The sequence below is a fragment of the Rattus norvegicus genome, chromosome 4 (genome assembly GCF_021556685.1).
Source record: "Rattus norvegicus strain SHRSP/BbbUtx chromosome 4, alternate assembly SHRSP_T2T, whole genome shotgun sequence".
In the NCBI taxonomy this organism is placed as follows: Eukaryota; Metazoa; Chordata; class Mammalia; order Rodentia; family Muridae; genus Rattus; species Rattus norvegicus.
This window is the reverse complement of record NC_141537.1, coordinates 11,288,646-11,407,216: the sequence shown is the minus strand read 5'-3', so window position 1 is coordinate 11,407,216 and position 118,571 is coordinate 11,288,646. Positions and strand designations below refer to the sequence as shown.

The 118,571-nt window shown below is 47.3% G+C and overlaps 3 protein-coding genes across 12 annotated transcripts; 2 read left to right on the top strand and 1 right to left on the bottom strand.

Moving 5' to 3' along the window:
- Positions 1-6,934: 6,934 nt before the first annotated feature.
- Positions 6,935-10,257, top strand: Gpd1l3 (glycerol-3-phosphate dehydrogenase 1 like 3). 4 transcript variants are annotated; one of them, XM_087659005.1, is made up of 2 exons: positions 6,935-7,041; positions 8,752-10,257. In XM_087659005.1, exon 2 carries the CDS (start codon positions 8,828-8,830, stop codon positions 10,094-10,096), a length of 1,269 nt encoding a protein of 422 aa, XP_087515131.1. In that variant the 5' UTR covers positions 6,935-7,041; positions 8,752-8,827; the 3' UTR covers positions 10,097-10,257. The 4 variants fall into 4 exon arrangements, with proteins under 4 accessions (XP_087515131.1, XP_087515132.1, NP_001333291.1 ...); XM_087659006.1 differs by having other exon boundaries at positions 6,944-7,041; positions 8,960-10,257; NM_001346362.1 differs by having other exon boundaries at positions 6,977-7,041; positions 8,957-10,257.
- Positions 10,258-60,377: 50,120 nt separating this feature from the next.
- Nub1 (negative regulator of ubiquitin-like proteins 1) lies at positions 60,378-91,119 on the top strand. Of its 6 annotated transcripts, XM_087656342.1 has the most exons (16): positions 60,378-60,651; positions 62,950-63,139; positions 63,579-63,696; positions 70,048-70,215; positions 70,886-70,944; positions 71,712-71,782; positions 74,813-74,995; positions 75,156-75,247; positions 76,658-76,764; positions 82,368-82,551; positions 83,488-83,595; positions 84,588-84,740; positions 87,133-87,279; positions 88,606-88,701; positions 89,477-89,654; positions 89,808-91,100. In XM_087656342.1, the coding sequence occupies exons 2-16, from the start codon at positions 63,126-63,128 to the stop codon at positions 89,984-89,986; spliced, it is 1,857 nt and encodes a 618-aa protein (XP_087512468.1). In that variant the 5' UTR covers positions 60,378-60,651; positions 62,950-63,125; the 3' UTR covers positions 89,987-91,100.
- On the bottom strand, positions 90,544-109,956 carry Wdr86 (WD repeat domain 86). Of its 2 annotated transcripts, none has more exons than NM_001395636.1 (6): positions 109,506-109,956; positions 102,641-102,782; positions 98,794-99,214; positions 96,576-96,711; positions 93,706-93,809; positions 90,544-93,595 (listed from the first exon to the last, which is right to left on the bottom strand). In NM_001395636.1, exons 1-6 carry the CDS (start codon positions 109,666-109,668, stop codon positions 93,419-93,421), a joined length of 1,143 nt encoding a protein of 380 aa, NP_001382565.1. In that variant the 5' UTR covers positions 109,669-109,956; the 3' UTR covers positions 90,544-93,418. The 2 variants fall into 2 exon arrangements, 1 of the variants encoding a protein (NP_001382565.1); XR_015685514.1 differs by having other exon boundaries at positions 90,886-93,595; positions 98,017-99,214.
- Positions 109,957-118,571: the final 8,615 nt, after the last annotated feature.

The window sequence follows — 118,571 nt, the reverse complement described above, 5'->3', positions numbered from 1 at the left end:
GGCTCCTAGAGGGGGTTTCTGGCTCCTTCTCTTCAAATCTTTAACATCTTTACCTGGGCTTAGTCTCAGAACAATGGAATGAGTGTCTCCTGGGATACCCTGTTCATGACTAGACTGGGAACTCTGCTGTGGGAGAATGAGCCAAGTCGCTTGGCCATTGCCCTAAGGTCTCTTAGTAGTGGTCAGTGTAAGACCAGTGGATTTCAAGGGTGTAAACTTATTGCTGCACACGTTTTTCCCATCATGAATTCTTCGGTTGGAGATGATGTGCGAGTTACCATGGCAACATATAGGGCACTCTGAAAATCTTCAGATGGTGGTGCTGACAGAGCTGTGTAAGTAGGGAGAGTGGGGATGACTTCATGAAGGAGTGATACAGTTGCCACCAGCCTGTCCCTGGCTGACTGCTTCCTCCCCTTGTGGAAGCTGCAACACCAGGGACTTCACCTGCTGGCCTTCGCTCACCTGTAGCAATCTGAGAACTTACCTCTGTGAACCTCAGTGAAGGGGTTACGTGACAGAGAGAAGGGGCTGAGTGGCAGGCACAGGAGAAAACTGTGACCTCTTGGCCGTGATTTCCGGATGCAGAGAGTGCAGGAAACCCTGCACAGCTTCCAGATATTGTCATAGCACACCTCCATGCGCTTCCCCTCAGACTTGCTGTCTGCAGCCATCTGGCCACAAAGTTCCTGACCAACATGGCAATCTGTTGCTTGCTACTCACCAGTGTAGAGCCACACCGAAGCCAGCTTATCTCTAAAGCAAGCTACAACAGTGGTGGCGGATTCAGCACAATGGTTTCCAGGGACTCCTCCATGTGGGCATGCAGCGCCATCCAGCGCTTTTCTGTCGTGAAACAGTTGGGTTCCGTCTGAGTTAAGGTTTGACTGCTGTGAACAGAGACCATGACCAAGGCAACTCTTACAAGGACAACATTTCATTGTGGCTGGTTTACAGGTTCAGAGGTTCAGTTCATTATCCTTAAGGCAGCATCAGGGCAGCCATGGTGCAGGAGGAGCTGAGAGTTCTACATCTTTATCTGAAGGCTGCTAGCAGAATACGGACTTACAGGCAGCTAGGATGAGGGTCCTAAAGCCCACGCCCACAGTGACAGACCTTCTCCAACAAGGCCACACCTCTTAATAGTGCCACTCCCTGGCCCAACCATATACAAACCATGTCCTCTGTTGAATAGGACCTCCCAAGAAGCCAGGCTGTGAGTTGAGAAAGAGGCAGATATCGTCGGTGTCTGAACTACTGACCCAGACTTATTTGTGCCTTTTGCACAAATATATCCTCACAGGTGCAGTTGTCTTTACTAATGACAGGCAAACTGCACATACCCCGCTCTTGCAACCCTAAGAATCCTTTGTTCTTTGCGGGGTCTGGGTTCAGATCTTCCTATCCATTTAACCTTCCCAAGGCTCATCATTCTTTATTATATGACCTCGTGTTTTTAACTGATTCTGTTTCCCCTTTCCACCACATAAGTTCTTAAATGCTGATCTGTTTGTGAAAATTCCATTTATCTGTGGTTCCTGAGTCAAGAGTCTGAGGCCATCTTGACCATAATGAGATTTTTATCTTAAATTTTTAAAATTAATTAATTAATTATTCTACAAGATCTTATCATGTAGCCTTGGTTGACCTAGAGCTTGCTATGTGGGCCAGGGTAGCCTTGGACTCACAGAGACCTGAGCATGCTGGAATTAATGGCCTTTTTTATTTATGTATTTTCATTTTTAATTTGCAGCCTTTTATGTTTGTAGCCCTGTGTTTTCTTCCCTTTGGCGTTAGTCTTTGATGTTGGCTTTTGTCAGTATGTAGCAGGCAGGTATGGGACAGGGTGTGGCTTCCACTATATTTATTCTACTTAGGGGTCATATAGGACTTCATATCTTTTTTTATGATTTAAAAGTTTCTGTGTGTGTGTGTAAACTTGGGTGCATATGTGTGTGTGTATACTCAGGTGCATGTGTGTATATACACTTGGGTGCATGTGTGTGTGTATATGTGTGTTGTACACTCAGGTGTATGTGTGTGTGTATACACCTGGGTGCATGTGTGTGTGCATGTGTGAGTATGGGTGTGTATGTATACTTGGGTGCATGTGTGTGTGTGTGTGTGTGTGTATACACTTTGGGTGCATGTATGTGTGTATGTGTGTGTGTGTACACCCAGGTGCATGTGTGTGTGTGCATGTGTGCATGTATGTAGATGACAGAGATCAGCTTTAGCTCTCTTCCTCAGTCATTCCTACCTTGGTCTTTGGAGACATGGCCTCTCACTGAACCCAGGTTCAGCATTTGGCTAGCAGACACCAGGGACCCCAGCACCAGGGTTTCAGATGCATTCAGTCACAACCAGCATTTCTGTGGGTGGGTGCTGGGGATCCAAATTCAGGTCCTCAGCCTGTACAGCAGGCGCCGAACCAACTCAGCCATCTTCCCAGTCCTGTGTCTTGAAAACTCTCGGCAGCTGTTTGTTTATATACCACTCCGTCGTTGTCTTTCTGCTGCGCTGGACCCCAGTATCAATCATGAAAGCAGACTTGCCCTGGGTGAATCGACTTTCTCCATTCTCTCTCTCTCTCTCTCTCTCTCTCTCTCTCTCTCTCTCTCTCTCTCTCTCTCTGTGTGTGTGTGTGTGTGTGTGTGTGCGCACTTACAGAGCTATGTGGAGGTCAGACAACTGTCAGGAGTCAGTTCTCTGCTATGTGATACCGGGATAGAATCAGGACACCAGGCTTGTAGAGTGAGGACTTCTACCTGCCGAGTATCTCAATGTCCATCTTGGCTGTCTCTTCGGAGCAACTACATCCTTCCTCCTGACCTACTGCGAACAGACACACCCTCTTATTTGATCTTCTGGTGTGCTATGCAGCCTCTCTTCTAGAGTCTTAATTTCAGTTATATTTTCTGTTTATTAATCTTTGTGAATTCTGTAAATTTCTCATCATGCACCATAATCCCATTCATCCCCCCCAGTCCCTCCAGATCCACCCTCCACCCTTGTAACACTCCCTCAAAATTTTTCTCGCTGTGGAAGCTGCAGTATGTCAGTGTCTCCTGCAGTATACCATTTTGTTACACATCTTCACTTACAAATGTTCACTGCAGTGAGTCACTGGTCTGGTTGGAGGCCTCTGGATTCTGCTACTCCATCAACACTGGATCCTCACAGGGAGTCCTCTCATATATGCTGCTGTTGCCCTGTGTCATGGAGATCCTGCAGCTTTTAGACTAGGTAGATGTTGGGGAAGGCCAACTCCAAGCCCTGTGAACAGACACCATGACCAAGGCAACTCTTATAAAGGACAACATTTAATTAGGGCTGGCTTACGGGTTCAGAGGTTCAGTCCATCATCATCAAGGTGGGAACATGGCAGCATCCAGGCAGGCACGGTGCAGGAGGAGCTGAGAGTTCTACATCGTCAAATGAAGGCTGCTAGCAGAACACTGGCTTCCAGGCAGCTAGGGTGATGGTTCGAAAGCTCACACCCACAGTGACACACCTACTCCAACAACTGGATCTGGGCCTGGGTGGTTGCAGAGTTGGTCAGCCCACCAGCTCTCCTGCACCCATGCCACCAAGGGGAGCTCTCCCAGGCTGCCCAGGGGACAGTCAGTTCTCTTGTGCCCCCACCATCAAGGCCTGGTCTCCCAGGCTACCCCGGTGAGAAGTGGGTCAGCTCAGCTTAGTCCTCAGACAGCAACATGGCTCCAGGAGGCAGCCCAGACACAGAAGTCCTCATGGTCTTTTGTAGTGGGTAACATGGAACACAGACATCTATACAGACCTCTGCTGGGACAGGGACAGGGACCCACACATGGCCTGGGCATAACCACGACCTCAGGTGGCCGCACAGGCTACTCACACCAGGCTGTTTCTCACCGCCATCACATCTCCAGTTCTCCCTCTTCAGTACACAGACTTCTGCTTCTCTTTCTTCACCACATACCAGCTTATCATAGTGGCGTGTTCCCCACCCCAGCCCATCAGCACCAGGTGGCAATGAAGGCCTCTCTTAATTCACTTTTTAATACTCAAGTTTCTAATAAAGTTAATCTTCTCTCCTTTTTTTTTTTTTTTTTTTTCGGAGCTGGGGACCAAACCCAGGGCCTTGTGCTTGCTAGGCAAGTGCTCTACCACTGAGCTAAATCCCCAACCCCTATTTGTATTATTTTAAATTATGCATATGTATATGTCTGTCTCAAATAAATAAATGAATTAATAAGTATACAAATAATGGACCATGCTTGAGGTATAGCACCTTAGTTTGCCCTTTGACTTCCCCATTTATGTGTGCATAAATGTATCTGCACACACTCATGCAAACACACGAAGACCTGTATGCACACATGTAAATTTACTTTAAATATTTTATGTTTTTCTTCTTGAATTTTTATTTATTTACATAATTCTGTATTAGAAGAACTCATGTGGGGGATCAGGGGACAGTTTTCTTTTGGTTTGTTTGTTTGTTTGTTTGTTTTTGAGACAGTTTCTCTGTGCAGCTCTGGCTGTCCTATAACTCTCTCTCTCTCTCTGAAGACCTAGCTGGCCTTGAACTCACAGAGATCTGCCTGCCTCTGCCTGCTGAGTGCTGAGATTAAAGATGTGCACCATCATCAATTGGCCAGAAGACAACTTTTTTTTTTTTTTCGGAGCTGGGGACTGAACCCAGGGCCTTGCACTTCCTAGGCAAGCGCTCTACCACTGAGCTAAATCCCCAACCCGAAGACAACATTTTGGAGTTGGTTTTCTCCTTCCTTATGTGGGTCCGGGGGACTGACTTCAGATCATCAGGCTTGGTAGCAGGTGTCTGTACCTGCTGAACCAACCCATTGGCCTATATTTCTCTTTTTGAACACATATATGAGGTGACTCGGTGGCTAAGGGCACTGACCGATCTTCCAGAGGACCCAGGCGGTGGCTCCACAGCACCCACACTGAGGCTCACAGATATCTGTAACTCTAGCTCCAGGGGATCTGGTGCTCTCTCTTTTGGCTTCTCCAAGCACCAGGCATGAGAGTAGGACACAGATACACATGTAGATGAAGCATCTATATAGATCAAATAAATTTTTATAAGATGTATTTATTGCAACTGTATTTCTATGAGTGTTACCTACATGTGTGTCTGTACCATATGTGAGCAAAGCCCCTGAAGGCCAAAAAAGGGATTGGGACTCTCTAGAAATGGAGTCACAGCCGGCTGGGAGCTGCCCTGTGGGGGCTGGCAATAGAGCTTGGGTCATCTGCAAGAGCAGGTGTGCTATTATCTGCTGAGCCACATCTCCATGCTTTACTCTTGAACATCTTTGTTTTAACTTTTTTTTTTTTTTTTTTTTTTTATTCTTTTTTTCGGAGCTGGGGACCGAACCCAGGGCCTTGCGCTTCCTAGGTAAGCGCTCTACCACTGAGCTAAATCCCCAGCCCCTGTTTTAACTTTTAAACTTTTGTCTTTTCCTTTCCTCTCTCTCCTCTCTCTCTCTCTGTTAACGGATTCTGTTAAGATGTGCATTCACTAACTCTAATGTCTAGATCACCTGTGAATCTATTGCTATTTTTTTTACTCTTCCTTTGGTTTTCTGTAATTAATTCTTGTTTTTGATATGTCTGGTATTTTATTCTAACAGCCTTATTGAGAAATAATTGATATTTACCAAATTGAAAATATTTAAAATATGCAATTTGATGGTGTTTACCATCCTCATAATTGTGATGGTTTGTGTATGCTTGGCCCAGGGAGTAGCACTGTTGGGAGGTGTGGCCTTGTGGATGTGGGCTTTAATTCCCTTACCTTATCTGCCTATGAGCCAGGATTCTGCTAGCAACCTTCAAATGAAGATGTAGAACTCTTTTTTTTTTAAAGATTTATTTTATTTATTATATATAAGTACACTGTAGCTGTCTTCAGATACACTAGAAGAGGGCATCAGATCTCTTTACAGATGGTTGTGAGCCACCATGTGGTTGCTGGGAATTGAACTCATGACCTCTGGAAGAGCAGTCGGGTGCTCTTAACTGCTGAGCCATCTCTCCAGCCCAAGATGTAGAACTCTTAGCTCCTCCTGAACCATGCCTGCCTGGATACTGCCTTGATGATAATGGACTGAACCTCAGAACCTGTAAGACAGCCTCAATTAAATGTTGACCATTATAAGAGTTGCCTTGGTCATGATATCTGTTCACAACAGTAATACCCTAAGGCAGTAATCTAGGTGGAGACTGTATCCAATCAAGATGGAGACTATATCCAGTCAAGATGGAGATTATATCCAATCAAAATGGATTCTGTATCCTCTATGCCCTGAAGTTTTTTTGTGTCTTATGGTGACCCATTCACTCCTCTCCCATAGTCTCTAACAGTCCCACTGAGTTATCAAAATAATAAACTGAGGGGTTGGGGATTTAGCTCAGTGGTAGAGCGCTTGCCTAGCAAGCGCAAGTCCCTGGGTTCAGTCCCCAGCTCCGAAAAAAAGAAAAGAAAAAAAAATAAACTGAAATAAATCACCTGGTACCACTTTTCCTTTTTGCCCTTTAACTCAGCATTATTTGGAAAGTTACTGTGTAGCTGTCTGTATGCATAGTTTGTTAGTTTTTATTGCTGGCTAGCACTCTACTATGTTTTTGCTTTTGATGGAAATGTAAGTAGTCCAGTTTAGAACAATTTTAAAAGAGTCACTGTTATGTTCTCACACAAGTTTATTTGTTTTTTTCATGTCTTTTGTACAAATGCTTCGGTGAGGAATGGGGAGTTCATATGGTAGGTTCATGTTGTTGTTTGACCCTAAAATGTTCTCAGAAGTCTCACAGGTTAAGGACTCCATGCCAACTGATAAGCTTTGGGGACATAATTGGATCATAAGGGCTCTGACCTCATCAGGGGACTAAGCCATGTATGACATCATAGTTGAGTTAACTGTTCAGGTAGGGTATAGTTGGGGGATGTAGGTCACTGGGGAACATGACTTTGAAGGGTGTATCTTGTCCCTGGTCCCTTCCTCTCTGTCTCTGCTTCCTGGATGTCATGAGGTGAGCTCTTTTCCTCCACCATTCCCTCACCTCACTATAGGTGTGAGAACAACAGAGCCTCCTGACCATTATTAAGTCTCCAAAACCGTGAGCCAAGAGAACCGTGCCTCCTCTTGAGTTGCGTCAGGCACTTCGTAACAGTGAGGCAAGTGGCTTACAGAGTACGCACTTCCCTTTTCATAATTACCAGGCTCCTCTGGGAGTTATGATTAGTTACCCTGGGATGAATCCTGTGTTTTTATATCTTGTTTGTTTTCATTTTAACTTGTTCCCCCCACCCTCAGGACTAGAGATTGAACCCAGAGCCTCACACATGCTAAGTAAGCGGCCCTACTGCCCATCTAATATCCTTAACCCTTAAAAACAAAACAAAACAAAACTATTGATCGTGGATGAAGAGATGGGTCAGTTAATAAAATGCTTTCCAGGTAACCACGAGGATTTGAGTTTCTATCCCACGTTGAAAGCACATGTGATCCCCTCACCAGGGAGGCAGAGACAGAAGGCCCTGGGACTTGTAGGCCACCAGTCTAGTCCAATCAGCAAGTTCCAGATCTAATGACAGGTCCTGTCTTCTAAAATAAGGTGGAAATCAACTGAAGAACAAATGTAATATCAACCTCTGGCCTCCACATGCATGCACACACTATCTCCAAAAGATGAAGACTACGTGTGTGTATACATATATATAAAATATATATTTATATATGTATATATTGTATCATATTTTATATCATATTTATATCATTTATATCATATTATATAATTGCTATATAATTATATATAATTTTACAATTTAATATAATATATAATGATATGTATAATAATATACATATTATATATCATATTATATATGATATTTATTATAATGTATAATGTATATTATATATAGTGTATGTATATTATGTCATATATCATATATATTACATAGCATCATATTATATATAATACTATGATAATAAATATATAATCTATATTTATATATAGGGTCTTTATATATATTTCTGGCTGGCATAGAATTTGCTATTAAAACAAGCTGGCCTTGAACTCACAAAGATCCACATGTCTCTGCCTCCTGGGTGCTGGGTTTAAAAACTTGCATTACCACACCTAGCCCTTCTTTTTATGATATATGTGTGGTCAGGGCTGTGGATGGAACTCAGTTGAGTATTTGTCCAGCATACATGAAACTCTGGGTTCAATTCCCTGCACCACATAAACCAGGCATGGTGGTATATGCTTACAAATACAACATTCCAAAGGTGAATGTGGGACTATCAGAAGTTCAAGGCTAGCCTGAAAAACAGGAGACCTTGCCTCAAAACAAACATATCTATAAACATATTGCAATCATAATCATGCTTGTAAAAAACATACTACTTTCTCGATTTTATCAAATATGCCACGTTTAAACATCAAGTCATCTTATAAATGTCTTTTGATTTGGCTTATCCATTCATTCATTTATTCATTTTGAGTCATGGCTTCAAAACTATTTGGAGCTGAGGCTGACCTTGAACTTCTGATTCTCCTGCCTCTATCTCCCCAGTGCTGGAATCACTCACAGGCATTCACTAGCACTCCTGTATTCGGCGGTGCTGGGGTCTAGAACCCAGGGCCTCATACACATTAACCCAGCACACTACCAACTGAGTTACATTCAGCTTTCCTTTTTAAAAATCTCTATTTATCTTATTTGTTTTCAGATAGTCTCTCTCTGTAGCTCGAGCTTTCCTTGAACTTGAGTCCATTCTCTGGCCTGAGCCTTCATGTGCTGGAATTAGTCATGACCCACTACACTCGGGTTGTAAATGTCTTTTTTAAGCAGGTAGGGAGGCAGGCAGGGCAGGGTACCAGCAGGCTAGACCAAATAGATGGTGGTCAGCAGCTAGCTGAGAAGGCACCGTCCCCACAGCAGGATATCGGCTTGAAAGTGTTGCCGGGACCCCTGAAAGTGAGCATCGTGGGTTCAGGGAACTGGGCGTCAGCTGTTTCAAAAATCATTGGGAACAATGTGAAGACCACCAAGAAGTTCGCTTCCCCGGTCAAGATGTGGGTATTTGAAGAGATCGTCAATGGGAGGAAGCTGACAGACATCATCAACACTGATCACGAAAACGTAAAGTACCTTCCCGGATACAGGCTGCCCGAGAATGTGATAGCTACTCCAAGTCTCAGCCAGGCTGTGCAGGACGCAGACCTGCTGGTGTTTGCTTTCCCACACCAGTTCATTCGAAAAATCTGTGATGAACTCGCTGAAGTGGTGCCCAGGAAAGCCCGAGGCCTCACCCTCATCAAAGGCATAGACGAAGGCCCCGAGAGCCTGAAGCTTATCTCTGACATCATCCGAGAGAAGGTGAACATAGATGTCAGCGTGCTGATGGGGGCCAACTTAGCCAATGAGGTGGCTGCAGAGCAGTTCTGCGAGACCACCATTGGCAGCAAGGTGCTGCAGAACGGCCTTCTCTTCAAAGAGCTGTTTCAGACCCCCAACTTCCGAGTCACTGTGGTTGAAGATCCAGACACGGTGGAGCTGTGCGGAGCTCTAAAGAACATTGTCGCCATGGGGTCCGGGTTCTGCGACAGCTTCTGTTGTGGAAACAGCACCAAGGCTGCTGTCATCCGCCTGGGCCTCATGGAGATGATTTCTTTTGTCAGGACCTTCTCCAAGGGCCAAGTGTCCATAGCCACTTTCCTGGAGAGCTGCGGGGTGGCTGACCTCATCAGTACCTGCTACGGGGGGCGGAACCGAAAGGTAGCGGAAGCCTTCGCCAGGACAGGAAAAAGCCTTGAGGAGTTGGAGAAGGAGATGCTGAAGGGACAGAAGCTGCAAGGGCCACACACCTCTGCCCAGGTGTACCGCATCCTCAAGCAGAAGGGGCTGCTGGACAAGTTTCCACTGTTCACAGTTGTGTATCAAATCTGTTACGAGGGCAGAGCAGTTACCGAGCTGATACCCTGTCTACAGAACCACCCAGAGCACAGGCGAAGGGAACTGGGGACAAGCCCAGCTCTACCTCACCCATCTCAGGGTCACACAGACACCAGGACGTGACAGTAAGATGGTTGCCTGCCTTTCTCTCATCTTGGACACACGAATTTCTGGGTCATGAGAGAGGACTCAGTGGCTGATGTACTGGTAACAACTACACATACACAATGAATGTGAAAAAACACAGCAAAGAAAAAAAATACAGCTTGGGAGTTGAATCAGGATCCCAGTGAGGTTCAGCGTTGTTTTCTTGTGTCTGTGTGTGCAGGTGTGTCAATGTGTCCGGCGGGGGAAGCTTATGGGTCTTTGTGGTTGGGATATGTTTAGGAACAAGTTGTAAATTGAGCATGAACAAGTGCATGGTGTATGTATGTGTGTTTGTGTGTGCATATGAGTGTGTGCGTGTGTGTCAGCTGGGGGGCATATAGGTCTTTGTTGGTGGGATATGTGTTTATATACACACATATGTGTGTGCATGAACAAGTGCATGGTGTGTGTATGTGTGTGTGTGTGTGTGTCTGTGTGTGTCTGTGTGTGTGTGTATGAGCATGTGTGCAGGAGTTGGGTCATCTGTCAGTGCTCTCTATGCCTTGCTGGCTTTCCCACTCTAATGGTGACATGCTCCCCCATGGAGAAGGATAGCTTCCCTGAATGACTTGTGTGACATCAACAGAAGTCAACGCTCAGCAGTGGAGCTGTCCCTTCAGTGTTTGGTTTTGTTGTACTGACTCACTTTTTGTCACCTTGACACAAACTAGAGTCACCTGGGAAGAGGGAGGCTCTGCTGAGGAACTGCCTCCATCAGATTTCCTGTGAACACGTGTGAGGGGCATTTTCTTGATTGATCACTGATGTGGGAGGGTCTGCCTGGTGTGGACAGTCCCATCCCTGGGATGGTGGTTCTGGTTTGCTTAAGAAAGAAGGCTAAGGGGTTGGAGATTTAGCTCAGTGGTAGAGTGCTTGCCTAGCAAGCACAAGGCCCTGGGTTCGGTCCCCAGCTCTGAAAAAAAGAAAATGAAAAAAAAGAAAGAAATTGGCACCGGACACGGACTATTACTGTGGCAGACTGGCCATGTTGTTTGGGGAGAACTGTGCAAACATTTGGAACTTTGGGTCGGAACTGGCAGTGAGTGTTCAGCATGGGAAACAGAGTGAGAGTAGTACAGAAAATCGGGGCCTGGCCTGTGACAGTTCAGAGGGAAGCAAAGGTTCCATTGGTGGCCTGCCAGGTGGCAGCAGCACAAGGCCTTTAATTCCAGCACTCAGCAGGCAGAAGCAAGGGGATCTCTGTGAGTTCAAGGACAGCCCAGGGCTACACAGAGAAACCTTGTCTCAAATATGAATATAGCTATAGATAAATCATTAGGGTAAAATCTTTTGCAAAGGTATTTCCTCAGGAACAGAATACAGAATCTATGGTTCAGAGGGGGCCAAGGCTGCATCTCTAGCTGGTGGCTGAACTTGGTAACATGAGTCTCCCACATGTTCCTGGTTTTAAAGGAATGAAGGGGTCACGGAGAGCAGCTGAGGCTTGGCATCGTGTTGCAGAGTTGGAACCCCTGCAGAGAGGCTAAGAAGCCATTGGTAAAGGTGAAGCCTCAGTTGTGAAGATCTCTGGTTGAAGAAGCTAAGGCTTAGCACAGAAAGAGCCAAAGTTGGGGTCAATCTAAGGCCAGTGGGAAAGTTCCACCTCAATCCTCCAGGCACAAAGACCCCTCCCTTCCATGGAGTAGTTAGTTCCTGGAGCAACTGCAAACCAAACTGTCAAACAAAGCTACCTGTGACTTCCAACTGACCTCCCCTTGACTCCCAACCATCCCCTCTGGAAAGCCCAGAATGGTCCACTGATCACGAGTCAGTTTGGAGGTCACTTTGCCCCATCAATAATACCTTGCCTAGTTACCAATTGTTTGAATTCTGCTCCCAATTGTTTGCAAGGTATATAACTCCCTGTCAGAGTCTGCTTGGGGTCCTCTCCGCTTGAAATGGGAGGTCCCCAGCCTGCTGGAATTAAACTCCTCTTGCTATTGCATCGATCATTGTCTCAGAGACTCTCATTCAAGAGGTCCTGGAAGGTTGGGGATTTAGCTCAGTGGTAGAGCGCTTGCCTAGCAAGTGCAAGGCCCTGAGTTTGGTCCCCAGCTCTGAAAAAAAAGAAAAGAAAAAAATAAAATATAAAATAAATATAAAAAAAAAAAAAAAGAGGTCCTGGAGGAGGTTCAATCCAGAACTCACAGCACCGTGTACCAGGATCAGAGTCCCTGCAGAGGCTAGGTGAGGCCACTGTTGAACATGTCGCCTCAGTTGGAATTAAGACCTCAGCATTTTGTAGATGCCAGGACTGTGGATAACCACCAAGGATAGTGGTGGGTGTGGCATGGAGCTGGCCTGAGCCCATCAGACATGTTGTGCATGCTATAGATGGCAGACATAGAGAGGTGGACCCATCCAAGCCCTTTGGAGAGCAGATAATTTGTAAGTCCCAGACATCAGACACTGACCTATTCAAAATGGTTGGAGTCTAGTTTTGCTCTGATTGTGACTGTGTCCTTATTATTCTTAGAATAAAAAAGTATGTTAATTTTTTATTTAATAGAATCCCAAAGTTAAGAGACTGTAGGTATTTTAGAGACATTGGACTTTTATAAAGTGTTAAAAAAAATTAAAAATGATGCCTCTTCTCCCCCCCCCCTTTTTTGAGACAGGATTTCTCTGTGTAGTCTGACTGTCCTGTAATTTTCTCTGTAGACCAGGCTGGCCTTGAACTCAGAAATATGCCTGTCTCTGCCTTTTGAGGGATTAAAGGAGTGCACTACCACGCCCATCTGACTATGAGACCTTAAAGTTGTACTATGCTTTATATTGTGATATTAACATGAAATCTTAGGGGAAAAGAAGAAAAGAAAGGTTATAGTTTAATAGCGATATGTGTGTCAAGCTGACAAGGGGTCAATTATACTGGTTAGTCTTTTGTCAGTTGAACACTTGGGAAGAGAGAACCTCAACTGGGAAATTGCCTGTGGGAATGTCTGTGGGGCTTTTTCTTGATTGATGGTTGATAGCAGAGAGCCCAGACTACTATGGGCTCTGCCCACCAGGCGGTAGTCCTGGATTGTATAAGAAATAAAGAGAAGAAAGCCAAGAAGAGCAAGTCAGTAAGGTAAGCAAGATTCCTGCATGGTCCTGCTTTTCTACCTGTTTGAGTCCTCGCCCTGAATTCTCTTTGTGATGGACTACAGCTGTGAGCTGAAATAAACCCTTTCCTTCCTGAGTTGCTTTTGGCCTTTGTGTTTATTCCATCAATAGAAAGAAAATACAGGATAGCTGTCCTAAGGCTTTGATTGCCCTCCTAGCTCTCCTTTTATTGATGAGAGAAGGAGTCCTCCTTCCCAAACCTCCACTGTGTTTTCTCTATACCCGCTCTCATGAAGAGCAGTTAGATTGTTTCCCAGCTCTTCTCTTCCATCCACAGACGCGCTGGCCTGTATGATGGTGTGGAGAGATGCCCACAGAGGAGGAGGAACGGGTCCCTGTGGTAACAGACTGCCCTACTCTGCAGCTGTCCTTGCGGATAACTGGTTCCCACCAGTGAGAGAGCTACCACCTCAACAGTGAAACTTTCTTGATGTCCACCAGCTCATGTGGCCAGACGGTTGGAGGTGGGGTGGGATCAACCTGTCTTGACAAGAAGTAGGGGCGTGAAGGCACGCTGCTGAGTGTGCAGGTTTCTCCGTCTGGCAAACTTGGGCTCAAACATCAACTTCATCGCTGTGTCAGTTACACGCCGAGACAGTCACTCACCTCTCATTCATAATCTCATAATCTGAGGCTTGTGGCTCCCAGTTTAACAGCACAGGCCTGGCTGCCTTGGAAAAGGTGTTTGCCGTCAAGATTAAGTGACGGATGTTGTCGCAGGGATATTAGTCTGGATCGCCCAGGTGAGTTTTTTCATGTCACAAGGAACGGCCTTGAAAGACACCTGAGACGACATTGGGGCTTTTAGAGATGAACAGGAGCCCAGGCTGAGGTCTAGGAAAACTGGGTTAGCTTTTCACAGCACTATTCTTTCTGCTTTTGTATTTATAAGACTTGGAAAGCAATGCCTCCCTCCCATTCCAAGGGAGAATTTGCTTGAGACTTGCTGAAGCCGGATGTGCGGGCTCTGGCGCCACCTGGCGACAATCTCGGGAATGACACCCTGGGGCGCTCCAGACGCACTAGGTGCTGCTTTGGCTTTCACCAGCCAAGTTGAAGCAAGGAGAAAGGCGGCAGCTGCCACTTCAGGCCCACTCGGTGCTGCCTGGCACTATAGAAGCCTCTTTGGCACCCTAGCCCAGCCATGTTCTCTCAAGAGCGTCGATCCCCAGGCCCCGTTGCTGTCTGGACCAGCATAACTCTTTCCATCTCACTGTCTGAAGACTTGCTTTTATTTTTCCCCGAGACAAGGGTTCTTTGTGTATCCTTGGCTGTCCTTGATCTAACTCTGTAGACCAGGCTGCACTCAGACTCTTCAAACCCCACCTGCCTCTGCCTCCCAAGTGCTGGGATTAAAGGCGTGCACCACCACCGCCCTGCACTTGCATTTGGGTAGATCTGATTTGGCACAAAGACTGTGGCTCCCTTTCAGTGTAAATGCTTCATGACCTCCAACTCTGGAAATCTGAGGGGAGACAAAAGCAGAAGATAAATCCGCGATGTACAAATTGGAATTTTGGAAACAAGGATAATGATTTTAAAATAGGACATAAAATTAAAAATAAGACATCTCTGAAAATATACAAAAATTTCTCAGAAGTAGTTAATTATCTTAAGACTGTAGATTGAGAAGTCGGCAGTACTCAGTAAGGAAGTGGCATGCGATGGTGGTGTTTTCTGACTGGTTGAAACCTACCTGCGAGTGAGCACAGTACAGACTGCTACGTGGATTTCCTTCCTTAGTCTGGGCAGCAGGTGCTACAGATGCATTAGGATGCATCCTGCATGATGAAGCCAGCTAGCTTGCAAAGTATGGGGTGCACGCTGCAACCTCAGTCGGCTTGTAAGGACCCCACGATGCGTGTACTCACCACACCCTGAGCCGGGTTGACCTTGCTGAGGTCCCTGGAAGGTGGCACCTATCTGGGGCTGGCCCAGATCCATCTGTAACAGCCATGTTCCTTATCTAAGACTTGTACAGATAGTACAATGCCCCACCTCTGTGTGCAACCTGAAACCAGTCACACCACAGGGGTCAAAAGGCCTCAGACACCAGGTACAGCCTAGGAGAAGCAGGCAAAGCCTTTTCTTATACCTGCTTACTCAAGAGCTGCCAGGCAGGGGAGGGGGAGTTCTGCTTAGGGGTTTTCTGAGACCCTTCCTGCAGTCCCTAATGCAGTCTTAGACTTAGTCCTGGCTTTATAAAGGACTTCAGAGCCACTAACCAAGCAGAGCCAGTGCCGGGATGGGATTGATCCACAGGTCTCCTCCACAGGACATGTGGTTTTCAGGAGCAAATCCATGAGACACTCCCAGCTGAAGGTCACCTACCTACACATGCTCAGTCCTGGAGCCTTTACAGTGTTGTAGAAAGATGTATGCATGCATGCGTGTGCGTGTGTGTGTGTGTGTGTCTGTGTGTGTATGCATGTGTGTGCACGTGCGCGTGCATGTGCTGTTTGTAGGACTTAACAACTGTGGTTAAACGTGTTTTAAGCTTGCACTGAAGGGACAAATTCTAAGGATGGTCACCTTGACTCTCCAGGTCAGGTCCTTAGGCCCAGCCCCTCCCAGCGACTGCGGGAAGCTCTCAGAGAGGTTGCCAGGGTTTCCCCCAGCCATAAAGATTGCTGGTAAGTGGGGCTGACAGTGAGTGGCCTTTGAGGCTGGGTCAGCTCCTGCTGGGTACAGTACCTATCTCATGCCCCGCCCCTCTGTGACCAGGTGCTTTTTGTTTGTTGTTTTGTTTTGTTTTTGTTTTGTTTTTTGTTTGTTTTTTAGTCAGGGTTTCTCTGAGTGGCCCTGGCTGTCCTGGAACTTATTCTGTAGAGTAGGCTGGCCTTGAACTCAGAGATCCACCTGTCTACGCCTCCCAAGAGCAAAGGCGTGTGCCGCCTCGCTTAGACTTTTTCTTTAATTTTTAAGGCGTGTGTGTGTTTTCACATGTACACGCAGGTGAGATGCATGTGCGGTGTTGACATTGATGTTGAGTGTCTTCCTCAGTCATACTTCACCTTATTTTTTTAACTTTCAAAAAAAGAATTTTACTTATTTATTATAAATCAGTACACTGTCACTGTCCTCAGACACACCAGAAGAGGGCATCAGATCCCATTACAGATGGTTGTGAGCCACCATGTGGTTGCTGGGAATTGAACTCAGGACCTCTGGAAGAGCAGCCAGTGCTCTTAACTGCTGAGCCATCTCTCCAGCCCCATTTTTTTTTAACTTTTAAAAATTTAAAACATTTTTCTAAATGTTTTTTCTTTGTTTTGAGGCAGGGCGTCTCTGTGTAGCCCTGGTTGTCCTGGAATGCTCTGTAGTCCAGGCTGGCCTTGAACCACTGTGCCGGGCTTGTTTTTATTTTATTATTTTTTATTATTTTTATTATCTGTGTGCGTGTGTGCGTGTGGGTGCAGGTGTCTGGAGGCCAGAGCTGTGAGACACTCCCTGGAGCTGGAGTTACAGGCACTCGAGAGCTGCCGAGTATAAATACAGGAAACAGAACTCAGGTCCTGTGCTAGGACAGAATGCACTTGTACCCATGAGCCATCTCTCTAGCCCCTTCCCATCTTACTTTTGGAATAGGCTCTCACCTGGAACTGGTCAACCCCAGGCATCCTCCTGTCTCGGTCTTTCTGGCGCTGGGATCACAGGTGCATGCGGAGTCCTGTAACACGTGGTCAGTGTAGATGTGGCATCTGTTGTATTAGAGTCCAGAGTTGCCACACTGTGGGCTGGGGTGCTGTCTTAGTTAGCTTTTTACTTCTGTGATAAAAGCATGACCAAAAGTAATTCACAGGAGGAAACAAAGGGTTGCTTAGCTTACAGGTCCTGATCACAGGCTCACTGAAGGAAGTCAGGGCAGGAACTGAAGCAGAGGCCATGGAGGGGTGCTGCTTACCGACTTGCTTCTTGTGGCTTGCTTGGCCTGCTTTCTTAGAGCACCCAGGACCTGCCCCCAGGTGGCCCCACTCTCAACCATCATCAGTTAGGACAATGTCCCACAGTATTGCCCCTATGACAATCTGACAAAGGCTTTTTCTCACTTGAGGTTCTCTCTTCCCACATGACCCCCGCTTGTGTAGCGCTGACAGCAAACTGCCACGCTCCCCCTGCCCTTCTGTGGCCCTGTGATTCTGCTCCGACTGCCGCTTTTGTCTCTGAGAAACCACGATCCGTTCTCGTTCTAGTCTGGCCCTTGCCGACTTCAAGTCATTTGCATCTGCAGCCTTTTAGGCTATTTAACTTGTAAATTTCCTGAAATGATTCCAGCTCATAACTCCCAGAGTCCTGATTGCAGCATTTAAATTTTTTAGTATGCTGCGTGCCATGTCTGAGAGGTGTGGGTGCCACCCTCACCAGGACAGCCAGAAGGTACGAAGAGCACAGATGGGCATGGCACCGCTTGCTCCCCGAGTTACTCTGTCAAAACACCTGACAAGAGCAGCTCATGTGCAGAAGGGTTCATTTGGCTCGTGGCTCGCCATCCAGTGCACCATGACAGGCTGGCCAGAGCCAAGAGCATCCGGTCACCCTCCACCCTCAGTCAGAGGCAGAGATGAGCGCTCCTGTTCAGCTCACTTCCTCCTGTTGCCTTATCCCCTGGTTTCATTGTGGGGCCTGAATCCATCATGAGGGATCCACATTCAGGGTGAGTCTTCCCTCAGAGAAACCTCTCCAGAAGCGTCCTCACAGACATGCCCCGAAGTGACTCTTAGTCCTGGCAGGTTGACAGGGAAGGTTACCCACGAAGGGTGTCTGCCCACCCCATCCCCCATCCTTAATTGGCTTGGGACATCTGTCAAACTCCTGCTACACCACTGTAGCCGCGACGGTGCCACTTCGCTCTAGCTTCAACCTCAGAGTAACTGCCCCTCTTTAGTAAACGATACTCACTACACGTGGCCCACACTTCCTAGCCCCATGGGACAGTGAGCCTCTCGTGTGATCATTTTGTCCCTCCTACCTTGGAAGGCAGATCGTTGTGGAAAGACAAGTGTTTCTCCATCTCTTTCCACCTCCATGACTATCTCCCTTGAGATCCCCACGACACTCTCCTTCAATCTCAGGCTCATCCCCAAAACCTGGGGTTATAATTCACTGTGCTAGAACACTGGCTCCTTCTTCAGGCCTAGGGAAGCTCACCATGGTTCTTCCACATTCTGGTCTCTCTAAGTCCCTAATGAACCGCCTCAGACTTACTAACATCCAGTAACTACTTTCTTGTGCTCTCACGGCTCAGTAAGTCAGGAGCAATGAGAGGGCAGAGGGAGGGGCAAGTTGTCCCTGCTCTGCCAGACTGGAGTAAACTGGGAAGCCTGGAAGAGAAAAGTGTGTGTGTGTGTGTGTGTGTGTGTGTGTGTGTGTGTGTGTGTGTAGCAGGGAGCACGTGGAACCATCTTCTCTCACACATGGTCTGGCAGCTGGCGCTGACAGTCAGCCAGAACCCTACATACGGCCTCTTCACAAGCTCAGCGAGTACCAGCTGGCTTGGGCTTCCACACAACCTGGTGACTGAATTTCTAGAGAAAGGGCCCCGAGGGCAGTACTGGAGGAGTCCATGTGTATTTATGCTGCAGCCTGGGCAGTTACATAGTATCTCTTACACCATGCCTCCTAATTTCAGGAAGCCAAGATTGCTACTGTAGTCACTCAGACATGACCCAGCTACACCAGGGACTCCAGCCTCCTGCAATCATTTGCTCCCAGCTTGGCTGTTCTGTCCCTGCTGGGGACACTAAAAGGGTTAGTGTTCGCCTGAAGAAAAGATTTCCATAGATCTATGAAGACAGGTGTTTGGTGACCCAGGAGGAGCTGCAAGTTATGGTCCAGCACTGAACCTAGAGGAAGGAGGCCAGAGAAAACCCATTCATTACTTTCTGGCTTGTCTGTGGGTGGTAGTGTTGGGGACACCATGCCTGCACCCCTTCAGGAGAGGATAGACTTAAAGATAGTGTGTATTTTTCTTTCTTCTTTTTCAAATAAGGAGGCTAATTTGGGTGCATGGTTCCAGGAAGTTGAAGGGCTACAGCCGGCAATGATCTTCTTGCTGGCAGAGTCCTGTGGGACAGCCTATGTGCAGCAAACATGATGGGCTCATGAACTCTGCTCTCTTGTTTTCTTTCTTTTCTCTCTTTATAGGAATGCAATGATTTGTAGAACTTTAATACTGCCTTTTAACTGCTGTTTCAATACTGGTTTTGCAATACTTTGCAATAAGTCAGAAATGATAAACTTTGGATATGGGGGTCTGTAGCAATGGTATCTTTTTTTGTTTTCTGTAAATTCAACTTGAGATTGATAAGACCTGAAATAGAAGCTGTGATAGAGCTGAGAGGCTGCTCTGAGAGAAACTTTAGCTCTCACAAAAGGCAGGGACTGGTTCAGGACAGGGGTGAGATTTAATTGAAACAATGGATCTCTTTGGGGTTTTGTCCTTTGTTTTGTTTCATTTTTTTTCCCCTTGAGATGCTGGGAACTGATAGATTGTTTGAGGATCCAGTCAGTGAGTCAGGTGAGCATGAAGCTGGAATTTTTTTTTTTTTTTGGTTCTTTTTTTTTCAGAGCTGGGGACTGAACCCAGGGCCTTGCGCTTCCTAGGCAAGTGCTCTACCACTGAGCTAAATCCCCAACCCCGAAGCTGGAATTTGAAATAACTGTGAGCAACCTCACATGAGTGCCTGCCTATGTAACTACAGGAAAGGAACGCCTCATTTAATTATATCTAATTACTAGACTCTGTGCGCATGTGTGTGTGTACTTGTGTTTTTGAGTATGTGAGTGCACATATGTGCTTACATACATAAGGGGTCATTCCTCACTTGCTATCCACCGGGGGTTGTTTGGTTTGGTTTTCTGAGACACAGCCTCTCACCAGCCTGGAGACGGCTGGTCAGTGGCCCCAACAGATCTACCTATGTCTGCCTCAGCTTTCCTGGGACTTTGGAGTTCAGGTCTGTTTGCTTGCATGGCAAGCACTGAACAGTTATCTCCCCAGCCCCTTAAGCATAACTTTAAAAACCATGCCTGTGGTCCTTAGTTATTGTCAGGTTTCTCTTTTACTTAAGGATGTGTTTGGGGGCTGAGCTTGCGAGCTGCTTCACTTGGGCAGTGAGCCAAGATAGCTTCTGGCGCCCACCATCAGAGGAGCCTAACTCAGGATGACTCCCAAGTGGCCCTGCCAGAGGTGGTGGTGGTGGTGGTTGTTGTTGCTTTGTTTGGGGGTAGGGAAGAGTTGTTTTGGTTTGTCGAAACAGGGTTTCTCTGTGTAGCCCTGGCTGTCCTGGAACTCACTCTGTAGACCAGATTGGCCTCGAACTCACAGAGATCTGCTGCTTTCTGAATGCTGGGATTAGAGGCGTATGCCACCGCCGCTGCCACCACTTCCACCACTGCTGCCACTGCTGCTGCTGCCACTGCTCAGCTAGTTTTATTTTTTAAATGGAAAATAGACTAACTTTTGTTTCAAACAATAATCCTGATTGTGGTTTCCCCTCCCCTGCTTCTCCCCGTTCCTCCCCACCTCCATCACATCTGGATCCACACTGTCTCTGTCTCTCATTAGAAAACAGCCTTCTAGATAATAGTAAAATTGACTTGAATTAAGATAGGATAAAACCAAAACCTAGCACATTGGAATTGGACAAAACGAATAAGCAGAAGGGGAAAGAGCCTAAGAGAAGGCACGGGAATCAGAGATCTACTCGTTCCCACACCTGGGAATCCCATTAAAAAAACCTCTAAACTGGAAGTCATCATACACACACCGAGGAGCTGGTGCAGGCCCATGCAGGTCCTGTGCCTGCTGTCTCCATGTGTGAGTCTATAGGAGCTTTGATCATGGCGACTTAGAGGGCTTGTTGTCCTGGTGCCCTCCTGTAGGAGCCTCTGGCTCCCACACTCTTTCTGCCTCATCTTCCACAGGTTCCCCTGAGCCCTAAAGTGGGGATCTGATGGAGACATTCCATTTGGGGCTGAGTGTCCCAAGGTCTCTCTGCATAATTCCTGGCTGTGGGTCTCTGTGTTTGTTCCTGTCTACGGCAGGAGGAGGCTTCTCTGGTGATGGTGAGCAAAGGATTGATCTAGGAGTGTAAGAGGATGTCGTTAGGAGTCGTTTTATTGATGTTTTTGGTTTTGTTGCTTTGTGTGTGTGTGTGTGTGTGTGTGTGTGTGTGTGTGTGTGTGTGTGTGTGTAATAGAACAGTGGTATTTGGTTTTACCCTAAGGCTTGGGCCATCTATCTACTCCTAGGTTCTCAATCACCTAAGCAGTGCTGGGGGTCAGTTTTGAAGCGGAAATACCAGAGCCTTATTTATTTACACCTCCTGACACTTACTTCCCCTGAGGTTTTCTTCACAGGCTAAAATGGCAGCAAAAGATACAGCTCTCAGCTTACTGTAAACATAAATATTTTGAAATGAGACTATTATGTAACCCATGGCTATGTTCCAGGTATCACACCAATCTGCTACCTGGAGAAGCTGAGGCAGGGGGATTGCTTTGATTTCAAGGCTTGCTTGAAATACACAGCAAGGCCCTGTCTCAAAAGCCAATAAAAGTAAAACTACATGAGCAAGTTCTTCTCTAGTCTTTTTTTTCTTCACAAACTTGTTCTCCTATGCTGAATCCTGTGTTCAAGAATATTAAATGGAATCAAGGGAGTAATGACCTTGGGGCAAGATCCCGCCCAGCTAAGTTAGCTCCAGGCAACTAAGTACAAACCTTTACCAATGACAGGCGTACAGCTTTCTAAATTCAAGGTCAATCTACAGAGCAAGATCCAGGACAGCCAAGCTCTGGCAGGGAAGGAGTTAGACAAGAGGAAACTGGTGACAATGTGATAGAACCCGGGGGCCATGTTCCAGCTCCTGCAGGCAGCAGAACTCAGCAGCTTCAGCCATGTGTCTCTGGCTTTACATTCAAGAGGAGAAGGAGACAACTGGGACAATTGATGCTGGTTAACTGGAGCTAAGGAAGAGATCAGCATCACTGAGGGGAAATCTCTGGGAAGTGTTTTTTGAGAGCTGTGTTTCAGAAAGGCCAAGGTTGTACCTCCTGCTGTGGCTGGACTTGGTAGTGTGTAAGAGTCACCCAGGTGGTACTGGTTTTGAAGGCATGAAGGGGTCATGAAGAACAGCTGAGGCTGGGCAGTGTGAGAGGCCATGGAAGGCCATTGGTGAAGGTGCTGCCCCAGTTGCTATTGATGGCCCAGGAGTAAAGGAGATCAGGCAAAGGAGTTGAGGCTTAGTACCGTGAAGAGAGCCTGTGAGAGGCTACTGGTGAAGCCTAGTTACAATGGAAGACTCCAGTGTATTGGAGATGCCAGTACCATGGGACGATCACCAGGAACAGTGAAGTGGATCAACCCAAGTGTTACAGAGGACAGAGCTGGAGAAGTGAAGCCAGCCCTTTGGAGGATCCAAGACATTGAAACAAGCTGCAACATTGAAGCTGCCTTGGAAACCCAAAGATGTTAAAGATACCAGAGCCACCCGCTATCTGCTGAGGAAAGCTGCTAACAGGAGTGGAACCAGCTCAGGAGAAAGAAATTAGTTGCAGTCAACAAAGATGAAAAGGGAGTTGAAGATCTGAAGACCTGATGACATCAGACATGGAGACGGCAGAGTTTGGAGTGTGCCCAGCTGGTCGCCTGTCTTAATTTGGGGATTACAGCTAAGTGATTGAATGGATCTCAGAAGAGACTAAACTCTGGACTTTTAGCACTGTTGATACTGCTATAAACTATGGGGACTTTGAAAGTTGGACTAAATATACCTTTTTATTATACTGTGTTTGGGTATGTCCTTCATAGGCTCATGTGTTTGAACAAGCCTGTGGAGGCCAGGGAGTGGAATGTGATGGTTTGCATATGCTTGGCCCAGGGAGTGGCACTATTAGAAGATGTGGCCTTATTGGAGGAAGCATGTCACTGTGGGGGGTGGGCTTGGAGACCCTCCTCCTAGCTCCTCCTAGGATGCTGAGTCTGTTTCTGGCTTCCTTCAGGTGAAGATGTAGAGCTCAGCTCCTCCTGCACCGTGCCTGCCTGGATGCTGCGATGCTGCCATGATCCTGCCTTGATGATAATGGACTGAACCTCTGAACCTGTAAGCCAGCCCCAATTAAATGGTGCCCTTTATAAAACTTGCATTGATCATGGTGTCTGTTCACAGCAATAAAACCCTAACTAAGAGCAATAAAACCCTAACTAAGACATCTACGAAATGAAACACGTAATCTATTGTGTGACACTGCTCTAAGATAACATCAACATAATTTCTACTCTTAATCAATATATTGCATCTTTATGGGTTGGCATTTTAATTCCTCAAGCCTTTGTGGAGTTTTCTCATCTGTAACTACCTGTTTTTTGTTTTGTTTTGTTTTGTTTTGTTTTGTTTTGTATTCGGAGCTGGGGACTGAACCCAGGGCCTTGTGCTTGCTAGGCAAGCACTCTACCACTGAGCCAAATCCCCAACCCCTTTCTTTTGTTTTTAAGATTTATTTTATGTATATGAGTACACTGTAGCTGTCTTCAGATACACCAGAAGAGGGCATCAGATCCCATTACAGATGGTTGTGAGCCACCATGTGGTTGCTGGGATTTGAACTCAGGACCTCTGGAAGAGCAGTCAGTGCTCTTACCCGCTGAGCCATCTCTCCAGCCCGTAACTACCTGTTTTTGCTGTTGATGTAGGTTTCAGACTGGATTCTTTTGAAGACTCTTTATTCTGATGTAAAGAATTCTCTAACCTCTCTGTTCTACGTCCTGTAACCCAGAGTTCCATTTTCCAGACCTCTCCTGTAAGTCTGCTTTATTCCTATATCTTTCTTAAATATATAATTCTAATCATTATTATTTGTATGCTGATAAATAGAACAAAGTCATGTGGGACCCAGGTGCATTGTCATTCATTGTACTTTCCGTTTTAACATAGAAAATGTTTCTTTTTAATCTCTAACTCTCTTCTTAATGACTTTCTTATTTCAAAATATTATTTCTTCCTATGATTTACTTTTATACCCAGGTTCTTTTCTCTTTTATTTTTTTCAAACTTAATACCTCACCAGTTCAGAAGTTTGGGGTTGTTCAATCCCATTGAAGCTCTGGAAAAATGTTCCTCTGGTCCTTCTGTGTGTCTGCAGGCTCCTGAGGCCAGCCTGTGTCTATGCGCTGCCCTCCTTAGTTCAGTCTAGCAGGCTGCTGTAGCTGGTCTGGTAAAGATCTGCTTGCTTCAGGTCAGTTGCTTTCTTTGGACGGTCATAGGCTTTTCCTGTGTGAACCTGAATTGGGCTGTTTGGCTAGCTCTCTCTAGTGGGCTTTTTGATCGTTCTCTGGAACCATGTTGGGCTTGGAAGAAAATGCAGCTGCAGCCCTCAGACTCCAGTCCATGAAAGCCTATGGCACAGCACTTCCCATCTGTGGATGCCTTCCCAGCCTTGGGTAGGGGTGATACTGGACTCGTGGATTCTTGATTAAGTCAGAACAGACCTCCCTCCTGACTTACTTCCCTCTTTTCAACACTTCTGCTTCCTCTAAGGGTTTCTCACTATCCAGTCTGTGGCTTACCAGTGTGGCCAGACTGTCCAGCCAGCAATCCTCCAAGGACCCACCCTGTTGTATCTGCCTCCCAGGGCTGGGGATATGAGTGTGTCCACTCTTCGGGAGTGGCTCTTGTTTTGTTTCTGTTACTTTTTATTTATTATGTGTTCTGGAGACGAAACTCAGGTCCTCCTGCTTGCACACTAAGTTACCAACTAAGCATTGCACCCAGAGGACCGCGTTCTATTCTTTTTCTTAGGTCTCCTTGCATAGCCTCGGCTGTCCTGGAATTTCTCATTTATACCCAGCTGACCTTGAACTCCAGAGATCCACCTACCTCTGCCCCTACAAGTGCTGGGATTTTAAGGCACGCATTACCATGCCCTACTCCTCATGTTATCTTTACCCAGCAAAGGGTGCTGAGGAAAATTACTATGATTCCAAAAAGGACATAAGAGGAAAACCTTGTAGCACTCATTACGGCTGGCAAAATAGACCTTCTTCAAAGGCGGCTGTGTCTGCAGGCAAACTGGTGGTTGCAATGGGATGGAGTGTCTCACAGCAGGGAAAGATGCTCAACTCCAACTTGAACCAGGATAAGTGTGAATAATGATAAAACAGCAGGTGGAGCTCAATGGATAAAAAATGACCAAGGGCGGCTGGAGAGAGGGCTCAGTGTTAAGAGCACTGGCTGCTCTTCCAGCTCTTCCAGAGGTCCTGAATTCAATTCCCAGCAACCACATGGTGGCTCACAACCATCTGTAATGGGATCTGGTGCCCTCTTCTGGTGTGTCTGAGGACAGCTACTGTGTACTCACATACAATAAATAAATAGATAATCTTTTTAAGATGACCAGGGAAACATTGTAGAGAGAACATCTGGAGTTAAGTCTGGCTGACTTCTTGCTTCATGAAGGAGTCTGCTGACATCTGTCTTTGTTTGTTAAGACATGCGTTATAGGGGCTGGGGATTTAGCTCAGTGGTAGAGCGCTTGCCTAGCAAGCACAAGGCCCTGGGTTCGGTCCCCAGCTCCGAAAAAAAGAAAAAAAAAAAAAAAGACATGCGTTATAGGGGAGGAGGAGTGGGAGAGGGGGGAACCTGGAAAGGAAATAACATTTGAAATGTAAATACATAAACTATCCAATAAAAGAAAAAAAAAAAAGACATGCATTCCCTATCCTGCCAAGTTCCTCCCCTTACATATAAATCACTGAGAGACTGTCCAAGCCTGAAGGAAACCTTAGTCAAACATAAATACTGCGTACCATAAACTCGCCACATAAGCATTTTCGGCCATTGCTCATCTTCCTGGGATTAGTCATGCCTTCTCTTACCTGGCTTTAAAAGACACTGAGAAAATAATCTCACCGCTGCATGCTATTCACCAACAGCCCTCTCATCTCTGTCTCTTGCACCTTCTTTCTGCCTTTCCTACAACCATCCTCACTTCCCTAGTCTTGGTTCCCTCGTTGACTGTACTGGCTGGCTCCAACAGGATGACACCAATACAGGAAGGCTCCAATACAGAGGCCGAAGGACAGCTCAGAAAGTGAGCACGTAAAAAACGTTGTCCGCTCAGAAAAACAATTCCGTGTGGTACTTTCTGGGAGTAAAAGACATACGAAAACAAAGATCTCAGAAAAAGTAAGGGAGCTCATAAATGATAGAAGCCGAGAGAGAGAGAGAGAGAGAGAGAGAGAGAGAGAGAGAGAGAGAGAGAGAGAGAGAGAGAGAGAGACGGGGAGACAGGGAGACAGGGAGACAGGGGGAGGGGAGGGGAGGGGAGAGGGGGAGATTTCCTAATGTGCTTCACTAAAGTACGGCAACAGCAATTACTTAGTCTTTTGGATTTTGTAGAAAAGGTTTGTCTTTGGTGTCCTGAGGAAGGAATAAATTCAGCAACCTAGAAGAAAGTTGGAGAAAGACTTCAAAACTATTATGATGTGCGTGGACTAGGTAAAGTGCCTGTAGATAGTGTTTGGACCTTGATTAGGGCTAGGAGAGAGAAGTGGGTTTTGGAGAAGCAGTACCGAGCCGCCCCCCCCCCCCAAAAGCTCCCCACCCCCCGTGTCCACGGGGGGTGGGGGGGGATGAGGAAGAGAAAATGAAAGTAAGCAGTTCCAGGAGTCAGTTGGGTGCACTGCCACAGTGGAAGTGAGCTTGGCAGTGGCCTGGGAAGCAATCCTCTGCGGGCCCCATTCCTGGCCCTGTTGCCCTGCACCCACTCACTGATGGAGTGCCTACCTACTCCCGGAGGGGCAGATAAGGCAGCAGTGGGACAGGGGGAGGGGATGATGGAGGTGGAGGAGCCTACATGGAGCAGGACACTGTCTGGAGCAGCTTAGCTGCTGACTGGCAGGCGGAGCTTGCTCCCATCCCTCCCTGTTTGAGCAGCCACTGAGGGAGCAACTAAGAGCAACAGGGCAAACTCTGGCGCAAGTGAGTTATAATCCAATCCGGCAGGCTAATGGCCAAAGAAAAAATGTTTATGGAAAGTGGTTGAAATTGATAAATGCAAGTAATGAAGGTTAGAGGACCTTATATGGTGATGACTTAGAAATAAAAAATGTGAGGCTGGAGAGATGGCTCAGTGGTTACGAGCACTGATTGCTTTTCCAGAGGTCCTGAGTTCAAATCCCAGCAACCACACGGTGGCTCACAACCATCTGTAATGGGATCCGATGCCTTCTTCTGGTGTGTCTGGAGACAGCAATGGTGTACTCATAAATAAAATAAATCTTGAAAAAAATTTTTAAAAATGGAAAATGTTTCATATTCCCCACACGCTAATGATATTTCTAAGTTCAGAACTTTAACATTGCTCAATGGAATTCTGATAAGTTAATGGAACACTGGCTGCCTACAGTTCAGTCACAAGCTCAAGATTTTAATTTCCCTTTGGTTGTCTTCTGAATATAGACTTAAAGGTACACTCCGTTTTTTTAAAATGGATTTCAATACTATGGTAAATACTACTGTCCACTCGTTTGTAAACTAAAGTTCACATAAGCTTCAGGGAATCAAGAGTCCTAAGACTTGGACCCACCTGCCACAGAAAAAATGGACTCCAGATAAGTACACTGCCTGTTGTGATCCAATCCAGCATGTGTTCCCAAATATAAATTATATGACTGACATATATCATATAAGTTAGAAATTGTATGCATCAAAACATGTATATAAGATGTATACTTTATTCACATGTCATCAGAAGATAACCTGTCCTTAATAACTACTATATATTCACACGTGCATGTGTATATATAAATTATCCACATTAAATATAAATTATACATCAAATGTAAATTATACAAGTTAAATGCAAATTATATACATTGAATATGGTTTATATATGTTAATATATAATATATAGTAAATATAAATTACACACAATATTAATTATATACTTTAAATGAAAATTATACACATTAAGTATTAATTATATATGTTAAATATAAATTAAATATTAGATAAATATATAAAACACATGTTATATATTTGAGAAAATAAAGTATATGCATTGAATATGATTTATATGTGTTAATATATTATATATGATAAATATAAATCATGCATTAAATATCAGTTGTATACTTTAAATGAGAATTATATACATTAAATATAAATCATGTGAAAATGTGAAATTAAATATGAGTTAGATCTGTAAAATATAAGTTATAATCTGTATAATATACATAATTTTGCATGTCTTCAAGCACAGGGAATTATGGAATGAGCACATGGAACTCTAAAGGCTGGTTACAAAATTAAAAACAGGGAAGTTGTAGGCTCCTTCACCACAAAATTTCATTTTGAATTTTTTGACCTTGGATGCCAAGGGACTCTCTGTTGCTGAGTGTCTACGGTACCCTCTGCCAAATTGGCACAAGTCAGCAGGAGCAACCAAGAGTGGCAGGGATGCCAGGAGAAGTTGTCTACCGTGCCATTCTCAATGAAGTGAAGATCAGCAAAGTCGAAGATGTGAGTCCAAGAAGTGTTGTGAAGCTAGCTATGAGCCTTCATCACTGTCCATCAAGTTGTAGTTATACTTCCTCCAAACGTGTCCTCCCACGGATCTTGCCTAAAGTTTTGTGGTGTGTTTCTTTCTGTGAAGTCATGACAAAAGGAGCTCAGTAACGCAATGTAAAGTGAACCAATACATACGTGTCGTTAGACATCCTTTCACATCTATGCCTTAGCAAAGTATCCTTTCACCTGTGTCTGCTTCAGCAAAACATCATATGACATAACTGAGTTTCCAAAGAAACCAGAAGTTTCCATTTCACCTGAGTCTCTGAGCTGTTGCCCTTATCAATAAGTCTTTAGGATTGTGTTCATAAACTATCCCTGTCTGACTGAGATTGGCGTTTGTCTGGTTTGTAGAGTGACTCCTGAACCCCAAACTAACTATCTAGGATTTAAATCAAATCAACAAAAAATTCAACCACAAAAAAGTACAGATCAGGGCTGGAGAGATGGCTCAGTGGTTAAGAGCACTGACTGCTCTTCCAGAGGTCCTGAGTTCAAATACCAGCAACCACATGGTGGCTCACAACCATCTGTAATGAGATCAGATGCCCTCTTCTGGTGTGTCTGAAGACAGCTACAGTGTACTTCTATATGATAAATAAATAAGGGGTTGGGGATTTAGCTCAGTGGTAGAGCGCTTGCCTAGCAAGCGCAAGGCCCTGGGTTCAGTCCCCAGCTCCAAAAAAAAAGAAAAAAAAATCTTAAAAAAAAAGTACAGATCAGAAGAGATCAGTTACAAACTCTTAATGACTTTCATAGGCTATTGGAAGATAGTAACTGATTATAGCCTGCTATTGGGTTAACTACTTAAGAGTTGAGTAATTTGTTACAAACTTTACAAGGTGATTCCAACTTAAATGGTCACAGACAATTAACAGCTGATGCAGAGAAAGAGTTGACTCATGCAGAACAAAAAATGGCAGGATGGACATGTGGACTGTCTGGATCCCAAACTTGACTGTATTCTAGTAATCTTGCCTTCTACTCATTTCCCAGCTGGACTCATTATGCACAGGGAAGACAACATTTTAGGGTGGATTGTCTCAGCACATAAACAGAGTTAAAAACTAAATACTTACGTCGAAAAGGTGTCAATCTAATAGTAAAAGGAAGAATAAGACTGTCAATTATCAGGAACAGACCCAGCAGAAATTGTAGTACCATGTACTAATGCTGAATTTACCTCATTGTGGGTAATTAATGAAGACTGGGAAAGAACTTAGCAATTATTTGCAAGAAATTAACAACAAATATCCCAAAAGCAAACAACTGCTTACAAAAAGAACTAATCGAATTCTCCTCCGTGTGGTAAAAGGGATACCAGCTTCTGAAGCTCCTAAATTTTATACTGATGCAAACAAATCTTTAATGGCAGGCTATATGTCAGGAAATATAAGTAAATGAATTCAAAGCCCATATGCTTTGGTTTGAAAATTAGAGCTATATGCAATTCCTATGGTTTTTTTTATTAGATTTTTCTGAACCTAGCAATGTAATTACTGACTCACAGTATGCAGAGGGATTGTGTCATATATAGGATCAGCTGATAATTCAGAATTAACATTATTAATTATACAACTGCAAAAGACACTCAAAACAGAAATTATCTATTATATTTCAATCATATTTGATCTCATATGGACTGCCTGGTCAAATGGCACAAGGAAATGAAGAGATTGGTCAATTATTAATAGTAAATATGCTGGAAGCCTCAGAATTTCATTTAAAAACTCATCACGTCAACAGCAAAAGTTTAAAGGGAAATTTCTTTTTATTACTTGGCAACAAGCCAAAGAAATTATTAAAAAAAAAGTCCTACTTGTTCTTTGTTTAATCAAGTTTCATTACCAGCTGGAAGTAATTATATGGGTACCTAAAGAAATGAAATTTGGCAGGTGGGTGTGATTGGCTTTGCAGAATTGGAGAAACTAAAAGTTATACATCACACTATTGATACATATTCAATATGTCAATAGGTTTCTGCTGAGTTTTGAAAAGGCTGATTCTGTAATTGCACGTTTATTGGAAGTGATGGTATCTTAATTAAGGCCTTATTGCTGCAACAAAACACCATGACCAAAAATCCTTCCAGATTTCCAGATCATAATCCATCATTAGAGGAAGAAGGGACAAGAACTCAAGCAGGACGAACTGGGAGGCTGGAGCTGACGCAGAGGCCATGAGGAGCATGCCTCCCCTGGCTTTCACAGCCTACTCTCTTATAGAACCAAGGACTACCAGCCCATGGATGGTACCACACACCAGGGGCTGGGCCCTCCAGAATTGATCACTAAATGAGAAAATGTCCTACAGCTGGATCTCATGGGGGTGTTTCCTCAACTGAAGCTCCTTTCTCTGTGATAAGTCTAGCTTGTGTCAAGTTGACACACAAAACCAGCCAGTACAGATGCTATCGTGGGGATACTCTTACAAATCAAGACTGATAATGCCTCCATATGTTTCCATTAAAATAAAATGGTTTTTTGCATATTATAACATAAAACATATTACAGATAGACCATACAATCCAACAGGTCAAGCAGTTATAGAAAGAAAATGGAACAAAAAGCACACACACACACACACACACACACACACACACACACACACCAATCTGCACGGAGGCAGTTCAACAGAGCAGCTGAAAAAGGACAGATCATTCATCAGCCTGGCAGAGTGCAAAACTGTGATGCTGAAATGGACATTTGCTGAAGGATGATGATCAGGAGTGCTCATGAAAATCATTGCGTCAACGGCTCTTCATAAGGACATTTAGATTGTTAAGATTGTGCGACCGATAGTTGTTTCTGTTGTAATAGTTAAACTGTGTATGGTTTTCAGCTTAAACAGAAAGGGGGAAGATGTAGAGGAATTTTCATCCAGCAACATGGCTGCTCTGGTAAGAGATTACATTCAAAGACTTTCTAGGTCTATATGATCAGGCTGGAACAAGACATACCCTTGTTATACACCTTTAGTCACTAACAGTGAAAGTAAGGTTAGTTAGTTAGCAAAGTTGGGGATGTGCCCCTCGAGGTACAAGAGGCCAGGCCTCTCCCCCAGAGATCTCCAACCTCTAGGATCCAGCCACAGAACACTCTAGCTGACCTAATGGCTTGACCCAGCCTCTGCCCGTGAAAGGTCCAAACTCAGGACTTAAAATCCCATCAATCACTGAGCTTGCCCTGTTGAAACCCCACCATTATCTACCCTGGAAATCTCTGCACCCTGTACCCCCAAGAAATTTTATTCAAACCCGGTCTCCTACTCAGTTCTACATTGCTTCTCACCTGAGCAAAGGCAGCCAACATCCTGGTTCTTCCCTCCCAATAACTCTGTGTGGAGTTTGTTGTACAATGTGACCTTGGTACTCCTTGATTTCCAGGTGCTAGGATATCTTTCCTCTCAGAACTGTAACCCAGCCATATTCCAAGGGCCTCAGGCTTCCACCAAGCTGATCTAGCAGTATTCTTGCTCTCAGTAGATTCTACCAGCACTGAGAAAGAAGCCCAAAATTGCCAAGGTTCAGAAAGTTCTCAGGAGACAGGATGCTTTGGGCAAAGGATAGACTCCTCGTCAAAGATTAGTTTGATGTCAGCTTTAATCATTAACTTGACACAACCTGGAATCATCTGGGAAGTATATCAGTGACACTTGGATTGGACTGTCTGAGACTATCTTAAGTTGATTGATGTGGGAAGACCCTGAAAGAGTCAGAGTTCTCCAAAAGGGAGTTGATCCCAACATGTTGGAATAAAGCTCCTTTTGCTTTTGCATCAATTACTGCCTCTGAGAGTCTCACTCAAGGGGGTCCCAGAAAGGGGTCAGATTGGACCTCACATTTGGTGCATTAACTGGGAAAATTGCCTCTTGTGGGGGACCCATGGGAGAGTGGTGGATAGGAGGAACTAAGGCTACCACGGACAAGCAGGTACCACGATTGTCTGTGTTTTCTCTATCTAGCTTCTTTGTGTTCTGCTTTCGGTTTGGGTCATGCTTGCAAGCGTCAGGAGGGTTCAGAGAGCCTCAGTAACAGGACTTTGATCTGGCAGGAGGCCAGGGAAGTGGGAAAGTCACCAGAATCTGTGTATCTCGCTCCTGGCAGGAGCAGGTAGCCTGAGTTATTCTCTTCGTGACAGGAACTGGCTGGTCTTTGTACTGCGCCTGTGAAAAGAGGCACTTGGTTTCTGTGTTAGTTGTTTGGTTTTGTTTGTTTGTTTGTTTGTTTTTGTGTCCTTGTTTTTGTTTGTGTTCTTGGACTTGGACTGACAAAATTTTTGGACATGGGACAGGCTATTTTCTCACCTTAATTTTATTCTGACTCATTTTAAAGAAGTTAGGACTAAGGACCACTAAATGCAACTTGGAGTGGCCTGCTTTTGATGTTAAATGGCCACCAGGAAGGAGACCTTATATTTCCCCAGGGTGTCATCAGTCGAGGATAAAATGTTTCAGAAGCCCCAGCTCCGGAAAAAAAAAAAAAAAGAAAAAAAGAAAAAAAGAAAATGTTGCAGAAGTTTTCCCTCTACCTCCTTGCTAACACTTCTTTGTCAACAGGAACAAAAAACAGCCAGTTTCATCCTTGTTGACAGCATAAACTTTCAGGCTGGAGAAATGGCTTAACAGTTAAGAGCACTGATTACCCTTCCAGAGGTCCTGAGTTCAATTCCCCACAGTCACTTGTTGGTTTCCTTTTTCCCTCAGGGCTGGCTTATCCCCTCTTCCCCTCCCCTTCTGCCGAGTGCAGACACAGGCGTCCAGGGTCCCTGACAGGATAGGCTCCAAGTGGGCATATGTATCCCTTAACAGAGCTTGCAACTGACTCCTGGTCACTCATTTTGTTCAGGAAATGGCTATCCTTCTTGCCAAGAGAAATGCTCACTCCCTGTCTTGATAAATGTGGTCTCTGAGTTGTTAAGATAAAAAAGACTTATTTTATATAAAGAAGGGGATGCCTCTGGTAGGCTCATGTTGAGGCATCTCTTCCCCTGAGGGACCACCCACATGATGGCATAATGTAGAATAAAGTTTATTCAGGGCATGACACCCACTCCCCCCAAAAGCTCTTACAGGTTCTCTTCACCACAAACAGAAGCCAAGAAACTAGTTCCTGGCCCCACAGGGAACCCATCCAGATTGGGGCTTCAACACAGTAAGGGTAGGGAGCATCTCCAGATTTGCCACCAGGCTCTGTTAGCAGGTCTCAACAATAATTTGACCAGGTTTAGATATGATATTAAATAAAAGAAAACAGAGAATTCTAGTGTGGTAGCCCTGGCTTTCATCAATTAAGTTAGTGCCAAATATTAGAGAAAAGTCACAGATTCAAGCTAATAAAAGTTTCAGAGAGAGTATAGAAGAGTGCAGATTAGACAGGAAAAAATTAACTAGAGCCCTTCTAACTGACAGTCTTGGATCCAGGAGAAAAGACTACCATAGAAATGGCCAAAGGGTTATTTATCAAAGAAACTGGACTCAGTGGCTGCAGGACTCAGTGGCAGCAGGATGGCCGCCTTGCCTGTGTTTATTGTTGCCACAGCACTGTTGGATAAAGATGCAGATAAATTAACTTTGGGACAAAAGTTGGTCATGACTACCCCCATCCCCACCCCCCGCAATTCTGATTATGACTCGGTAATGCCTACATGCTTCACTATCAGACTTTACTAATCAATCCTGGCTGAGATATTTTCCAGCCACCTGTTTCCCTGAACCCTGTGACTCTCCCAGCTGACCCTGACTTGGACTGTCCACTCCATCAATATGATGAAATTCGGGCCCAGGTACATAATACCCGACCTGATTTAAGAGACTCTCCTCTGTCAGAGACAGAGCAGATCTGGTTTATGGACAAAAGCAGCTTTATCCATGAGGGTCAGAGGAGAGCAGAGGCAGTGGTGACAATGGGATTGGAGGTGATCTGGACTCAGTCTCTTCCTCCAGACGCTTCAACTCAAAGGGCCAAACTATTAACATGAACATTGGCCCTCACCATGGGAAAAGGAACCAATGGCTACAGATAACACCCTGACTGACAAGGCCGCTAAGGAGGTAGTTTAAAGGAAACAGCCATCTCTAGATTGGTTACTGTCCTACCTGAACCACCTAGAGCAACTGATATATGCAGAAAAAAGGAATTAAATGGGCTGGTGAGAATCGCCTGAAGGTAAGCTAATATTACCTACCTCTTTAATAAGAACTGTCCTCAGAAACATCCTGAGTCACTCACTTGGGAGTAAAACAAATGACAAACTTTAAAGCTTGCCAGCTGACCAACACTCCCAGGAACCCCAAACATCCAAATTCCTGACTCCAAGGGAAGAGCCTGGAGGCCTACTGAGAAAATTGCTTTTATAGAGATCAAGGAAGAAAGATATGGCTCAAAATACCTGCTGATATTTGTGGACATTTTTCTCCAGATAGACGGACAGAGACACTAGAAGAGATTTTTTCCCAGGTTTGGAGCACCTAAGGTAATAGGATCAGATAGATATGGGCCTCCCTTCATATTTCAGGTATGTCAGGGACTTACTAAGGTCTTGGGGACTAATTGGAAACTCCATTGTGCATATCATCCCCAGAGTTAAGGGCAGGTAGAGAGGATAAATAGAACTCTACAATAGACCTTAATTAAATTAGCCTTAGAGACTGGTGGGGACTGGATGATGCTCCTTCCCTTTGCCCTATATTAGATGTATATGGCATTCTAGCCCCCATTGTATCCAGCCTACAGTTGGCAGCTATTACAGAACTGAAAAATGATAATTTAAAATTTAAGGTCAGAGCTACCCAATAGACTCATGAATGTGTGTGCCCTAAATTACGTGCCCTCTATGAAGCAGGCCTGGTTCCAGAACCACACAGGTCAAAAGACACTGGGTCTATATGAAGAGATTGTACTAAGATGTGCCTAAACTCAGGCGAATAGGACATTTCATCGTCCTGTTGACCACGATCGATCACCACCTGGTTGTACTACAACCACGCCAGACCTGCTCCTCCACTGAAGAAGATTACCTGGCTCCAGCTGTACCAAAATAGAGGGTTCTAAAGGACACCAACCCCCTCAAGTTAAATTGCTTAGTAGCTTTTAGAAGAGAATGCAGCCGAGTTAATGATCTTAAGGCGACACTATATGCAGCTGGAAGCAGGGAAGCAAGAGTACGAGTTAGAGGACTGTAAGCTTCAAGATTGAAGCTATACGCAAGGAAAAGGGGGGAATGGAAAAGCCAGAGTTGGGGCCAATCTGAGGCCAGTGGGAAAATTCCACCACAAACCTCTGAGCACAGAAAGACCCCTCCCTTCCAGTAGGAGTAGAGCTAGTTTACTTCCTGGAACAGCTACAAGCTAAACTGTTGAACAAAGCCACCTGTAACTCCCCATCTGATCCCCGTGGAAAGTCCTGGAATTGTCCACTGACCACGAATCAGTTTGGAGGTTGCTTAGACACACTGATAGTGCCCTGCCTAGTTACCACTGTTTGAATTCTGCCCCCAATTGTTTGCCAAGTTTATAACTCCCTGTTAGACTCTGCTCAGGGTCGTCTCTCTCTGAAAGGGGAGCCGACCCCACCATGTTGGAATAAAGCTCCTCTTGCTTTTGCATCAATTACCACCTCTGAGAGTCTCACTCAAGGGGTCCCAGAAAGGGGTCAGATCAGACCTCACAACCCAGCTCACAGTGGGTAACATCATCTCTAGGCAGGGAATCCTGAACTGTGTAGGAGTAGGGAAACTGAGCTGAGCACAAGCAAGCAAGATGCACACATGCCTTTTTGCTCATGACTATGGATGTGACGTGTGCAGCTGTTTAAAGTTCCTACAGTGACTTCCCCCCAGTGACAGACTGTAACTTGAAAATGCAAGCCAAATAACTACTTCCTCCCCCATGATGCTTATTTATCAGGTAATTTTATCACAGCCATAGATATGAAACTAGGATAAAGGGTAAAACTGAAAGTCCACCAGACTGAAAATGTGAGTCATTACACCAATGCCCTCAAAATTCCACCTTCTAGCTACTGCCTGAAGTTCTTACTTTATAAGCAACAAAGACTTTACTTTTTAAGTCTGTTTTCTTTCTTACACAAAATTATCTTTCCATACAACCCAATCCTGTGCAAATATATGGTTCTCCTAGAATCAGCTATTGATGGAGATAGACAGCCAGATAGCATTCTGTTACTTTTTGTTCTTCAAGCAAAAATCAACCTCCAGGGTTAAACTATGTTGTTGTACAATGTGTGATTAAGGATTTCCTGATGGTAGGTAAGGGGAAGTAAAATCAGATTTGCTTAATTTCCTTATTTACTGCTACAAAAACATGGCAACACAAACACCCAAGGGTTGGGGTAGGGGAAGGGCAGGTAAAAAGTGCTGACTGGGGGTTAGGGATTTAGCTCAGTGGTAGAGTGCTTGCCTAGCAAGCGCAAGGCCCTGGGATCGGTCCCCAGCTCCGAAAAAAAGAGAAAAAAAGCGCTGACCCCTCTTTCGAAGAACCCAGGTTCAACTCCTAGCACCTCTATGGTGGCTTACAACTGCCTGAACTCAAGTTCCAAGGGATCTGATACTATCTTTGGGTCTCTATGAATACTGCACCCATGTATGGTGCATAGACATAAAATAAAATCTCTGGGGGAAAAAAAACCAAATCAATGCAAAGCATGACTGCTTCATCTGTAAAATGTTCAGTTGGAGCCACAGAATACCCACTTTAGAAAGGAACCTGTCAGATGCAGTCGCTCATGCCTGTAATCCCAGCCCTTGGGAAACCCAGGCAAGAGGACTGATCTGAGTTCCCGGCCAAACTGGAACAGGCCAGCTGTGAATTCTAGGCTTGTCTATCTTAAACAGCAGAAACCACAAAAACATGTTGGTCCCTCATGGGAAATCTAATATGTAGATGCCAGGAACGTCTGCTTCTTGGTGTGTTCTCACATGGTGATTTCACACAGGACAGTCTGTATCTCAGGGCACATTGCACAGGCCATAATTCTATTCCTGAGAGCAGAGTCCTCAGGATCCAAAGGCCCTGCCTCTCACCATCTTGGTTGGGGTAGATTCAAGATATGAATGTTTGTGGCTGGGAAGATGACCTAGAGATTAAATCCAGGCTAGTCTTCCAGAAGTCCTGAGTTCAATTCCCAGCAACCACACGGCAATTCACAAGCACCTAATGCACCTAACAAGATCTGATGCCCTTTTCTGACATACAGGACAGAACACTGTATACCAGATCTTGGGTTCAGACTCCATCCTAGAGAACCTGACCTAAGTTTGAACTCTCTAACACCAGTTTCTAGGTTACTCTCCAACAAACCTGCTCCTTAAGGTTACAAGCCTGCCGCTGCCACTTCACTTCCTCACAAATACCAATCAGGAGGAAAGCAGAAGCTAAGTTTTCAGTTTGGGCCCCAGCAACACCCAATTATTTTAAAGGGCAACAAAATTCCAAAATGGCCCCCAATCAGATGTGTGCCAGGCTAGAAACCTCCTCACTTGCTTGCCATTTCCTATAAACCTTTGTCCCACTGAGAGCTGGGGCTTCACCTGCCCATTCTGCTATGTTAGAGAAGTTGGTATGGCCCAAGCTTGAGTCCCTAGTGTGATTGCATCAGAACCAGCCTTGACTCTGTTAGAGGGGACTAAAGTGGAGGCACTTCGAGACCGAAACCACGCACAGGATAGAAGATGTTCCAGGCTCTGGTCAGGAATCCTAGTGACTCAATTTGGGCACTGGGCTTGGAAAGCTATGAGTGTGGTTATTTCTCAGTCCCTCCTGACAGAGAGGAGAGGACAATTTTTTTCTTGTGTTTTAATGTGCTGTGGGGTGTGTGTGTGTGTGTGTGTGTGTGTGTGTGTGTGTGTGTGTGTTCTTGAGATTTTCGTTACAGGGAAATTTTGACTCTGACGGACGCCGACATGGGACAGACGCCTTCAACTCCACTAGAATTGTTCCTTAGTCATTTTAAGGATGTTAAAACTAGGAAAGATAAACTAACCACATTATGCAGGTCAGAATGGCCTACTTTCAACACTGCCTGACCCCTGATCTGGTATTGGTCCAAGGGATCAAGAAAGTCATTTTCAAACCTAAAATTGACCTTCCAGCTCAAATGCCTTGTGTGGTGGTCTGCTGAGACCTCCTTGAAGACCCACCCTCTTGGCTTAAACTTTCTTTCCAGACAACAGGCAGAAGTTTTTACATTGGCTAGCAAAAAGCCCAAGGATATGGAGGAAGAGACATGGGGCCACCCATCTCCTTCTGTACCATCCCTCTACCCAGTCATCCAAGGAGGAACGGAGGAGGTTGCTATCTTTCACCCCACCTTATTCAACCCCTCAGGCAGATTGGCAGCTGCCACAGGAAGCTCAGCCACACCACAGGCAGAGAGCGGGGACCTGCTGCAGGGACACAAAGCCACTGGGGGCTTCCTCCCAAGCCTGCGTGCAGTGGGGCCAGTCAATGATCATGGAAACCAACCTCATCACTATTGGTCCTTTGTTACTGTATAACTGGAGAATTCAGAACTCCCCCATTTCAGACAACTCTTGAGACTTAATCACTTAGAGACAGTCCTCTTCACCCACCAGCCCACTTAAGATGATTGCCAATAGCTTTTGCAGGTTCTCTTCACCACAGAAGAGAGGAAGAGAACCTAGACAGAGTCCAGGGAACTGGCTCTTGGCCCCACCAGGGAATCCACTAGTAACCAAGCAGCTATAGAGGCTGGCTTTCCCTTAACCCATCTGGATTGAGACTTTAACACCATTAAAGGTAAGGGAGGCTCTGTTGTCAGGTCTCAGGGTGGCGGCAGGATAGCCCACTAATCTGGCCAAAGTATATGATGTTAGTCAGGAGATAATGAGAGCCTTGCAGCTTTCTTAGAGAGGGTCATGGAGGCATTCTGAAAATATATCACATGGACCTTGAATTATCAGAAATAAAAGCATCAGTAGCTCTGGCCTTTATTAATCAGGCAGCACCAGATATCAAGAGAAAGCACCAGGGGGTTGAGAGGTTAGGAGAAAAGGATTTTAGAGACTAAGTGATAATGGCAGAGAATGTGTTAAATGGAGGAGAAAGGGCAGAGGAGAGGCAAATGCAGGCAGAGAAACAGTTGGAGGAATGACAGGTGGAAGAGCAGAGACAACAGACTCGTGACCTGACAAGATCCTGTTGGCAGCCACGGCCAAACCAGAAGACCATAGGGTACACCTAAAATAGATGGCTACCAGAGAATGAGGTAAGGGGTTGCCCTAAGGATGGAGAACTCCTCCACTTGGGAAAGAACCAATGTGCTTATTGTAAGGAGGAGGGCCATTGGGCCAGGGAGTGCCCCAAGAAAAAACAGTCTATTCAAACCGTGGTCCTGGAAGATGGAAATAGATGAACAGAGTGATAGGGTTTAGATGCCTTCCCCAAGCCCAGGGTAACCCTAAAAATGGAGGGGAATCCCACAAGTTTCCTTGTTGACAGCAGAGCCCAGCATTCTGTCTTGATAAACCTAAGGGTAAAGTTTCTTCAAAAAAATCCTGGATCCGGGGCTGGAGAGATGGCTCAGTGGTCAAGAGCAATGATTGCTCTTCCAGAGGTCCTGAGTTCAAATACCAGCAACGACATGGTGGCTCACAACCATCTGTAATGGGACCTGGTGCCCTTATCTGGTGTGTCTGAAGATAATAATGAATGATAATAAATAAAATTAAATAAATAAATCTTAAACAACAAAATAAATTAAAAAAAACATTTTCTAAAAAATAAAAAATCCTGGATCCAAGGGGCACAGGAATTAAATAATACTCATGGACTATCAGAAGAACAGTGGACCTGTGGGTGGGCATGGTACTTATTTCTTGTTGTACCTGAGTGCCCCTACCCTCTCTTAGGAGAGATTTGTTGACAAAAATGAGGGCACAACTGCACTTCTCCCCAGAAGGAGCCAAACTATTAGGCTCAGAGGGGAAGCCTATTCATGTCCTGGCCACCACTCTAGTTGAAGAGTACCGGTTGTTTGAACCCTTCCCCACCTCAGGGGACGAAATTACTACTTGGCTAGATCACTTCTCCAACACTTGGGCAGAGACAGGAGGAGTCAGGACGACTAAACATTGGGCCACAATATGGATTAAGCTCAAGCCAGGGGTGGAGCCTGTATTGGTCCAACAGTACTCCATGTCCTTGATTGCCAGGGAAGGTATAAACCCCCACATCAGGAGGCTGTTAGATGTAGGGATCCTGAGACCATTCCTTTTGGCCTGAAACATCCCCCTTCTGCAAGTCAAGGAGCCCAGAACTAATGAGTATACCCTGGTAAAAGACTTAACCCTATACCCCCTGCCCCCCCAGTGCCATTCCTCCTGAGTGCCAACAGTATACGGTGCTGGATTTCAAGGATGCTTTCTTCAGCTTACTCTCAGCACCCAACAGCCAAGGCCTCTTTGCCTTTGAATGGCATGATCCAGAGCCTGAGATTAGCAGACAGTTGACTTAGTCCTATCTGCCCCAAGGATTTAAAAATCTTCAGTGAGGCCCTCCATGAAGATTTGAGTGAGTATAGAACCCAGCATCCTAGCCTGACTCTCTTGCAGTATGTAGATGACTTCATGGTGGCAGCAGAGACCAAACAAGAATGACCTCTTGAAGGCCCTGGGGAATATGGGTTACTGAGCCTTTGCTAAGAAAGCCCAACTCTGTCAACCACAGGTGACCTATCTAGGGAATGTATTAAAGATACATCAGAGATAGCTCTCTGAGGCCAGGAGGGAAATTATCCTGTGCCTTCCAACGTCCAAGACTCCCTGCTAGGTAATCTTGGGGTCCACTGGGTTCTGCAGAAATAGCTAAACCACTATATGAGGCCACCGACGGGCCTCCTAAGAGCTTTATGTGGACAGAGAGACATTAGAAAGCCTTCAATTCCTAAAAGAAGATCTTAATTTCTGCACTGGCCTTGGAGTTGCCTGACTAAGCCCTTTCATCTCTTTGTTGACGAGAGATCTGGGATAGCAAAATGGGTACTGACTCAGACTCTTAGGCCCTGGTGTCAACCAGTGACCTACCTCTCAAAGAAATTAGATCCTGGAAATCAGAGGCTGGCCCCCTTGGTTACACATCATCTTCACGATGGCCCTCATAGTCAAGGACGCTGACGAATTGTCATTGGGTAAGGCTGCCACAGATTCACAGGACCAACTGCCATCTTCTTGGACCTGCCTGGGTCAATGAAGCTGCTCATCTGACTGAAGACTCTCAAGACACACGCTGAGATCCACAGATGACGACTGAGACAGACTTGGGACCTTCCAGCTACAGATGAATTCTCTTGCCAAAGTCAAATGGTTACTGAACTTGGGGAAGTTACATGATAGTAAGGAAAGCATGATGTCTATATAGACTAATTAAATGTTGATTAAAACCGAAATTAATACCCTCACAAACTGTTCAACTCATGGAACAATTAATTGGTTCAATAACCCCTTGTCTTCCTAGCCCCAACCCCCTGTTACCCCTCTGGCTTTTGTTGTGCTAGCCCCCACCCCTTGCTACCCCTCTGGCTTATGTTTTGTTTTTTGATGCTAATACCTCACCCAAAATTCTCACTACAAATGACACAGTCACTCCAGTGATGCCTCTCCTTTATAAAAAGAAAAAGAAGGAACTATGGAATATAAACCATGCCAGGAAATTTGGTAAGGAAGAATAGGTTGAAACCTGGAGACTTGGTGGGCACACACCTGAGTCTTAGGTGACTCCTAGCTCCCTGCCAGACTCCTGACTTGGAACACTTCTCACATAAAATAAGTGTGTCCTATGGTCATATGTGTTCTCTGAACAGATCATGATAGGACACTCTGAAAACAGAGTTCTTCATGCTAATGAGGTACCCAAATGCCTGGAGGGCTTAGTTGATAAGCTTCCTTTCCCAGACATTCCTCCCTGCAAAACGTATTTAATCTCATGCCTACCCTAAGAAGCTGAGTATGGTTTTACATTCACAGGGCCAGAGCCTGACTATCACCATGCCTGATGCTATTGAAGGGGTACTAAAACAGCCAAGCCTACCCCATTGATGGCTCACCAAGGCCAGAATGACTCAAATTACCAGTCTCTCAAATCCCCCTAGGATAACCTTTCATGTCCAACTGCTCTGACTCTAGCTACCCTGCTGCCTGACCCAGACCTCGAGTGGGGCCACTACATGATTGCTCAGACATTTTGGCCCAGATCTTCAGGACACCCCTTGGATGGATGCAGAGGTAGCATGGTTCCCCAATGGTAGAAGCTTCATTCATGATGACCAGAGGAATGCTGAGGTAGTGGTGGGCACAAGCACCGATATCATATGGGCAGAAATATCAGCCCGGAAAGCTAACCTGGTAGTTCTGACAAGGCATTAGAGCTGAGAAAAGACAAGAGATACAGACAGCTGGTGTGCATTTGCTATTGCTCATGTCCATGGGGCTATGTATAGGGAGAGAGACCTTTTGACAGCAGAAGGAAAGACTATCCAAAAAAAAAAAAAAAAAAAAAAAAAAAAAGAGGAAATCCTGTCCCTACTAAGAGCTCTCTGGGGACCTAAAAATCTGGCCATCATCCACTGCTCGAGACATGGAGCAGAAAGGGAAAGACCCAGTCTCAGAGGGCAACAATAGGGCAGATGAAGCAGCCTGACATGCTGCCCTAGAAATTGGACCTCTCTTGCCCCTGACTTCCCTGGATCCAGGGGAATCCTACACTCTCTGATCACACTAAGTATTCAAAAGATGACATAACCTGTTCTAGGAATTTTCCAATGTCCCAGTGTTATGAAGGATGGTGAAGAACAAACTCATTGGGTCAGAAGAAATGGAACTATCCATTCTTCAGAAGATCCACTGCTCTTCCCACATGAGCATCCAGAGAATGCAGGGTTTGATACGGCAAATATCAGGCTTACGGATGCCAACTCAAAGACAGCTGAGATTGTCAAGAACCGTGAAGTCTCCCAGTTAATGCAGTGGCTAATGAGAAGAACCCTGGTAATAGGTTTAGAGGTACAAAGCTTGAATGAAGCCTCCTGGGAGATAGACTTCACAGAGGTAAGACCAAGCGAATTTGGATATAGATATTTTCTGGTGTTTATAGATAATTTTAGAGGATCTACTGAGGCCTTTCCCACTAAACATGAGACCATTCAAACGGTGACAAAAAAACTATTAGAAGAAAAATTTCCAAGGTATGGTTTCCCCCGACTTATAGGATCAGATAATGGACCTGCTTTTGTGTGCCAGGTAAATCAGGGATTAGCAAATATTCTGGGGATTGTTTGGAAACTTTATTGTGCATATAGATCCCAGACCTTAGGACAGGTAGAAAGGATGAACAGGACCCTAAAAGAGACCTTAACTAAATTGACCATGGAGTTTGGCGGTAACTGGGTGACTCTCCTTCCCTTTGCCCTTTAGAGGGTACAGATCTCCCCATATCAGATGGGACTCACACTCTTTGAGATCATGTTCGGTTTTCTCCCCTCCCATCATTCCTAACCTTCAGGCAGAAGTCATTGTTGAGTCAGATGACCTCCTACTACTGGATGTCCTTGAAGGTGTCCAATGGGTCCACAAACATATTTGTCCTAAACTCCATGCCCTCTATGAAACAGGTCCAGCTCCAGGACCTCATTGATTCCTGCCTGGAGACTGGGTCCAATCAAGAGACACTCCAAGGGGTGCTAGAGCCTTGTTGTAAAGGTCCCTATGTCATCATTCTGACCTCCCCCACCAGGCTGAAGGTTGAAGGTATTGCAATGTGTTTACACCATACTCATGCCTGAAGTGCAGGCCTGTTTGCAGTTGAAGACCACCTGGACCAGCGGAGAGAAGAAAAATGGAAGGTTATCTACCAAGCACCCTTCCAACCCTCTCAAGCTTAAGTTACAGTGTTCCTGATGAGCCTCTTTACCGTATGTACTGTGAAACCCAACCCCCATCAGCCCTTTAACCTTAGTGGGCCATCATCAATACAGCCAAAGGGAAGACTGTCAACTCTACTTCCCTGGTTGTGCCCCTGAGTACTTGGTTCCTAGATCTCCATGTCAACTTCTGTGATCTGACCAGTAAAGAATGGAATTCTCCCCTAAAAAAAAAAAAACAACTTGGGGACCCTGTGGATTATGGTTCTTTTTTTTTTTTTCCGGAGCTGCGGACCGAACCCAGGGCCTTGCACTTCCTAGGCAAGCGCTCTACCACTGAGCTAAATCCCCAACCCCCGACCCTGTGGATTATGGCTGTATCACACAATTGGTTTAATGGGAGACTAGGCACCAGGCTTTTTTTTTTTTAGGTTTGTTTGTTTGTTTGTTTGTTTATTTATTTATTTATTTATTTATTTATTGTATATAAGTACACTGTAGCGGTCTTCAGACACACCAGAAGAGGGCATCAGATCCCATTACAGTTGGTTGTGAGCCACTATGTGGTTGCTGGGATTTGAACCCAGGACCTCTGGAAGAGCAGTCAGTGCTCTTAACCACTGAGCCATCTCTCCAGCCCGGCACCAGGCTTTTTATGCCTGCCTGGGACATTCCCAGAGCTGTGAACAATGCAATAAATGTGGAGACCCTGAGATCTTCTTCTGTGTGGCATGGGGATGCGAATCCCCTGGATGGATAATCTGGAAGCCCTCTAGTAAGGACCTTCTCACCATGACTAGGCTCAATACCCAGGCTATGGGGAGTAATGCAGTCCTCTTGTTATCAGATTCACAGATGATGGTAGGGAGGCTGACTGGACTACCGGGAAGGCAAGGGATTGAGACTTTATGGTTTTGGTAAAGACCCTGGAGTCCTGCTCACTATCCCATTCTATGTTCAGACAACTTCCACTGCTCTTGGCCCCATTGTCCTGCTGGCTAAACCCCCACCTACACTATCTCTGCAGGCTTGGAACAAGGCCCCAACTCAAGCCACAAGGACAATGCAGAGACTGAGTGATGATAGTCTTTTTTTTTTCTTTTCTTTTCTTTTTTTCGGGGCTGGGGATTGAACCCAGGACCTTGCGCTTCCTAGGCAAGCGCTCTACCACTGAGCCAAATCCCCAACCCCGTGATGATAGTCTTAACCCCTCTGGAACATGATGCTTCAGTCTTCTCGGGTGACCAATGCATCCAGACCTGAGGTAACTGAGTCATGCTGCCTGTCCTATGAGATATGGCTACCCTACTTTAAAGACATAGCCCTGATTGGAGACTTTACTGAAACTGAGAACCGCACTGAGTGCATATGGCAACGAGGTGAGGCCAAGCTGACCTTAAAGCTCACTTGAGTCCTATAGCCACCCCTGTAATCAGACCTACAGGAAGAATCTAGACAATGATAAATACTTATAACCATGCACCTGGGCCTTGTGGGCATGAATTGCAGGGCTTACCCCATGTGCCTATGGGCCTATATTATACCAGACAAGGAATTCTGTGTACTTGGCCAGTTGTTACCCAGGGTCATCTATCACACAGATGACTAAGTCCTAGATTTCCTACGTGGAACCTCAGGTTTAGTTGCCCCAAGAGCCAAGTGAGAACCAGTCTCAGTTGTAACCCAGGCAGTTCTCACAGAATTGGGAATGGCTGGCACTGGAACTGGGGTAGCCTCCTTGATGTTGCAAAACAAACATTATGATGGTCTAAGAGAGGCCTTAGACACTGATATACAGAGATTAGAGAAAGGGGTCTCTCTCCTCCCAGAATCTCTGGGCTCCCTGGGAGAGGTAGTACTCCAAAATAGGAGGGTGCTAGATCTCTTGTTTATACCACAAGAAGGGCTGTGTACATCTCTTAAAGAAGAATGCTGGTTTTATGCTGACCATTCTAGAATAGTCAAAGAGTCAGTGGCCAAAGTTAGAGAGGGCCTGGGTAACAGAAAAAAAAAAAAAAGAGAAAGAGAACAGGCACAAAGCTGGTTTAAACCATAGTTCAACAGGTTCCCATGGCTGACCATGTGATATCTACCCTACTGGGTGCCCTGCTCATTTTACTTCTGCTCCTTACCTTTGGTCCCGACATTCTAAAGAGATTGGTCCAGTTCATGAAAGAAAGACTTGGGACTATTCATCTTAGGGTCATGAGGAATCACTATTACTCCCTCCAAAATCTAAACAAAGAAGCCTACAAGCTCCAGAAAGCCCCATTATTGGACCTTGTAGTTGCCAAAGAAAGGGAGGAATGAGAGACCAGATCTTGGGTTCAGACTCCATCTTAGAGAACCGGACTTAAGATTGAACTCTCTAACACAAGTTCCCAGGTTATTCCCCAACAAACTTGAGCCTCCAGTTTACAGGCCTGCCCCTAGCCCTTCATTTCCTCACAACTACCAATCAGGAGGAAAGCAGAAGTTTACAGTTTTGCTCCCAGCACCAGGCAATTATTTTAAAGAGCCACAAAATTCCATAATAGTCCCCCCAATCAGTTGTGTGCCAGGCTAGAAACCCCCTTGTTTGCTTATCATTTCCTATAATAACTTGTCCTGCTGAGAGAGCTTGGGGCTTCAGCCTCCCATTCTGCTGTGTCTCGAGCTTGAATAAAAAGACCCTAGTGTCCTAGTGTGATTGCATAGAGTTCGAATGCATGTCATATGCCTGCTAGCCAATTGATTCAAAGGTCAATATGCTTAGCCAATAAGTTTAAACTGTACCCTTGCTGGTGTAGCCTGTACCTCCAAAAAACTGCTTGTGTAAGGCTCCAAGTGAGTCTTAACTACTGGGAGACCCCCAAGTGAAACACGAGAACGGAGTTTGATGCAAATGCAAGAGGTTTATTTTCCAGCATGTTGGGGTTGACCTTCAATCAGCCCCTCATGGCGAGTGACTAGAAGACAACCAGGGTAGAGTCCTTTGGTCCCCAGCAGCCTCATGTAGATGACATTCCTCTTGTAGATAACAAAACTATCTCCAGCATTGGTACCATTCCAAACCACAAAGAAAAATGGAGGAATTACACAGGTGAAGGAGGAGATATTAAAAATTTTACTAAACCTACTATTTTCAATTTTAAGGGAACCTTCAAATGTGATAGATGTATTCTAAGGGGTAGTGGAATTAAACGCTACCCCTGTCTTAACATCAGAGAAGCAGCATCCAGGCATATAAGAGGACCACAAAGAAACATTGGGAACAATGTGTCCCACCTGTAACTGCTCCTGCAAAAGTCCATATGCTGCCTCCAATTTTTCAAAGAAAAGGGGCCAGTGCTCTACACAGGATAGGAAGCAACTTAGCAGTGGTCCCCATGACAAACCTCGCAATCCCATCCCATCTGTATGGGATTGAACAACCAGTTCCCCATCAGACACAGGTTGAAGATTACCCTGTCTTACCTCCCCAAACCCTTCCTGGGGGCAAATCCCTGTTCATAAGCATCCTCTGCACTGGTTGGGGTTCAGTGGTAAGCACCACTCCCATATCATGTAAGATGTCCCTCCCCCATCCTGCAGCAGCATCTCTCTGAGCTGTCTGGGAGCACTGCTCCCAACATTCTCCTCTCCATATGAGACAATCTCCCCCAGACAGCACTGCCCTACATAATTGTTGCCAATCTCCAGGAGTCAAATTGGACATAACATAAGATTCAAAAATAGCAGAAATAGGGTTGGGGATTTAGCTCAGTGGTAGAGCACTTGCCTAAGAAGTGCAAGCCCCTGGGTTCGGTCCCCAGCTCCGAAAAAAAAGAACAAAAAAAAAAAATAGCAGAAATAAAGAGAACAAGGGGACCATAAGCAGAGACTGCTTCTTTCAGGCTTTTCAAATCCTTAAAACTCAGAGGAACATATTGTCTAATAATTGACAATATTTTGTTGGGGTCTGGGTCCTCAACAACAGGAAACACTGCTCCCTGTCCAGGGGAAGGCTCAGGAAAAATTACCCCTCTCCTTGGAGCCTTCTCTCCATAACACCACTCCAAGGAAGGATAGGGTTCAAAGGCAGGAGGAGCAGGAGCTCCCTCTTCTTTAAAGAAGGGATTTTTACTAGGAGGATGAGATCTTGATTTTTTTTTTAACAACCATGCATTTATTAATCTTCCTTTTAAGCTCCTCTATTTCTTTTTTTTTTTTTTCCCGGAGCTGGGGACCGAACCCAGGGCCTTGCGCTTGCTAGGCAAGCGCTCTACCGCTGAGCTAAATCCCCAACCCCTCTATTTCTTTTTCTTTTTCTTTTTTTTTTTTTTTTATTAACTTGAGTGTTTCTTATATACATTTCGAGTGTTATTCCCTTTCCCGGTTTCCGGGCAAACATCCCCCTCCCCCCTCCCCTTCCTTATGGGTGTTCCCCTCCCAACCCTCCCACCATTGCCGCCCTCCCCCCATAGACTAGTTCACTGGGGGTTCAGTCTTAGCAGGACCCAGGGCTTCCCCTTCCACTGGTGCTCTTACTAGTATATTCATTGCTACCTATGGGGTCAGAGTCCAGGGTCAGTCCATGTATAGTCTTTAGGTAGTGGCTTAGTCCCTGGAGGCTCTGGTTGCTTGGCATTGTTGTACTTTTGGGGTCTCGAGCCCCTTCAAGCTCTTCCAGTTCTTTCTCTGATTCCTTCAATAGGGGACCTATTCTCAGTTCAGTGGTTTGCTGCTGGCATTCGCCTCTGTATTTGCTGTATTCTGGCTGTGTCTCTCAGGAGCGATCTACATCCGGCTCCTGTCGGTCTGCACTTCTTTGCTTCATCCATCTAGTCCAATTGGGTGGCTGTATATGTATGGGCCAAATGTGGGACAGGCTCTGAATGGGTGTTCCTTCAGTCTCTGTTTTAATCTTTGCCTCTCCCTTCCCTGCCAAGGGTATTCTTTTTCCTCATTTAAAGAAGGAGTGAAGCATTCACATTTTGATCATCCGTCTTGAGTTTCGTTTGTTCTAGGGATCTAGGGTAATTCAAGCATTTGGGCTAATAGCCACTTATCAATGAGTGCATACCATGTATGTCTTTCTGTGATTGGGTTAGTTCACTCAGGATGATATTTTCCAGTTCCAACCATTTGCCTACGAATTTCATAAACTCGTTGTTTTTGATAGCTGAGTAATATTCCATTGTGTAGATGTACCACATTTTCTGTATCCATTCCTCTGTTGAAGGGCATCTGGGTTCTTTCCATTTTCTGGCTATTATAAATAAGGCTGCAATGAACATAGTGGAGCACGTGTCTCTTTTATATGTTGAGGCATCTTTTGGGTATATGCCCAAGAGAGGTATAGCTGGATCCTCAGGCAGTTCAATGTCCAATTTTCTGAGGAACCTCCAGACTGATTTCCAGAATGGTTTTACCAGTCTGCAATCCCACCAACAATGGAGGAGTGTTCCTCTTTCTCCACATCCTCGCCAGCATCTGCTGTCACCTGAGTTTTTGATCTTAGCCAATCGCACTGGTGTGAGGTGAAATCTCAGGGTTGTTTTGATTTGCATTTCCCTTATGACTAAAGATGTTGAACATTTCTTTAGGTGTTTCTCAGCCATTCGGCATTCCTCAGCTGTGAATTCTTTGTTTAGCTCTGAACCCCATTTTTTAATAGGGTTATTTGTTTCCCTGCGGTCTAACTTCTTGAGTTCTTTGTATATTTTGGATATAAGGCCTCTATCTGTTGTAGGGTTGGTAAAGATCTTTTCCCAATCTGTTGGTTGCCGTTTTGTCCTAACCACAGTGTCCTTTGCCTTACAGAAGCTTTGCAGTTTTATGAGATCCCATTTGTCAATTCTTGATCTTAGAGCATAAGCCATTGGTGTTTTGTTCAGGAAATTTTTTCCAGTGCCCATGTGTTCCAGATGCTTCCCTAGTTTTTCTTCTATTAGTTTGAGTGTGTCTGGTTTGATGTGGAGGTCCTTGATCCACTTGGACTTAAGCTTTGTACAGGGTGATAAGCATGGATCGATCTGCATTCTTCTACATGTTGCCCTCCAGTTGAACCAGCACCATTTGCTGAAAATGCTATCTTTTTTCCAATGGATGGTTTTGGCTCCTTTGTCAAAAATCAAGTGACCATAGGTGTGTGGGTTCATTTCTGGGTCTTCAATTCTATTCCATTGGTCTATCTGTCTGTCTCTGTACCAATACCATGCAGTTTTTATCACTATTGCTCTGTAATACTGCTTGAGTTCAGGGATAGTGATTCCCCCTGAAGTCCTTTTATTGTTGAGGATAGTTTTAGCTATCCTGGGTTTTTTGTTATTCCAGATGAATTTGCAGATTGTTCTGTCTAACTCTTTGAAGAATTGGATTGGTATTTTGATGGGGATTGCATTGAATCTGTAGATCGCTTTTGGTAAAATGGCCATTTTTACTATATTAATCCTGCCAATCCATGAGCATGGGAGATCTTTCCATCTTCTGAGGTCTTCTTCAATTTCTTTCTTCAGTGTCTTGAAGTTCTTATTGTACAGATCTTTTACTTGCTTGGTTAAAGTCACACCGAGGTACTTTATATTATTTGGGTCTATTATGAAGGGTGTCGTTTCCCTAATTTCTTTCTCGGCTTGTTTCTCTTTTGTATAGAGGAAGGCAACTGATTTATTTGAGTTAATTTTATACCCAGCCACTTTGCTGAAGTTGTTTATCAGCTTTAGTAGTTCTCTGGTGGAACTTTTGGGATCACTTAAATATACTATCATATCATCTGCAAATAGTGATATTTTGACCTCTTCTTTTCCGATCTGTATCCCTTTGATCTCCTTTTGTTGTCTGATTGCTCTGGCTAGAACTTCAAGAACTATATTGAATAAGTAGGGAGAGAGTGGGCAGCCTTGTCTAGTCCCTGATTTTAGTGGGATTGCTTCAAGTTTCTCTCCATTTAGTTTAATGTTAGCAACTGGTTTGCTGTATATGGCTTTTACTATGTTTAGGTATGGGCCTTGAATTCCTATTCTTTCCAGGACTTTTATCATGAAGGGGTGTTGAATTTTGTCAAATGCTTTCTCAGCATCTAATGAAATGATCATGTGGTTCTGTTCTTTCAGTTTGTTTATATAATGGATCACGTTGATGGTTTTCCGTATATTAAACCATCCCTGCATGCCTGGGATGAAGCCTACTTGATCATGGTGGATGATTGTTTTGATGTGCTCTTGAATTCGGTTTGCCAGAATTTTATTGAGTATTTTTGCGTCGATATTCATAAGGGAAATTGGTCTGAAGTTCTCTTTCTTTGTTGTGTCTTTGTGTGGTTTAGGTATAAGAGTAATTGTAGCTTCGTAGAAGGAATTTGGTAGGGCTCCATCTGTTTCAATTTTGTGGAATAGTTTGGATAATATTGGTATGAGGTCTTCTATGAAGGTTTGATAGAATTCTGCACTAAACCCATCTGGACCTGGGCTCTTTTTGGTTGGGAGACCTTTAATGACTGCTTCTATTTCCTTAGGAGTTATGGGGTTGTTTAACTGGTTTATCTGTTCCTGATTTAACTTTGATACCTGGTATCTGTCTAGGAAACTGTCCATTTCCTGAAGATTTTCAAATTTTGTTGAATATAGGTTTTTATAGTAAGATCTGATGATTTTTTGAATTTCCTCTGAATCTGTAGTTATGTCTCCCTTTTCATTTCTGATTTTGTTAATTTGGACGCACTCTCTGTGTCCTCTCGTTAGTCTGGCTAAGGGTTTATCTATCTTGTTGATTTTCTCAAAGAACCAACTTTTGGTCCTGTTGATTCTTTCTATGGCCCTTTTTGTTTCTACTTGGTTGATTTCAGCTCTGAGTTTGATTATTTCCTGCCTTCTACTCCTCCTGGGTGTATTTGTTTCTTTTTGTTCTAGAGCTTTTAGGTGTGCTGTCAAGCTGCTGACATATGCTCTTTCCTGTTTCTTTCTGCAGGCACTCAGCGCTATGAGTTTTCCTCTTAGCACAGCTTTCATTGTGTCCCATAAGTTTGAGTATGTTGTATCCTCATTTTCATTAAATTCTAAAAAGTTTTTAATTTCTTTCTTTATTTCTTCCTTGACCAGGTTATCATTGAGTAGAGCATTGTTCAATTTCCACGTATATGTGGGCATTCTTCCCTTATTGTTATTGAAGACCAGTTTTAGGCCGTGGTGGTCTGATAGCACGCATGGGATTATTTCTATCTTTTTGTACCTGTTGAGGCCCGTTTTTTGACCAATTATATGGTCAATTTTGGAGAAAGTACCATGAGGAGCTGAGAAGAAGGTATATCCTTTTGCTTTAGGATAGAATGTTCTATAAATATCCGTTAAGTCCATTTGGCTCATGACTTCTCTTAGTCTGACGACATCACTGTTTAATTTCTGTTTCCATGATCTGTCCATTGATGAGAGTGGGGTGTTAAAATCTCCCACTATTATTGTGTGAGGTGCAATGTGTGTTTTGAGCTTTAGTAAGGTTTCTTTTACGTATGTAGGTGCCCTTGTATTTGGGGCATAGATATTTAGGATTGAGAGTTCATCTTGGTGGATCTTTCCTTTGATGAATATGAAGTGTCCTTCCTTATCTTTTTTGATGACTTTTAGTTGGAAATTGATTTTATTTGATATTAGAATGGCTACTCCAGCTTGCTTCTTCTGACCATTTGCTTGGAAAGTTGTTTTCCAGCCTTTCACTCTGAGGTAGTGTCTGTCTTTGTCTCTGAGGTGTGTTTCCTGTAGGCAGCAGAATGCAGGGTCCTCGTTGCGTATCCAGTTTGTTAATCTATGTCTTTTTATTGGGGAGTTGAGGCCATTGATATTGAGAGATATTAAGGAATAGTGATTATTGCTTCCCGTTATATTCATATTTGGATGTAAGGTTATGTTTGTGTGCTTTCATTCTCTTTGTTTTGTTGCCAAGACGATTAGTTTCTTGCTTCTTCTAGGGTATAGCTTGCCTCCTTATGTTGGGCTTTACCATTTATTATCCTTTGTAGTGCTGGATTTGTAGAAAGATATTGTGTAAATTTGGTTTTGTCATGGAATATCTTGGTTTCTCCATCAATGTTAATTGAGAGTTTTGCTGGATACAGTAACCTGGGCTGGCATTTGTGTTCTCTTAGGGTCTGTATGACATCAGTCCAGGATCTTCTGGCCTTCATAGTTTCTGGCGAGAAGTCTGGTGTGATTCTGATAGGTCTCCCTTTATATGTTACTTGACCTTTTTCCCTTACTGCTTTTAATATTCTTTCTTTATTTTGTGCGTTTGGTGTTTTGACAATTATGTGACGGGAGGTGTTTCTTTTCTGGTCCAATCTATTTGGAGTTCTGTAGGCTTCTTGTATGCCTATGGGTATCTCTTTTTTTAGGTTAGGAAAGTTTTCTTCTATGATTTTGTTGAAGATATTTACTGGTCCTTTGAGCTGGGAGTCTTCACTCTCTTCTATACCTATTATCCTTAGGTTTGATCTTCTCATTGAGTCCTGGATTTCCTGTATGTTTTGGACCAGTAGCTTTTTCCGCTTTACATTATCTTTGACAGTTGAGTCAATGATTTCTATGGAATCTTCTGCTCCTGAGATTCTCTCTTCCATCTCTTGTATTCTGTTGGTGAAGCTTGTATCTACAGCTCCTTGTCTCTTCTTTTGGTTTTCTATATCCAGGGTTGTTTCCATGTGTTCTTTCTTGATTGCTTCTATTTCCATTTTTAATTCCTTCATCTGTTTGATTGTGTTTTCCTGGAATTCTTTCAGGGATTTTTGCCATTCCTCTTTGTAGGTTTCTACTTGTTTATTAATGATTTCCTGTGTTTCCCTAAGTGTGTTCATGTCTTTCTTGAAGTCCTCCAGCATCATGATCAAATATGATTTTGAAACTAGATCTTGCTTTTCTGGTGTGTTTGGATATTCCATGTTTGTTTTGGTGGGAGAATTGGGCTCCGATGATGGCATGCAGTCTTGGTTTCTGTTGCTTGGGTTCCTGCGCTTGCCTCTCGCCATCAGATTATCTCTAGTGTTACTTTGTTCTGCTATTTCTGACAGTGGGTAGACTGACCTATAAGCCTGTGTGTCAGGAGTGCTGTAGACCTGTTTTCCTCTCTTTCCGTCAGTTATGGGGACAGTGTGTTCTGCTTTCGGGCGTGTAGTTTTTCCTCTCTACAGGTCTTCAGCTGTTCCTGTGGGCCTGTGTCTTGAGTTCACCAGGCAGCTTTCTTGCAGCAGAAAATTTGGTCTTACCTGTGGTCCCGAGGCTCAGGTTCGCTCGTGGGGTGCTGCCCAGGGGCTCTCTGCAGCGGCAGCAACCAGGAAGACCTGTGCCGCCCCTTCCGGGAGCTTCAGTGCACCAGGGTTCCAGATGGTCTTTGGCTTTGTCCTCTGGCGTCCGAGATGTGTGTGCAGGGAGCAGTCTCTTCTGGTTTCCCAGGCTTGTCTGCCTCTCTGAAGGTTTAGTTCTCCCTCCCACGGGATTTGGGTGCAGAGAACTGTTTATCCGGTCTGTTTCTTTCAGGATCCGGCGGTGTCTCAGGCGCAGAAGTCCTGCCGCTCCTGGGCCCTCCCCCACGGGAGCCCAGAGGCCTTATACAGTTTCCTTTTGGGCCAGGGATGTGGGCAGGGGTGAGCAGTGTTGGTGGTCTCTTCTGCTCTGCAGCCTCAGGAGTGCCCACCTGACCAGGCGGTTGGGTCTCTCTCTCACCGGGTCTGGGAGCAGAGAGCTGCTGCGGGCCGGGATCCGCGGGTGTGGGACTTCCGGTAAACACAGACCGTGCGGGGTCCTAGAGAAATTCTGCTTCCGTGTGTCCCAAGCTCACCAGGCAGCTTTCTTGCAGCAGAAAATTTGGTCCTACCTGTGGTCCCGAGGCTCAGGTTCGCTCGTGGGGTGCTGCCCAGGGGCTCTCTGCAGCGGCAGCAACCAGCCTCTATTTCTTTTTCTAATGTTTCTTCTTCATCCTCCTCTGAGCTTGAATCCTGATCTGAATCTGAGATTTGTAAAGACTTGCGAGAGGCATCATCCTGTGACGCTCTGAATGTTCTTTCTATCTCTGACATTTGTTCCTTTCTCTTAGCGTTAGTGCTCAAGAGAGCATCCTTGACCAATATCCACAAAGAGAACATGGTGACAGGAATGCTCTCAGGGCCATCTCTTTGCAGTGTCCTCTGCAAATCTGTCTTAACATGTTCCCAATCAGGAATACTAAGTACTCCTGAATGAACAAACCAGGGACTAGTCTTTTCTAAAGTTTTAATAAATTCTTTAGCTGTTTTTACCTTTATCTCTGTTCCCTGCTGCTTGAGCAGAGCTACTATCTGATCTATTAGCTGTAATGTGGAACTTGAGGTTCCCATGGCACAACCCTTTTACTTACTGCGAACTAAACTTCTGAGCCAATACGTTCCTTTCACTTCACCGGCCAGCTTCTTGGAATGATCCCATCAGAGGCTCTTCACTTTCCTTATCTTGGTAGGGACCTCCACTTGGTGGCGCCACGGTACCAAGAACCAGGCATAGGCCTGGGGGATTTAACAGAAGACAGAGACTCGGGTCATTCGTGCTATGAGAATGCAAAAGCTTTACTGATATATATATATCTCAAGTTCACAGGGTGGAAAAACCCCAGAAGCACAATGGAAAAGAAATGTTCTCAGGATAGAAACAGGAACATGGAAATGGAAAAACAAGTTACATTCTCAGAATAAAAACAGGAACTGACTCAATGGTGTTACCGCCCATCGGCCAAACAGCAAAAGCCAAGATGTTCTTTTCTTAAAAACAAAAGTTTCCACATGTGTCAGCAAGGCTCAGCAGAGGGCAAAAACTGAGGGAGCCCAGGAGGGTCTGACATCGTGGGTTCTGGGTTCATTTGGAAAGTGATGAAATGGGCTGGAGAGATGGCTCAGAGGATGAGAGCATTGACTGCTCTTCCAGAGGTCTAAGCTCAATTCCCAGCACCCATATAGTGGCTCACAGCCATCTGTAATGGGATCTGATGACCTCTTCTGGCATGCAGGCATACATGAAAAGAGACTGTATACATAATAAATAAATCTTTTTAAAAAGTGATAAAATGTTTTAAAATTTTTTGTGATTATGTATGGTCAACTCTTCAAATATACTGAAAAGCGGGCTGGAGAGATGGCTCAGCAGTTAAGAGCACCCGACTGCTCTTCCAGAGGTCCTGAGTTCAATTCCCAGCAACCACATGGTGGCTCACAACCATCTGTAATGGGATCCGTTGCCCTCTTCTGATGTGTCTGAAGACAGCTGCAGTGTACTTATATATAATAAATGAATAAATCTTTAAAAAAATATACTGAAAAGCACTGAATCATATAACTCGAATTTGAATATTATGATCCATATGCATTAAATCACAATAATATTGTTTTAAAAATGAAAATTCATGCTATTCAATCCCATGAAAAAAACTTTAAATTCTGTACAGAAAGACCAATCTACATATACAAAAAAACAGCAGTAGGATCTTTGGGAGGCAAGAATCAAGTTTCACTTTGCACAGTAAGTTTGTTATTTAGTTGCAAAGAAGGAAAGACAATGCCTTAATAATTTCTTTAGAGTGGAAATAGTTACCTACAGATACCATTTTTTTGGGTTTACACTCTATCCTAGTTAAGTTTTTACTACTGTGAACAGTCACCATGACCGAGGCAAGTCTTATAAGGACAACATATAATTGGGCTGGCTTACAGGTTTAGAGGTTCAGTCCATCATTATCAAGGTGGGAGCATGGCAGCATCTAGGCAGGCATGGTACAGGAGGAGCTGAGAGTTCTACATCTTCATCTGAGGGCTGCTGGTGGAAGACTCACTTCTAGGCAGCCAGGGTGAGGTCTTAAAGCCCATGCCCACAGTGACACACCTACTCCATCAAGGACACACCTTCTAATAGTGCTATTCCCTGGGCTGAGCATATACAAACCATCACATTCCACTCCTTGGCCCCCATAGGCTTGTCCAACCATATGAGTCTATGGGGGGGGCCATACCTAAATATAGCATAATGCAAAACATTTAGTCCAACTTCAAAAGTCCCCATAGTCTATAGGAATCTCAACCATGTTAAAAGTTCAAAGTCTCTTCTGAGATCCATCCAATCACTTAACTGTAATCCCTGAGTCAAGATAGGAAACCATTTGGCAAACTCCAAACTCTGCATCTGCATGTCTGATGTCAAAGCAGTTTTCAGATCTCCAAATCCTTTTTCATCTTTGTTGACTGCAACAAACTTCTTTCTCCTGGGCTGGTTCCACTCCCTGTTAGCAGTTTTCTTCAGTAGATAGATCATGGTTCTGGCATCTTGAACATCCTGGGTCTCCAGTGCAACTTCAATGTTACAGTTTCTCGCTTCAAAGTCTGGGATCCACCCATGATCTTCTGGGCTCCTCCAAAGGGCTGATGTCTCTTCTCCAGCTCTGCCCGCTGTAGCTCTCTAAGCTCAGGTTGATCCACTCCACTGCCGTTGCTGTTCTTGGTGATCTTGCCACGGTCCTGGCTCTCTTCATGGTGCCAAATCTCAAATGACCCCTTCAGTTTTGGGCCATCAACTGCAACTGAGGCTGCACCTTTACCAATGTCTAGTGCCAAGCTGCTCATGCTCATGCCTTCAAAACCAGTACTATCTGGATGACTCTCACACATTACCAAGTACAGCTTGCAGCATGAGGTACAACCTTGGCTATCTCTGGAACACAGCTTCTTTGTGCTCTCAGAAAACACTCCCCCGATAACCTCAGTGATGCTGGTTTCTCTCTCTCTCTCTCTCTCTCTCTCTCTCTCTCTCTCTCTCCCTCTCTCAAGATTTATTAATTGTGTGTATATGAGTACACTGTAGCTGTCTCCAGAAACACCAGAAAAGGGCATCAGATCTCATTACGGATGGTTGTGAGCCACCATGTAGCTGCTGGGAATTGAACTCAGGACCTCTGGAAGTGCAGTCAGTGCTCTTAACCACTGAGCCATCTCTCCAGCCCATGCTGATCTCTTCTTACTCACACCTAATTTCTTAACTCCAGCTAACCAGCATCAATTGTCCCAGTAGTCCCTTCTGTTCTTGACTCTAAAACCAGAGCCATGTGGCCAAGCTGCCGAGCTCTGCTGCTTGCAGGAGTTAGAACATGGCCTCCTTGATCTATTACATTATCATCAGCTTTCTGTTTTCCAACTCCTTCACTGCCTAAGCTTGACTTGTCCTGGAACTTGCTCTGTCGACTGTCTTTGAGCTCATACCTGTTTCCTAAACGCTGGGATTAAAGGTATGTACTGGCATTCCTGGATCTAAAACTTTCTTTGTTCTAGGCTAACCTTGAACTCAGGAAATCTGCTTGCCTCATTCTTCAGGAATTAAAGGCAGCTAGGGTGAGGGTCTTATAACCCACATCCACAGTGACACACCTACTCCGACAAAGTCACACCTTCTAATAGTGCCACTCCCAGGGCTGAGCATATATAAACCATCACACATTCACTTTCTTTTGTTTGGTTCTGATAGCTGTGTCAGTTGGGAGGCATAACAAACAACTTGCAAATCTGAACCTTATAATAACTTCTTTAGCTCCTGATTCACAGAGGCCATTTTTGGACTGACTTGGTGGGCCTGTACTGGGCTCTCCCGTATGTGCGTGGGAAGCAGGTGTTGAATGATCAATGTAGCTTCACTGGCAGGCTAGCAGTTGGCAAGCTCCCTGTTGGGGTTCCTGGTTGCTTATGCTCCTGCAGGCTAGATCAGACCTCCTCACAGTCTGCAGCAAGATGAATCTCAACACCAGAGCGTTGTTTCCTTTCTCACAGTATTAAAAACATACCTCATTTTTTATTCCCGTTTGGATTGTTTCCTTTCCTAGATATAAGGACACATGCCTGTTCCTAGATACTGGTATTTTTCACAGCACTGAGCAAAGCTGACATCCATATCTACTGTACCCATGGTGGTAATGGGCAGAACTGAGTAGCAGAAGCTGCTGGAAGCATGGGTAGCCTACCTAACTTCAACAGGAGAGGGGATCCTGGTGGGATTGTGTAGGGTGGTGTGCGGATCCTTCAGTTTAGGGGGACCCCCTGGGCCTAGTAGAGGGAAGACGAGAAAATGTTCAGGAAAACAGGTCTTGCTCTGTCAAGGCTTTTGTGGAATAAAGCCAGATTCATTTTCCTCTGACCTCAGAAAAACTGTGTCTGGGAGTGGACCTGGAGCACTATTAGATTTGCAGTGCCTCACCAGGCCTCCTCTGCCCCTCTCCCACCTCCCAAGACTAGTTTTAGCCCCGCCTTTCCAACCTAACAGCTCCACCTACAGCCCGCCCTGCCTCCATCTTCTTTCGCGCCCCTTCCCAGATCAGCTCCACCAGCAAACTACCAGGTCTGCCCACAGATTGCCTGACCCTCATCTTGGCCCTCGCCCCACCCACTTTGCCCCTCACCTCCCTCCTCTACATCAGCCCCGCCCTGCCCACACTCTCCCTAGCTCCATTACGCGATCGTCCCGCCCCACACAGTCCCGCCCACTAAGTACTAGCCCCGCCCCCAAGTCGCGTTTTCCGGGCTTCCTTCCTTTCCCACCGCCTTCAGCTCGCCCCTCGGCCCCACCCCTCCGTGTAGCCCCCGCCCACGACCCGCCTTCCGGACGGCGCGAGGGGGCGGAGCCGGGGGCGGGGCCGGCCTCACCCGGAATGAAAACAAACGGCGGCCTCTGCCGCATCCGGGCATTTGGCTGGTCTCGGCTGGCTCGGTGGTGGCGCAGGTGAGACTGCTGCGGCGGGCACCGACCCGGGTTTGGGCCTCGGCCTGGCAGCGCGGCTGAGGCGGCCGTCGGCTGGGTGGGCAGGAGTGGTCGGGCGAACCCGGCGGGGCAGGCTGGGGCGGAAGCGGGAGGAGGTCGCGGTAGAGCTGAGGGAAAGGGAAGGATACCGGCCGCCAGCCTGAGCTAGGATGAGCTGACTGCCTGGGCTGACGTGCAGACAGTGGATGGCGTTGGGTGAGAACGCGAGCTTTCTGGACCCACACTGTCCCTGCCCCTTCCCTTGCCCTTACTTTTAAATAGGAGGCCCTAATTGCGTGTTATTTCCCCGAGAGGGAACGTGTTGAATGTGCGTAAGGCTGTAGGCAGTCTCGATTGATTGACAAGTGAAAGTGATATTTTTCAGCGTTGATTCCTAACGTTTCACTTTCGGTTCAGAGCTCTGATATTCATGACAAGTATTTTCTGCTGTATGATGTGGAACGCCCAGCGACAGACAGGAAACGCAGTTCTCCAGTTAAAATTGAAAACTGGGCTGTTAGATTTTCTTCCTTTTGACCTAACATGGGTCATTCTGTTGCCTGTAGTTGGAGTTTCATACGTTTCAATACAGTGGTTTAATTTTTTTTTTTTTTTGAGATAGTGTCTCACTGTATAGCTCTGTCTGTCTTGGAATTCGCTAAAGGCGAGCATAACTATGGTCGGCTTCGGTGGTCTAATTTCGTTAAACATTAAATCTTAGGTTAATCTGGGCGTGGCACACCCTCCTCCCAGAGCTTGGGAGGCAGAGACTGGAGATCTCTGTGAGTTCAAGTTAAGCCTGGTTTACATAGTGAGTTCCAGGACAGCCAGAGCTCAGTACTGAGACTCTGTCATGGTTTTTTTTTTTAAAAAGAAAAAAAAAAAAAGGAAAAAAATCTTATGTGATGCAGACCTGGCAACAGTGTGGGCACAGATGAAGGGTTGTAATATCCTTTTTTCAGACAAAGGACTGGATACAGTTGAAAGGCTGTTTTCAACCTTCTGAATAGCTGGGTACTAGTAAATTATCCCTGCCACCCTCCTTAGGAGATTGCAGTGATCTTTTTCTCAGAATTTCTATAAATTTGAATCCTGTGTTTGGTGGTTTAAGAGATTTGTATTTGCAAAGCTCCTAAGTGCCTGTGGTGAGCTTATGAGTGAAAGCACACAGCATATTCTCTGTCTTTCTGCTTCCCCTCGTCTCTCTCTCCCTCCCCCATCCCTCTCTCCCTGTCTCTCACCCTCTCTCTCTTCCCTTCCTCTCTCCCTCTCTCCCTCTCTGACATAAATACACACAATGTTCACTCCATGTGCCATCCTGATGACCTGTTTCTCACTCTCAGATAGATCTGGGCATCCTTTTAAAAGTGTGGTTATGGAATAATGCTTAAGTCACCACGCTTGTATTGAAGATGAGGTGGATTGTGTTTAGAAGGACGATATTTAAGTTATATCAATCCACGTATTGTTCCACTCTCTGGAATTCATGTTCACCAGTGAGGAGTGAGTAGCTTCCTACTGTGTTTAATCTGGCAAACCTTGAAACACTTTACTACTTCTTCCAGCTGCCGCAGGCTCTTAGCAGCCCCACCTACCCCGTGGAATAGCTGTGCTCATGTGCAATGCCGTCAGCATGCTGTCAGTGCTCATGTGCAATGCTTTCAGTAGCCCCACCTACCCTGTGGAATAGCTGTGCTCCTGTGCAATGCCATCACACCTCCTATGTAAAAAATGGAAAGTTGTATGCTGAGGACGTGCAGCATGGAATTGTGAGACAAACTAGAGTCCCTATTGTAGGCGGTTGTCCCATGCCAGTTCTGGCCCGGGCTCATTTTGTGGTTTTACAAACCTGGAGCCTGGAGTTTCCCAGCAGTAAAGGGACTTCTCAGAAGTACCAGTGAAAACAAAACCAAGGAACAAATCTTGAAGACAAGCAATTCTCAAACTAAACAAATAAAGAAACAAAAAGTGAAATGGTGCAGTGCTGTACGTTCTTTTATTTATTGATTGATTCCTCGAGGCTGGCCTGGAACTCAGAGATCTACCTGTCTGTGCCCTCCAAATGCTGGGAATAAAGGTGTGCATCACCATACTTAGCTAACTTTTTTTTTTTAAGATTTATTTATTTAGGGGGGAAGATTTATTTATTTATTATATGTGAGTACACTGTAGCTGTCTTCAGACACACCAGAAGAGGGGGTTGGATCTCATTACAGATGGTTGTGAGCCACCATGTGGTTGCTGGGATTTGAACTCAGGACCTCTGGAAGAGCAGTCAGTGCTCTTAACAGCTGAGCCATCTCTCCAGCCCCCTAGCTAACTTTATTTTCAGAGTTCAGCTATATAAACATTTAGTACTGATGCTTCATAGTTCAGACTAGCTTTTCTCTATGCTTAGTCTTAGGTTTTGAATTAAAGTGGCTAAGTGTGAGAGAATTTACAAAGTATAGATTGGGTTACTAAAGGGTTTGCCTTGTCCTTTTTTTTTTTTTTAATTACCTTTTTTTTTTTTAGTGGGTATGGGTGTTTTGCCTGTATGTATGTATACCAGAAGAGGACCTTGGATTCCCCTGGAACTGATATTACAGATGATTGTGAACTTCCATGGGGATATTTGGAACCAAACTGACTTCTGGAAGTATGACAGCTCTAACCCCTGAGTTGTCTGGCCAGCCCCTTTCCCTGTCTTTATGATAATAACAGGGTAAGAAATGGAGAGATAGGGCTGGGCTGCTACTGAGCAGAGCAGAGGCCTAGAATTATAATGCAGAATGCCCTGGTTTGCTCCCTTCTTCCATAAGAAACATGAGAGTATGTTACTCCTTGTTACATCTTAGCAAGTTGGAAGTAGACATTGTACAATGGGCTGGTTATAGATTTAATCCCAGTATTCAGAAGGCAAAGGAAGGCAGATCTTTGTTCCAGGTCAGCTTGGTCTACAGAAACAGAACAAGTTCCAAGACAGCCAGGGCTACACAGAGAAACCCTGTCTTAAAAAGCACAAACAAAACACAACAATAAAAATTTATATTGCCTTGCATGTAATTGGATCCAGTAGCTGAGGTTCCTCAGTGGATTAAGTAATGTGTGAAGCATTTTAAAATGTGATACGGGTTTTATTGATTTACAGTTTTACTTTCAAGGATGGCGCAGAAGAAATATCTTCAAGCAAAACTGACCCAGTTTCTAAGGGAAGACAGAATTCAACTTTGGAAACCTCCATATACTGAAGAAAATAAAGAAGTTGGTTTGGCCTTAAAGGTATTTTTTTAAGATTTATTTATAAGTCTATTATATATAAGTACACTGTAGCTATCTTCAGACACATCAGAAGAGGGCATCAGATCCCATTACAGATGGTTGTGAGCCACCATGTGGTTGTGGGGATTTGAACCCAGGACCTCTGGAGGAGCAGTCAATGCTCTTAACCACTGAGCCATCTCTCCAGTTCAGTATTTTTTTTTCAGAAAATATAGTTTTATTATTAGATAAGTAAAAAGTAACATTCTACAATCTCACCTTGGCTTCTATTTATTCTCTTGAGTTTGTTTTTTTTTTTTTTTTTTTTTCCTTTGTTTCGGAGCTGGGGACCGAACCCAGGGCCTTGCGCTTGTTAGGCAAGCGCTCTACTGCTGAGCTAAATCCCCAACCCCCTCTTTTTTTTTTTTTTTTATTGGATTTTTTAAATTTACATTTCAAATGTTATCCTGTTTTGTGATTTCCCATCCATAAACCCTCTATCCCATTCCCCCTCCCCCTGCTTCTATGAGGGTGTACCCCCACCCACCCACCTTTTCCCACCTCCCTACCCTGACATTCCCTTACACTGGGGCATCGAGCCTTGGCAGGACCAAGGGCTTCTCCTCCCATTGATGCCCAACAAGGCCATCCTCTGCTACATATGCAGCTGGAGCCATGGGTCTGTCCATGCGTACCCTTTGGATGATGGTTTAATCCCTGGGGAGCTCTGGTTGGTTGGTATTATTGTTCTTATGGGGTTGCAAACCCCTTCAGCTCCTTCAGTCCTCTCTCTGACTCCTTCATTGGTGACCTTGTTCTTATCTCAGTTCAGTGGTTGTCTGTGAGCATCTACCTCTGTATTTGTCATGCTCTGGCAGAGCCTCTCAGGAGACAGCTAGATCAGGCTCCTGTCAGCTTGTACTTCTTGGCATCAGCAATACTGTCTGGGTTTGGTGTCTGTGTATGGGCTGGATCCCCAGGTGGGGCAGTCTCTGGATGGCCTTTCCTTCAGTCTCTGCTCCACACTTTGTCTCCATATCTCTTCCTGTGAATATTTTGCTCCCCCTTCTAAGAGGGACTGAAGCATCTGCACATTGGTTGTCCTTCTTAAGCTTCACGTGGTCTGTGAATTTTATCTTGGATAATTCGAGCTTTTGGGCTGATAGCCACTTATCAGTGAGTGCATACCATGTGTGATTTTTTTGTGTTTGGGTCACCTCACTCAGGATGATTATTTTCTAGTTCCATCCATTTGCCTGTGAATTTCATGATGTCATTGTTTTCTGTATCCGTTCCTCTGTTGAGGGACATCTGGGTTCTTTCCAGCTTCTGGCTATTATGAATAAGGCTTCCATGAACATAATGGAGCATGTATCCTTGCTGTATGTTGGAGCATCTTTTGGGTGTATGCCCAGGAGTGATATAGCTGGGTCCTCAGATAGTGCAATGTCCAATTTTCTGAGGAAACTTCAGATTGATTTCCAGAGTGGTTGTACCAGCTTGCAATCCCACCTGTATTTTTTTTAAACATGTAAGTCTTTTGCAGTGTGAAAACCTACTTATAGTAAATACTATTCTGAAGTCACCAGAAATTACTAGGCACAGCTGTGGAAATTTTGGGAAGCACCAAAACCATTAGTAATGAACAAATTCCTACTTAATTTTTTTCAGCACCAGAAGTAGCGCCCTGGGTTTCACACAGGGGTATGCAAGCTCTTTGCTACCAAGCCACTCCCCACAAGCTGCCACTTCATTTTTATGTTACCTGACTTCCCAGGCATTGTACTAGTCATATTAACTATAATACAGTAGCTGGGGAGAATTAAGTTATAAAGAGAAAAAGGTTATTTTGGTTTATGGTTCTGGAAGTTCCTCAAGCCTGAGTGGTCCTGAAGCCTTGGGACTTTGTCTGGGGTGGCACCCTGTGACAAGCCTCAGGGCAGAGATGAGGACTGTGCACCAAGACACACAATCCTGTATGGCATGTCCTGTTTCATGAGAAGGGATAGGGAAGGGGGCAAGAGCAATGAAAAACCAGCCTTGGTTCAGTTAGCATGTGCTCCTCTGCCTTTTCTGAGGTAGTTTACTGTGAAGTGTGTGGAGGGAGGCAGCAGCAACTTCAGAGCCCTGTAGACCAGGCAACCAGGTGTGAACCAAGCTCCTGCCTCAGGCCCAGTGTGAAGGCAGCCTCTCATTTCCTAAACCAGGAAACTGAAAGGGAGGTTGTGTCCAGCTGTCCGATAACCGGGGAAGGCCCAACCCTCTAGGATCTTCCACCTACCAGTAGTAGCATCTACGCATTGAGCCTTTACCACAGCCTTTGGAAGACATTGAACCGTGACACGAATGTGCTGTTTTTAAAGCCATTTGATCTTGCTTGCTGTGGTATCTTGGCTTGAGACATTGTAATAGACTGGCAGAGCTAACACTCTTGAGAATGGTTAGGACTTCAGGAGCATCTAACATCCTAACAGTTTTGGAGGAAGGGTGGCTGCCAGAAGGGAGAAGCCTTGATTAGAAGCTGCATGTTTTCCATGTCACCCTCCAGGGGCCAATCATGTCATAGACATCGGTGGCCCAGGATCTAATCAGCCATGCCTGATAGCATGCCTCCATTAAAGATATGTAAATGACGGCTCCTGAGACCTACATTAAACACCCAGGAGCTGTGAGGGTGGCATACCGTCTAGAGCAGGGACTCTGTTCACTTGTAGCTTTGTGGGAAGTTAGAATCCCAGACCTTGTTCTGATTTCTGAGTCACTGTAGTAAATTGTCGAACATGGGACCCCATACTTTGTAGTAGTCAGTCAGTGAGTGTGGCCTGGAGACTGGTGCATGGCACGTGGTACCTGACATGGGGTCTTAGGGTTTAAGTCTCCGCCTGTGCCCAGGCAGAACACACCAAGCCAACATGGTTCCACATGGAGAGGTTTAATGAGAGAAGAAGAGTAGAAGAGAGGAAAGGAGGCGGGCCATGGGCACATGGAGGGAAGGGGTAGCAGGGATAGAGAGAAGGGATAGGGAAGGGGGCAAGAGCAGTGAAGAACAAAGAGCAAGAGGGAGAAGAAGGGGCAAGCAGCCCCTTATACCAGCAGGCACAGCTGGCTGTTGCCAGGCAACTGTGGGGCGGAGCCTATCTGGCTGTTCCCAAGTAGCTGTGGGGGTGAGCTTAGAATACCAACATGGGGTGTTCTGTAGGACTGCCCCAAGACACCAGTGAACTGTCCCAAGTTAATGTTAGAATTACTTGCTATCAGGAGAAAAAAATAACCTTCTCTAGGTAACTAGAGTTTAGTTGGTTATTAGGTTGGTTTGGTGTGTGTTCTGTTTTAGCTTTTTGAAACAGGTCTCATGAGGCCTGGATTGGCCTCAAACTCCATAGGACCTTGATCCATGGGATCCATAGGATCTTCCTTCTCTGCCTCCTCAGTGCTTAGATCGCAGGTGTGCTCCACCATGCTCTAGAGACATTAGAAGTTTTAGAAAGTAATGTTTTTGTACATTTATTTACTTGGGGTGGGTGGGGGATGGGGTGCACATGGGGAATCAGGGCAACTTGCAGGAGTTGGTTCTCTCCTTCTATGTGGGCTCTGGAAATAGAAAAGTTGTCAGCCATGTTTTGACAGGGACCTTATCTGTTGAGCCATCCTACTGGCCCTGAAATTGATTGTTAAGGTGTTTTATTTTCAAAAATTTCATGTTTTATAGTGATAAAAATAATATGTCTTCCTGGATTAAAAATAGAACCGAGCCTAGTCATACGCACCAGAAATTCTAACACTCTGGAGGCTGAGGCAAGAGGGTCACCAGTTCAAGGACAGTCAATTGTATACTTAGTCTCCTTCACCACTGGGGCCGTCCAAGAGTTGGGGTGATGCGCCTGAGGCAAGAGTTTGGTTCACACCTGTTAGGCTGAGGTTGCTGCTGCCTCCACACTACTTCAGTGTAAGTTGTTGTCTGTAAGCAGGTGAGGGCCGGTGAAAGATAAGACTAGAGCCTGTGATTGGGTAGTGGGAAAAGAAGTGGACTGAGAGTTTTAGAGACAGTACAGAGAGACAGAGAGAGGAGACAAGACCTATACTAGAAAAGGAAGACGTACTGGATCCACAGGGCTTGAAATAGCCATAGGTGGCTATGGATATCATAGAAGAACAATAGAATAATGTAGGGCAATTTGTCCAGTCTAGGTGTGCAGCTTTTATCAATATCGATTGAGTTTTGAATTTTTTTGTGTGGGTGTTTGTGAGTTGAGAATTAACAAATTACAAGCCTCTGGAGGTTTCTTTATACGGGATTCAGGGTTTCCAGAAAGTCTTGACAGACTAGCCATAGGGGACAGATGCTTGGGAATCTGAACACTTCAGTGGTTTGGCTAGGGAACTGGGTAGACCACCGCTTGGGGATAGCTGTGGGGGCAGGGAGACCTCCACAGCTGGAGGGAGAGTAGCCGTCAATAGCATACATTTTTTTTTAATAATTACATGCTATACTTCATAGTAAACTATTACAGAAAAGTCAGAGGAGCACAGCTAATGAAACCAAGATGGCTTTGCAGCCATTCACTCTCATGAAACAGTATTTATGTGCTGTGCTGATGCCGTGTCCTGTGCTTACAGGACTGGCATCACAGTAGACTTATTCACACCAGCATCTCCCACACATGCAACATGGACATTAAAATGGCCTCTTCTGCTCTGAAAGAGATGACTCAGCAGTTAAAAGCTTGCTGAGGACCACAGTTCAGCTCCCAGTACCCATATTGGTGGCTCACAACTGCTTGTAACTCCAGGTCCAGGGGATCTGTTGCCTTCTAGAAGGTTTCCATAGGAACCTGCACACACATGTACACATGCACTTCTACTGATACAAATAAATTGAAAATAAGCCCTTTTTAAAGTGGCACTTGAGCTTATGTTTGGTCTGTCATTGGTCACAGCATAAAGAAGACAATTTTATAAACCATGGTGGGCATGCCTGGAATTGTAGTACCCAGGAAGTTAATGCAGGAGGATCAGAAATTCAGGGTCATCATTGGCTATATGGCGAATTTAAGACCAGCCTAGATGAGATTCTATCTCTATCTCAGAGAGTATATTTTTAAAAACATAGTAAACATCAGTGATATGGTATTCTTCCAGCCTTCTCCTGATGCCTATTTAAAATGTATTATGATGAGGATGCCATCACTGAAAGAAAAAACAAAGAAGCTGGAGAGTTGACCCAATAGTTAAGAGCACTTGTTCTTACAAGGACCCAGGTTCAATTCTCAGTACCCACACCACCTCCTTGGGCATTGGGCACACGTGTGCACAGACGTGCGTGCAAAAAAAACCAAAAAACCAAAAAAACAAAACACTCATACACAAAATAATAAAATAATCCTAAAAAAAATTAAAAACAAACAACAGCCAGGTAGTGATGGCTCATACCTTTAATCCTAGTACTTGGAAGGCAGAGGCAGGTAGATCTCTTGAGTTCAAGGCCAGCCTGGTCTACTGAGTGAATTCTAGGACAGCCAGAGCTATGTAGTGAGACTGTATCTCAAAAAAAACCAAAACAACCCCCCCCCCCAAAAAACTTCCCATCCAATGATGATGAACAGTTCACTATTTTAAGAAGTTTTTTTTTACAGTTATTTATGTATGAGTGCATGTGTTTATGTGCCTGTGTATATGCAACATAAGCATGATTGGTGCCCTTGGAAGTCAGAGGAAGAACATTTGAACCCCCAGAATGAGAGTTGTGGGTGGTGGTAAACTACCATGTGGGTGCTGGGAACCAAACCCAGGTCCTCTAAGAATGAAAGATCCTCTCAGCCACTGAGCCATCTCTCCAGCCTCTACAACTTTGAAAAAAAAGTAGCCGTGTGTGTGCATGCGAGTATGAGACACTTATGGAGGTTAGAATTCAATTATAGGACTTGGTTCTCTCCTGCCACCTTGTAGGGCCCAGAGATTGACCTCAAGGCATCAGCCTTGGTTGGCCATTAGTCATCGTCTTCACAGCCCTAGTTGACTGCTTCCTAAACTAATTTCTTAGTCTATGAAGGTCACAGGAGTCTCAGCCTCCCTCCATCTCTCTGGAATAGTCCCAGTTACTCTCACTCTGACCAGCAAGCTATTTTTACTATTTATAAGTGTTTTCATTTCTCCCTGAATATCCTTGAGAGCCCAGATTGAGTTTCAGTACAGTGGGGGTATCTGCTGGTAAGAATTATGTTGCTTTGGGAAATATACATATATACTATCTATATATAATAAATATATATAGTGTTTATTATACACACACATACACACACACATATATATTTTGTTTTTTGGTTTTTTTGCACTGGCCCTCCACTGAGCTCCGTTTCTGGTTTCTGCTCATAGGACCTTGCTAAGAGGTACTCCGAGCGGCTAGAGTGCTGTGAAAATGAAGTGGAAAACATAATAGAGGAAATCCGATGCAAAGCGATTGAGCGCGGCACTGGGAATGAGCACTACCGCACAACTGGGATTGCTACGATTGAGGTGTTCCTGCCTCCGAGGCTCCGGAAAGTGAGTAGCTTTAAGACCGCCATGCTGTGCTCATCTGAGGAGCAGTTGTGTGGTTGGTTTGCTTGGTTTGGCTTTTTGAGTCAGGATCTTTTTGTGTGTGGTTCTGTCTGTCCTGGAATTCCATACGTAGATCAGGTTGCTGCCTCTGCCTCCAAAGTGCTAGGATTAAAAGGCTCTTGCTACCATGTCCAGGAAGCTGCTGTTTTGTAAATCTACAAGCAGAATGCCAAGGAGTTCCATGTGTTGAATGGTTTTATTTCTGCAGGGGGGTAGGGGGAGGGTGGCACAAGCCTTCAATTCCAGCACTTGGGAGGCTGAAGCAGGCGGCTCTCTGAGTTGGAGGGAATGGGTGTTGGGAAGAAAGTTCAGGCCCGCTCTAGGAGGAGTGTAACTCTTATCCACTGAGCCACCTCTCCATTCCAGTATAGTGATGGCAGGCATGTGACAGATCCCACTGAGCAGCTCTACCTGTTGCACCCCTAGGACAGTCAGGTCACCCTGTTGGTCTAGACTGGACTGTGTTCAGCTGCTTCTCCTTACAGGCAGTGTTTTGGTGCTTAAATAGAGCCCTGTGTTTTCATCCTGACAGCACCTTACAACCTCACATGCAGGGCAGCAGGTCCAAGGAGTGTCTCACTCATGTCCATTTTGTTTTCTCTTTTTGAAACAGGATAAGAAAAGCTTGTTGGAGACCCGCTTGCATGTCACTGGTAGAGACCTGAGGAGTAAGTGAGTATCTGAGCAGTGCGTCCGTCCCTACAGGTCTACCCCTTTACCCTGCTTCTAATGCCTCAAGCCATCCTGTGAGCGAGGCAGCTGGCCTGTCCCCCTTATAGCAGAGAAAATGAAGCCTGGAGGGCGGGCTGACAGGCTGCTGGGCTCACACTGCTCCACAGGTAACATGGGAGCTTCCTAGAGCTAGTGCAGCTTTCAGAGGACTGCAGCGTGGTGCCCCACAGGAAGTGCCCAACTGTAGGAGTGGCTGAGGGATGGAAGGAAGCAGGAGCCAGCCTTGCACCTAGAGAACACATGGTTTATAATTCCATTCCTTTGGTGCTGGTCACTTGCTGTGACCTTCAGCAAAGGCCAACCATCCCAAGGGTCCCTTAGCTTATTTGTCTCACTTCTTCATCTTCCATCAGGGTTAAGGAGAACCAGGAAGTGCCACTCATTCAGTAGACAGTGGTTTAGGGTAAGCCCAGTTTCAGGGTCTTCAGAGGATGCTGGCAAGTATGGCAGGCATGTTTTTGACTCTTGCTCAAGTGGACAGCCCTGAAGTCCTCAACTCAGAAACAAGTTTTAAAAGGACTTGTCTCAGTGGCCTCCAGCAGCCACCCACTATATAGCTTTAGTGTAAAGTGGTGCTTACTGGTCGGTGGGCGGGGGGCCAGGGTGTCCGTGGGTAGAAAGTACAAAGTGGGGAAAGTGGACCTCATAAGTCTCTGTTGTAGGTAACAAGCTTGCTCTCTGGAGCTCACTCTGCATTTATTTTATAGAATAGCTGAAACCTTTGGATTTCAAGAAAATTACATCAAGATCGTAATAAATAAGAAACAGCTTCAACTAGGTATGTCAAAGCAATGCATCTGATGCAGATGTAGTGACTTTGTTATTTCTGTGTTTGTCGGTTGATTGGTTGGTTTTGCTTTTCCTCTATGGAAACCTTCCTGGCCTTAATGGATTTATTCTCCAGAGTTGATTACATTAGAAGTTTACCATAATAAAAATGTTAGGCAGAAAAGAGCATTCCGGGCTGGAGAGATGGCTTAGCATCTGACTGCTCTACCAGAGGTCCTAAGTTCAATTCCCAGCAACCACATGGTGGCTCACAACCATCTGTAATGGGATCCAGTGCCCTCTTCTGGTGTGTCTGAAGACAGCTACAGTGTCCTCAAGTACATTAAATAATTAAATCTTTTTTAAAAAAGAAAAGAGCATTCCAGTGAACAGTCACTGGCTTGCTCTGACTAGTGGGAAAGGGGACATTCATTGCAGTCTCACAGATTGTTCCAGAATGGACGTTTGTGCTGAGGGGAAGATCAGAGTTACTCATAATATATAGTTTTCCCCGTGAAAAGAGAGACAGATGAACAAGGCCAGGTTGAAGCATTCTGCTAACACCCAAGGGAACTGAGTGGGGTCTGTGTCTGACAGGAGCCATGTGAGTCTTCCAGCAGTGACTTCACCCAGGGGAAACTTCCTTGTCCAGAGGACAGTTGACTTTGTGAGGAGACAGTTTTGATGATAGTTGTGTTGTGGGCAGGGGGAGGGCTGCACTTGTCATTTCCTAAGTCAGGGTCAGAGTTACTGCTAATATAAGACAGTCCCTAGAAAGGCCTGCCGCACAAGCTTCTGCCCAAGGTCATGCACGTTGCTGAGAAGCTGTGCACATGAGCCTTGTTCAGTATAGTTTGTCACCAGAGAAGTGGGAGGCACCGATGCTGTGAGGTGGCACAGGGGCACGTGTGGCTCACAGACCCTTCCTTGGGGCAGTCTGCAGGACGCATGAGTGGAACTGGACAGGTATTAGCTCTTGAGCAGCCCTGGTGGTCCCTCAGGAGTCGAAGGTTTGAGTTTCTAAACACAGCCTTGCCGGTCTCCGCTCTGGCTGCTTCCATGTGTACTCCTGTCACAGCGGCCTTCACTGGCTTCCCATCCCTGTGTTCTGCTCTTCACTGGACAGAAATTCTTAATTTTGATGCTGCTAAAACCATTGCCTTATATTTTGTGTTGTCAAAAAGCTCTGCCCGGGGTTGGGGATTTAGCTCAGTGGTAGAGCGCTTGCCTAGCAACCACAAGGCCCTGGGTTCGGTCCCCAGCTCCGAAAAAAAAAGAAAAAAGAAGAAAAAAAAAAAGCTCTGCCCAAGCCCAGGACCACAAGGGTGTTCTCCACTTGTCCACCAGCACCTCCCTTTGTCCCTGAAGGGTCAGCCTAGTGTTCCTCCAGTGTCAGCTGCTAACAGAGGTGGGTGCTGCTGTCTTAGGAGGTCTGTCCTTCCTGCACTTCTGTGCTTCTCATGCCTCTACAGTCTCCCCTCCTGTGGTTCTTTTCCTTTGTAATGTTAAAATGCAATGGGGGTGCTGGGTGGTGGCCCAGTGGGTGAAATTCTTGCTGCCTAGGCGTGGGAACCTGAGTTTGGGTCTCTAGCACTCCTGCATGTTAGGTATGGTGGCACACTCTGACCCCAGCTCCATGAGATGGAGATTGGTAGAGGACACATCGGCCAGCAGCTTAACTGAAACAGTGGACTCCAGATTCGGTGAGAGATCCTGCTACAAAAGATAATGTGGAGGCACTGGAGAGGTGGCTCAGAAGTTACGAGCCACCGAAGGAGGACCCAAGTTCTATTCCTAGCAACTATATGGTGGCTTGCAATCACCAATAACCCAATGCCAGGGAATCCAACAGGCACACGTGTGGTGTACATACAACATGCAGGGCAAAATAGTCATACATACCAAGTAAACGAAATAATCCTGAAAAGGGGGCTGGAGAGATGACTCAGTGGTTAAGAGCACTGACTGCTCTTCCAGAGGTCCTGAGTTCAGTTCCCAGCAACCACATGGTGGCTCACAGCCATCTGTAATGGGATCTGATGTCCTCTTCTGGTCTGCAGGCATTACATGCAGGCAGAAAGCTGTATGATGTATGCATAATAAATAAATATTTAAAAAAATAAGCTTGAAAACCATTTAAAAGAATAATGTGGAGGAGCAGTTAAGAAAGACCCTTGATATTGACCTGTGACCTCCAAACCCACCTACACAAAAACGTAGTCAGGGCAGTGGTGGCACGCACACCTAGTCCCAACACTCTGGAGGCAGAGACAGGCAGTTTCTCTGAGTTCATGGCCAGCCTGGCCTACAGATCTAGCCAGATGATGTCCCCTCTTGCCACCTCCTTCTGGTGGATCTTGTAACATTCAAATACAGAAATGAGGTGTCTGAAGGCGGGGAGCCTGGGAAGCGTAGGAGTGCAGGAAGGACAGACCTAAGACAGCAGCAGCTCACACTGGAGGACCAGCTGACCCTTCGGGGACAAAGGGAGGTGGGAGGTGCTGGTGTCTGGGCTGGCCTCCCTTCTTTTGTTTGTGGGCATTTATTATCAGAGGAAACCGAGTCCTCTGCTTTTCACCATGGCCGGAGCTGGCCCTGATGTCCTTACTGCACTGCGGCTTCTTGAGTTAGTTTTTTTCTCAACTGGAGGATAGGAGAGTTTGCGTATTGATAGATTACACTTTCTCGTTTTCCTCTTATCCTGCCTGGATATCATTTCTATCAGTATGGTCTTAGGGTGAAGAGAAAGAAAACAGGAAAGAGCAAATGTGGCCTGCTGGTCTCAAAGTGCAAATGAATGCAGGGTTTTGACTCCTGTTTTCCAGGGTGGTGGAGGGATTCAGTGGGCACTGAACTGCCAAGCCTGGCGATTTCAGTTTGGTCCTGGGATGAAGCAAAAAAGTGCTTTGTGCATGTTGTTCACACACACAAGCTCATTCCAAAATAAATAAATTATTTAATTAAAAAAGGACTCCATTTACCACAGGAAATGGACTGTTGGCCAGGAAGTTTGTGTGACAGGCAATTCTGCTGTTCCCAGGGAAAAGCCTTGAAGAGCAAGGAGTCACTCACAATGTGAAGGCCATGGTGTTGGAGCTGAAACAGTCTGAAGAGGATGTGAGGAGAAACCTGCAGCTGGAGGAGGAGGAACAGAACGAGGCTGAGCAGAAGGAGAAACGCATTCAGAGGACCAAAAGGGGACTGGAGATCCTGGCCGAGAGAGGTACACCATGTTGGCTTGTCACCTCCCTAGATGCATCCGGACAGCACACAGATAAGCATTGTGCCTGCTGTGGAGTCAGTCCTCTCCACAGTCTGGCATCTCCAGTGTAGTCACTGCTGCCCAGCCCTGAATTAACGAGGCTCCTGTGGCTTTCTTGCAGCTGAGATGGTGGTAGACCCGGAAACGATGCCTTACTTAGACATTGCGAACCAGACTGGCAGGTCAATCAGAATTCCCCCTTCAGAAAGAAAAGTAAGTCTGCTTTGGAAGGCTTGCCCTAGGTGGGCGGCTCACGGGGGGTTTGTGCTGGTTCCTAGGAGTCAAGAGCTTCTTAGGAGGAAGAGGTCTGACTTCAAGTTCATTTTAGGGTTTTTGTTTCATTTTGTATCTTTTTGGTATTTAAATGACAATTTGGGGCAAGCCTCACTACTTGAATTATTCTGTTTAAAATGAAGAATTTGGGGACTGGAGAGAGAGCAGCAGGCAGAGGTTCTTGCTCTCAGCCTGCTGACCTGGTCTCCTCTTCAGAACCTACACTGTGGGAGCAGAGAGCAGCCCCCTCTTACATTCACATGCACTCTGTGACAGCTGTACTCATATACAGACACATGCACATACACAATAAATAGTTAAAGATTACACAATGAGGTTGTAAGCTGGACATATGTTACAAGCCTGTAATCCTTGCACCTGGGAGGCTGGGGACCGAGCCCTCATTTAGTGCACAGTTGAAGCCATTGCAACCTTTTAAAAATGGTTTAGGGGCTGGAGAGATGGCTCAACAGTTAACAGCACTGACCTCTTCCAGAGGACCTGAGTTCAATTCCCTGCAACCACATGGTGGCTCACAACCATCCAGTGCCCTTGTCTGGTGTGTGTGAAGACAGTGACAGTGTACTCACATATATAAAATAAATAAATCTTTTTAAAAATGGCTCTGGAGGGCCAGCAAGATGGCTGAGCAGCTCAAGTGCTTGCTATCAAGCATAGCAACTCAAGTTTTATCTCCAGAACTTAAATGGTAGAAAAAGAGTCCTGAAATTTGTCCTGTGACCTCTACACATGTGCTGTGGCACAAATGCACACACATGTCCACAGACACACAAATGTTGTAAAAAGTTGTCTAGGAAATGCTGGCATTGTCAAGGAACTTGGAAGTGTGTGGTGATCCTGCTTGTGAAGGTGGAGGGTGGGAGACTGATGTAGGAGTCTTGATACGTAAGGGACCCCAAATTAAAAGCAAAACCACAACCGAAACCATGCTTGATGAAGTTAGGTTCTTACTTGGACGGTCTCGCTGCTTAGGGCAGGCTGGCCTCCATCCTGTCATCCTCCCTCCTCAGCATCCCAGCTGGGATCACAGCCCACAAGAGTTCCTGGTCGCTCATGCCTAGTCTTGAAAACTGAAGCCCATGGCTCAGCAGGCAGAAGAAGACCTGAAGAAACCTGGGGGACGCCACTCTCACAGCTTGGCTTGAGAGGCTGCAGGGCCTCACCGAGCTAAAGCTCTCTTTGGAGCTTAGCTAATTTGGGTTTTAGATTGAGTTGTGTTTGGTTTTTGCCTTGCTTTTCAGTAAAGCTAATACACTTTTTAACTTGTTTTATTGATGTCGTACTAACCTGTTTGAAAGTACTGTTTTAAAATTTTACCTTCTTTCCTAGGCCCTAATGTTAGCCATGGGGTACCATGAGAAGGGCAGGGCTTTCCTGAAAAGAAAAGAGTATGGGATAGCCTTGCCATGCCTTCTGGACGCCGACAGATACTTCTGGTAGGTGCTTTTGCATTCAACAGACGATACTGGTGTAAGGGTAGGCCCCCCCCAGCACCCTCCTACCTGTAACTGCAGACTGACTTCCACCCCATAGTGGTTTCTGGGAGTGAGGAGTTAAGGCACACACCAGTATGTGGTGGTTTCCTCCTTTGTGTTTCTGACTAGCCCCCTTGCCTGTGCAGAACACCCACTCATTTCCACCCTAGTGTGTAGGCTGTAGGCTCAGCACCCACAGGGTACTGCCACCAGAGCTGTTGTCACACTGCTCCTTACCTTATGAGTGTGTCAGTGCGGACAGTACTGGCCCGAACCCCACAGCCCTGCAAATGTGACTGTGGCACTCTTCTGCAGTTGCTGCTGGATTACTAGGAGAAAAAGCCTTTGCCTTGTGTGTGTTTGGTGTTGGTGGGGTGCAGTGTTCGCAGGAAGCAAGAGAAATGCCAGGCCCCTTTCATATCACTTCCTAGTCTGCAGATTTAGTTGCTTCCTTAAAGTCGATCAGACTAAGGTTTGCTTTTCCTCTTCATCAGTGTTAACTGCTGAAGCTGAGTGAATTCTGCTATCCCAGCACGCGCGCGCGCGCACACACACACACACACACACACACACACACACACACACACACACACATATTTTAACATGAGCTTTTACACATCCGATGTGCTTCATATTTCTGTGCGTAGTTTCTCTACCTGGGGCTGGCCCCCATTTTCTTTTTCCCTGGTGCTGGTAGTTTCTGAAATTTCCCAGGGTTCCTAGTTCCTGTCTGTGGAAATGGTAGAGAATGTAATCTGTGCAGGTTGGATACTGAGACAGAATGGATTCTGGGAAATGGTCAAGAGTTAACAGCCTCATTGTGGATGTTGTTTGGTGAATTCCCATGACAATCTTCTGTGTCAAAGAAAACCCGAAAGAAATGTTTTCCACCTGCAAAGGTCAGAGCTGTTGGGTCTTAGATGTGCAAATCTCAAGCTAACCTATCCAGAGAAGAGATTTATCATCCCAAATGCTTGGAGGAGATGGAAGGGCAAGGCCGGGAGGAGCAAGAAAGCAGTCTGGGCCGCCTCAGGGTCCTGCCCTGGACTCTGTCCCTGCTACTTTGTTCTCTTCTGAGGCAAACATTGGAGTGTGAGTTGAGTTCTTAGAGGTGAGGACAAGGTTCCATGTCTTTGCATAGTCCTTAATAGAGAAGATTTCAAATCCGTGGAAGCAGCAGCTGCTGTGGTGAACTGCTGTGGTGAACTGTGAACTGTTGTGGTGAACTGCTGTAGTGAGGGTTCATAGTCTGGCTGTAGTGGGTGTCAAGTAATAGTTTTGATTCCTCTGTGTAGGCTTTTTTCAACCTTTTTTCCCTGGACTAATCACTGAAATGATTTTCAGGTCTCAAAAGACCTCAGTGAAAATACCCGTGTCATTATCATGTTACATGAAGTTAAGTAGCAGGTGTCAGTGCCTTTAAAGGATGCGCAGTCATCTTTCCTTTATGGTCATGAACGCACAAGGTGACTGGCGTAGAACAGGGTTAATTGGCTGAGAGTTTAGAGGCTTTAGCTCATAACCAGTTGTTCCTCTTGCTTCCCTGTCCCTCTGTTTCTGCTGCTTTGTGGTGCATGTGCATGACTGAGGAACTGGGCTGAACACCTCGGCGGCTGCAGTACTAAGAGAAAGAAAGACTAGCCACCAGTCTTTGTTCCCTTCAAGGACATAAAACCTCCTACGTGTGCCACTTCCTGAAGATTTCACTCACTTCGTGACTGTGCTCGGCCCAAGCTGTCATGTGTTGCCCTTGGGGAACATTCCAGATACAGTGGTAGAGAATCTCTCTTGTGGGAATCTGTTGGTTCTGGCCAATCTGCACACATATGATTTCTCTTCATGAAGGAAGTTAACTGTAGCAGGAGCCCCGGTGCTGACGGAAGAAACCTCAGCGTTCCATTTTCTTCCCTTATTTCCTAAGTAAACTGAAGTTCATGACTTTTTACTCATCTTACGTGCAGTGGCTACTGTGCCAAGAATAGTTTCTTTTTCCTGTGTGTGTGTGTGTGTGTGTGTGTGTGTGTGTGTGTGTGTGTGTGTGTGTGCGCGCGCGCGTGCGTGCATGCGTGCGCGTGCATGCATGCGTGTCTATGCATGTGTGTCTGTTTGTCTGGAAATCAACCAGGTCTTGTGCTTTACTGTGCACCATACCCACAGCTCTCTTTGCCTGATGGAGCAACAGGACTAGGTTTGCTGTGTCATGTGAAAAAGCCTGGCAAAATAAAGCAAGCAGCAGCTCCCAGCAGTTCAGGATGGGCAAGGACAGGCAGGGCATCGGCCCCAAGCAGAGGTGGAGCTAGGTGTCCAGGGACAGGGCCTGAAGTTCCCCTTGAGTGTCCAGTCTGTGAGCAGCGTCATATGGGGAGAAAGCACCCACGGCTGGATAGGGACTGCTTGGAAGTAGTAGCAGCAGGTGGACCCTTGGTGCCCACAGAGGATCAGGAGCAGTTTGTGACAACCCTGGTCACAGGGCAGCAGGTGGGGCTTTGGAAGGAGTTGTCTCAGCAGGAGCCCAGAGACCGCTGTGGTCCCCAGCCCTGCCTCAAAGCTTCTGAAAGGGAAAGGGAATAACACTCGGAATGTATATAAGAAATACTCAAGTTAATTAAAAAAAAAAAAAAGGAAAAAAAAAGGCGTGAACAGGTGACAGGGCGGTGTGGGGGCTGTGCAGAGGCTCACAGTGGATCTCAGGTGAAGAGTGGGGCAGTGCATAGGGTGCAGAGTGAGCGAGGCAGAGACAATAAGAGAATGAAGGAGAAGCAGTGGAAGCCTTCCAGTGTGACAAAGATGGCTGAGATGGGAGGAGGCCTTGAGAGCTATCCCACACATGACAGTCTGCTTCCTTACCTGTTTAGCTTAGAGTCATAAACTCATTAGAGAGCGTAAGAAGTTCTCTGGCGCTGGAGAGAACTCGGTAGTTAAGAACACGGGCTGCAGCCCTGTAGGAGGACGAGCAGTCAGTTAGCCTGGATCCTGAGAACTCTGATTCTGGATCCCCAACCAGGCAGCACACACCAGCTGAGCTGAGGTCTCTAACATATACAGCAGAGGACTGCTGGGTCTGGGTTCAGTCAGAGAAGATTCACCTACCCCTCAAGAGACTGGAGGCTCCAGGAAGTTTATGGGTCTGGTGGGGTGGGTGGGGTGGGGACATCCTTGTAGAGATGGGGGGAGGCAGGAAGGAAGTATGGGATATGGAGCAGTCGATGGAGCAGTCGGAGGGTGGCCCATGCGGGGAATAGAATCTGGAATGTATAAATAAATAAAGACAAACACTGGCTGCTCTCACAGGACCCAGGTTCAGTTCCTAGCACCCATATCCAGCGTCCGCAACTGCCTGGGAATCCAGTTCCTGGGAATCCAGCACCTGTAAAAGCTTGGGGCTTTTCCACACCCCATGAAGGCCTTTATACTTCTATATAAGCCTCAGGCACTATAGCTGGGCACATTCTGATCTATTCTAACCTGGCCTGCTTCCCACCCCCACTTAGTCTTAGTCTTGTTCCAGCACCTCCGTCGTTCATGGCAGCTCCCCATGACCACCTGAGTCCTCTCTCCTCTGGGAACAGAAGCCCGCCTTTCCCTCTCCTGCCCACTCTAGGCTGGCTGGTCCTCATGCTGAGTCAGGAGGTGCTGCATCTTAGTGACAGTACCAGGGTCCGGACTGCAGCCAGCTACAGAACGCCCTCTTCTGGTCTCCACAGGTACTGCATGGACACATACACAAAACACACACCAGTAAAAATAAGTAAGCAGTCTGAAGTCAACTTTAGTGTTTTCATTTTAAAATTGTTTCAACATGAAAATTTGTTGAATAGCAAAACTTTTGAAACTGCAAACCAAGTCATTATTAATAGAAATACATTTTTTTTGGCTTGTTTTTTTTGAGACAGGGTTTCTCCATGTAGCCCTGGCTGTTCTTTAAAACAGTTTTATGCTGGGTTTTTTTTTTTTAAAACTTTTCCTTCCCAATTGTCATGATCAGGTTCAAATATAAGCCGATCAGGTTCAAAACTATAGTGCAGGTGTTGGTTTCTTTTCCTTTCTTCCCTCCCTCCCTCCCTCCTTCCCTCCTTCCGTCCTTTCCTCTTTTCCTTCCTTCCTTTTTTTGAGGCAGAGTCCTGACTGGTAGTCTTAGTTATTCTGGAACTCTAGGCAGACCAGGCTCACCTCAAACTCCAGAGATCCACCTGCTCCTGCCGCCTGAGTGCTGGAATAAAAGACGTGCGTCAGTGTGCCCAGCTTGGTTTTCTTTTCTTTTTTTTTTTTTAAGTAATAAATAAAATGTACCCCTATAATAGGCTACCTGGGCTTTGATACATTTTGGTTTTGTGTTTTGGGCACACATGATTCAGTTCTGGGTCATTTCTGTCCTTGTTGCTGTTTGTCCTGCAGGTATTGAAAGAACCTTTCATAGGCCTCAGAAGCTAATGCATGGAGAGTGCCCATTGCACTCTGAGTGATTCAGCCTTTCTGTCTCAGGAAAGTGAACCTGTCAGGGCACAGATCAGGGTGTCTCCCTTGATGTGAGAGCAGATTTCTACCTACAGCCTTTCTGCCTCTTCAAGTCAAGCTTTCAGGCTGTGTTGATGATGCTCTTTCCATGGGCTTTCTCCCACTATCTCTCTGTCTCTGTCTCTCTGTGTGTGTGTGTGTGTGTGTGTGTGTGTGTGTGTGTGTGTAGCAGCATGGCATGTATGTGCTCAGACACTCATGACTAAAAGGAATGCTAGAAGAGACAGGGAAGAAAGCATGCGCGAACACCATTTTCCATGCTCTTGCCCCCACTGGTCTGTGCAGCCTTGTGGGGTGATAACAGATCTGTTTCATTGGGCTTTTGGATGAACATGTCTTGGTAGGCAAGCAGAGGGAAAAGCTCCTACTTAACGCATCCATTGGACGTAGCCGGACGGAGCTCTGGAGTCAGCGGTGTGGACTGTGGTTGCAGATGTGTTTCTGTCTTGAGGACGAGGTCTGCGCTCTGCACTGAGCATTAGCCTAACTTAAAGCATAAATAAATCGTTTATAGCGTCTTCAGACCTTTCCCTGTGTCTAGCTCAGCCTGTTCATGGGCCCGCAGCAGTCAGCTAGGCATTTAGCCTGGTGTTTTCCAGACTGTTCCCCCAGTGAGAAAGTCCCTGAGCATGAATGTCTCAGCAGAACTGCCATCAGCCGGGGCAGTTTTAGGAAGTTGCAGGTTTCGGGGTGTCTTTACAGCCATGTTAGTCACCTAGGGAGATTTTAGCAATAGGACATCCAGCTCCTGTCGTGGAGAGCTTTGTCACTCTTGTCCTGATTAGGCCTTCAGCATCAGTCTCCCCAAAGAAAGACTCCCGTGTCTTGGGGATTGTAAGTCACAGCCAGGACTGGAAGCCACTCTGTCCTGGGCCAGAGGCCACCATGCTGCTGTCAAGACCCCTTATTCCTCTTTGTCCACTCAGAGGACCCATATTGTAAATAAAGGCCCCATTAGTTAATTCTAGAGTCACACCAAGAACTAAAAGGCTTTCCAGGGACCCCTGAGAGCTGAAGGGCTCTGCCATGACAGCTGCCTCCTCTTGTAGTGAGTGCAAAGAGCTGCTGGACACTGTGGACAACTATGCAGTCCTGCAGCTGGACATCGTGTGGTGCTACTTCCGCCTGGAACAGCTGGAGTGCCTTGATGATGCAGAGAAAAAGCTGAACTTGGCCCAGACGTGCTTTAAAAACTGTTACGGGGAGAATCACCAGAGACTGGTCAACATAAAAGTATGTCACTGGGATTGGTCGTCTCAGCCTGCCTCCGGGGCCCATCTGCCTTGATGTGGGAACTGCTGCCAGAGGTGGCTCACCCGGGCACAGCCTATCATACCTCGTAAACCAGAGCTTTAGCAGCTGTTAAGAGGTTCATGAACCTGGCTGGGGTGTGTTTGTTTCTTTATTGTTATGTTTTCAGGGTTTTTTTTTTTATTTGTTTTTTGGTTTTGTTTGAGACAGTCTCATGTAGCCCAGGCTGTCCCTGAATTCTTTTTTTTTAAAATATTTATTTATTTATTATATATGAGTACACTGTCACTGTCTTCATGCACACCAGAAGAGGGCATCAGATCCCATGACAGATGGTTGTGAGCCACCATGTGGTTGTGGGGATTTGAACTCAGGACCTCTGGAAGAGCAGTCAGTGCTCTTAACCACTGAGCCATCTCTCCAGCCCATTTCCCTGAATTTTTTTTTTTTTTTTCCGGACCTGGGGACCGAACCCAGGGCCTTGTGCTTACTAGGCAAGCGCTCTACCACTGAGCTAAATCCCCAACCCCTGTCCCTGAATTCTTAATCCTCTTGCTTCCACCTCCAGAGTGCTGGGCTTACAGTATACACCACTGTGCTGTTGAGTTTAGTCTTGCTGCTTCTCTGGTGGGTTTTAAAGACAGAGTTTACTAATTGTAGACCACAACTCTCAGTCTGACCAGGAGAGAACCAGTGACTAAGTCATGACCTGTGAGGGCTAGCGTCCGATCAGGTGTTCTGACTGATCCCTTCCATGTGGAAGAGATACAGCCTGGAAGTCATCCCTTCACAGCAGTGATGCCCTAGGCATTCTAGTACTGCCATCTTGCTTCTGTGGAGAAACGGCAGTACAGCAGTGACCACGTGACCCTTTAATGAGAAATAAGACTGCTTATTCTTTTCTCCCAATAACTTCAGGGGAACTGTGGGAAAGAGAAGGTGTTGTTTTTAAGACTCTACTTGCTTCAGGGAATCCGAAACTATCACAGTGGAAATGGAGAGGAGGCTCGGGAATATCTCAACAAGGTAAGGAAGGCCCTGGGTCTGCCTACCTCTGCCTGTGCCTTGGCAGTGTAAGACTTGCTCACGGGCCTACACCTCCCTCCCTCCCTCCCTCCCTCCCTCCCTCCCTCCCTCCCTCCCGTGCAGCATGAACACGTGTGTCTGTGAGGGCTCAGGCAAGGGGCTGTAATGAAGACTCCTCAAAGTGGTAGTGGCTGTAAGTGGGTGGTCCTGCCCTGCCTCCCCCAGCAGGCCCAGCTAGAGCTCTGCAGGCTCCCATTGTCCTGCTACTCCATCTGCCACCAGCAGAGAGGGCCAGAGAGCCAGAGCAGACCTGCACATCACAAAGAGACTGCCAGGGCTGGAGAGAGGGCTCAGTGATGAAGAGCACAACCGCTTTTCCGAAGTTCCTGAGTTCAATTCCCAACAACCACACCATAGCTCACAACCATCTATAGTAGGATCCAATGCCCTCTTCTGGTATATCTGACCGCGACCATGTACCCATATATAAAAAGTAAATAGAGAGAGAGAGAGAGATACTCTGACTGCCTGCTATTGACCTTGTAACCACGCAGCCAGCCCAGCTGGGGGAGAGATAGATGCCATTTGCAGCCTGTTTTGAGATAGGGTCTTGCTGTGCGGCCCTTATGGCCTTTGCCTCCTGATTGTGGGGATGACAGGCCTGTGCTACCACAGCCGGCTGAACTCAGAATGTATGAAAGGGGGGAGAGAGAGAGAGAGAGAGAGAGAGAGAGAGAGAGAGAGAGAGAGAGAGAGAGAATGAATATGAATGAATATGTGCGTGCTCCGGCACTTCTCCAGCATCCCACCTGCCCATTTGCGCTATGTTATGGGTACATTATGCAGGCAGACATAGTGTTTGTTTCATTCCTTATGGTAGACAGGTCATACAGCAGTAATTCACATTTGATAGCCTCACTCCCAGCCTTTAGCTCTGCCAAACTTTAATGTCGCTGCTGTCTAGTGAGTCTTCTGCTTCTTCCTGTTTGTAGGCACGTCAGCTCTTTAAAGAGCTGTACATCGACCCATCGAAAGTTCACAACTTGTTACAGTTGGGGTTCACTGCCCAGGAAGCACGGCTGGGCCTGCGGGCCTGTGATGGGAACGTGGACCACGCAGCCACTCACATTTCCAACCGCAGAGAGGTGGGTTTTCCTTTCTCGCTGCAGCACCCAGGAAGCTCCTACTCTTTGAGGTTATGAAACAAAAACACTGTAACTTTATATCTGAACTGGGTAGGAAAAGACCGGACAGAGGCCAGAAGAGGGGGCTCGGGGTCAGGAGGGCAGGGGTAATAATGCATTGTCTTCCCTTTGTTTGAGACGGGCTCATGTAGTCCAAGTTAGCCTCAAACTTGCTCTAAAACCATGGGTAACCTTCCTCTGCTGATCCTCCTTGCTGGTACCTATGAGGGCTAGGATTACCTGGTTTTCTGCAGTGCTGGGAAAACCTGGGGCTTCCCCAATGCTAGGCAAGTGTCCACAGCAGGGCTGTCTTCCCCCCCCCCCCTTTTCTTTTTTTTGGAGCTGGGGACTGAACCCAGGGCCTTGGGTTTGCTAGGCAAGTGCTCTACCACTGAGCTAAATCCCCAACCCCACAGCAGGGCTGTCTTAATCATTCTGGCTTGAACCAGAACCAGGGCAGTTTCCTATCATGGTGGCAGTTAGGCCTCTAGTCTCCTCTCAGGATCTTGCTCAACACTGTAGTGTGTTTCCGAAAGTTATTTCAAAAGTGGCTATGATATGATATTTAAGATGCCTTCAGGGGTTGGGGATTTAGCTCAGTGGTAGAGCACTTGCCTAGGAAGCGCAAGGCCCTGGGTTCAGTCCCCAGCCCCGAAAAAAAGAACAAAAAAAAAAAAAAAAAAAAAAAAGCCTTCTTGCCTGGAAACATCAGATCATAAAAATGAGGTCTGAAAAGCTACAGTCTTTATAACAAGTACACACACACACACAAAAGCTTTAGAATTCTAAAGACGAAAAAAGGGGCCTTGTCATACCCAGTTGTACAGAGAAGAATCTGAGGTCCAGAGAGCTGGTGATGTGGTCAGTCTTCTCTCAAAGCTAGAAACTGATAGTTTCCTGGGGCTTTCTAGCCAGAGACTCTTACTGTATGACTCTTAACAGCAGTCAGTGGGCCGCAGTGAGGTAGGAAAAGCCAGTAGTCATGTGGGAATGGATCTGTGTGTTGATTGTGTAGTGACCTGGCAGCAGGGCTGTGTGATTGTCTCACCACAGTCAGCCTCAGCTGTCCAGTCATGGTCCCTGGCCCTTGAAGCAGACGTCAGGGACGGCTCAGGTATAGCTGGCTCTGTACAGTGTAGATCAGTACCACAGCATTTCCACCTGTTGCTGCTCTGCCAGAAGGATGGGCTCAGAGGAAAGCTGCTGTTTTCAAGTGATTTCTTGGAAAATGGTGTAATACTTTGTAGTTCATGTTGTCCTCCCAGTTGTGATATAATCCAGCTCTCCCCATGACTGATCGTGTTGCAGATGAGGTGAGCTGTGGCTCACAGGCTGCCTCCTCAGGGTCGGGGAGAGTGGGGGGGGGGCGGGGGGGGGGGGGACTTCTCAGCCAGGAAGGCCCTTGCTGTGAAGCCTGATCTGAGTCTGTCCCCTGGGCCCATGTGACAGGAGAGACTCCTACAGTTTGTGTACACACACACACACACACACACACACACACACACACACACAAAAGTGAAAACACTGCAGAATGCTGGGGTACATAAGACACTGGGCCTTCGCACCACAGACTCGATGTGTGCATGTGTGTGTGTAAGCACGTGCATGTCATACATATGTGAATTAAGTTGTGATCTTCAGAGAAGAAGATGGTGATTCTGGTGTTAGGTGGGTTGGTTGCCGTGTTGCTGAGGACCTGGTTTCTGTCTCTATTCCCCCCTTTGTGTCTCATCACTCCCTGAATCACCAGTCCTTGAGCTTCGTGCTGATGAACCAGCCAGCCTTGGACCTCTCACTGAGGCTGGGATGAGCTGAGACCATTCAGAGCCCCATTGGGAGCTGGCCAGGGCGGGTGATGTTGGAGGCACACCTGGTGTGGCACAGAAGAGACATTCCCAAGGGAGCTGCCATCTCACTTCCTGCAGCTCTGCACAGAACTAAATGGAATCAGGGTTTTCTTTTCTCTCCTGCTATTAGGGATAGAATCAGAGTGTCACTCACGCTGGCAGCCACTCTATCCTAAGTGGCGTTCTTAGCCCCCTGATTTGAATCCCTGGATAGGTAACCTGAGGTGGGGATGACCCTCCACCCCAGCAGGAAACTCTGGTGTAGCTGCCTGCTTGCGGTTCTTAGCCCAGCACTGTAAGGATCTACCTGTCTCAGGATATGCTGTGCTGACTGTTCCCACTCCTGGGCCTTAGCCCAACCCTAACCCCATCCCCGTGCCTCCAGCCACTTTTCTAGGCAAGGATAGGTAGAAGTCCCTTTCTGTCCCAGCCCAGAGACCCTGAGACATCCTGCAGATTCCTGTGCTGCCTCCACCTCTAACTCACAGGACCTTGTTTTCCTAAAGGAACTGGCCCAGATACGGAAGGAAGAGAAGGAGAAGAGGAAACGCCGTCTGGAAAGTGTCAACACTTTGAGAGGAATGGGCTACTCCACACAAGCTGCCAAACAAGCCCTTCACCAGGCCAGAGGCAACCTGGACGATGCCCTGAAGGTAATGCTTGCAGTTCATTGTGTGCAGCCGGGCATTCCCCTCCAGGCTGGCTCCGGTGCCCAGCCTTCCTGTGCGCATCCCTCCTGTACAGTCTTTGTACAGTTGGGGTGGGGTGCAGTCAGGTCTGCTGTCCTCCAGCAGAGCCAGTGACGGCCCTGGGCACCTGGCCTGGGGCTTTAGTGACTGGCCTTTCCAACTCGCAGGGGGTGTTCCATTCAGTGTTAGCTGTGCTTGAGTGGAAGGCTGGTTTGCACATCTGCTTTACTCTCTTGGCAAGAGGGCTTGTAAAAGACTGCAAGGTGACAGTGCAGCAACAGTGTTTCTGGCCAGTCTCGGTCAAGAGGCACAGGAAGCTCTGTGCTACAGCTTGGACACTGCCCTCAACTGCCACGAACCAGTGGTAGGCAGATGGATGCACAGGCGCAGCAGGACAGTATGCTGTCCTGGGACTCTTGGGATGGGAATATCACTAGTGGCAGGGCTGGCCCAGCAGGGACCAAGGACAGTATGTGCTTCAGGCAACAGCCCACAGCATCCATGCTCTGCCTTGGGAAGCTCCAGTTGCACAGTGTTTGCTGGAGTGCATGCATATATGCTTGCATGTGCTTGTGTGTGTGTGTGTGTGTGTGTGTGTGTGCGTGCAAGCACACATGAATACGTATATGTATTTTATTTTTTAAGACGGGGTCTCACTATGTAGCCCAGGCTGTCATGGAACTCAGTATGTAAACCAGGCTGGTACCAAACTCATAATCTGCCTGCCTCTGCCTCCTAAGCATGGGTACATGTGCATCACCATGCCCAGATCATACATATTACAGGTGTGCATCACCACATCCAGATCATACATATTACAGGTGTGCATCACCACGCCCAGATCATACATATTACAGGTGTGCACCACCACGCCCAGATCATACATATTTTAAGTTACAATGTTATCTGAATATGAAGCTTAAGGTTTTGTGTTGGACAGACAGAAAAAACAGGGACGTCTAACCCTCCAAAGAAAGCAGTGAGATTCACACAGTTAATTCAAGAAGGGCATGGGCTGGAGAGACGGCAAGCATGAGGACCTGAATTTGATACCCAGAACCAGGTAAAAATGCCAGCTGTGTGGGCCATGTCCTTGCACTAGGAAGGTAAAGCAGGCTCCCTGGGTCTCCTGGCCAGCTGAGCCCTTTTCCTGCTTCAAGGCAGTCTGCGCACTGTGACATTGTGCACTCATGTGCCCCACAAGGACGGTCTGGGCTGTGTGCCCGCCTGTGAGATGGCAGTGTGGCTGGTGGTTAGGTGAGTAAAGACTGTCCCTGCCTGTGATTGCAGATTCTCCTCAGCAACCCCCACATGTGGTGGTTACAGGATTCAGACTCTGAGAACAACAGCCGGCAAGCAAGCCCTTCCCAAGAAAGCATCGACCAGGTGAGTGACCTCGGCAGGGCTGGCTGGAGGGCCTGAGATGGCAGGATGGGGCGGTGCCTGCTTCTGGGCTTTAAGCAGGACCTGCCATCTCTGGGGGGACCTCAGGCATTTGCATCGAGGTGGATGTGGTTGGGATGGTTCGTGAGAGGTGCTTCTGTAGAAGGGAAAAGGGATGGGCGTGATAGTGCACACTTCATTCCTACCTAGCACCCAGAGCCAGAGGCGGCGGGTCCTTTAGTTCAAGGTCAGGTCTCTATAGTGAGTACCAGGCCAGGATACATGGTAAGACTCTGGTCCCTGAAAACAGCACTGCAGCAGGGATACCCTTTGCCTTCCGTTCTCCTTTGCCCCCTTCCCATGTTCCACTGTTATGCCAGTCTCATTTTTCTTGGGACCTAAGAGGATGTCACTGTGTCCTATGAAATTCAGCTTACCATAGTGTACCGTGTGTCAGCCTGCCCCACGTATTGTGGCCATTTAACTTGTATTCAGGGTGAGATTTTTCACACACTTGCCTTCAGCCCCAAGGTGGCCAGTCCTGGAGTGAGTGCCCAGAACCTGTTATACTAGGTCTTCAGAGGCCTTTTCTACATGGCTTGGTGTCTGTCAGAAAGAAAAGCCAGAGGATGCGAGCTGCATTCCTTAGGTACATATAGATACCCAGGAAGTAAAGCTGCCCTCGGCTGTGCTGAGCGACAGAAGCAGATGTGGTCATGCACATGGCTGTGTGGGCAGAGCTCCAGGGCAATGCTAACCCTGTGATCATCTCTCCTAGCTGGTGTACATGGGCTTCGACACAGTGGTGGCCGAAGCTGCGCTGAGGGTGTTTGCAGGCAATGTCCAGCTGGCAGCTCAGACCCTGGCACACCATGGAGGAAGCCTCCCTCCTGACCTACAGTTCTCAGGAGAGGACTCCTCCTCCACCCCATCCACATCCCCGTCTGACTCCGCAGGTAGGTCTGGGTCTGAGTGCTTCACTCATGGCGGCACTCAGCTGGAGCCAAGCTGGAGGCCGAGGGGCATCCCTAGGGTCCCGCCAGGACAAGGCAGCTATCAAAGGCACAGTTGGGTACTGCTCCTCTCTGACCTGTGGTGTTCCCCTGCAGGGACCTCTAGTGCCTCCACGGATGAGGACATGGAGACAGAGGCCGTGAACGAAATCCTGGAGGACATTCCGGAGCACGAGGAAGACTACCTGGACTCCACACTGGAGGACGAAGAAGTCATCATCGCTGAGTACCTGTCCTACGTGGACAGGACCAGTTCTGCCACAAAGGACAACTGAGCGGAGGGACAGAAGGGCTACGCTTCTGCTATAAATTCTGGCGTTGTGAATGGTTGAATGCTTTGCGTTCCTCTTGCTTTTCAACGATTTTGCTCTAAGTAGGCTTCCTCCTCAGGTCCAGGGACCCAGCGCAGCAGAGACTTGTCAGTCAGAGGACAGTCTAGGAGAAGGAATTCTCCAGCCCAGCTCTGCTGCCCCCTCCTCTTCTAGGTCTGCACCCCTGACGGCCACTCTGCTGGCTTTCCATCCAGTCCCGGAGGGCCTGGGACTAACTCTGTCTCCTGTCTTCTCCTCAGCTAGTCCTCCTGTGCACTCTTCCCACTGTCCGCTGCTGAAACTGCTCTCCTCTGCTGTGCGAGCTTCCCTCGGCCCTCGCTGCTCTGCCTCACCCCTTGAGTCTCCAAGTGCTGTCGAGCACAGCAGCAAGGTACCAGCCGTCACTATGCAGATGGTGCAGATACCTTAATCTAGAAATGTCAGTGTTTTGTGCTCTCAGATCAGTAAAATCTGTACTTAAAATTCAAGGTTGCAAAATCAGAGTTTATATGGATTCTAAATTCCTCATACAAAATGAAAAATCTTTTATTAAATGGAAGTTTTAAATGCTAGCGACAGCAAGTCATTTTTAATTAGCATCTCTAGACTGAAAGCTTATTGTCAGCCAAGAACCTGAGAATGCGGTCTGCTTTCTCGGGGCTGTCCCTGGGTTTCCTGTAGCTGGCTCACAGAAGGGGGCTGTCAGCCGGTGCTTGCTTCGTCCTGGGTGTGGACCAGGCAGATAGCCTTCCAGCACCCAGGCATGGTAGCAGCCAGATGTGGCGTGGGCCAAGTGTGACTGTTCCTGAGAGCTTTTCATCTCACCTGGAGCCTTGGCAGCCCACTAAACTGGACAAGTATGATCGTCTCTAGCTTTTTTTTTAATTACACAGTTGTTTGTGTGGGGGGTGGGACAAACATACCATAGCACAAGTCTGGAGGTTAGACTGTGTGGAAACTGGTTCTCTGTCCACCGTGCGGATACCAGGGACTGAACCTAAGTTGTCAGGCGTGGTGGCCCCCTTGCTGTTCTCTGGAAGTGAGTGATGCTGATGGGAATAAACGTGGGTGCACTGAGCGTCTTCGTCTCCGTCTAATGCACTGAGTCGCTTCCTGCTTGTCTATGCGTCTTTCCATTCTGTGTTGGGAGTGAGGGGTGCGTAGCCCTCAAAAGCACCATGGAGGCTGGAGTGTGGTTCTGCAGCAGAGCCTGTGTGGGGCCTTTGTGGGCTCTACCTCCAGCATCCACAGGGAAAATCAGGGTTCGGGTACGACCAGGAATGAGCAAGTCTCAGGGAAGGGTTTTGAAGCAGGCCACCAGAGTCTGTCTTCACAAGTGCAGTGTGAGGGGCGTTGCCTTGAAACTACTGGTCAACCAAGAATTGTCCTGGGAATGGCGCCACTGTGCTTGCTGGCTTCCCACTGTTTGAATGCCAGTGGAGAATACCGAAAGCCAGGGTGGCACTGCCATGCCAGCAGGCCTGACTACCTGTGTGCACCTACACGGAGGTGCGCAGGACTGGAGGGCCATGGGCAAACACTGCCAGCAAGATGCTCTGGCCTGGGAAGTGCTGCGGCCATGCCGGAGAGCTGAACCTGGAGAGTGAGCAGCCAATGGGCTGGGCTTAGAATTGGTACAAATTCTGTTCTGGACAGGGTAGAGAGAGAGACAGGAGAGAGTGATTTAGGAGGGCAATGATTCTGGATGCACCAGGAGGCTGTGCTGTGAGGAGAGGAATGACGGTAAAAGGCTACCAAGACCTTTCACAGAGCCCCACAAAGCAGGCCGAAACTAGACTGGATGTGGCAGGACACCCAGAGGCTGGAGGACAAGGCAGGCATGAATGATAGTTATGGGGGACGAAGTCAGCCTAAAGCTGTGCAGCGAGGTCCTGGGCTTGGTGTCATTGATGCTGATCGTGTCACTTGTTAAATGTCTGCCCCGGTCACACACATACTAGTCTGTTCTCGCAGCCAAGCATCTGATAGAAAGTTCCCGTTCCTTCCTCTGGCCAGCTAAACATGTGTCACCCTGCTTTCTTCCTCTCAAAGGCTGAGCAAACACTCTACCACTGAACTACACTCCCTCCTGGTGTGTCCACCGTGGACCTGTGGCTCAGCATCTAACAGCTTCACACATGCAGCCTGCAGCTGCCAGGAACCTGCAGAGCACAGGGCCCCTCACATCCTCGGCATGAAGCCAGGGTCTCCGAGCCGGAGAAGTAGAAACCAATGGCTGTGCTGGACCAATGCAAAACATCCCAGTGCTTTCCCCAGAACATACAGCGACCCATCACAAGCTCCACAATGAGGGAGGCTCAGACAGTCAGAACATCCTTCCTGCCAGCCCTCCTAGAAGGGTTCTATCTAGGGAAGATAGCAGTAGTTTAAAAAAAAAAAAAAAAGTGGTGTGCACCTTTTATCCTAGCACAGGGAGGCACAGGCAGGTGGGTCTCTGAGTTTAAGGCCAGCCTGGTCTACAGAGAATGCTGGACATCCAGGGCTACACAGAGAAACCCTGTCTCAATCAATAAATCAATAGGAAAAATATATCTTTAACTTTTAAATTGTATGTGTGTCTGTGTATTGTGGGTGCAAGTGCGTTGGAGGCCAGAAGAGGGCGTTTGCTGTGCTGGAACTAGAGTTACTGATGGCCCTGACAGCTCAACACAGGAGCTAGACATCAAACTCCTGTCCTCTGTAGGAACAGTGCATGCTCTCAGCCACGGAGCCATATCTCCAGCCCGCATGGCTCCTACGGGTGTCGATGAGTCCACCACATCTGGCATACTATTATCATTTCTGCATAAGACCAGATGCTTCTGCCCAGCTGTTCAACTCCAGACTGACAGAAGAGAACTCATGGAATAATCTCCAGAAGTGGCGGGTGCTCCAGGGTAGAAGGACCTCCTGTCAAACAGGCTGGTTGAAGAGCTGGTCCCTTGCTTCCTGTCCTTTCCTAAGGCCACTGCTGTACAGATGACCTTGCTTCATAAGCCCTCTTAGGAGGGAGATGACCGTCCAGGTGTTGGAGGTCACAGCTGTGGCAGCAGCCTCCAAAAGGAAGTCAACAAAGACGACTTGGAGCACTTAGAGCGTGTATTTGAGTTCTTCATCATTTGCCACCGTAACAGTCTAGCTCCGTGGTTTTTGTAAGAAGTCCCCATTTTCTCTCAGCTGAGAGAGCCTGTGAGCATGGGGTTCAGCTATGAGAGCTGGAGGCCCTGCCTTGGCTAGAAGTATCCAGGTAGCAAGGCCTTTGATTCAGAGTGAGGGCAAGAAGCACCTTCCCTTCCTCCACAGTGAGAAAGGTCACAAGGCCAGGTACATGCCCTGCTACAGGCCACTGCAAAACAAGCCACGCCTCCCTCGGTCCCTCGTCCCCTCTCCAGGCCCTCAGGCTGGTTGTAGGGGCCCTGGGGCTGCACAGGCCACCTTGTTGCTGAAGAGGCGTGACAGGCTGCGCTTAGCTGATGGCCTGCGTGGCAAAGGTGGCACTGACTGGAGACCACGTACGTCCCAGAAGCGCAGAGCACCATCATGAGATGCTGTGTAGAGCACCTGGCCGTGTACCTGTGGACAGGCAGGACTGCTGTCAGCCATGAGCAGACCACTGGGGTTCCTCTGTGGGAGGCCTCTTGCTTCCCTGGGGGCAGTAGGGAGCTGGGCGGGGAGAATCCTACCTGGAGACAGTTGATGACGAAGGTGTGGCCTCGGAACACCCTTTGCAGCACTCCTGACTGGGCATCAAAGGCCCGGGCGCAGGCGTCCCCACTGCCTGTGAACACTGTGGACACACAGCGGTACACTGGGCCCTTCCTGACTGCCACATTACCACCTCCCCAGGGCTGGGACAGGGTGAGAAAGTAGTGTGACCCCCTTAAGTCAGATGGGAAACACCTAGAAGCCTTCTGAAAGGAAACTCGGGCTCTCAGTCCTAGGAAGTCAGGGAGGTCACTGAGGGACAGTATAGTATGACTGTCATGCCTGCCTTGACTTCAGGTCAGCCTGTGCTGTCCTGAGTGGCCCTGTCTCTCAAGGACCTCCAGGACCAGGTGCCCATTTTATACCTCCACCCTCCCAATCCATCCCCTGTACCTACTGGACACATCCACCCTCCTCAGAGAGGAATGTGGCTTTGAAGCAGAGCCCAGACTCTGGCGCTCTCCTGCACCCAACAGCCCATCTGACTCCCTCCTTGGGGTCTTCTTCTGTTATTACTTGTCTTGGTGGTCTTGTGGTATCAAGGACAGCAGAGCCCCTGGAACACTTGCTAGGACAGATGTCTGAGTACCACCCTATGGTTTCTGGTGGAGTGAGAGGGCTGTGACTCCGTTTTAATTAGTACTAGTAAGGCCAGTGATGAGGCCCAGCTGGAGTAGCCACCCATGGGACTGGAGTGACTCACTTGCTATCCTACGCTACTCCCCAGAAGCTGCCCTGACCCTGAATAGGAGGCCAGGAGTGACCGTGGCAGACAACACAGGAAGCACAGACATAATGGGGACACAGGAAGAAAAACCACACGGGCCTGTTAGTGAGCACACAACTACTGCAGGGGCTGGAGTGGGGGTGGGGAAACTTATGTCCAGCTAAGAGGTAAGGATGCTGGGCCACTTATGTACCCTTGAATACCTCTGCCGAAGGAGTTCTCCTGGGTAGTTGCTGAATTTTAGCTAGAATCTCCTGGGAAGAGAATCTCAGTGCAGAATTATCTGGGTCAGGGTAGCCTGAGGCATTTCCTGGTTGTTAATTGAGGTTGGAGGACTTGGAATGTGGGAGTACCATTTCGTGGGCTGGGGCATCATTTTCTGAGCTTGACCCTAAACTGCATGGATGAAGTGAGAGGGCTGAGCAGAAGCCAGCAGCAGACAGTGGGGCGCACTGACTCCTCTCTACTCCGATTGTGTTATAACCAGCAGACTTGAGCTCCTGCTACTGCCTTCCCTGCAACCTGGAATTCTAAGACAAACCCTTCCTTTCCTGTCATGTTGCCTTTTGTCAGGTTATCTAGCACCAGGAGAAACCCCAAGCCCACCTTGTGTTTGCCACCGTGGACCTAGCTAAGGCCAGCACAGCTAGACTGCTTCCTGCCTTTGTGTGTACTACTTCCCCTTTCCTTAAAGTCTGAGGATGCACAGGGTCCTGGGGGGACTCCTTGCTGGGTTTCCTCAGTCCCTTCCTTGTCTCTCCCCAAACTCAGTAGCAAGGTTCCGCCCCCATGGGGCCACTGGGCACCCTGAGTAGGCAGAGTCAGGAGGAAGCAAAGCCCACTCTGTAGCCTTGTTGGCAAAGACCAAGAGCCAAGCTCTGTCATCGTGGGAGGGGCAGTGGAGTGACTTCAGCAAAACTGTGCCAGTTGTCACCAAAGGGAGGGGCAGAGAGGCCACCTGGTAGTGTCTGGGGGCTAACCATTCTGTGCTCAGTTAAGAGAGAGGTCCTGGTCAGGGAGCAGAGCCTTGCCCATACTATGGCTTAAACTCAGGAGGAAGGAAAATAAAATTCTCCATGTTAAGCTATTTGCCTAGGGCTCAGATATTCACGCTCTTTCCTCAGCACCTTAACATGAAGTCATTCGTTTTCCACAAGGAAGATACTCGCAGACTCATCCCTATGGGAAGCTGCTTCTGTTAGGAGCTCAAAAACTAGGCAGGAAGGGGACAGTCATCAGTGAAAAACTAGACAGGAAGGGGACAGCCATCAGTGAAGCCGAGTGATGAAGGCCCAGGTGTGTGACCATTTGGGACCTGAAAGACAGAAAGCTTCCTCCCTACCCAAAAGCCATTCTATCCAGAGTAACCAGGAGTCCTCTCTACAGCTGTGTCCCACCTGGGACCCCACCTTTCCTGCACAGAGCGGTCAAAACTGCACATGGAACCCGAGGATGGGGTTCCCCCAATCTCAAAAGGACCTACTCAGCTAAAAAAAGAAAAAAGAAAAAAGAATGCCCTTAGCTCTTCCCTTTGCCTGCCTGCCTGTCTCAAAGACCACACAATTGCTAGTTTTCCAAGAACTACCTTGATCCACGTTGCCCCACCTAAGATAGAAGATGTGTGTCATCCAGGATCCCAGCCTAAACTGTCAGCATCCCTGAAGTCTTTTATCAGAACAACAAAACACTCATTTCATCACCTAAGGCCAAGTGAGGTCAAACGCATGGCCCTCCAGCCCAGCTACCTAAGGAGATGTTGCTGTCTCACCTGGAGACTAGAATGGGTCCAGCTAGCTCAGTCAGCAGAGCACGAGATGCTTAAAATGTGTCCTTGAGACACACTTCTGATTCTAGGAGCCTGAGTGTCCAGGTCTCTCACATTCTCGTAAAGGTGAGAAGGAAGTTGTAAGCCCTTGCTTGAACCTTCTATGCATCCCTCTTGGGAAGGAGGTGCCTGGAGAGGGGACCGTCTTCACCTTAGGTCACCAATGAGGTGGAAAGGTCGTGGGGCTCAGAGACAGCAAACCATGCAGGCATGAGAGAGGCAAGAGACAAACCAGGAAAGGACGGTAGGGTGGGCAGCCTGGGGTGGCATGGGCAGTGCCAGGACAGATCACTTACAGGTGCCTGCGTGGTACTTGAGGGCGCTCACGCTGTGTCTATGTGCTGAGAAGGTGCACACCCTCTCCCCAGTGTCAGCCAGCCAGCACTTAACAGTCCTGTCTGCACTGCCCGAGTACAGGAGTCGATCTGTGAGCTGTAGGAAAAACAAGAGGGTCAGCCCATTGACCTTGATAGTTGAGCAAACCTCAAACTCTTCTCTACAAGGTAGGAAACATTGGCAGGTTTCAGTGGGGAAAATCGAGGTAACCCCAGAAGGTACTCCCCACCATCCACTGCATCACTGGACAGTGCTGGCTCCTCTCCCCTGGTGTACCTGGGCCCCAAAGGCAGAGCACCCTCAGCCCTAGAAAACCCTGTAGTAACCAAGCAGAAACTACTAGACCTTATTAAATAGGCCTACAGACTCCAGAGCCATGCAGACCCAGACAGAGCCTGCAGACCCAGAGAGAACCTACAGACCCAGATAGAACTCTACAGACCCAGACAGAGACTCCTTTCCCCAGACAGCCCTGAAGACCTGAGAGCCGTCATAGACTCAGAGCTTCTCTCTACTATCTGGCTGTTCCTTCTCCACAGGCTCGCTAGTGAAGCCTTGGTTCCCAGCTGATGACACTAGAAGGTAGCAGAGTTTCTGGAGGATACTAGGAAGCCTTATCCCTAACTGGCAAAGTTCAATGCCCAAATACAAGCAGAAGCCCTCTGCCTATACACTGTCCTCATCCACAGCAATGGCGCCCCAGTGGGGACACACTGAGTCATGCCACAGGTGAGGGTCAGGTTACTTTCACACCTCAGCCCCCAAGCGATCTAGAAGGAAGGCGCTCGTCATCACTAGCATGTTAAATGAGAAAATTGGTGCCCAAGAATATGAAGACTGATAATATACTACCCCAAATACAGCAGCAGAGGCAGTGTGTTCAGACATTCTTTGAACGCTTAAAAGCTGAGAAAGTCCTATCTCCAGGGGAAGAAAAAGGTTCTTGTCACCAAAGACAGAGAAGCTCAGGCCCAGCAAATACAGACACAGGACAGGCCTTCAGGGTTTTTGTTGATGTTGTTTTTGTGTATGTACGTGAGTCCATGTTTCTAGCATGTGTGCATGTGTGTGTGTGGACATGTATGTGTGTATTATGCATGGTGTGTCCATGTCTACAGAGAGCTCATGGTCCTAGTGTCTGAATGTCCATGTGTATACATGTGTGTACATGTGTGCATTATGTGTGTATGCATGTGTGTGCATGTATGTGTCTATGTATGTTGAGAGCTCATGTTCCTAGCATGTGTGTATATGCAAGTATGTGCATGTGTATTTATATGCAAGTGTGTACGTGTGTATGTGTGTGCATGTGCAAGCACAAATGCATGTGGAGAGGCCAGTGGTCAATCTCTACTGTCCCTTCCTTTGATGGTGTCTAAGCAGCAAGTTATAGGGACCCACCTGTCCCTCTGTCTTCAGAACTGGGATTACACTCGTGCCACCACACCCAGCTTTTCTGCTTGGTGTTGAGATGAACTCGGGTCCGTAGCTTGCACAGCAAGCCTCTGAGCCACCTCCTAGCCCTGTTGTTCCAGACAGGACTTTGAAGCTGGCTTCAGATTTCCTCCTGGTCCCCACAACACTAGGATTCCAGGTGTTCCCAATCACACCTGGCTCACACCAGCCTGCTCAAAGTCCCTTTCTCTCAGGTCACAACTGTGGCACTATTTCCCCTTTGCCTGGACATTTTCACAAATCTTCCTCTTCAGCCAACCTAGGCTCCATTTTCTCGGCAAGGTTTGTACTTCTGGGATCTGGACATATCTCCTCCAAAGCGCAGGCCGCATACTTTCCACGGAGCAAGAGTGTGTGGGTGGTGTGGGGCCAGGCATAGTGAACGCCTTTCATCCCAGCACTCGAGAGGCAGAGGCGGATCTCTGAGAGTTCGAGGCCAGCCTATCTACATACAGAGTGAATCCTAGGACATCTGAGGCTGTTACACAGAGAGACTGTGTCTTTAAAAAGAAAACAGAACAAAGAAAACAAAAAACAAAAAGGAAAGGTGTTTAGCCCACGAGAACTGCACTCACTCCGTATTTGAAAGGATGGACAGCCTGGTGCCCTGGACTGGGTACTGTGGACTGGGCCTACCAAAGGCCTGATACTAGGAATGGGCTTGAGTCCCCTCCACTCCCACCCTCCAGCAATACGGCAGGGCAGCAGTTGGACAGGTCTCACCTCCAGACAGATGACAGAGCCCTGGTGCTCCCGGAAAACCCGTAGCTGCTCCCCACTCAGGATGTCCCAAGCACGAACGGTGGCATCAGTGCTGCCTGTGAAGGCCGTGTGACTGGAGACATCCAGCACCAAGCACAGTACTGCACCGGTGTGGCCCCGAAGTGTCTGGTGGCAGCAGCCACTGGCCACCTGCCACACCTTGGCTGTGTCATCGGAGCTGCCAGTCACTAGGAGCCCACCACCCATGGCTGCTTCCAAGCAGGGATCTCTGGGCAGGTCCTTGGGAGCAGAGTAGGCTAGTGTCAGTACACAGTTACGGTGGCCCCGGAACTCTTGGGACATTTGTCCTTTATCCACAGTCCACACACGAGCTGTCCGGTCGTAGGAACTGCTGAAGAGCTGGTCATTGGCAACTAGGATCCTGTGGGTAAGAGGGAAAGGGGTCAAGCTCGGAACACTCAGGGTTGAAGGCATCCACCCAGCCTTCATGGGCTAGCCTTGGCACTTCAGCTGACACAGCTTTTAGTCTTTGCCCCGCTCAACACTCAATTTCCAAGATCTAGCTCAAACATCACACTCCCACCCTGTCTCAGCCATCCACGCATCCTCCATTCTATCTCTCGATGACAAGCCTGCTGGCCTGAGCTTTGTCCCAGCAGGGAGCATGTCTCAAGTGCATGAAGCCATATAACACTCTATACAAACCAGATGCATAGGAGGAAGAGGGAAGAAAGGAGGGAGGGCACACAGGCTTTCTGTTTAAAATAGGAAAAAAAAAACATTCAGGAAGCTGTGGCAGGAGGATTGCTTTGAGTTCAAAGCCAACTTGAGTAACATAGTGAGTTTAAGTCAAGCCCAGGCTAAAAACAAGAACCTGCCTCAGAGAGCAAAGCAAAGCAAAACAAAAGCAACACAGAAAGGCGAGGGCTACCTGAGACCATCTGGCCTCCTTAGAAACAGTCTGGTAAGGCCCATCTGGAGGGCTATAAGCAATTTGGAGGCCCTTCTGCCACTCTGGCACCAGAATGTCCTCAGGGGGTGACGGAGGGACACACAGAGGTTAGCTGCTGTGCGGAGTGAGCCTCCGCTGTCCACAGGAGAGCCCTTGCCACTCCAGGGCACAAGCTAGACTTCAGACATATGACTGGCAGGGGCAGACGAGTGGCCACAGGGAACTCTGGGTATGAGGTCTCAGAATGGCAACCATGCAGCAGGCTGGCTCACAGCATGGAGCTTGAGTGGGGGGTAACTATTGACAGCATGCTAAATGCTACAACCTCCCCAGAAGAACACATTTGTCATTGGAGAACTTTGCACAGAACTTCCAAGGGTGTGTTTACACATCTTTGTTAAGAATTCTTGACTCACCTTCCCAGCTATGGCCCATGCCTGGGATCCTGGCACTCAGGAGTCAGAGGCAGGTGGATCTCTGAGTTCGAGGCCAGCCTAGTCTAATCCCTGATCTACTGAGAGTCAGAACCCCCTTGACAAGAACCTATGATGTTCTGGGGAAGCAGGTTATTCTATGCTCACACCATAGGGGGTGCTCTGGAGGCACCGGGGTTTGCAATGGTTAATCTTGATTGTTAAATTGATGAGATCTGGAGTCACCATGGAAATAAGCCTCTGGCACATCTGTGGGAGTATACAGGTGAGGTTAACTGAAGTGGGAAGCCCCATGTTAGGTGGGTGACACCATCCCATAGGTTGTGGTCCTGGTTGAATATAAAGGAGAAAGTGAGCTGAGCCCAGACATGAGCTCTCTGTTCCCTGGCTGTGGATGTCAGTGACTAGCCGCTTCATGGTCCTGCCACCATGTCTTCCCCACCATGATAGACTGTCATAGTGGGTTGACCTGGTGCTGCTCTGTATTCAAAAGCTAAATACTGTACCCCAAGACCTGGTTGCTCCAAGAGGAGCAGATCCTCATGCACACCAGCTTTTATTGTGTAAACCTCACCTCCCAAGTTATCTTCAATTGGTTAGTAAAGATGCCTACAGCCTATAGCTGGGCAGAAGGGAGGTAGGCAGGGCTTGAGAGCCCGGGTCTGGATTTTAGGCAGGGACTATGAGAAGGAGAGGAAAAGAGAAAGAAGCTACTACAGGATAGGTGGTCGTGAGTGCATGACCACGAAGGTCAGCCTGTTGGAATAGGATCAGCCCAGCGAGAACAAGAGTTATCTCAGGGTTATTGACAGGGAAGTAGATAAAACAGCACAGAGGGCTGGCGTCTGCCCAGCTCATGTGTTTTGAGGCTTATTATAAATATACAGGCAAAAATAAAAATAAAAATAAAAATATATATACAGGCTTCTGTGTCTTTTATTTGGGAACTAAATGATCTAAAGTGGGACAGAATGTTTACTACAACAGACCATACACACTTAACTGACTCCTTTAGAGGGAGGAGTCAAAGCAATAAGAAAGTAATCCAGAGATTAGGTGGGCCCCACGCAGACGCAGTGCAATGTACAATAGGGATGGGAGCTCACACGCATAGCCTAGATCTGAAGCCAGAAGTGAGCTCCAGGCTCTCCTACATCTGAGAACATCCTGGGTGCTGTTGGTTTGGTACAGCTAACTGATGGAGAAGAGTGTATGTACTTGTGTGTTTGTGTATGTTCTGTCTGCACATGTGGATCAGAAACATATTGCACATACATATGGACATGTGCTTGAATGTATCTCAGTCATGCGTGTGTTGTGTATATGTATGTTTATAGGAATGTTCTCATTCACACATGTGCATGTTACCTGTATGTTTTGTGTCTATGTATGGCCATGTGCTGTGCTTTTGTGTGTGTTGTGTACATTACTTGTGTGGGACATGGATACTAACCTCGTAGGGCATAGTGTCTGCCTTGCTTAAAGAAGCTGGTGATGGCTCCCTGGCCAGCAGCCTGAAGACAAGCTTTAGTCGTCTGAGGCGTGGACTCACCCACATAGATTGGCTTCTGATTAATGCCAGTTTCCTTCAATGAGTTTTTGTGGAGAGGGAAGGAGGTATTCTGAGACAAGGTCTAACTCTAAGCCAAGCTGATCTGGAGCTTACTTTGTAGCTCAGGCTAGCCTTGAAACCACAGAGATCAGCCTACCTCAGCTTCCCTAGTGCTGGGACAACAGACCAAAGTTACCACATCTGGTCAAGACAGACATCTTCCTGGGAGAAGGCCAATTTGAACCATGAAAGCTGAGTCATTATAGATCTGCCAGCCCTGCAGACACCTCCAGGCTGTCAAACTATCATCTGTGGTGGACTTAGGTCTGCAGCTAGGTTGAGTAGCTAATCTGCCTGTCTGGGACCCATGCAGTACTCAGAGTCTCCTGGGCTACAGCAATCCCCTCCTCTGTGTCCATACAAAAAGACCCTTGGGACCAAGTAGGGCCCCTCCTATCAACATGACCTCAAGGGTCCCTATGCTGGGCATCTACTTAGGACTCGGGAGCCCAAGGCAACCGTCGTGCAAATAGCACCTAATTGATCTGGTTAGCAAACGAATTTCCACTGCTCAGATCCAACCTAAGTTCAAGAAGGAAAAACTTCAGTCCTTGAAGAAGGCCTAAAAATAACACCAACTGTGTCTTCCTCCTCCAAATTCCTGTTTTACCATCGGGGTCATGGGAGCAGTCTCCTCTGGAACATGCTCTCACCATGGGTGCTGCAACTCTAATATACACAAGACGGCAGTTATGGAGTGCGGGTCCCGGAAGAGTACAGACTATTCTGTTAGTGATGCCTCTTCCCTGCAGCTCCTGTGTCCAAACAGCCTGCTCCCACAAGCCGTTAGCCACACTGCTCAACCCAGTCCTACACAGTTGTCTACTTGACCCATGCCACCATGCTGACCTGTTCACAATGGATGTGTGCCCCCGGTACACCTGCAGACACTGCCCAGTCCTCACGTCCCAGCTCCGGATGGTGCAGTCAGCACTACAGGTGAAGGCAGTCTCATCCTCCAGTTGGCAGAAAGTCACATAGCTCTCATGTCCTACAACGAGAGGAGAGTGAGCTGACCCGGTTCTGCTCGCCTTCCTGTGTGTACAAGCAGGTAAAGGAGAGGGAACGAGCCTGGGAGGCAAGTCTGCGAGAGACTGACTAGCCCTCCCCTCTAACTGGACAGAGTCTGAATTTGTAGCCCATGCTGGGCTTGAACTCACAATCCTGCCTCAGCCTTCAGGATGCTCAGGACAAAACCACCTGAGACTGTCCCTTTTGTGACTGTGTGTGTGAGAGAGGGCAAGAGCGAGCGATCGAGAAAGGGGCGGGGCGGGTGCATGTGTACCAGTGGACATGGAGACGATGCCATGTCCTACCACTCTCTGTGTCCCCTTGCGAGTCTCTTACTGAACCTGGAGCTAGACTTTGGATGAGAAAGTGCCAGGGATCCTCCTGCCTCTGTCTTCCACAGCACCGGGGTTATAGTAGTTTGATGAAGAAATAAAGTGCTCTCCTTTTTTTACTGGGGTTTCGGGAATTGGAAGTCCGGACCTCCAGGTCTAAGCACCATGAACTCTCACCCACTGAGCATGTCCCCAGGGACCCACTCCGCCTCTAGTCTGAGATGTTTTCACGTAGCCCAGGATGGCCTTGGACTCCTGATTCTTGTGCATCTACCTCCCACCCTTGGGATTAAAAGCATGTGCCACCACACCCAGGTCTTTAATCTCATCTGAGAGTTTCCATTTCGGGGCTGCAGTCAGGCGAGCAGGAATTTCAGCAATCCCCCAGGCAGGCAGACTCGCACTGATTAACTTTTATTTTAGGTCTTGGGTTAAGCTCAGCTTGGAAGAACATGACTTCCTGGGTTCTAAGAAACAGAATTTTAATAAAGAAAACCATTCACTCTTCCCGGGGAACACATGCCAGGCCGCTCTGAAAACAATGCAAGATTAAGTAAACTTCAGAAATGGTAGATCGTGTTTCCCTGAATATACACGTTGACGAGAAAGTTGAGGGCAAATCTATTTGGCAAAACAGAGTCAGGGTTTTGCCAGAGTTTATAAATATTTCTTAAAGTTGTCAACAAACTTTCCCTGAGACCAGACTGCCTCCCCCCATCCCCCAATTTCTCTTAGGGCCTGGGATACCCCAAGAGAGGTAGCCAAGGTGAGCCCCGCCTTCCAGGTTCTGGCGTGGACAGGGTCCCGCTAAGGACCCTGAGCCAAGGCTGGCTGAGGCCCAGAGCAGAGTGCCCCAGCAGCGCCCAGCCGCTGCCACCCCGTCTACACAACGGGTCGAGTACAGGAGTGAATCATAAACTGAACCGTGAGGACACATTTGAGAAACGAGAGGGCTACTGAGAAATGGCGCCCCGATTCTGTGGCACCACGGACATAGCCTAGCTGCTGGGGTGCAGCAGCTCGAGGTGCAGGCGGCTTGGTGGCATGTTAGGGAGAGAGGGACTGAACACAGAGACCGCAAAGGAAAGAGGCAAAAAACGAAAAAGCTCCAGTTTTCGATGTAAAACACCCTCATCTGTGACTGCAAGCCAAGCTGACCTGGCAGCCTCTGCCCCCTGCAGCCAGGCACCGAGCCAAGTGAGGCTCCCACAGCACTCAGGACTGCGAAAGGCGGCCCTTTCTACTCTTCTACAGCTCACTCCCCAATCAGTGAACACGCCCGCCCGCCCGCTTGGGTCATGGGTCAGAGCCTGCCAGCAGGGGGCCTGGACTTGTGCCTGTTCCCTTGTCCACTCCCCCAGCCCCCCACCCCACCCCCACCCCAGTATATTACCAAAAGACAGATGGGCTAGACCCGGGCTGGTGGAGTTACCACAGAGGATGGGAGGAGCTGTTTGCCAGCTCTGGGCCTATCACCTCCAGGGACCTCGTCTGGCTTTCAGCTGTTGGAATTGTGCAGAATAAGCAAAAACCCCAAGCTGAAAGTAAATATTTTCGAAGGGATGGAGAACGCAGATAAGATGCAGCTATTGCACTCAGAAAAGCAGCTCCCGGGATCCTGCTGAGACAGCGCCCTCCTCGCCTTCCCGGCACCCACCAAAGACTTGCCTAGATCTGTCGTTCCCTCTGCACAAAGGAAAAGGGCTCCAGGACGCAGGGCTAGGGGACCCCAACTGCAACCAGTCTCTGGTATGCATGCACGCACGAAACAAGGCCTCTCTTCCCTGTCACTTCCTTACCCCACTCTTGGAGGGCAAGCAGGTATTGCACTCTGTGGAGGAAGGAACACTCGCCGTGTGGCCCTGGTCTTCTCACCTCCAGTGGGGTTCACACAGTGGGAGAGCGGAGGTCAGAATGCTACCCTGGGCTCTGACCCATGGCTGCCTCAGGCTGGCAGTAGCTCTGCAGTGAAGGTCCCCTCACACCAGAAGAACCTTCTCCACAGCTGTCTCACCTGGGAGAAGGGATGACGCCTCTCTGTACCCTGTCCACTCTAGTGTTGCCTGAACTCTGAACTATAACCCTTCAGCAGGTGACATCTAGCACCCGGACGTGCCAGACTGGTTACCGTCTCAGAACTGAGAATCACACAGGGCTTCTGTGAGGAAATCAGGACCATCTGCTCCCAGCTACCACCATCAGCCACAAGAGACAGGGCCTCCTTCAGTCCCAGCCCAGCCATGGCCCCTCCCACAGCTCACCACTCTTCCACCTTCCCCTCAGCCTTCTGAACAGGGAGCTCACCACTCATGCAACGGCAAACGTCCAAGATGGAGTCCTACTGCTGTAACTAAACAGAGGTCATTGTTTGTGGAATTCTTCTTTGAGCAGATAATGATTTGCCTGTGTGTAGCAGCCCTCTCAGCACAGACAGCTCAGCGGTTAAGAGCACTGACTGCTCTTCCAGGGGACCTGGGTTCAATTCCCAGCAACCACATGACAGCTCACAACCATCTGGTATCAGTTCATGTGGCACAAAGACATATACATTCAGGCAAAAACACTCACACACCTAAAATTAAAATAAAATTTAGACGCATATGCGTTGTTAGCTCACAGGAGAAAGCCAGGTACCTCATGTCCTCATTCAACCCCTGCCCACATGGCTCTTTTCAGTTAGCACTTTGCTTGGGCCCTGTCCCAGCCAGTGCCCCTCTCTGGAGCTTGCAACCATGACCCACAGAGAATGCTGAGGCCAAAGAAGGATGTGGAGCATCCACCGTGGGCTAGCACCGTCGGTCTCTTACTCAACTGGCAACCACGGGGCGGCGCTGCCTTCCTGGAAGGCTTTCTCGGGAGAAGGTCCAGTGAAGTATCAGCATGTGGAGGGAGGCTAGAGGCCATCATTGTCCCAGCAATTCTCTTTCCCAACATTAGCTTCTGCCAACTACAATTTTCCAACCAGAGTTCACCCACTGCATCTGAAAGCTCTCCCATTTCTGTGTCTGTCTGCCGTGGGGAAGCCTGGGCATTCCGGCCCCGCTGATGCCGCTCCATAATGACCTGCCCAGCAGTTCCAGAGAGACAGCCCCCTTTCTTTCATCTCCATCCCAGTTTCCCCCAGCCTCTGCCCAAATCCCCAAGTTCTGTAAAATACTCAGAAAAGCCTCCAGTCCAGACAGACTGAGAACTGAAAAGGAAGACTGAACCCATAGCAGTCAGCCGTCCCAAGACCCAAGGCTCCATAAGTGGTCAGTCTTCCACAGGAGCAGACTTCATTCACAGGCAGTACGTAGGGGTTTAGTGGCCAGAGCACAACTTCCCTATAGCAAGACCCCGAGAAAAAGTAGTAGCCACAAGCAGCAGGCTGCTATGAGCCAGCCTTTCAACCTTGGCAAGTCCTCTGGTTCAGTCCAGCTTGGGAGATTCTGAGGCTTCACTCACCACCATACAGCATCCAGAAAACATAAGACGTTCTGTATCAATAATCAAGTCTGCCTCTGTTCATTTTTGGTTCATAAACTGGTAACTGCCTGGGAAGCAGAGGCAAGTGGATCTCCAAGTTAGATCACAGCCTGGTCTATAGACAGGTTACACCTCCTCGGCAGATGGGGTGGGGGCGGGGGGGAAGTCATGAAGATAGTCTAGGGCGGCTGCACAAGCATGAAGACCTGAGTTGGGTCCCCAGACAGGGTAATATATACTTGTAATCCTAGAGTGAGAGTAGAGACGGGCGAGTGACTAGTTAGCTCAGCCTACTTGGCAAGTTCCCAACCAATGATAGACTATCCCCCACACCAAAATAAGTAGCCTAGGGTTAATCTCTGGCCTCAGTGCACTTGCACTCATGTGTACCAAAACAAAAGGTGTTGGGGGGGAAGGAGGAGTCAATCCTACAAATATCTCAGGGGTATAGGGAGGCTGGGCAGACTTTGTTTTCGTTTTGTTTTTCCAGGGCAGTGGGTCAGAGAAGTCAAATATGTTAACTCATGCAATTTCAGTCATAATCAGGATCTTACAATTGAAAGAGAGAGAGAGAGAGAGAGAGAGAGAGAGAGAGAGAGAGAGAGAGACTGAGAGAGAGAGACAGAGATTGAGAGAGAGAGAGACTGAGAGAGAGACAGAGATTGAGAGAGAGAGACAGAGATTGAGAGAGAGAGAGACTGAGAGAGAGAGACAGAGATTGAGAGAGAGAGAGAGAGAGAGAGAGAGAGAGAGAGAGAGAGAGAGAGACTATCTCTGTCCATTTTATCCGTGCAGGTTTTTGTTTGTTTAGTTGTTTTTGGATTTTTAAGACAGGGTTTCTCTGTCCAACCCTGGCTATCCTGGAACTTGCTCTGTAGACTAGGCTGGCCCCGAACTCATGGAGATCCACCTGCCTCTGCCTTGGATTAGATGACTGGGATTAAAGGAGCCTGCCACCACCGCTGGGCCCCTTGCAGTTTTGTAACCAAGACAAGAACAAGCTGAGCAGGGAATCTCCCACGGCTTCCCATTCAGTGGGCACCGCTCCACTAGACCAGGTCAGTCCTCACAGGAATGTTGTGTTCGATTTAGGGGACACACAGCTGCGAGGATCCGAGGAGCCAGCCAGAGCTGGGTACACAGGTGATCCTGGAAACTTGGCAGGACTCCGGAGCTGCACTGGGACAAGCCCCTGGGTCAGAACCAGGCTGGAAAGCCTAGACTTTTTCTGGGGAGAAGCTTCCTTGACAAACAGGGGTTACATGGGAGTCATGAGCATAAAGGGTGTGTGCACAGGCTGGCTGTGCAGTACCTACAGAAGGCCTGGTGAACATCAATTAGAAACACAGACAAAGCCTACATGGCGTGGCGCATCTAATCTCAGGTATTTGGGAAGTGGAATCAGGAGGCTCAGGCGTTCACAGGTGCAAGGTGAGTGTGCTGTGGTTTTCTGTCAACTTAACACAAGCCAGTCACTCGAGGAACCTCAGTCAAAAAAAATTCATCCATAAGATTGAGCTGTAGGCATGATTGGAAGACATTTTCTTATCTAGTGATTGATGGGGAAGGCCCAGCCTATTTTGGGAGATACCATCCTGAGCTGGTGGTTCTGGGTTCTATAAGAAAGCAGGTTGAGCAAGCCATGAGGAGCAAGCCAGTAAGCAGCATCCCTCCATGGCCTCTGCATCAGCTCCTGCCTCCAGGTTCCTGCCCTGTTTGAGTTCCTGTGCTGACTTCCTTCAGTGATAAAGTTTCCTCCACAACTTGCTTTTGGCAGTGACACTTCATTGTAGCAACAGTAACCCCAACTATGACAGTGAGTCTGGGACCTGAAGGTGACATAAAACTCTGTCTTAAGAAACCAAAATCAAACAAAAAACCAATTCTAAGGTTCTCCTTGGAGCAATCCGTGGAACCAGTCCTAAGAACTGAACCCCTGAAAACCCCAGACAGTCTTTCCTTGGGAAGCAACACATTTTACTTAAGCTAAGAGCTCCCCTCCTTTGTGGGGCCTGTCAGTGAGCACTGGCTGTATAGCAGGGAAGAATGTGGAGCACTTTGTAGCCAATTCCCCTATCTTCACACCAGCTCCCAAGTACCTGTCAGTTCAATGTTCCTCCCTTTGGTGCTGCGAACTAGCTACCTTATACTGTTTTCACTTCAAACTGATAGCGTAGGCATGAAGCAGTTTTGAAGATAACTGTCTCCCTGAAAGGGCTTGAGCCAGGCCACCCAGCATCTGCAAGTCAGGGTGGAAAGCTGGAGATAAGGAGACATAGCTTGTGCAAAAAGCTTGGCACGCCTCCTCTAGTTCCCCGTGCTACTGCAGAGGCCAACAGCCGGCCTGGGGCACCCCATAGTGCAGGATGGGAGCCTCCAAGACAAGGCTGCCCAGCATATGAACAGAGGTGCACATGAATCCATCAACAGGTGGATTCATAAGACACATTATTCATTTCCGTGCATGATAATCCTCAGTTCATTTCAAATATGCAAGATAGGGTTGACCCTATTCCCCAGACCCTATTCTTCTGGCCATACTTGAGATGAGGCCATAAAGGAACTTGGAGGTGGGGAGAAGTAGGGGTTCAAGTATCAAGGGTGCCCCTCAGCTCTGGTCGAGTTCCTAACAAGGTAATACGGGTTCTGTGTAAGGATTGCGTGGGACTGGTTGATAAAAGAAAATTGCACTGGGGTGGGCGCTCCTTGGTCACCCACACTCAAGCACTCTCGGACTCTCATGGCTTCCCGCCAAGAGCTCAAGCTCTGGGGGAGCTCCCTGATGAGTAGGAACTAGAGCCCTACTCTTCCAGAAGGGGGCTGCGGGGCCTGAAGAGCAAGGTCCCCGTGCGGTGCAGGTGAGCGTGAAGAGGCGGAAAGGGTCGCGAGCACGCGCGCCCGTCTACCTTGCAGGAGCGCGCAGCACTGGCCGTCCACGGTGCTCCAGAGGCGGGCCGTGCCGTCCTCGCTGCCGGTCAGCAGGCGCTGCCCATCCGGGCTCAGGCTCAACCAGTTGATGCCCCCGCGGTGGCCCGCACAGACCCTCAGCGCCGATCCGCTGCTCCCCATTGCGGATCCGGAGTAAAGAGAGGTACTGCGCTTGGCTAGCGAGCAGAGCTCCAGAGTCCGCTTGTGGCCCTGGCGGGGCTCGGCCGAGCAGTGGCCATCGCAGGGGAGCCCGGGCTTCCCATTCGTGCAAAGGCTCGAGATGCGGATGGGGACAAGGACTCTTACTCTCCACCGGTCCTTCAGCTCCGATACAGGTGAGACCTCCCCTACTCAGAACTTTCTCGGGGCTCAGGAGGGGTGGGCGCCTCTGCCTCGGGGTGCGCCCACCAGGTCTGAAGCCGGCAGAATAACCCGGGAAGCGGAGCGCGGAACAATACAATCCAGCCTGGCTCCTCCTCAGAGACCACCTCCCAACCTGTTCCCGCCCACTTTTCGGGCCGCGCGCCAACCCCCACCCCAAGACTCCCTGGTCGTCCTCAGGGAACAGAACTCAGAAGCTAGTTGGGGACCGCTTCCACGTGCTTCACGTACGATTCTCCCAACTGCCTATCCTGGGTTCTGTTCCCTGTCACTCCCGCTGTCCTGGTCCCCAGAGCCCAAGGCGAGAAAGTGGTGGACGGGAGTCTGGAGTCTTGGGGGACCCCCGATGAAGGGCAGGAACTGTGGAGTCCCGAGTCCACCGTTTCAGGGAAATCACGAGCACACCCCTAACTCTTCTTGGGCCAGGCAGAAGAAGGCTGGATTTGGCCGTTGGGGGTTGGGGGGTAAGACCAGAGGTCAGGCTCGCCCCTCCTCCACCCATCACCACCCCACCCCCTACGCCCTTAGCTGGGCGCGCGCCTTTGAGGTCCCACTGAGGTCTGCAGGAATCCTATACCAAACCTCCAGCCCTCCCTGAGCTCGGTCGGCTGGTTCCTATTAGACCAGTTCCGGGTGCTGACTTTGCTGGGGGGCGGGGAGGGTGACACCCCCCCCCCCACTCGGATCCTCCAGGTCCTAAAGATAGCAGAGTTTCTCGAACCCTCCAGGGCTCTTTTTGGAGTCCAGAAAGAAAGGCCGGAAAGATGGTTTCGAGGAGCCGGTCCCCAGGGTGATATGATGACCTGCCCTAATCATTCTGGATGACCCCGTTCAATTCCAAGAAAACTCCGGAATGGGTTCCACGGGACAACCGGCTTTATTCCCCGGAGTGGCAGTGGCGCAACCAAATACACGCACTTTTTCTTTCTTTCCCGAAACTCAAATCAGCTTAGGAGACGTTACTTTGCAGACACTGAGGAGCCAGCAGAGGGTGTTAAGGAGTGTTTTGATGGGATCTGGAATGTGGAGGCAGGAGGTGACCACAGAAAGGATAGAACTCTCAGGAGGGAGAGTGCCGTCGAAGAATCCATCTAGAGTTCATCTGGTACCTTTAGAAGGCATTTGCATCGTACAGGTGGGTAGCTGGCTGTCTCTGGAGATGTCTCTGGCTGTAGGGGTGTGTAAGCAATGGGCAGCCATCCTGCAAGCTGAGGTGTGAGATGAGGAAACTGAGACTGCTCACCTAGATGGGAGCCAGAGGGTGCAGGGAAACCTGCATTCTCAGAAGGAAAACTTGTAAGGGAATTTGGGGAACGGCCAGGACTAAGTGGCATGAACACATTCACAGCCTCAAAGAGCTCGGCCAGTCGTCGGTCAGTGCAGGACAGCTACCCGAGGGAGCAACATTTCCAAGGGGGTCACACGGAATGTGTAAGGGGTACCCAGCAGCCCCATGCCAAGGTGTGAGCCTGAGAAACCACACCATGAGACAGACCTGGTGTAAGAGAGCTTTATTGGGGGGGGGGTGGAGGAGAGCAAGAACCTGGAGAAGGGGTAGAGCTGGACTGAGCCACAAGGGCAGAGAAGTGGGGACGAAGGACAGAAAGAAAGAGAGGCCAGCAGGGAACATGTGGGAGCTGTGAGAGGAGAGTGAGAAAGGGGGGTGGGGGAGGTGCTGAGGTAATGAGACACTGCCAGGCCACCCGCAGGTGATGACTAGGCTGTCCCTAGGTCCCAGAGAGGAGTCTAGTGGGATTGTCTGTAAGCCGATAGTATGAGCAAAATGGGACTCCTACACTTCCGGTTTGTCCTCCCATCCCCAGGAAGCCATCTGTGTGCTTCCTCAGGCTATAGCCTGCAGAGGAACCAAATGCTATCGATTCCGGAGTCTACAGATTATGGTCAGCAGCCCCCATCCAAGATGGAGAGTTCTTGTCCTTGTTCTCGCCAATCCTCAGAGTTGGGCTTATCTGTGGATGTTAGAAATACGTTTAGGGTGACAAAGCAAAAGACCATCATTCCAACTGCAGTGTCCTAGCAAGTCAGACTCTTATCAAGAGGGCGCCAAGGAAGAGCTAGCACATCAAGACAGGACGTGCAGTTGGTTTTTATTCTAACGCTGCTGGTGACATCTCTTTTCCCCACGGGCTACCGGTGTTCCCATCCGACCTTCTCCTGCTCCCGGGAGAAAGGGGTCAGTGCTCTAGACCATCAAACTCCTAGAATGGAGTGCTGGGTCTCTGTGAACGTGAAGGTTTTACTAAGTGCAGAGTGTTAAGGCATTTGCATAAAAGTCTTACAAGGAGAAAAAAAATATTCCTTATCTTAAACACAAGTTTTATAGTATTGGATAGAAAAGACTCACATTTGATATTTCTTCCAGTGGAGTTGAACACCGTGAGCTTCCTTTCCTGGAGGCCCAGCGTAGCCAGTGGCCGTGTGGTTGTGTATTTATTATGGTGGCTTGGGTCATGTCTTTGCCCTTTTCCTTTACTGAGTAGCAGGGAAATCCAACAGGATATCCCTGGAAACAAGAAAGCTGGGAAGCAGCAGCCAATTCCTCTCAGCCTGGAGTCCATTCCACCTAGGACTGACAAAACTTGAACTCCAGAAGCCAGGTAGGTCTGCAGACACCAGCAAACAGTGTGTGTGTGTGTGTGTGTGTGTGTGTGTGTGTGCATGTGTCTGCAGGAACCTGAAATACTGTGTGCTCGAAGAGCTAATCATTTGTGGAATGGAAGGCACCATGGGCAGAGCTCTGGGGGGTGGGGGAGAGGACAGCCACATTCCAAGAGGCAGAAAGAAAGAGCAGAACCGCAGCATCAATGAAAGTGACCATTTGGGGCCAGGTAGTGCCCATCCCCAAGGCTACGCAGATAGCTGCAAGGTCACCTGTTGAGAAGACTGACCCTCTAGGGACCTGAGAAACATCTAGAATGGTGATAATCACAGGATGAGAGGTGACAGAGGGAAGCGCCTTTTGGAGTCCCTGTCATGAGCTCACACAGTCAGAAACATAAATGATACATTGTGTCGTCTCGAGATGTCAGAATTTGTTGCCTAACAATAAATTCACAACTGTGTGTAAGTGGAGCGGTTTGTCAGATTACCCCTCCCACCATGCTCTCCTTGATAGGCAAACACAAGCTGTCATTCAGTCTTAGTTATTAATATTAACTTTCAGATTATTTAGTGCACACAGTAAATGTGTGCTTTCATGACACGTATATGTTATAGATTGGATACAAAAGGGTTAAAGAGGCAAAGAGTTTCAAAGAGGCCTGAGACACAGAGCTGGGAAACTGATAGCCATTCTGACTCTGGGGGGGGGGGTGGGGGATGTCAGAGCAGCTGGCTCTCCGGAGAGGGCCTGCAGCTGCTGCTGTACTGTCCAGCTGCAAGGCCAGAACTGAAGTGCTGAGCTGGGTCCAGCTGTAGATGTGGCAGGGCAGGAGTGGGCATGGAGTCTCTGGAGTCTCTGAGGGGCGTGGGTGGAAGGACAGCGGATCTAGACTGGATCTGAAGAGAGACAACCTGAGTAGGCTGTGCAGTGGAGCTGAGGGAAGCTGAGGGAGGCTCCAGTGCAGGAAGCAGCAGGGAGCTCTCTGCTGTCTGTCAGCTGATATGCACATCAGGGGGTCAGTAGGGGCTGTCGCCAAGTTCCTGTGAGACAGCTACGCCATTTTCTTGTATGTCCAGTAAGTTCTTGGCCTGGTTTCCTGCTATGGTTTCAATAAGCTCCTGTGCCTAACTACTTTACCCTAGTAGAATCATCCGATGGCCCCTCTCTACTCGCAGAGTGTCGTTTTTCAGTGTGTATTTCCTGACCCGTGCCAGACAGATACACAACCATCCTCCCTTCTCAAAATGGATCCTGAACTGTTTGTAAAATGGAATCTTTCAGGACAAGGCAAGTCTGAAAAGCCATTGTTTTACAATCCCATAATATAAATTAATTTAGGGCAGAGCCCAGCTGGATCTCACCAGTACCCACCAGGGAGCCTCAGAGCCTTGTGACAACTGTTCTTACCCTTGTGGCACCAGCTGCACTGCTTGGGGTGAAAGGGACCATCACCATCATCTTCATTTGGGTACTGACTCTGTTCCAGATACTAAGTACTAGTATTTTTCAAGAAAGTATAGAAGCCTTTCTGGTTTGTGAATTATTCCTGGGAGAGAGCTGAGGTACTCAAGAAGGAAACTGGAGGCCCCTGTGTAATTCCCACCAGGCTGAAAGTGCACAGGCCAAGAAGTCTTCTAGAGAGACGGGGCTCATGGTGGCACAGAGGTCGGCTGGAGAAAGACAGGCTCAATCTAGAGAGTATAGTGGAAGAAGGGCAGAAAGGATGGAGAGGCTGTGGTTAACTACTGCTGAGAGGGACCAGAGGGGGAACTAAATGCACAGAAGAGAGCAGTGGACCCTGAAATGGAGGAGGGAGACAAAGCAGAAGGAGAGATTGGCCTTAAGTAAGCGCTCCTGGGGCAGGCGTAGGGACCTCTTCCATTCCAGTCATGGTTCCTTGGTGTCAGGTGAGACACTGGCTGCGTGCACACCGTTTCCCTATCTTATTCTTTACTGTCTGTATTTGAAATGGAAACTGTTTGTTTGTTTGTTTGTTTGTTTGTGAGACAGGATTTCTTTGTATAGCCCTAGCTGTCCTGGAACTCGCTCTGTAGACTAGGCTGGCCTTGAACTCGCCGAGATCCACTTGCCTCTGCCTAGGGTTAAAGGCATGTGCTACCACTGCCTGGCTGAAATGTAAACCTTTAAAAACTATGTGCGGTCAGCTTTCAAAATGAGGTCAGCTTATGAAGAGAACAGGTTTATTCCGGCTCACTGTGTTGGAGGCTCACCATGATCTGCTCATCTGTCGCTGTGGGCCTGGGGTGAGCGGAATGGCGAAAGCACGTGGAGAAGATGAATCCCTTCCTCATTTCACTGTGAGCCAAATAACACAGGGAAAAGGAAAGTCCCCGTCCTGGGTACCAGTCAGTAACAGCACCCTGTCCTACATCCAGCAGCAGCACTTTGGGGCCAACCCTTACCACACAGGGTTAGGGGAAATGCTCAAAATCCAAACCTTTGTCTACCAAAAGGCAGTTTCAAGGCCCAGAGCTGTAATCTTAGCACTTAGGAGGCTGAGGCAGGAGGACTGTGATTTCTAGTCTTGGGGAGCTCAGAAAGACCCTCCTCAAAAACAAAGTGTTGGTATGTGGAGCAACTGTTGAAAAGTTGAAAAGGACCCTTGGAACGAAAGACTCTCACAGAGCTGATAAAAGTGTCAATGCAGAAGACACCAAGAATCCTTCAGCCAATACCCAGCCCTAAAATACAGAGGCCTGGGGCTGGAGAAATGGCCTAGTGGTTAAGAATGCCCGCTGCTCACATAGAAAGACCAGAGTTCACTCCCAGCACTTACATATTCAAACAGGATGGTCAGTGAGGCTTGCTGGTTTCCAGCCTAGAAGACACCTTCATCAAAGCAACAAGGTAGAGAGTTGGGGAGAGGTGGACCCTCAATACCCTGCACGCACCCCCATGCACACATGTGTGTACCTCATGTGCACACTTGCACACATACACACACAACTTCTATTTTCCCAAATAAAATATACAAATGACTAATGAGCACAGTCCATTCATATCCAAGGGAAACAGGCGAGACGGCTCAGAGCTTGCCAACAGACGCATCTGCAGGACCCAGGCACTGAAAAGATAGAACTGGCTCCCACAAGCTCTCCTCCCACCTCTATAGGTGGCCTATTGTATCCCCTGGGTGCAGGAAGGTAAAGGGAAAGATGTTGCAAAGGGCCAAAGAATAGAAACACCCCAAGCAAGGGTTGAGTCCATCAGCTACTGAGTAGGCTGGCCTTGAACTCACGGAGATCCACTTGCCTCTGCCTAGAATCAGAATGTGCCAGTGCTGATACACACTACAGCATGGTGAACCCTGAATGTCTTTATGACACTGGGGATCAAACTCGGGGCTTCAAGCTTGCCAGGCAAGTTTTCTTCCACTAAGCTGTCCCCTTATTCCAGATGTGTTAAGGGAGAGAAGCCAGTCATGAAAGACCACATGGTACGGGGTTGTGTTTGCACGACAGCCATGGCAGAGGACCTGTCTGGACATCAAGAACTGCTCACCTAGAGCTGGAGGAGGTTTGAGAGTGGGGAGTTGGTCACTCAGGGTTTCCGTTGCTGTGGTAAACACCATAGCCAAAAGCAACTTAGGGAGGAAAGGGCTTATTTCAGCTTACACTTCCAGGTCACAGTTCATCAATGAGGGATGTCAAGCAGGAATTCAAGCAGAAATGAGAGGCAGGCAATGATGCAGAAGCCAGGGAGGGATGCTGCTTACTGACTGACTTTCTCCCTATGGTTTGCCCAGCCTGCTTTCTTTTGCTACCTAGGATCACATGCCTAGGGGTAGCATCATGCCCAGAGCATGGTCCTTCCATCATCAATCACTAATTAAGAAAATACTGGGGGTGGGGGGCTGGAGAGATGGCTCAGCGGTTAAGAGTACTGACTGCTATTCCGAAGGTCCTTAGTTCAAATCCCAGTAACCACATGGTGGCTCACAACCATCTGTCATGGGATCTGATACACTCTTCGGGTGTGTCTGAAGACAGCTACAGTGTACTCACATATAATAAATAAATAAATCTTTAAAAAAAGAAAAGAAAAAGAAAATACTTGGGCTGGAGAGATGGCTCAGTGGTTAAGAGCACTGACTGCTCTTGCAGGGGTCCTGAGTTCAATTCCCAGCAACCACATGGTGGTTCATGACCATCTGTAATGGGATCTGGTGCCCTCTTCTGATGTGTCTGAAGACAACGTCAGACATAAAATAAAATTAATTAATTAATTAAAAACCTTTTAAAAAGAAAAGAAAATACCCCCACAGTGGCCTCATTGGAGGTGTGGCCTTGTTAGAGGAAGTGGGTCACTGTCAAAGCAGGGCTGCAAGGTCTCATATATGTGCTCAAGTTCCACCAGTGTGATCCAGACCCTCCTCCTGACTGCCTGTGGGTCAAGAAGTAGAACTCGGGTGGGAGGGGGAGCTGTGTGAGGGTGGGGCTAGGAGGAGGGGCTGCAATCTGGATGTAATAAATAAATGTGAATAAATAAATTAATTAATGGAAAAAACAAACAAAAAAAAAAGTAGCAGCACTCTTGGCTTCTCCAGTACCATGCCTGCCTGCATGCTGAATGGACCGGTTCTCATGTAGCCCAGGCTAATGGATTGAACCTCTGAACCTGTAAGCTAGCCTCAGTGAAGTGTTGTCCTTTATAGAGCTGTGCTGGTCATGGTGTCTGCTCACAGCAGTAAAGCCCTAAGTAAAACAGAGTGGCTGGGAAGATGGCTCAGCTGATGATGTACTTGTTGTGTATGGGAATCCCAGCGCCTGGAGCTAGAGGCAGGAGGATCCCTGGAGCTCACTGGCAGCCAGTCAAGGCCAAGTCAGGGAGCCCCAGGTTCGGCGAGGGGCCCTGCCTCAAAACTTAAGACAAAGAGGGACTGAGGAAAACTGTGTCAGCCTCTGGCTCCTACACACATGTGCTTGTGCCCAGTCACCTGCATAAACCTGTGCTCGCTCACGTGCTGGGATTCCTGCAAGCATCTCGGTTGGCAGGGAAATGATTCTTCAACTCCGTGTGGAGCAGTTAAGCACATTTACATTTAAGCACAGTAAAACTTTAGGGACAAATTTCCACATGACAACTACAATAAAGATTACGGTTGGCCATGTAAGCACTTCCCTGCTAAGTACGTCTATATAACAAATCACCTGTGACCTTCACCATAAGAGCGAGTTCTGGTGACTGATAAACAGTGTTCAACATTAGGGCCTAAAAGGAATGTTCAGGATTTGGGGATCCAGGAGGAGGCTGGTTCCACAGAATAACAAAAGATCCCCAGGTTGTTAGACAGCACCCATTCCAGCCTTCTGGTTCCCCCAATGCTCTCTCTAAGCTGTACCTTTTGCGTACATGTACACATAAAAAAATTCATACTTAGAGTCTGATACATGGTCATCAACCTTTGATACCCGGTATACACATATGGGCATTGCTGGGGTACAGGGGAGCTCAGTACAGAGCCTACTGGCCTTCAGTTAGTCCCAGGGCCTCCCCCAGCTCATTGCCTGTTTCTCACCCCCTCCCCCATTCTTTCAGATTGGCTAGAGGGATCACATCCATTCCTCTCAGTTTCAAAATATAAAAGGAGGCAGCATTAGAAAGCCCACTCTTAGGTTGATGACGAAATCAGCCATAATAACTGACAAACTCAGTTAGTAGGAGCTTGTCACATAGTAGGAGACTCCCGCAGGTGGCCCTCTGACTTGTGCTGTGGGGTGTGTGTGCGTGTGTGTGTGTGTGTGTGTGTGTGTGTGTGTGTGTGTGTGTGTGTGTTTAGTCCAGTCTTGCCGGGCAGTGGTAGTACACACCTTTAATCCCAGTACTGAGGAGACAGAGGCAGGCAGATCTCTGTGAGTTGAAGTTAGCCTGATCTATAAGTCACTTCCAGGATAGCCAGGGCTACATAGAAAAACCTTGTCTCAAACAAACAAACAAAACAACAGCAGGGGTTGGGGATTTAGCTCAGTGGTAGAGCGCTTGCCTAGCAAGCCCAAGGCCCTGGGTTCGGTCCTCAGTT

What these genes read in the sequence shown, in the direction of transcription:
- Gpd1l3 (XM_087659005.1), top strand. Translation starts at nt 8,828, where the DNA reads ATGACCCACTACACTCGGGTTGTAAATGTCTTTTTTAAGCAGGTAGGG.
- Nub1 (XM_087656340.1), top strand. An exon ending in ACATTTCCAACCGCAGAGAG is followed by an intron (nt 84,741 to 87,132) that starts GTGGGTTTTCCT and finishes GTTTTCCTAAAG; the next exon opens with GAACTGGCCCAGATACGGAA. An exon ending in CCCAAGAAAGCATCGACCAG is followed by an intron (nt 88,702 to 89,476) that starts GTGAGTGACCTC and finishes CATCTCTCCTAG; the next exon opens with CTGGTGTACATGGGCTTCGA.
- Wdr86 (NM_001395636.1), bottom strand. Translation starts at nt 109,668, where the DNA reads ATGGGGAGCAGCGGATCGGCGCTGAGGGTCTGTGCGGGCCACCGCGGG. An exon ending in GTGCTGCGCGCTCCTGCAAG is followed by an intron (nt 102,783 to 109,505) that starts GTAGACGGGCGC and finishes CTCTCGTTGTAG; the next exon opens with GACATGAGAGCTATGTGACT. An exon ending in TCGTCATCAACTGTCTCCAG is followed by an intron (nt 93,596 to 93,705) that starts GTAGGATTCTCC and finishes GCCTGTCCACAG; the next exon opens with GTACACGGCCAGGTGCTCTA.